We start from the raw sequence: 104,297 nt of genomic DNA, 5'->3' as shown, positions 1-104,297 counted from the left end.
GTTTTGAACGACTCGGACGAGATAATGATTCAGTGAGTCATTCATTTAGACACTTTCTTCGTTCTTGAATGAATCAGCTGTTTTGAACGAGTTGGTTTAATGATTCACTGACACAAAAAAATTGGCGCCACCTACTGGCCGTTTGAGTCACATGCCTAACACTTTCCTTTATAAGCATTGCTGGTCGCACATTGATTGAATTAGTTCCAATGTTAAAAAATGTTCTTTAGTAGTACTTCAGTAAACGTTGCTAAAAATGTTTAATCTTACCACAGTAAATATTATAGTATACTACAGTATTTGCTAAAACTTATCCAATTACTACAGTTAATACTACCAATATTGTAGTGTGCAGTATAATACAGTTCACTAAATACAACATGTTTCATTCAGATCTGTGTATTAAGGAATCTTTTTTGTAGATTTTAATTACGAACATGACACAGCATCGCAATACTACAGTACTTGGTATCATGATAGTTCATAAGGTATAGTATAGTATCGTAAGATATGTTTATGGTACCGTGACAACCCTATTTAACCCTATTCACTGCCCTCTGCCCAGTTAAACCCTGACACTTTTCAGTTTTATGATAATAATAATATTGCCCCTTCTACCAATTATGACCAAATCATTTATTTACACACATTTGATAGCCCCATTCATTTCAAGCCAATACGTTTATTACACAGTTGTTATACAATCATTATTTACCACCAGAAAACACGCATTATGTTCATATAAATAGATTAGTCTATGTGGAAATTGATATTTTCTTCACCGTTATTTCTAAGCCTTAACTGGCGCAAAATACAGTGTATCACAGACCACATCAGGCACATCTGTAGTACTGCATCTGCTTGTTTTACACTCATCGGCCACCAGATGGTATTGTGAGCAAATGAAGCCTCGAGAAATGAACACTTTTGTGAACCACTTGGCTAAAAAGCTTCAAAGCTTCTTGAGGCTTCATCTCGCCACCACTATTGAACACAAACAATCAACACTTAAATCAAGTCGAGGAACAAGTAAGGTCTGATGCAGAGGCGAGGCAACTCTCTGTGCCAGTGTTTCTGCCTCTTCTTTTAAAGCATAGTTGTGCCCTACTCAGCATGAGCATCAGGTGACAGCAATCTGGGCTGCAGGCAAGCAAAGAGAGAGAGAGAGACAAAAACACAACAAAAGCACATGGTAGCAAAAACAAACACGCCCCCACAGGGTTAAATGAACGTAGAACGTCTCTGGGAAGTAACACCAGTGTGTAATTTTATGGAAGATCTATTGACAGAAATGCAATATAATATACATAACTATGTTTTCAGAGGTGTATAAAGACCTTACATAAAGAAGCGTTATTTTTATTACCTTAGAATGAGCTATTTTTATCTGTATACGCCGCAGGTCCCCTTGCATTGAATTCACCATGTTGTATCTACGGTAGCCCTAAACGGACAAACTGCTCTACATAGCGCGTTTCGTAAATACATTATCTCCTTTGGAAAAGAAGCAAAAATGTGCTGACATGTTTGTCCTGAGTTGCCATAGTGCTTTGAAAGAGGGGGGGTGGAGTAAGCCGTTGGTTGCAATTCGCAATCTCACCACTAGATGCCGCTAAAACTCCACATTGCTCCTTTAAGGTCTTGTGCTAAAATTTACTTTTTAGCAAAACAGAACAAAAATACCCAAACTTAGTATTTTAATACAAACATACAGAAGAGGAAAAACATCTGTTTGAATAGTTAACTGCAAAATAATTATTTTTGGTCACACTAGGGCTTTAGAAGCACATTTTAACACGTAAAACGTGAAATTGTATGTACTTCTGTATGTGTGGAGGGAAAAAAACAACAACACAGAGGAAAAAACTAAAAATCTTACTTTAAAGACAGCAGTTATTCATAAAAACAAAATCAAGTTAAAAAAAGTAAAACAGTATTATCCACAACAACACTGACAATAATTTACCTCTCTTGTAAAGCAGTGAGTTTGATTGTGAGAAAAACAGCGTCGAAAGCAAAGCTAGGCCTCATCGGAATTCATGTGGTCAGTTTTTGCCATTTGCACATTATAACTGAGGTAAGACAAAAAAATGTAGATTAAACGCAAAACATGTATGTGGTCTGTAGTAGTCCAGTGGCTGATGATGGGCCGTGCGCTCAGCACAGCCTGAGAGTTCAGTGTTAGTAACTGCTGTTTCTATACAGAAACCAGGACGACATCAGGCGTCAGTGCATTGACTGAAATCTTCACAGTGTCCAGGTTTACCATACTCGACAAGACTTCGCCCCCCTGTTCATGTCTGAATTCTCAGGGCAGTCAAAAGCTTTACGGAACTCCTCGTAGTTGCTCATCGCCCCGACAACCCTTCACCATGGTAACAGGGGTAAAGTGAGTAACAGTGATGGATATAATGTAATTTAGATGTATGTGTATTACTGCATCGTACCTGTATTTAGGAGGACTGTGAACTCCACTCTGGACCTGATCTCGAGCTGCTTCTGGTCTGTAGGAATTGCAACGAACCTAGAATACAAAAAAAATAGAAATACACAAACAAATACATTTCAGTCCTTAATAGCCATGGACAGATTTCCAATTTGGCACTATAATCCAAAAAAATAACATTGAAATCTGATGAACATTCACATTTTTAGGTGTTGAGTACTAACATGAGCGTAACTGAGGAAAAAGAGCTGATTATTGGTCAGACCCAGTCCAGGCAGAAGAGGTTCTTCAACTCCCGATCTCTCTTTTTCAATCCATCTCCTGTATGCCTGTGGATACACGTTGACATGTACATACGTGAAGAAGAGACTGAAATATACGCACTGTATGTTCTAGAGGAGACAAGCTGAAGGTTAATATGATTCAGGTTACTTTAAATACATTAGTTTTACTGTAGATGCTTTAATACCCTAAACGATTCTCTTATCCCTCCGTTGTCAGCAATATTTTCTCCCAGAGTCCTCTTGCCCCTGACCTTGAGAGGGAATTGTGGGTAAGCGTTAGGTTGCCAACTCTGTCACATTATGATGATGCCTTAAAAGAGAAATGAAAGGCTGGTGCCTACTGTACATTTAGCCCCGCCTCCTCCCAGGTATAATTGTTGTATTGGTCAATCATGCATTGTGCCTTTTCAGTGAAGCGGGTAATTGATGTGTTGCTCCACCACTGGTCGAGGTTTCCGTCTTTGTCGTACTTCCTGCCTAGATAAACACACGGATGTCTATTAAGGACGGGTCATCGCCATAGCAAAATGTGTTTTGTGCTGCTGTTATAAATAAAATGACCTCACCATTGTTATCAAAACCGTGAGTCAATTCATGTCCAACAATAACACCAATTGCTCCGTAACTTAAGGATCTGTGAAACACAAAATAGTTTTATCTGATGCAGGGCTCTTTATAAAAAACAAAATATTAGGTTAACTTTAACTACATACTATATAACATGTAGTATAGTCATATTAATAGCAATATAGTTGTAAATAATAGTAGTAGTAATAAAGTAGTATAAGACTTTATACATCAATGATTATTTAAGGGCATTAATGTAAGCATCGTAAAATATTTTATTATATTAATTTGCCACTACATGTTCAATTATGCTTTTAGTAGATTTATTTTATGTATGTAAAAGTTAATTATTCATGTATTCGCTGGGATTCAAATCTATGACCTTGACTCTGCTATATGCAAACAGAACATACGGTACAATAAGTTGGCCTTAAATGGTACACTATATGTTATACTATATATATAAGATTGAAATTGCATGGTTTATGTCTCACCGAGGGTAGTCTAGTCCCCAGAAAAATGGCTTTTGAAGTTCCCCTGCAGGGAATCCTGGGTAGATGAGGACAAAAGTTAAATTACATGTTCCAATGTATCATAAGAATCAAATGTGTGAGTGTGTGTTTAATTTTTAGTTGGAAATATATGTATATATATAGATTATTCATATATACACCTTATATATTTACTAAATGTACTATATATACACTTATGTATACTTATAATGAAATACTAGATAACTCACGAATCTGGTTAGTAGAGGAGCTGTAAAATGCATTCACTGTGGTTGGGTTGGTAAACCACCTAAAAGAAACAAAACGAGACAGATTGTCTTGAAATTGGTTTCTCTCAATTGAACAGGATTTGCGTCTTTTTAACTTACTCTGTGCGTTGGACTGTTTTCCTCAACCAGCCGATGTCAGCCTGAGCTACAAACCTAAGTGTCTGCATGACATTCCCAAAGTAATCCTTCTCAATGAATGACAACTGTGCAAACATAAAAATACATGCCGTTTGCAATTTCCAGTTACAAATATAAACAAAAATAACTAGGAACATCATCAATATGCAAGCATACTCGTTTGATGTCCTCATTGATATAAGTGTCGTTCAGGATAAACTCTGGGTAGCCCACTTTGGCCAGGACTGCATGAGCCTAATATGAGAAAAGAACAGTGTTGCTTGAAAGAATAAGGTGAGAAACATATGATGTTGTTGTTATGTGTATTCACACATCTCACACACACACGCACGCACGCACGCACGCACGCACGCACGCACGCACGCACACACACACACACACACACCTTGTCTGTTGCTTTTGCCTTTGTTTCTGCATCCATCCAGTCATTCTCCTTTTCCAGCATGTTGATAAACGCCCACCGGATACCATCTATTAATTCCTCCATCTTCATGAAGTTTAACATACATTTGTTAATCACCTATTTAAATGTATTTTATCAATTGGTACATTGCAATAAAATGCATTTAGGGTTTTATACTGTCATTTGTTATTACTACCACTAGATGGAAACAAAATCCACCTAACGCTATGGGAACCAACAGGTCAATGAAAGAATGACTGAACCAAAACGACTGAAAACATAACACGAATAGACTTATAAACATATACAAATATGTAAATAACTTAACAAACAAACGTCGTACCATGTGTTTCTTATCCTCCTGAAAATGCTTATCGACAAAGATTCTACCGGTGGCGTATATGATCGTGTTTTCTACATAATTCACACACTTGTCCCAGCGTGGGATCAGAGAAGTGGTTCCTGTGGTCACCTGAGAATGGACATTCATATTTAACTCCACTGAGACAACAATAAATGGAATCGAAATGATTTTTATTCAAAGATCACACTAACCCGAGCGAAGTCCAGGTATCTGTAGAGGAAGCGTCGGCTAAGGGTGGTGACTCGGGAGAAAACTGATCTCCATATAACGTAATTGGCAACCGTCCTGGGGCGAGGATGAAAACGTGTAGGTAAGGTTGAAGCAGAAAGAAGGTACAACAGGTTTTTAACTGAATTCGAGTAAATTTGAGACTGTTATTAGCGGGTAATAGTTTACAAGGCACACACAAAAACCCAGACGCGCGCCCTGTTGATACTGTCCAGACGAACAGAGGCACAGCATCAGGTCTCTGATGGAGATTATAATAGGGTCTGGATGTCTGTTTTGAGCTGTTTGGATACCTGGTTTCGGTGGCGTTGATGAGTTTGAAGAGGTCTTTAAAGTACTGAGGGGAACGTACGATCACCTGCTCCGAAGAGGAGATTTTCAGGTCTGGATAAAGCTCAGGGTCAATCACTGCTCTGACAAAACCCAGCCAGTTAAACTGCAGAGAGAAGGTCAATGCAAAGCTTCAAGAGACATGAATTTAAGAACATAATGTGTGTCCAAACTACTGACCGACTAATAAAGTGTGAGTGTATACAGAACGAAAGACAATATATTTCCAAATGCATGATAGCATACTAACCTCCGGAATAGAGCGCTGCAGTTTAGACAAACTGTACCTGTTGTACATGCTCTCACTGGTGCGGTTTTCAAAGGGGATCAGTATCTACACACACAAGCGCACGCTCCATTGAAACATCAAGTACGCTAACAGGACTGTGTTTATCTTTCTGTGATTCGAAGGAATTCTGGCCCCAGTTTACCTGAGCAAGTTTCATCTCAAAGTCAAGCACCGATTTCATCTGAGCCTCTGCGGCCTGCTCACTGGCTCCCAACATGACCGAAACATCCACCATGAGCCTCAGAAGAGCTTCTCGATACTGAAAAGATACACAGAGAGAGATAGAGATAGAAGCTTCTGCAAGAGAGATGGATGGAATAGACGCGCCCTTGGACGGCTTTACCCTCCACATTGAGAGCTTGAGAACAGTCAGTTTGTGGAACGTCATTTTGAATTTATCACAGAGTTGCCATGATTGTGTTATAATGTACAAGTTAACAGATTACAGTACCATTTGGGCTTCTGTCGTGTTGGTGATGTAATCCTCTCTAGACGACAGTGCCAAGGATGCCTGATCCAGCTACAACAAAACAGAGACTGTTGAACATTTTCCAAAATAAATCTCAGAGAAACATACGTACGCCATATTGTGGCACATTGTGGCACATTGTCTTTGGCCACGCCAGTGCATGAAATGTAGCAGCATCTAGTGGTGAGGTTGCGAATTGCAACCAACGGCTCACTTCACCGCTCCGCCCTCCCTGTGTTGTCACATTTTCGCTTCTTTGCCGAAGGAGATAATGTATTTACGAAACACGCAGTTTGTCCGTTTAGGACTACTGTAGAAACAACATGGCCAATTTCATGTAAGGGGACCCGTGGTGTATGTAGATAGAAATAGCTCATTCTAAGGTTATAAAAACTAGGGATGCACCAATATGTAAATTTTGTCCGATAACGATAATTCTTGAACATTGGAAGCCGATAACCGATATATTGTCCGATATACAGTATCTAAATAATATAACGTTTTCTGAGGCTGAACATTATTTTTCGCCTAATTACACTATTTAAAGATCCTTGAACTTTTAAACTTTTCGGGATATAATGTTTATTTAATAAACAATATGTTCTTCCAGAGCAACCCAGAAAGGTATTCTCAATAGCCACAAGTCTAACAGGTCTCAAGACAGAAAGTATTCAGACAGCAGTCGGATTCAAACAATATGCTTTTGTTCCTATAATTTACACATTTACACATATCTACATAGTACATCAACAATGTTTTGCTAATAGCAGTAAGTGAATGATCATGACAAAGACAGTACTGTTCTGGATTTTAACTGTGAGCAGCGTGCAGCTGAAGTGGTTCAACCAGAGGAAATTATTCATAATTTATCGGCCTAAATTTTATTGCTGATATAGCCAATGATTTATCATGCATCTCTAATAAAAAAAGAACGCTTCAATATGTAAGGTCTTTACACCTCTAAAGGCATTAGTTATGTATGCCTATATTATATTGCATTTCTGTCAATAGATCCAGATCCTCAAAACAATTACACACAGCACCTTTAAACAGGAGTAATCTGGGGAAAGATTGCACAGTTCAGTTTTGGTGATGTCTAGGTCTCACCTTGATGATGTGCTGGATTGAGTTCTTGTCATCAGGAGAAACGAAGAGGCGTATGAGGACGGATTTGCTGTGTTGGCTGCGTATCTCAGTTAGTGTGTCCAGCAGATTAAACTGAGACTCCACCCACTGCGAGGAAGAGCCCAACGCACCTCCAAGAACCGGCCAACGGAATTCCTTCTGCTTTAGATTCTTCAGTAGAGGTTTCGCATCTTCAATCTCAAGCGCAGCTTTGAGATTTGAGAAAAAAATGATGGATTGGTAGACATGATGGTTTTGGTCAATTAAGACGGATAACACACCAGCGAGAGTAGGAACTTGCTCCTGTTTGCTCTTTTGAGTTCTTACTTTCATTCATGCAGGATGTGTAGAGGACCTTGGCCTTCTTCACCGCTTCAATGTCTTTATCTCCAATGGGTTCTTCCAACAATGCTATCGAACAAAGATGACAATTTTAATAACTTGATGGCAGTATTTTATTTTCAGTCAACGCACCTTTTAGCTTGAGGTCTACATTCTGTCTGAGCCAGGGGTAAATCCCATAGCTGGATGAATCTTCCGGAACAGGGTTTTCCCTCAGCCAGCCTCCGCATGCGTACTGGTAAAAGTCATTGCATGGTTCTACTGATTGGTCCATTTTATTAAGAATAGAGCCAGCTAGAGTGGACACACTAGCAAAATGAGTCACAATGTTATTGAAAAGTCAAACTCAATAACAGATTAAAGTGATAGTACACCCAAAAATGAAAACTCTGTCATTAACTCAGCCTCAACCTGCATGACTTTTTTCTTCCACAGAACACAAAAGAAGATATTCTGAAGAACGTTGGTAACTGAACAACGGCGGTACCCATTGACTTCTATTGTACGGACACAAAACCAATGCAATTCAATGGGGACCGCCATTGTTCGGTTATCAACATTCTTCAAAATATCTTCTTTTGTGTTCTGCAAAAGAAAGAAAGTCATACAAGTTTGAAATGACAAGAGGGTGAATAAATGATGACAGATTTACTACCACTTTAAATACTAAATAATAGAGAAAAAGATCATACTGTAGATAAACACAAAAATAGTTTGACTGGATTTTCTAAATGATAATGCCATTTTATGTTCACATGTGTAATTCAGAAATTTGAAATGTACCTGCTTCGATGCAATGTGGGGTAAGGCAGAATTCTTCATTGCTTGTTTTGTGTGACACTACAAGGGAAGAGAAAAATACACCTGTCATGCAGCCCTGAAGTGACCACCAGACATTTGCATTTAATCATTTAGCTGACGCTTTTATCCAAAGCCACTTACAGAGAGTTCAGGGAGCAATAGATACGTCATACACCAAAAACTGTGTAAGATCACACACAAGCCTTCAGCTCTCTATGGTCTGAATATCACTGAAAAAAGTGCATGCTCTATTACACACATTCCACGCTTTACAATAAGGTTGTATTTGTTAACATTAGTCAATTCATTAGTGAACGTGAACTATGAGCAATATAGTTTTTCAGCATGTATTAATCTTTATGTAAGTTAATGCCAACCCAGTTGTTCAGGCTGGTTTACTGTACATTAAGTAAGGGATAATGTACAGGCAGCCGGTTGTTATCGCAGAAATAAGAAATATCGCGCTTATTTCGCGATAACAGCTGGCCACTTGTACATTATCCCGCTTATTACACGGCTACTTGCCACATGAGAAAAAAACTGGACATGAAATGTGAATTTGAAATATTTTATTAGCTCATTTTTACCGAATGCAGACCTTCCGCGAGGAAAAGCCGTTTAGTTTCGGTTTTAAAGTAAGAAATGACGTTCAAACGTCACAAACAGGCAAATTGGTTTAATCATTTGTAAATATAATGTCATATATGCTATTAAAAGACATATTTATAATTCATTTTTGTGTAATATTAAACTGCCCCTCTCAAAATGATTTGCAGCATCCATCCGGGTTACAGGGTGTTATTAGTTTTGAGCGGTTGTTATTTGAAAATAACAACCCTTGGAATGTCGCGACTGGCCAATCAGAATCAAGCATTCAAATGAGCTGTGTAATAACTAATGTTAACAGTTACACCTTTTGATTTTAAAAGGTATTGATAAATGCTGAAGTTAACATTAACTAAGATTAACAAAGTATTGTTCAGTGCTAGTTCATGTTACTCAAATGCATTAACTAATTTGAACCAAAGTCAAGTACAACCTGATTGTAACCACATACAGTACCTACTAGAAAAAGTTGAGGAGCTACTTTTCTACTTTGTTTCATTTTTCCCTTTTTTCCCTAATTAGGCCAAATACTTTCCAATATGTCAGAAGTCAGTCCCCCAACACAAAACCGTTTCATTGTTGTGAAATCTGACAAGCATTGTTTTTAAAGGCCCGTGTTTATGGTTCAGTCCACAACTGGACAGCAGATGACCACAGCAGGATCCAGCACCCGGGCCGACCGCACAGAGCATCTATATCCACAGAACCAGCAGACACAGCTTCATATGAGTGTGTGTGACAGAAATATGCACACAATTGAGTATAATTACACTGCAGTCTCACCACTAATATGCAGGCAGCCCTCAGCGACTCACAACAATAAGACATCATTTACTCGCTGTCTCAAATGTACACCACCCAGGATACACTCCTAAGTCCCAAAATACATCCACATGGTTACCATCCACACATAAACCAGCAATGAACAGTCATGAACATTGAACATTCATTATTAGATCCAGTGCCTGATATTTGTATCGGTATTTCAGTACTGTAAATGTTTTTGAAGAAGTTCAAAGACAAGTTACAGTTCATTTGCCACATGTCATTCCGTGAGGCTACTTTAGAGCTTCAGAAGTTACATTGACTGCCTTTATAGCAGTACTAGTAGTCATTTCCTTTATTGAAAGAAAGCCAAAAAGGTTTGGAATGACATTATGGTTGAGTAAATGATAACAAAATTGGTTTTGGTTGTTTTTCCTTTGAACACACTCCAAACCAACACACAAATCCACAATCATAACCATCATGCCTCAAAACTTTAAAGGCACATATATGATCCCTACCCAGGGCTCCAACTTAGAGAGCAACTCTGTGCTAATTACAGCTTTGAAAGACACGCTGTGTGTGTGTAACAGTATACACTCCTAAAATAAGATCACACACAAACACACTTCATGTCTCTCTCTCTCTCTCTCTCTCTCTCAATTTAACAGTAACTGAGATAAATAAACTGTGTACTCACGTGTAATGACTGCTATAAGCAGTGCCAGACAAATGCACACACACACTGCCAGGGCGGCTTTCAGAAGAGCGTTGAGTCCCACGCCTGGTTTGGTTCCTACTCTCCCCAGCCTCTCCATTTCCATACTGTCACTAAGTTGAGCCCGTTCTCTCTTTCTGTGCCTCGCTCGACCCTCGAGCTCTCTCACCCCCGCTGTGAGTGCCCTGCAGCCCGCCTGAAGAAAAGTCCTGATCCCAGATCAGTGGCCTGTCGATGATCCCTGTGGATTGTTGAGGGACCCCGGGGAAGTGGAATCGCCTCACAGATCTCAGATCAGAGGGGGATGCACGGTATGAAGATTAACAACTCAGCGCAAGGCAAGTGGAACAAGAGTCATGCTCTACTTGTCAAGGAAGTCCCAGATGAAGAGGATGGGAGAGAGAATAGGAAAGGGAGGGAAGAGAGAGAGTGACAGAGAGATGCTGCACCATACTACCAGACCTAATTATACAGAATCCTGTAGGAAGGGTGGAAGTTTGTCTCTCGAGAAATAGTCTGCGTTTGTGCTCCAGGCAAGTATTTTCTAAGTTTCAGTACCTGCCCACAGCCCACTCTGGACTAAGTTTGAGATGATGAGTCTTCCCTACAGTTAAATATGGACACTTCCCTATATTTACTCCCTAAATATCAGTGCCGTGATGAAATAAAATGAGTAACATGCTGTACATGTGTGAATGTGAGAGGAACATTATCTACTTCACACACATGAATGTTCATGAGGTTTTATGTGCTTCCTGACTAATATATCTATATTTATTTAGTAAGTTAGTTGTTGGTGTCAGATGCTGTTTAAGTCAAAAACCTTAAAGGGACAGTTCACCCAAAAATACAAATTCGGTCATCATTTACTTGTGTTGTTTCAAATCTGTATACATTTCTTTGTTCTATTGAACAAGACAATGTTAAATAATGTAGGAAACCATATCTGGTGCACCACTGAGTACCATAATAGTTTCGTTTCCTAATGTGGAACTATTCAGTAACAAACATTCTTCCAAATATCTTCTTTTGTGTTCAGTGGAACAATAAAATGTATATAGGTTTGAATCAACTTGAGGCTGAGCAAATGATGGCGGAAGTTTCATTTTTTGTGAACTGTCCCTTTAATATGTATGTTAAGGGTTTACAGTTTCAGAAAACTTGCAGGGTTATGTCAAATGTATTTTTAAACTTATGTGGTGGGTTTTATTCTAACTTGGCAGACTTGCTCACTACGAATGATGTGTGGAAAATCTTCAAACTTGACACAAAAAAGTCTAATAGTTTAAGAAATGCATCACTATAGAATACAATCTTGAGTCAGAAATGTCAAGGTGTAGAAGATTCACAGTTTAGCAGTTGAAGTGAACACCAATCATAAAGTGTAAATAGGATAATCTGACCTTGTCATTTTGCTGGCGTGTTGCGTTTCGTGTCTGTGGTCACTGGGGGAATTCAGGATGTTTATAAGACGTTTGCCAAAGTGAACATTTAGCATGTTGAACTAAAGCCCAATCTTGCCAATTGAAAACATTAACATGTAAAAATAGACAGCAAATAATTCTTGCCTGGATACCAGAAAGAGAGAAAAATATTGGAATTATAGCGTCGACACATAACCAGTAGTTCCTCTGTAACAGTAATCCTATCGCCAAAAGGATGATTTAAACAACTTTATGACTCAAACCTTACACATATTGTATAAAAGACCCGTTACGCCCATACATCCCCCTTGCATTTCTGTAAGAATGATCGTCATTACAAACAACAGAATGGGTTGCAGCAATTGCCTTTAGCATACAACACATCGACCACTTTTTTTTAGTAATGAATTATGTAAACCATGACAACTCTCTTCACAAAAACTGGAAGACTACAACTAACTGTCGTGTCACTCCCATTAAAACATAATCAACATATAATCATAAAAAATCTCTGTTTGTGCCCTGCAGAGTGTGTCTGCTTATTTTAATCTTGAAAAAAGCGTTGTTCCCTTCTCATTTATGAACGTTTGTATGAAGTGTCCTCATAAGAGAGTTCAACACAAGCCTGTGCGTGTGGGGGGTTAAAGGGAAAAGGAAGACAAGTATTTCACCTCATTTTCCAGACAGACTTATAAACCGGTTTCATACAGACATTAATAAGTCCCTTGACAGAACTTGAAGAAAAGACTTCCTGAAAGCATCTAGTATCTCATCCTGACAGCTGATAACCCCCCATGTCAGGTTTTTTCTGGTACAATCTTTAGTTATGATAACAAGCCAAACTGTTTGAGTAATAACTATTGACCGGAATTCCTTCAGAGGGCTTTCCCATATCCTGTTTTCACCATTTGCTGAAATATTTCAATAGGTTTCAATGTTGACTCAATTCAAATGTAACATTGCAATTTGCGTAACATTTTTACAATAGAAATCATTCTAAAGCAGCTTCACAAGAAAAAAAATACCTCACCAAAAGTTATAGTTACACACAAAGCAATTGTGGTTTTAGAGGGGGCGAAGGCATCTTTTAACAGACATTTTCTGTGGGGAATTGCATCGTGTCTCATTATGCACAGGAGGCCGTGGTCAAGAAGACCAAGTACTGTACACAGAGAGGGCGGATCTCACGTTCTCAACATGGTATGGTTAGAGACGAAACCAGTATTTAAAGGTAAGGGAATGAATGCCACACATACATTAGTTGAAGCATAGGACGCAGAGATACAGAACATATGGAGATTGTAAAAAAAAAAGGAGTCAGCCAATGAGAGAAGAGAATGAGAGACACATCCCTGAGTTAAACATCATGCTGCGGGTGCACTGTTTACAGTACACAGAGAAACAGCCTGACAGTGTGTCATTACACTGAGATACACAGTCTGAGACACACACACACACACACACACACACACACGCACACACACGGTGGGTTTCAATGTTTTTGGGGGGACTTTCCATAGACATCATTTTTATGCTGTACTAATTATCCCCTCACCCTACCCCTAAACCTAACCCATAGACAAACCTTTCTGCATTTTTACACTTTTAAATAAACATTAATTCGTATTATAAATCACTGACAACAAAGGAATATACATCTATGCAAACAAAACACATGCCTTACCAACATTTAGCAGTCTTTAGCAGGGTGGGACATTTACCAGTGCTTTTTAATCTGTCATCTAACATTTGATATATTTCTTACTGTATTCTATTTCATTAACTAAATGTATGTATTTAACACAATTTGACATTTATACATTAGAAAAATACACCATCTTTTAAAGAAGTATTTACAATATACAATACAATATCAGTTATTGCAACAATATCACACTTTTTTGTGTGTGGGGGCTTATAGTATTATCAATTATAGTACTATGGTATTTTTGGTGGAAACTATGATTATACTATAGCTACATTTCTGTGAAAAACATCCAGTTATAAATACCAACACCAGCCTGTTTTATCAAGCAACATTAGTTTTACATGACGGTTCAAAACTGGTCATACCCACCAGAAAGTTGTGGTTTCCCATAAACAGCGTATGAAGTTAAGCCATAACCAATTCATCAGACCAACCCTTCCCTTAAGAGCATTACAGAAGAAAAACGCAGAAGTTCTTATAGTAGTAGCAGCTCTTTTCTCTACAAAGACAGAAAAACAACTGATTTGGCGTCATGACATTTTTGAGGCCTTAGCCAAGCACAAATCCAAAAACAAATAAACAGCAATCATGTGTCACAGGGACTTTTTGATTTTATAAAACTGTTGCCTAATAATGTTTAATTATCAGAATTTATTGGTAGTTCAACAGAACACGTTTCCTTCATTCTTAAAAAATTGAAAAGCTCTTTAAATCATACTGTTGATAGAAGACAAAAAATGATCAGTTCTTACAAAACACTCTTACAAAACTTAAACGCAAACTAAATGAGGTGCTACGGGCAAGAATGAACGCGCAGTAATTCCGGTTTCATTTTCCAGACACGGTTCTGGATGTATATTAAAACCAGTAATTAGTTCATCCCCCAATCTATGAACAGACACACATTTAAACAGTTTCAGGCGTTCTGTGTGATGTTCAGAGAGGAGGAGTCTGGTCTCCCCACCCACAACCACATCCGAGTGTAATTATCTTCCTTCTGAAATGGCACAGACATACAATCCTCTATTTTTACCGTTGGGGGGGGGGGGGGCACGTCCCAAACACGTCAACCCACCCTTTGTGGGAGGAAATGCCCCCCCAAATCAACACAATGAGAGACGATTAAAGTTCTGGGACATACACTGTAAAACAAGAAAGGTAACTTTTCCAATTTAGAAGCGGCACTCCGATAGAAATGCAATATAATATACATAGCTATGTCTTCAGATGTGTATAAAGGGCTTACACAATAAAGCGATATGTTTTTATTACCTTAGAATAAGCTATTTCTATCTACATACACCGCGGGTCCCCTTGCATGTAATTGCAACGTTGCCGGTGGACGCAAGCAGCCATTTATCTTGTTTTTGATCAATACATGTAAATACGGCACTGTTGTCTGTATCTCTTTAACCTCTGCTCTTGATGCTTCTTTAATTAATATTCACAAAATTCATATTCCAAACGTTTTTAAAATGATTTATTTTATCATTATTGAAAATAACCGGGATATGCGCCGACACTGCCAATATTAAATTATGTGTTCCGAGTCACACCATAAAAAAATGTGGAATGAAGCCACGCCCACGTTTGCCTGCACGTAAATAAGGCATTCCTGGTGGTATTTCTTTCAACTTAAAAGTATTACACTCAGCCTCTCTCAAAATGGCGACACAAAAATTATACAACCTATATAATGTTTATAATAATAACATTAAATGCAATTACTACAGATATGTAGCAGCAGGTGCTTGACATGACATCACTGCTGGTGGGAGGGGCCCCATCTCGTGCTTGGGGGGGGGGGGGGGGGGGCCTCGCGGATTTGCGGTACTCCACTGGTTCTATGTACAGTCTGTGTATCCAATGGATTCGTTTACAGATGTGATCTATTTTCATTGCAGATTTCACTTTTAGGCAATACCAGTTTTTATAAAGTTTTAAAATTTGTATTTGTTTTAATTTGTCTTTGATGTTTGTACTAAGCATAGCCGCTTTAATATCCATACTTCTATGCTGGGGTAAATAAAGTATTTTATATGGCTTTTATTTTGTATATCCGAAGGAAAGTTAACAAAGTATTCTGAGTATACAGAGACAACTAAGCTGTGGAAAAACTGAAGTTTAAAGTACATACTATGTGTCTTCATACAGAAATGCCTCTACTGTATGTTTTGATGGATGATGACACACGTCATTTGCCATTTTACATGTTAAACTAGACACTTTTAACACAACATGCTCAATGTGTGTGTATTTATGAGGCCACTACTGGTGCTGTCCTGAGGTCACAGTGTAAAGCTTCAAAACCTACTCTTTGTTTCTAGCCGAGCACTTTAGACCTAAGAACACATTGACAGCAGCACTCTCTGGCGCCCTCTCTTGGCTGGACGTGAAAAACTGGCAAGTGCTATTTTCACTAGTTGAGGTACACACCCAGTCCACTGCTCCATCAGTTCAAGTTCAACATTTCCTCCAAGCAGTCTGATTGGAGGAGTCAGCTGTCTGTTACCGTGCGGTGACCATCCACAGGCCCAGAGCCACGTTGGCTGCTAGAAGGGCACTGCCCCCCAGCATAAAAAAGAAGCCGATCAGCTCTCGGTTGTTCCTCTCTAGGATCACAGAGCTCAGTGTGGCATCTAGAAAAGCTGTTAGTATCCACTGGCCGTCCAGCGCAAAGCACGGAACAGCGTTTACTACTGCCAGAGCCCCAGATAGTGATACCAGATATCTGAATACACAAAAGGGTTAAGGATGAATGCATAAAACAACCCATCAGCCCACAAAAATAATGTCTAAAAACGGTTTAAAGAGCAACTACAGAGAGAAGCAAATAATTGTTTTGTGAAAAGGATACTTGCAGAAAGTCTCCAGCATGACAGGCAGGTCCGGATGGAGAAAACCCAAACGAGGAACAAAGTTGGTGAGACTGACTAAAAGCACAAAGAAAGTATTTCTTTAATATGCAGGCGACATTAGGCCACATTAAAAGCTGAAAGATTTTGCACACCAAAATTCCCTGGTCCAACTTATATCAGTCAAACGATAACCTTTAAACAAATACCCATCTGTCAGACCTGAGTACTGTAGGTGCGAAGGGTAGCCGACGAAAAGCATGTCAGTCTGCGGCGGATGCTTCACCCGGATCAGTCTGGTTTGGTTCTCCAGAGACGGGATTAAACACAAGCTGGGGATGAAGTCTGTCTGACAGTCTGTGTTGGTACGACATGTGCGACTCGCTTCGATGGTTTTTCTGACCGACAGGCAGGCGAACTTGCGTGAAAGCAGCGGGAGTTTAAAATGTCAAAAATGCCAAGATTTGGAAAAATAGTTTAAATAAGAAAGGGGAATTGTTCCCTCTTAACAAAACGACAAACAAAACTAACATGTCATTTGCAATCTCTCTTTTGTACCCATGTAGGACTAGCTTTTTTGCAATTTAACAAAGTGTAATTAGGAAAAGTCATGAAATATAAGAATAAAATAACGATGTATATGTGTTCCTCATATAGACCCCAAACAAGAGGCTTAAAACTGTAATTTATCTGATATAGTTTACTTGAACTGTATTTGTCATTGACAAACTGTTTGCTGACATTATGAGTTTAGGGCCAATATTAAAATGAGAGAAAAAATCTACTAATATCAGTTTACAGCATTACTATCCAGCTTTGCATGAACTCAAACAAAATCAAATCAACTGGGAATTTGAACCCAAAGTTTAAGCAAAAATTTACATAGTTCTTAGATGCAACTATCTTTCCAGAAGATGTTTGTATTTCATTACTAGAGTTCAGATGTGTGAAGCAGGTGTATCATGTGCATCCAATCTTACCATCTTGCTTTCCACATTATTACTGTAAGAGAAGCAGAGGTCCGACATGCTGTTGTTCCCACAGCACTCCATAGTGCCATCAAGTCTCTTGTAGGCTGTGTGGAAGAGTAAAATCAATATTAATAATAAAAAATGATTAAAAATAACATGCTGCACATCTTATACATCGTGCTCCAGGAAAACTGGAGTGTGATTGGTCACATTCATATAAACATTTCTGTAATTCTGCAATAATGTCCTGCTGATTATTATATCATCTCTTACATAAAATGAATCCAAACTAAATCTCTTCATTTGTGTAGGTCAGAGCTCAGTACCTCTCCCTGCCATCCAGCTCAGCTGAAGCTTGGCAGTGTGGACACAGTAACCCGTCTGAGGATTATGGGAGAGATGTTGAATACAGTTGTGCCAGTCCTGTACTCCTCTCACGGTACAGTCCTCCAACCGAGTAACCAGATCTCCCAAAAACAGCCCACGAGGTCCACTCGAGGGAGATCCCTGGAGACAAAAACATGATTTCAAACACAAAGCAGAGGGTCGGATCGTGAAACTGTAGTAAATGTGATCCTGTGGTACAGACTGAGGGTGTCCTGACCTCCATCACCTCAGTGACCAGTGCTCCTGCACCCGTATAGTAAAAGGGGAACATGAAGACAGGTAACAGGAAGAGGAAGCTGAGGGCCGCAACACATAGCATGAAGTTGTGCCACACACCTGTACAAAGATGCGTAAGGTGGAAATGTTATATATTTTGAGTGGTACTCACTTAAATTGAAGGGTTTAAATAGGCTTGTAATTTTACTCATTAAAATAGTTTAATCAACTGACTGACTTGTTTCTTTAAGATTACGTAGTTATGTAACAAAACAACTGGTTTCTCAATAAAGAGTGCTGCCACCTGGTGGAGGTGAATTGAAATGTTTTGAAACTTGTGCACAGCCTGCTTTGACATGGAAAACCTGTGTTTGAAAAGTCTCACCTGCACAGAATATTCTCAGCTGCTGGACTGGAGAGATGAGGTTCAGGTGGGTGGTAAAGAGATCCACAAATGCACCAGGGTAAACCACAAACATAAACATGCCGAACCCGTTCAACCTCACCTGTTCCCTGAGATGAAACCAGATAAACATTAACACTTTATGTAAAACTAAAACAAACATTTTTACGACAAAACACGCCACTTTTAGGTGTGACTAGCACTATCATAGCACAAACCTGAATATTCAGACTTACAGACAAACAAAGAATTTTACTAGTCAAATGGGGTGAGACTAGAGTTGGTGACAGAAGACCCCTTCCCAAAACTCAGACATGCTTTCTCTTACACAAACACATACGTGCATGCAAACTACAAAACAAAAGAATGTTTCCCACATACATTTTGCACCACAGTAGACTTTAATGTGAGAAATTACACCTGCATCTTTAAGATCATTATTTTACCTCAGTGCTGCCACCCCATGGCCAAACTCGTGTATGACTCCACTGATCAAAATAGCGATGAAGAAATATGCCAGCTGACTGACAGGCAGATTCACACCAGGCACCTGATGATAAAATAGAAATAAAATCAAACTAACTGCAGTAATCATTGGTCAAGGAAGCAAAATTAGGATATTTTACATCTTGTACTCACCACAACTTGCAAGACCTGCTCATGGGACCCCACTGGTGTATCTGCCATCATTTGACTCAGAGTCTGCAGCAAAGTTTTGCTCAGCAAGAACACAGACCCAAACATCGCCACAATCCCAAACACCATACCAGCACTGAACCTGAAACAGTATGTAAGCAACAAGTTATTTTTACACATCTTTTACACGTGATGCCTGTATATTTCTGGGTTCAACAGAAGGGTTTGTTTTGATGAACATGCCAGCCATTGTGGCATGTTCATGACAACCTATATTGCATAATAGATATGACAGAGAAACAAATGAGTAGAGCGACGTGTGTGGGGGGTTACGTCACGATAAACCGACGATAAATATCACGTGATTTATGCACAGCTTTTGAGTGAAATACGGGAAAATGCTGCTGCATCTGAAAGCCAGAGGGCGCTCTCGTGCGGAAACTACAAATACGCACTGCAGAAGAAGACCATAACACGTTCTAGAATCTAGGAAATGCCTATGGACATATTTTTAACACTGTTACTCAAGCCTCATCAGGTATTTTTATGATAATAAAGTATATTTATAATGATCATGTTTGACGGGTGTTGCTTTTTCAAATGCGCATTATAAGCGACTCAAACTCGCACTGCTTTTAGATCGAGCAGCATTTCCTACTGATCCCAGAGCCGTGCTTCACGGACAAGCTACGCATGAAAATATCGACACATTGCATATCGCAGCCAGCTCGACTACAATAGTATTTCGTGGTATCGCGATAAATTGTCGTGCAGCCCTCCGGATGCCCACTCATACTATATAGAACGTACTGTTTTGACGGTCGATAGGTAGGTACTTACTCAAATTCAGTACGTACTGTCACAGTATGCGATTTCGGACTCAGCCACGGTGTAAGAATATTGTAATGATTATTCGGATGTTAAGTGGTGACGTAAGAAATACCGTACCCGGGTTCAAGCATCTATTCATTTCAAGCGGGGCTACAGCTACAGCTGTTAATGACCACTGCTTACTCACATCGCATATTTAAGCAGAGCATTTATTAACTCACAGTATACACTACAGTCTCCTGGCTTACGGAATCTCCGACATCAATATTTGAATAAATGATTAAACATGAATCACTGACTGGCCATGTGGGATTTCGTTACGAAGATAAAGATTAGGATCGTGGTTTTACGATAGTTTTACAGCTCGCCATGAGTGTATATTAGCAATTTGGTTGTTTGCCTATAGCATCTTATTGAGCGTTTGGACCCGGAAACAGTAAATTACTTTCTTATATGGTGGTGCGTGACGTCAGAATAAACAAAAGAATAGCCTGAATCCTTCACTCCTCGCAGAAATGAAAGAAATATTATCAAAAGGGTTATAGTATGTCAGAACCTTGAAAATCATAATTAGCAATTCTGTTACTGAACATACAAGAATTAAAACTGATCTGAGAACAGAAGTGATAAACCCTCATACCAGATGTAGAGAAAGTGAGGGTTAAGATGAGCACATCTGGCAAACAGGCGGTTGAAGATGCTCGTGTGCCATTTGATGTGGAAGGGGGAGAGGGTGAATCCATTGGAGGACAACCACGATTCATAACGGTTCTTCAATGAACTGGACGACTGCAGGGAAAACAGTTCAAGATTATAATGGGGGCATCGATGAGGACAGGTAGTTGAGAACCAATAGAACACCATTAAATCCTACTGGAATAAGGCCCAAACACACTACATAAAGGAATATTGTAATGGCTTTAATGGTAAACAGCTGAGGGTTTATAAGGAAATTGTTCAGTATTTTTTTCTGCAGGGTTGTAAGGTTGTCACTAATAGAGTTATGTTTCGATAACAAATACTGTGAACATATTATTTTGGCATAACGTTTGTCTTTAGCTTAAACCACTTAATAACTACAACAATTCTACAGAAAAAAAAGACTAGCTATGGCACTCTATATAAACATTTTGTAAAAATAAGTTACCAGTGTAAATGAATATTGTAGTCATACAGTATGACTGTATACAACATTACACTGTACACCGAACAATCCAAGTAATGTGTCATGTATCTGTGCCACAGTAGTCCCGCCTGTAAACTAAAGCCATAACGGGATGTAACGTTAATGAAGTGACCCGCCTACCCGCAATACCGTGTCCGTCAGATAAACGGTACACCAGCCGCCCATCACACACACCACAACCGCTATGGGAATCATGGCACACCGGACTGCATGCGTGTCAACAGCGTCCGACTTCAGGGTCAATTAACAATAGAAAAATCCGATTGTCACGAGGCGACAACCACACTGCATACAAAACACAGCCGCTTCCGCGTATGCGTGCTCAGCAAGCGCGAGCGCAAGATTGTTAATCGATTGTATACTTGAGTCAGACCATATAGTTGCTCACAGAGCGATCGATCGAGCACCTCGTTATTGCGCAATGCAGCTTGTGATACGTCATTTGCATTCGGTGTCAGCATCGGGTCACTCGTTTCCTTGCACCTTGTGATAGCAAAAAAAGCTATAATGATTTCCATTACAAATGAACCATCAGCTGTTTACCATTGCAAGCCATTATGAAATGTCCTTTGTGCCTTATTTCAGTAAGATTAAAGTCACCGTGAAGTCAAACGGGAAATTCTATGTGTTTTACACAAAGTTGCAGTGATTATTATAAATGATTTAAATGAATTTCCACTTGTAATCTTTAATCAAAAACATTAAGCTCCTCTCCCCCTCTCGACAACAACTCTTCACCACATGATGTAAGCAACAAAAAAAGAGGTAGAACTATACTGACTGTCCAATGGCCAGGTATTTTTAGCCTTCGCCTAATGGCCTAAATTACAACAATCCAATCAAAAAGGGGAGGGCAAAATAAAGCCCCGCACTAGACTTTTTTCTAATTTCAGAAGCCGTTTCACTTGGATATACGTCACGACACGGAAAAGAAGTCAAGATGGGAAAAGAAGTCCCATCCACCAGATAACATCACCAACAGAACCAAACATATTATCAGGCCTACAGAGACCATTGGTTTCCATTAATTAATTCATTTTCCATTAGAACGCCTATGATGGTTTCAATTTTAAGTAGTGTGAATGCAGTTCTCAGTTGAGCAAACATGCCCTTCTTAGCAGTATTTGGCTTCTGCAAACTAAGTGGTTCTGGTACTCAAAAGACAGCAATCAACCACAAATATGCTCAGTGTGTGGATACACCATTGAAAGGTATACAGTGCTGCTGTGGAAAAAGTGTCATGGCTATAAATGTTAAGCACATAAGAGCAAATGATGGGTTCTGAACCGTGATAGTTGCAGCCCAATGCAATATATTTGTATTGTTTTAGCTTTGCTGTGACTTGTGTCACACTATAATGAGATATGCATATGTAATTGTTACACACATAAGGGATCATTTTGAAGAGAACCCAGATTTCTCCTTAGAAGTACAAAATATGCTATTGCTTGTGGAGATTCCAATAGTACAGTCTTCGGTTTAACACAAAAGTCAATAGACCATATGGTGATTGACAATTAGAGGAGGAAGTATGTAATGCCAGTTTGAGGGAGGAACATTCAGGTGAGTATTTGCATACTGTAGCTCTGCTGTTTGTAGAGGACACCGGCACCATCAGCTGTGAGCTCCAGTACAGCTACAACACTCAACAGTGACGGTACTGAGGAGTCACTAACATCCAGGTAAGGACAGATGTTTTTCTCCACCGCATGTTGTTATTCGATGTTTACCCCTGTTCGTGATTCATTTAGTAGAGAGGACTTTAGGATTAAAAACTTGGTTTTCTAGGAACTCTGAACAGGGATATTGAATGTGTAATGCATATGGTTGTGTCCATAATCGCTCTATTCATCCTTGGGGTTGAAGCTTTTACTTTTTCATCGACTTTTTGCAAGAGTTGGTATGATGATGAATCTACCAGGCCTCTTAATAAAACAGTTCACACCTAAATGAAGATTATTTCATCATTTACTCACCTGTCATTCCAAATATGTATGACTTTCTTCTGCCAGACTCAAAAGGAAATATTTTGAAGAATAGTAACAACCAAACAACATTGACCCCATTGTATGCACACAAAGCCACTGAGACATTTCTCAAAATATCTTCTTTTGTGCTCCACAGAAGAAAGAGTCAAATACAGGTTATGAACGACATGAATGTCAATAAATGATGACAGAAATGTTTATTTTGAAATGTACATTTAACTAGCTTTCCTAGCAGGCTCCTCTAGTCAACTACATACAGCATGAATGTGCTGAACCCCCAGCTACTGTAGACTAGCACCAAATTAGCACAAACTAGAATGAACCAGCTTGGACCGGGAAATTCATTTTTTAGCAAAGCTACCAAACAATCTTAAAGACCCTCTGTTTTAACTGACAACATGTACTGTTACTGTGGTTTGTTTATCCATGTCCAGTCGTCACACTCAAAATTAGCCCAGTTTAAAACTCCTCTAGATTGGTGGTGCTAATACCAATGGGAACAGGTCGTCATGTCAAACCGCGGGCCAATCAGAGGACTCCCTGGGCTCTGTATGCTGGAGCCTAAATTAGGTCATGATCTTAATAAGTATTGTCGCTCTGTAATTCTGACTGCGTGGAAGAGGACCTCAAAGAGAACATACAGGGGCTTTATACTGGCCATCATAGTAGAACAGAAAGCAGCGAGGGGGTGTGGACCTCACGCTGGCAGCTGAACAGGTAAGAACATGCTGAGGTCAGGGTACGTGGAGTACAGTATACTTCCATCTTTGTTGTTGCTGTAATTGAATAAGTGCTCAAGATGGTGTTGTTTGGGTAATGCTCTATTTTTTCCAACCTAAGGCATGTGGAGAACATTTTGATCTAGGTTATCGCTTTCTAAATATATGCACTAGTTAGCACACATTTTACATATGTGCATGCTGCTAAGGCGTTGAGAATTGCAGTTTTGAACTGATGCTGTGAAATGTCAGATTTCAGATCAGGTAATGCAACAACAAATGTATAGAATAATGCAGTGTAAGTTGCTTTGGATAAAAGCGTCTGCCAAATGCATAAATGTAAATGTAAAGCTTGTTTGTACATGTGTACCGTATGTTTCAAAAGCATCAGTGACAAACCGCACATTTTTGGAGGGCAAATACAGTGGTTCCAAAACAGGCCATTATTTTCATTTATTTCATTAGTTTTTCTATTCACATTTGTAAAATGTTATTGTAAGCATAATAGAGTGAAGTACAGTATATTTAATATAATATACGCAAACTAATCTAAATGTATAAACATTGCTACAGTAACATTTTTAAATCTCATAATTTAAATACAGTCTAAAAAACTGTACCCATGTACATGTATGCGGTCACACTTTTGTGCGTGGGGTTATGCATATGTTTTGGAAACGGCTATAGTGTGCATGGATCATATATACACACACGCATATGTACAAGGCCCTCAATGAATGGTCAGAGTAGACAGAAAGCAGGTCCCCTCTGTGTATCACACTACTATTTATAGTGTGAACAAATCCCAGATATGAAAGGAATCCTCTGCTCCTCCATAGCCTGGAGAGATTGAGAGGCGTTGAACCAGAACAGAACCACAAGATTGTCCAGAAGTCCAGAAAGAGAAAAACAGAACCAGAAGACGGAGAGAGAGAAAGATCGGCATTTATACTGTATCTTACTCTGGAAAACGACAACTTACCGTTACACCAGCAGGTATGGCACCTTTGAGAGCAGAGGGAGGATTTGTGTGTTCACGTGTGATGTGTGCATGTATTTATGACAATTAAAGGTCACAGTTCATATAAGAGAAGGGCTGTGTTTTCTTTAAGCAAAGCAAGATTAATAAAAAAAAATGAAAATCAGAACAGTTAAAACTTTGACCTTGATTAAAATCTGCTTTTCTAAATTCAGTTAGCGATGAATAAAAATATTTTTATAAATGAACATTAGTCTATATAGATAGTTATACTCGTGTATGACTGGACTTTGTTGTGGTGTTTCCAACTTTTTTCTTGTCAAAATTAATTTTTATATGCCACTTTAACATGCAGTGACAACTATAAGTAAGCCATAAGATGGTTTAATCAAAAGAGTAAAAACACTGTAGTTAACTGTACTTAAAAATACTATTGTGTTTTGTTCTAGCTAATTTATGCTAACATGTTGCTACTGTTTGCAAGTCATGTGCATGTTAACTTGCAATTTTGTGTAATTCATGTCGTAAAACAAAATGTGAGGTAACGTTATGTTAACCGCAGACCTGGTCATGAATCAAAAACTGCCATTTCAAAAACCCACTGTAAATTTCATAGGGAACCCATAGCGTAAAAAGGCTCATTCTCTTTTTAGGACGATAAACTGAACTGCTTGATTTCGTTGGACTTGGGTCTACACAATACACTATGTTACTACAAGGAAAGGTTATTTAGAACTAAACCTTAGGGCATGAATGTGTTTACATATGTAAATTATACTCTTGTTTTATTGCAGGAGCATCAGGCTATGTAATCATAAAACTATAAGGCAGAATCATTTGATGTTTTGCAAAATAACCAATGTTTATGGTCATCTCTATGTTTATTCCACAAATCTGTTTAAATAACCACTTGACACATGGCACGTTCATAGACCTCATGCGTCGCTGCGTCAAATACTGTACATTTCCGTGTGCTTTGAATAAAAGACGTGTGCGACAGCTAGAAAGATCTTGAATTTCCAAGGTTTCCAGTGATTGCGGGCAGGTGATGCAAATGGATTATGCTTGTGAAGGATTGTGGGAGATTTCTGAGGGATTAATAAATTTTATTGGATTTGTCTTGCTTTAAAGACTGGGTTATATTTGCATCTCAGCTTACCTAGACATTAGTCTTTGCATTAGACAGTTTGGTCGTGGTTTTAAGTTGATCATAATCAGGTTTATGATATCGACTATAATGCCGATTTGTACCCAAAGCATTGTGCATATGGTGGTTTTATTTTGGGGGTCAAGGGACTTTTAGAGGGGCAGTGGTTTAGAGTCGACCATGTGCAGAAAACAAGTGTCGGACAGCTGCCTCTGCTCTCTTTGAATGATAAATTTAGCACAGAGACGCCACACCACTTAATGCACCAACAATGTTTATGTGCAAACAATATCCCTGGTTATGGTTGCTAAGGTTCACTTCTAAACAAATTATAGGCATTAACCCCCCACAACCACCCAGTCACACATAAGAAAAGCTCTGCATACACTCTTAAATATAAAGATGATTAAAAATATATATTTGTTGGACCGTAAAGAACAAGAGTGTACAGCTGTGTTTATTAAAACACTAGATTATTTGATGTATTATTAAACAGACACACAAAATGAGAAAATTTCAAGAATCCTTCCCTCCTATTGTGAAGGTGAAACATTTTGATTTCCATGTTGGGTCTGTGTTGCCAAACATGCAAATGTCTTCTCTAATGTCTACCAAGTTCCACCTGTGCATCATTGTTAGAAAACAGTCCCCATTCATCAACATTAAAATTTACTGGGTTATGTGAAATGGGACTATGTCTTTTGCCCTCTAAAATGTTTCATGCATTTGGCTGTTACGGAATGACATTTACCCCTTTAAAATAATGTAAGAGAGACAAAGTCTTTTTGACCACATTGTTCATTCTGTCCTTATCAGTAGGACAATATAATATATTAGTCGCATCAAGTTTTTAGATAAACTACACAATATATAGACCACTTCGAAAGATGTAAACAATGCTGGTCCAGAAGAGCTTCCTGTTTCAGTGTTTAACACTGACGTTAACACAACATTTATAACCAAATCAAAATGTTAAACAAACATCTTTAAGATTTTATTATAAATGTGATAAAGATTAAACTGAAGAGCTCTCATTACTTCCTAGTCTCATTTCTTTGTATGTCTCAATGAGATTTAAGGGAAACATCAAAGTTGTTTTTTGAATTAAACATCATATAACTCCCTCAACTCTCATCTTGAGTTATAAGAGCTACAGTCAAATGTCTATCCAAAATTCCCTGTCAGTTTTTTAAACATTCCATTTCATGTTCCAGATACTACAATGTGTGTGTGTTATCCCAGCTGTGTCCTCTCCCTGTTAACATAAATGATTCAGGGGTAACAGCTACTACCTGCTTCTCACTGCAGGAGTCACTAAGCAACCGAAAGATTATCCACGGCCACCTGAGAGCCACAGGGGGCCTTTACTTTTCCCAGTCTCTGTTGTTCGGGCCTTTCGTAACATACATACACATATTCGTATTCACACAGGCTCACTGTATCCACCTGATCAATGCATTCAGTTTTTCCTTGTTTTTTCTACAGCAGGAACGTGGCATAACAGCACAGAATGTCTCAACAGCCATCGACCAACGTAAAAGCCCTTCAGGTGAGTACAATGCATGCATGCATATTTAGTTTAAAGAATAGCGTAGTGTGTCATATAAGTATGTGAAGCTTTTTGGAGCCGGTGTCGTGCATTTGCACTCATAAACACATTCAGGCACGTCAACATTAAATAATTTAATCTGAAAAGCCAGTTTTCTACATTAAACATTGAGCTATAACTGTAAAAACACATTTCAATGCATATGGCATTACAGTATTGTACATCTCACAACAAGGCATTGAGCAGTACATGAAATACACGATGCTATTGATGTATTTGTTACAAGCTTCCAGCTTAACTCTTTTCGGTAAGAAAACATTTCTTATCCAAACAGAAACATGTATATAAAAATAGACTTGTAGACTTTAGTACACTTTTTCAAAGTTTCTAACAAGCATTTCCTTTCTGTCAACCGTGTTATTCTATGTCTGGCTATGCGGAGAATTTACATCGACAGAAGAAAACAAGCATGGACAGACAGGTTTTCATAACGCTTCACCACAGTTCAGAAACATGGTGTAGAGAATAATTTACAAACACCGAACACATCAGCCAAAAATAGACACCTTTTATCGTTTCGTAAAAACTCTCAATGTATAGATCAATCAATAAAAGGCCCAAACTTACACGCGGGATGTGAGATGATCCATCAGAGCACAGAGAAAAGGAAGCATGCAGAGACTGGGGCACTTGGTCAATACTGTACATCCAGCAGCCTTTACAAACAGAAAAATGAATGGAGATGAATAATGGATGAATGGAGAAAAAGAATATTTTACGCAGGGGTTTTATGAACTAGCATGGCTCAAGTATTAAACCAAAAATGTGTTCTTCCTAACTAATAGTTAATTGTTCAACATAATCATTAATATATGATTTACTAATAAGAAAAATAGTATAGTGGGTAAACAAAAAAATTTGAGGCCTGAGCTTGTTTGCTTCGTACTGGGGGTCTTTTTCGGAAGGAGTGAATTTCTTGAAAAATCCTCTTATGTTGGATTATTATTATTATTTTATGTTTTAGAAGTTATAAAAAAGTGCCCTTGGATATGCAGCATCATTTTTCTCATGTATAATACAAAAAATAATTATGTTCTTTAGATATCAACTTTTGCACTTTTTTAAAGTTCTGTGCACAAAAGAGTCTGATGTTTAGCTTATATTTATACTTTGGGGACCCTTCTGAAGCGGCACTTAGAAAATGCAGAAAAAAGGTCACCAATCAAAAGCACTCAGAAGCGAATCAACAACATGCAGTTTTAAGCATGGTAACCAGTATAATGTAACCGACCTGACAAAGGATTTCCAAGTGCTTCTAGGTTTTTCTAAAATGCGCCTCTGCCTTTGAAAACCCTTTTTTTGTGATTCACTGTTTTGTCAAGAACATTCTGTGAAAATATAACTTGGATATCTGTAATACTGAGTAAGGCCATGTCGAAGATTGGAATCATAGTGAAATTAATAATTAAAATCAGATTTTAATGCTCATTATCTCATAATTAGATTGAGACTTTAGCCTGGATTTCACAGGCAGGGTCACAAAAATATGTTAATATTAATGTTTCAATTGGAGTGGGATTTTTGCACATTAACCTGCAGTCTCATTGAATTCTTCTCTAAAATATAAACCATTTTTGTGTTAACACAAGTTAAGTTATTTGGAGATCTGAAGTGACCATGAAGTGCAGTACATGCAAAACTGAGCAATCTTACAGATTTGAATCATACAAGGTTTGCTGAATAACAAAATTGTAAAAATGCTTTTCCTACTAAATTTGTGTTTGACCTTGTGTAGGCAAAACATGTGCATGGAACTTCAAGAAAAGATCTTTCTTTCATGTTTGGATGGTTAAAGACTCACTGAAGGGCCTTGAAATCTGCAGCTTTGTTCTATGCATTGACACAATTTCCTCTGAAACAGGAAGTTAGGGCGTGACATATTGAGTGGCTCCTGCTCTTTCAAAACAGCCAATAGCGGGGATGGACGCTGGATTCTAGAGCTTTTGATTGGTCAGAAATATTTGATGACAAGCTGAAGTGCAGAATGATGTGATAAATGAGCTTGGAAAAGGCGCTTTATAAATTAAACATATTGTTATTTATTATTATTATAAAAATCTTTGATCTGTTTTCCTGGAAGTGAGAGAATGTTTCGAATGAGTTTTGAATGCTTATGTGTTCTAAATGTGAATTTTGTATCACACTAGTTTAGAGATATCCATATGGCTGATATATTTATCCTAAAAGCCAAAAAACTTCAATTTTGATTTCAAGGGGACTTTAAGAGAAACTGAGCAAAAAGAGACACCTGGCGAGATCATTTCGCTTTTTGCTTCCTATATTGTAAACTTGTAAACACATTTACATTTTAACGCTTCCGTTTCATAACACACACGCCATGGAGATGTCATCTAACATAGATCTGGCTAAAACAGACAGGGCTTTTTGTTTCGGTCTCCGCAAACACAGAGGGATCACTTGTCGTCTCCCTGTTTATCTACATCGTCCGCAGCTCATTTCCATACAGGCACTTTGCTCTTTATGAAAGACAAGCAGGAAGACACGTCCAGCAGGTTTTGTGGAAAGGCTTGGTTTCTACAACTACACTCTGCCATTGCACAAGATCACACGAGCTAAACTTTGGTACTGTGGGGATGAGATAGGCATGGTTACAGGAGCTATTTGCAAATTGGTTGACTTCAGCTCACTTCTTCGTGAGGGTGTGATAACGGCGGCAGCGTCTCATTGGTGCATCTTCTTGTCTGTCTCAAAGGCTAACCTCAATATTCCAATGGGGGCTCTCCGTCCTGGGGCGGGACTTCCTGGGAAGAGGCGAGAAGAGTCAGTAGAAACAACAGAGGTTAGAGTCTGATGGAAGAATCGCAGACACAAATCTACATTTGCTAAAAATAAAGAAATAAGCCACACATATAGATGTCCAGGTCACATTTAATTTTCTCGAAACATTTTTCCTTCTTCCTCGCCATGATCTTCACCCAGCAGTATCTCTCACAATAACACCGATTATGGCTCATTTCATAGGCAACCCCAGTTTCTCCAGAGGAGAAAAAGCCCCTGCCTGGTGCTGTGAAACTACCGGGCCCCACCGTCAACCTCTCTGAGATCCAGAATGCAAGGAGTGAGCTCAAATGGGTCACTAAGGACTAAACTACACAACACAGGTAAATCTGACAGTCAAATATACACAAACACACTCATTGGTCAGTCAGCCATCACTGGTGACTGGTTTCAATCCTACGCACATGTGCACACCAGTAGGCAAGAATGTAAGACCACGCGATCTGATAAACACATCATTACTTCAATCATTCTAGAGAGGACCCCATGTTGTGTTCATAAACGACCACATGGCGTCAGTAGATGTAACCAGATAGCGTGCACGTGTGTGAGTGTGCATATGTCAGCCACGGAGCTGCTGTCTGGGAGTGTGAGGGGTATGTGGGTGAATCAGTTTCTATTAATACCGGTGGATCAGTGGGGCAGCGAAAGTCCGTCTGTTGCGTGCCATCCCAGCATGCCTCACCAGACTTACCTATTATAGAGCAAAACAAGCTCTGTGACCCATTCCATCCATCTGTAGAACACGTGCGGGCGTACCAACAAGAAGCAAATTACAGTGAGATCAGGCTGGTTCAGGCTTTAGGATGAAGTCAGTTTTCTGGGAATATTATGGATATTAAGACGTATATATTATATAAATACTAAAACTTATAAAGCATATTATAAATTCCATAAAACTTTGATACCTTGTGTGGTTTTTAAAAAGCAAACAATGTTAAAAATTTGTGACAGTACAAGCAAACTACCTTGACCGCAAACGTCGTGATCCGAACAGGTTTTTAAACACATGTTTTTTTCCACAGGTGTCTCCGCCCCCAATTCACTTGCAATCCAACGGGTACCTTCTCCATCCAATGATATTCAAGTATTTACCACTAACACCCTGAGCATCGATCACAATGTCATGACGGAATCGACGACAAGCCTTAATAATGATGACGATACCCAACACTGAGAGAGGGGGCGGATTCTTTTAAAGCAAAGACTGATGGAAAATGAGCCGTTATAAGATCAGAGATTGGTCCGTGTCAACTATAGGTCATCTCTGTTTAAATCTTTCTGTATGCTATTCTGTATTTTGTTTTTAAATGTTCTGTGTTTGGCATAGATTTGCTTTTAAAGTAAAGTTGTGTATTCTCATTCTATCATGTGTTGAATCATGTAATGCTTTTATCTTTCAAAATAACGCAGTTTGAAACTACGCAATTTACACATTTTATATATGCTTGACAATTCCAATGAAACAGCTAAACTCCTTCACAATAAAAAATAAAGTCATACAGGTTTGTAAAGATTTAAAGCCAAGTAAGTCCCCTATGGAATTCCTCGAATCTTGAATCTATCACACAAAAAACACATTTTCTTCTTAAACACGTTCTTTGTAGCTTTGTTTTCACTCCCTACACATCTTTCTTTATCTCTGGCGTTGTTCTCGTGTGTTGCAGTACATGAGTAGGCTGTTGCATAATAAAACATAATTTCGCATTCTCTCCAGGAGCAAGCCTGTAGGAGGATAAAGCCAGCACTTGTTATCCTTGAACAAATAGAACTGGATTTCAAATGCAGCACAGTCGGTTTGTTATGTATATAAACCAGCAGCAGTTTAACTGTGTAAAGCTCCTCTTTTCCTCCTCTGTGAACCAGATCATATGTGTCTGTACTGCATTGTGGTCCATTTTGAGTGAAAGTGTCCTTATTAAAAATCACATGTTCTTCCTTAGTCCAGTGTCAGAAATTTCCATCATTTCTTAATTTAGATGACTTTACTGTTATCGTACAATATAACAAATAGTAAAAAAAAGCTCATCATTTATCCCTTGAAGGTGTGTTATGACAGTACTGTTAGTGATGCTACAACAGCACATAAATCCAAGTTGAACCTGACGTTTCATACCACATAACTACAGATACAGAATGTAACTGGCAGACTTCTGTTTTACAACAAAAGAAGCAACTAGGTATGTTAATCATAGATAAAATATATATGAACAATGGACAATATTGACGAGTTCAGAAAGTTAAATTTATATAGTGACAGCTGTCACCAATCTATAATAAAAGACACTAAGACAATTGTGGAACAGGACCAGTCAATCCTGTGGTACTGGGACGGATTTTGTCAGGATTAAGCATCTGGCTGAAATGCTGGATCACAAGAGAGCAAGAGAGAGCAGCTGGCCAGCTAATCAACAAAGCCTTCAGAAATATCCCTTTACCCATAATGCAATGCAGAGAAAGCCTACAGTTATACAATTTATTTTTATTGTATTGTATATACAGTGTGTGTATTTGAATAAAAGGGTTTATCTTAACGAAAGCCTTATGCTTTCCAGATAAAATCAAAATTGTTCACCATGACTACCAAAGCCAACAAAAAGCCAACCAGAAGGAACTGACCCTGTTATATTTAGAACGCCACTCGGGTCTGACAGCATTCTGGATCCAGGGGTCAAAACAGGGACAACACAATACACACATTCACATACTGCGTGAGTACATAAATGATGAATCGCCAAACAAACTAATAAATACACATCATATGAAAATAGTTAAATACACAAATCATAGGGTATATTTAGACATTATAGTGGAGGGGAAAGGGTATGATCTTGCAAAACCTCTACAAGCATGCAAGGAAGTGGAGTCTGGTTTTGTTGATGATATATAAAAAGTGCAAGATAATTAGTGCTTCTAAATTAGAGAGCTTTAATGTGCATTAAGACGCATCTGCTAATGCAGGCTGAAATGAAAATATGCACATTGTACGTTGTATTCTCTAAAAGGTCAATGACATAGCAAGAACTTAATGTGTTGTAAAACGAGTGCAGCATTTGGAAGCATTAACAAGTCTACAAAATGGAAATAAATTCCTTGAGACACAAGTACCACACGAGGGTCCGTGGCCTCCTCCAAATTCATGCGATGGTACTAAGTGTTGGTGAATTTACAAGTGACTCCAGTTTCCAATTAGCTTGTAGATCTGTTGTATTGCAAATGTTGATGGTAAAGAAACCACTCGAACAGGATCAGGAGCGGCGGGTGCGAGAATGTAACCAGAAGCTCTATCATAATCACCCCTCGCTTCTATACTTAATACCCCCTCTCCAACCCAGCCTCAACTCTCTGCCAGCAGCTATTTAGGGTGGATGATGGTAGGATGTTCACGAGGTTGGGATGAGTGCTTTTTATGTGGATCATCTTTACACACAACACACACACAAATACAACTCTATCCAACATAAGCAAGTCTGGCATGACCCGTCTCTTCTTTTAGTCAAACTCGTACACATTTGTTGACTCAATCTACAGTTGTTATGTTCCTGTGGTTAAGCACTCAATCCTCTTGCATTTATGATTCTGATCGATCTTGAGTTTCCGTTACATTGGTTACTTTTGGTGGCGACAGTCAGAAATCTTGCTGACTAACATCTCTATTCATCAAGTGATAACTTCAGATCTGGTGGTCGTAATAAACTCCTGCCCTCTATGTTCTTTACTAAAGGTAAAGGGCAGCAAGCTTTTAGCGGGCAGGCTGTTTACTCCCCCTCAGCCCCAAAATGTTTGCCTGTCCTTTCCCCTCCCTTTGAGAGATCTGGTAGAACCACTCTGTGATAGGGATGTATCACAGAGTGGTATGTGGGCTGTCTACTGAGTGGTGGAGCAATGGTCGACCCTCCCCTTTGCACTTTACACATTAGATCTCTGCAAAAGCAATGGACCACATTCTAACAGATGGGGCTCACACACTTTTGACAACTCTTCAGGATCAAGAGGACCAAGCTCTTTCTTTATTGATCACCCTTTTTAGCAATGAATTACTTCCTGATGCTCAGCAACAGACACGGTGATGGTGTTCTATCTCGGTACCAAAGCTTGCGTACGGAAGGTCGGATGTGCGATGTGGTTTTGGAGGCGGAGGGTGTGGAGTTCCCTGCTCATCGTACGTTGCTAGCCTGTTCCAGCGATTACTTCTGGTCCTTGTTCCAAGACTACACTCTGGAATCTGGAGCCCACATTATCAGTCTGCCAGCCTTGTCTTCCGTGGGCCTGGAGCAGATACTTGACTTCATCTACACATCATGCATCTCACTGTCACCTTCCACTCTGGAGGTCACGCTGCAAGCTTCGACGTATCTGCAGGTCAACCATGCTATGGATCTTTGCACTGACTACATCTCGGAAAGCATCGCTCTTGACAACTGCTGCTTTTTTGCTAACATAGCAGCTCGCTATGGCCTTTGTTATGCATTTACTGCCAGCAACTCTTTTATTGCCTGTAACATGTGCAGAATACTTGCAGGTGGGCAAAACAAAGCTGAACTACTGGAGTTAAACCTTGAGTCTCTGCAAGATGTGCTTGCAGCTGAGGAGATGCCAGGAGTGAAGGAAATTGACCTTCTACAGTTGGCGCTGGACTGGCTGGAGTGGAACCCGCTTTCTGCCCTGCAAAGTAATGCACTGCTTAGTCGCATCCGATTTGCTTTGGTCCCACCTGCAGAGCTGTCTCAACTAAGTGCATTTAAAACTGCTCTACGCACTCCCTTCATTCACAGCCTAGTGCAGAAAGCACTTCACTACCACCGTCAAGGTCCTCTCCAACCTCTTCTTCAAAGTGTCCACACCAGCCTTAGAGTCCCAAACAGCAAAATCCTGCTGGTGGGTGGAGGGCCAGAAGCAGACAGACCCGAGAATCAGATCCTGACCTATGAACCACGCAGACGGAAGTTCTGCACCCTCTCTTTTACTCTGCCAAATAAGCTCCAACACCAAGGGGTATGCATGGTCGGGAACTTTCTGTTTGTGCTAGGTGGTGAGGTGGTGCAAGTGGATGAGGAAAATGAGAAGACTGCTGTGATGGCCGTCACTGACCAGATATGGCGCTTTGACCCACGGTTTGAGAAATGGGAGGAGATGGAACCGCTTTTACAGAAGAGGGCACAGTTTGCTTGTTGTGTGGTGGACGGTGTTATTTTTGCCATAGGTGGGCGAGGACAGAAGAGTGAGCCTGCTTTATCATCTGTGGAGAGATACAATATGAATGCAGGGTGTTGGCGAAGTGGAGTGTCCCTGCCGCATCAGGTCCACGGGCAAGCGTGTGCCACCATCGGAGCGGGAATCTACATCTCCGGAGGCATCCATGGCAACAGCCCAGACAGCAGTAAAGAGATGATGTTTCTGAATACCTTTGAGGGTGATGCCTGGCAAAGATGCGCAGAAATGTCCATTGCCAGATTTGGGCACCAAATGGCAACAGTAAGGGGGAAAATATACGCCTTTTTGGGAATGTATGAGCCATTCTGTGACATTGAACGCTACAATCCTAAGCAGGACCTGTGGACTCGTCTACAGCCCCTACTGAATGACCGCTTCTGCTACGGCTTGATAGCAACAGGGGGAAGACATGTGCTTATGTTTGGGGGAAGGAAATGGCAGGAAGGACAGGAGGTGTGCACCACAAACGTGCTGCAGTATGACACAGAATATGACGCTTGGAAGGAAGTGTGTAAACTACCAGGGCCCTTGTGTGGGACTCAGTGTGCCCTTATGGCCATTCAAGACCCTCCGGAGACCTAAAAGTCCCTCAAACAATCATTCCACATACACACAGATAAACAGAAGGCTGTCATTCCTTGCTGGACCAGAGTAAGTTGAAGGGCATGGGTTAACTTTGTATCAGAGCACTCTGAATTGTCAAGTGGCATGGACGACAATGGATGTTTATTTACCCAAATACAGAGGACTTTGGTGGGGTAAAAAGCCATTAAGTATTTAATAGCAAGTATTTAATAGCTCCTGAAAATGAGTCGCTATGAATAGGGTAAAGAAGCCATGACATTGACAGATGACTTGTCATAAAAAAACATTGGTCCTGATAAATGGCATCGATCTGGCACAAACACTGGAGCAAAGGACAGAGCTCAAGATTGAACTTTGTACATTTGCACTGCACTATGGTAAAAGAGAAAACAGAAGAAAAGACATTGGAACACATAAACGAATCGCCTGAAGCGCAGTTTGGACAAGTTTTGAATATTTGGCACCATGTGAAGATCAAAGGTGACAGTCAAAACGTCTTATGTCAGAAGGACAACAGCTGCCAAGAATGTTGTAGACAGACTGTGGATAGTAACTAAAAAGAAATGAAACGGAAGGAGGGTACACTCACAGACGCTTAGAGAAGCCAAATACTCAAGCCAAGGATACATGGGAGGTCAAAACACGCCGATATATGTATTAAAGGGATAGTGCACATAAATATAACAATTCTGTCACTATAAAAAAGATATGTAGTTGATTTTTGGTCTTCTGTGGAGCATAAAAGATGTTAATCAGAAGCTATTCCAAGCTATTATTTTTTTATACAATGAAAGTGGATGGGGACCAAGGGCTGTCAAGTTTTGAAACTAACAAAAAACAACGAAAGCATTTACATTTGATTTACCTTACAAATAATGAAAATGACATTTACTTTATCATCTCTTGCATCAAAAATCGACCATATTTAAGGTCATCTGAAGCGTCATGATAAATTTAGGAAAAGATGTAAGGAACAATTCAAATTTGACAACATTAATAACTTGCCTAAGAATCTTGTTTATCAGCCGTCTCCCCATTCAATTTCATTTTATAGCTGCTTGGAGATTTTGCAACACATAACACCTGTTGTGTTCCACTGAGGAAAGACGGTCATACAGGTTTGAAAAGAATATGAGGATAAGTAAATAATGAAAGAATTATTGTTATTTTTTGTCTGAACTATTCCTTTAAAGAACACTGAGTGTGTGTGGGATGCAGATGAGCCAATGGAGGGCATTCAATCAATTAGCTCAAAATCAGGCCCTGCATAGAGATGAGAAACAACATCTAGAGGTTTCTCCACATATAACAATGTAGAAAACAATATATCAGCAATATAGTTCAAGAGTAACATTAATTGTGCAAACAGCTGAGTAAATTAGATATGCAAGATGCTGGAAGTAACTTTTTCTGTGTTGAATTGTAAACAAGCAAAGTCCTTCAGTTTCTACAATAAATAACATGATCTAAATCTGTAAAATAGCAGCAAAGAAGGAAATGCATGAATAAAGATTGTGCAAAATATGTCTGAGCACGTAAGCCTTCTTTGAAAAGAACATTTGGACAAATTCTGCAATACAACACACACTGCAATACATAATTAAGTAAATAACGAGAAATAGGGCTGTGCGATTTGGGGAAAATATCTAATTGCGATATTTTTGACAGACATTGCGATTGCGATTTGATTTGCGATTTTAACTTTTCTAATTCAAGCTTCAATTCAATATTGTTGTGTGGAGCACAGTATGGGTATAGTTACCTTGAAAGAAAACAACAAAAATAAAAACATTTAATTGTTTCCATTAAAACCATTACAAAATTAATTTTTGTAGTGTGCTTTGGGCATTATTCAAATAGGGCTTACTGTTGTTCAATTGGTTCCCAACTTCCAGATTACATCACACCAATACAATCCAAATACCAGTGTACACTATTATAGTTTCCATTAAAACAAATACAACTCCCATTGTAACCCTTAAATCCATAACATTTTCTATTGTGTTAGTGAATTATTAAAATAGTTCATAGTTTACATAGGTTGATTTATTATTGTTTAAGTATGTGGGATTTTTTAAAACAAGTAAAAAATGTGCTGAATGTTTAATTTCATCCAAGTGAAATTAGCAAAACAGTTAGATAGAATTTACATTTGTTTGAAACGCGGAGCTAGGCGTGAGTTTACACAGGGTGCGCGCGTGCGTCAAGCCTCGTCCATATTGCCAGATGCCCGAGCCGGACTCAAGTACTATAAACGTCATTACTAGTATGGCGTTATTATAATGACAAATGTCGCGAGCGCATTATTACAAGGCGAGAGCGCATTCTTGTCATACGAGCGCGCGAATCTCTCCGCTCGCACGCCGATTTCCTTTGCTCGTGCACAAAACTGGACGCGCGCTTTCAACTATACGCTGCTCTCTTATGAATTTTCTCTCCTCTCGCTCAGTGAGCGTGTGCGCACTCAAAATGCGTGCCGTGCGTCCACGAATCCTTTGGTACTCTTGCTCTCGAGAGGTCCTCCTGTGTGTTCCAGGCATTATAGGCTGTCAAAAGTAGTCAACCAATCAGGGATAGGCTTCCACGTCGGGCCAATGAAAACGCGACCTCTTAACTACAGTAGGCCTAATTGTTAAAAATGCTTGATGAAAAGAGTTGTTTTTCGTGTTCTTTTCTACAAAAGTGTCATGTTAATGTGTAATTCTTGTAAAATAGTACATTGTAAATTGCTGAGTTTCATTCTTATAAAATCTTTTAATATATAAACCTTTTAATGAGTGGATTCTTGCGTGTGGGTAGGTGGGTGGATGGGGGGCACCATGAGGTCTTAATACGCCTCTGGATCCACCACGTTCTCAGGTAACAATTTTAATATATTTGATGCAACATTATTAATCAAATGTATATTATAAATGAACGGTAAGGGAGCGTTTGGTATATTGCATAGAAGTTCAGTTTTATGCCCTGAACTTCTGGAACACTGAATGCAGAACACTTACAGTGTCTGTCTGCAAACGCATTAAATGCATAACCAAATAGGTATAGAATATTATATGATATTTCCAAATGCTCCAGTGCTATTATTGTTTTGATATGTACCGTTACTTGTAGTAAATATTATTTTAGAATAAAGCTAACTTAAGACACCAATCTAAATTGTTCGGTAATCAATTTAGTACTATTTTGACAATACTATGTTTAGTGTAGGACATGCATGAGGACCACATGAACTTGAGGGTGTTGGCCTGTTTTGTCTGAATAACATGGTAGTTAAACTGATGTTTATATGTAGCCTACAAAGCATCCTAATGCCCCGTTCATTTCTAATACACATTTGACTAATAATGTTGCATCAAATATATTAATATTGTTACCTGAGAACGTGGTGGATCCATCTTGCTTCGTTGAAAACGTCGAGTCACTTTCAACCAATAAGATGCCATGTAAGAGGTCGCGTTTTCATTGGCCCGCCGTGGAAGCCTATCCCTGATTGGTTGACTACTTTTGACAGCCTATAATGCCTGGAACACACAGGAGGACCTCTCGAGAGCAAGAGTACCAAAGGATTCGTGGACGCACGGAACGCATTTTGAGTGCGCACACGCTCACTGAGCGAGAGGAGAGAAAATTCATAAGAGAGCAGCGTATAGTTGAAAGCGCGCGTCCAGTTTTGTGCACGAGCAAAGGAAATCGGCGTGCGAGCGGAGAGATTCGCGCGCTCGTATGACAAGAATGCGCTCTCGCCTTGTAATAATGCGCTCGTGACATTTGTCATTATAATAACGCCATACATTACGAAACAGGCTGTGTATGCGCGTCAAGTTTAAACGGCTCGTCCGCGAGACGCGCAACGCGGGGAAGAGTCGCGCGAGTATGACACAGGCTGTGTGTGCGGTCTTCTGAATTGGACGGTTCTTTAGTATTTATTTGCCTAATGATCGATCTGACTCTGCAGATGCCATAATAACACACACTGTCTCTCTCCTGCCTTCTGTATGTTTTTTTTTTTAATGACGGACGTTTATGCAGTTGGCTAGGGCAGTGCTGATTAGGCATAATGGAGGTGCGCTCACTCAGTTGGTTAGCAAGAATGCCACTCAAAGCGGGCTTGGAACAGACGCGTTTCCTATTTTTCACATCGCTTCCACATCGCAGCCTCTTGCGATTAGCAAATCGCAACGTCTCACATCGCGATTGCGATTCGATTTCGATTAATCGTTCAGCCCTAACGAGAAATTATAAAAAAAGGGCAGTGAACACAAGGGCAGAAAAGGCAAATGAGGACATTTGGGTACGGCTTGTTTGAGTAGAGCGATAGTTCACCCAAAAATGAAAATTTGCTTGACTCACCCTCAGCCTCTAAAAGATCTAACAAGATGAACAGATGCACTGTTGGTGACAAAAACACAAAATTAAAACCCAGAGGGAGAGTACATTAAAACAAAAGTTTTGGATTGTAAACCAAGTATTGTTCAGGTGGTTGGCCAACTGGGTCTTAAGCTTGACCAGTTGACAAGAGCCAAAACAAATAATGGACTGGGAGCAGACTGGGAGACATTTAGGGCCAGCAAACCAGCTTAGGTTGGTTTGAACCATATATTTCCAGGGTTGATAGAAAGACAGAGAAAGAGTAGAAGAAACCAATAGACAGGAAGGTGAAGAAACGAAATAAGAATGGACAGGTGAAAACACAACGTTTCATCTCCATCCTCCATTAATTATGTAAGATGGGTCCATTACCCTTGCTGAACCGCCTGGAAACTTGCAAGCTTAGAAAAAAAAGGAAACCGCTTTCTGGGAAATTGAAAGGAGGCTTGATTTTGAACCGGTTGTTGGAGAACGATTCCTATATATTGCCTGACAGGCAGCTCTTTACGAAAGGGCCAGAATTAAACTAGTTAGCATTAGTGGCTAACTCCAGATCGAAGTGACATAACAACACTATTATTGGGCCAAAAAGAATATGTCTTCATCGAACTCTATTTAAAATGCGATATTCTTTGAAAAATAGTGATCAGTCACATGACATTTTCGAGCTTAGGCCCATAAGAAGGGTGCCTTTTTCTGGGAAACGTCTTGCCCAGGATTTCAGCTGCATCCTCCGGAGGTTGCATTTGTCAACCATACATCATCAAGGTTGTCTCATTTCAGTTTTCAATTAAAAAAACATCAAATGAACATGTATGTGTCTTAAGACGTAATCTTTGTAGTTTACATCATACCTTGAAATGTAACGGTTGCTTTCCTGAAATAAAACCTGAAATTACAAACCTCGATAACGTATGTGATCTACAATTGCGACCTCCGGAGGATGCAGCTGAAGTCCTGGGAACGTGTCCGTGAAGGACGTGTCCCGGAAAAATGGCACGCATGGTCACCCTACCCCATTAGGCAAATCTAAATTGCATACTTCCAAAGCCAAAAAATGTATATTAAGATAAATAGGCACCTCTACTCCAGGACTTTTAAACATGACTGTCAATCCTACCCACATAAATGCTCTGTATTCTGTCAGGCAATGCTAAGGGCACCTCTCTCCAACGAGAGAATCGTTTACTGTAAGTGCAAGTATTCTGCACAGAAAAGCAATAAACAGTGATTTCAAGGTTACATCCATAAAAGTTTATTGACTTGATATAACCACATTGAAATCTAGAGAAAGCAATAACTCTGCTTAAATAACGTAATAAATAAAGTAAAGTTTACCAGGTTGTATGCTAAACACAACAAGCAGGAACTGCACTGCCCAAATGACATGCCCTATTCATAATAAAGACAGGCAGCAGCACAGATACAGATCAACTAGATTGTCTATGACAATTTTGTGTTAAAAATGGGTTACTAAAGAAAAGTAACATGATTCGCACTAAATTAGGAGGAATAACGTTGATATATTAGTAAAGTAAAATACTAATACACATCTGATCTATTACTGTAGCTGTATCCACTAGTTATCATTTACACTGTCTCTCTTCTGAAGGCTAATCGACACATTAGCAGTCAGTCAATCAAAATCAAGCAAATATTATCTTAGATTACATACAGAATAAAATGTGCTCTACAGTATGTCACTAGAGAGAGTCATACCTGAAATATCAATATACACTATAAAATACACACCTTATCATACAATAAACTCTCTTCTGAACATTGTGTTTTCTTAATCTCACATAACAAGTGTTGGTGTATTCCAAGAGGCTGAGAACTTGGTCTGCACAGCCTTTCTGACATTCGACATCTTCGAATTTGAAAACAAAACTAAAAACTTAAAGCAAAAATATGGCCGTTATATCTACAAGCCATGCAGCAAGAGAAGTGCTCTGCTACAGTTTAAAAAGACAGATGACCTCCAGAACACTACATTTAATATCAGGAGTTGAGTTGTTGCTTCAAACGTATGTTGGGGTGCGATCAGGGCATCAGCTTTGCTCGGCTGAGCCGTGCGTCGAGTCCCTGCGCTGTGATGTTTCTTGATGACCTCGGTTGTCATAAAAGCTCACTGTTATCTTGACACAGATGTCCCTAAAGCAGAACCGTTGAGCGACTGCATTGCAGCTCGCAGGCTGTGCAATACTGCAACATAATACTGTCCATTTCATTTTCCTAAAACTCTTGAAATTAGTCCACGATCCAATAAAAGAGTTGTCTCCGATTAAAGGTTTAAAATGCACAAAGAACAGCCACACGTGCGTGATTTGTCCAATGTCGTACCCACGGGGTGCAATCTTTTGCTAGGAGTACCACTTTGTTTGTTTTTTTAAAGAGACATATCATTTTACCCCAATATCAGGAAATGCGATAGAAAAACTTTCTCAGACTGCCTCAAGTTACATACTGTAATGCTGCTTCTGAATAATAATAATGCTTGTGCAATTTTCTCTTTAAAAGCCCACACACTTCACTGAATGCTTATCCGTTATCTACAGCATTTGCAGCATGTTGTCAATTACCACATTAGACTTGCTCCTAATTTTGTAATAACAAGAAAATATTGCATTTACACTAATGTACTTTAAATGTAAGTCTGAGGCAAGGCACTGCATTATTTAAAACCTTAAAATATACACGTTTCCAAAGTGATGTTAATACGAGACTAGAGTGATCAAATCGCTTACTAAATTTACGTTCAACTCCTGTCATGATTGCGTAAAGCTGGTAATTCCAGTAACTTTGTATGATTCACGCAAGAATACCAGAAAGGTGTTGTTTACAGAGAATTACTCATAACTCATAAACCGAATTTAATCCACCTATAGGAAAGTAGTCCCACAATTAAAAGAATGATTTAACATTGTAGTTTAAATAAATAACAGACGTTTTAGTACAGTTTAATTAATGTGAGCTTCAAAACTGCAATTCGTAATTTTTCCTCGCTATCGCCCCCTCTGTTTGAAACACAAGATTGCAGGTTACTTGTCCTTATATTTACTGTACGTGGGTTGAAGTGAAGTGATGTCAAACTGACATCTTAATCAACAGCTCAAATTATACATTATTATAACAATTTGAGGTCTTTTATTTTTTGTAAATTGAGAAATTTTACACATGGATTATTTATGTACTTTACTAATAATTGATTTTGGATTGTCGCTTTTACAAAAAAACATTTCTGCTTTTTAATGCTCTGTAAAGCCTACAGATTTTCAATGTAGTGAAATGTATTATTGTAAACAAAACCTTTCTAAAGGTAGAATACGAAATTATTTTCAGTGGTACCCAACAACATTTCACAGATGCGGTCTATAAAGCTGAATGTGTTTAAAGGAACATTGAGAAATTTTACACATGGATTATTTATGTACTTTACTAATAACTGATTTTGGATTGTCGCTTTTACAAAAAAAACATTTCTGCTTTTTAATGCTCTGTAAAGCCTACAGATTTTTAATGTAGTGAAATGTATTATTGTAAACAAAACCTTTCTAAAGGTAGAATACGAAATTATTTTCAGTGGTACCCAACAACATTCCACAGATGCTGTCTATAAAGCTGAATTTGTTTAAAGGAACATGCCTTTAAAAGCTTATTTCGAATTACATCCTGAAATTAAGTGCTTGGCGAAACACTCCGCAGGTTAGATGAGGTAAACACATTTGTTTCATGACCATGCACACACACAAACCTTCCACACAAATGAACAAGTGCTATAAGTCGGGGCCAGCCGATGTGTAACAGCAGTTCATAAATATATAGTAGTATAATACAGTAAAGTATATAGTACGCTCAAGAGGCAAATAAACATGGCACATGATGAGCGTATGTGTGTCTGCTATGATATTTGCTTTTTAAAGTCAGGAAAACAGAAAACCACTGGTACAGCTGCACAACAGAGCGAGAGTCAGTTTGTTTCAGAGTTCAAACGTTTCCTTTCGGTGTTTTGTCGACAGGTCCCATTTCTCAGCACAAGAGCTCAGTTTGCTGGTTCTACATTGGCGTCCCTGTCTAGAGGTTGGCCAGATTCTTGGTGTGACCGCATTTGCTGTTCAAGTCGTTGAGAGATCTGGTAACCATGGCAACCCCGTGCGCAGGAGTGGTGTACTCTGAAGCATGCGGAAAGTGATTCTGGCCTCTGAAAGTGTTTTGTCTGTACATCTATTTGTGCCTGTGTAAACAATGTTTTTCAAGTGTTGTAGAAGCATATGCGGTCGAGATGTGTACTTTCGAGCAAATGTGATTTGTGAATAAGTGTTTAAGTACCTTAATAAAAACCAGTGTGCTGTGGGGGAAGGACATTAGAAAGATTATGGACAAAATCCTAGTGTCCCAAAGTCATTACACTAGCAAACAGCTTCAAAGCTAAGAGACATGGACTGAACGCCACAAAACAATCTTTTCATATCAAATTAAATATAACGTCTACTTTTACTTACATTAAGTCTACAAACACTAATTCACACCCCACTTTTGCTCGAACATTCACCCTGACTAAGTACCATGGAAGCAAGATTGTGTTTCAATGTGAAAACTACTTCAAACAATGTGACGATATTGTGGAAAGTCATTGACAAGAACAAAGTCAAGTCCAGATATGCAAAGTGTGCATTTGTGTATGTCAAACGTGAGTCTCGATGTAAGAGTGTGTGTGTGAGAGGGAGGGCGTGCGGGGGGCGGGCTCAGGGGTGACGGCAGGGCTGGGCTCAGAGGCGGGGCTTGGCTGCCGGTCCCGCTGCGCCTCTCCTGAAAACAGCTCCATGTAAACTTTCTTCCATTCCTGGAACTCTGAGGACGTGAGCTTAGGATTGGCCAGCAGCTTGTCAATCATTGCTACCTCGCCCTCCCTGTCCTATGGAAGTGAAGAAAGAGAGCAATGGAGGGTGGGGATTACAGATACAGTCTCTTTCACACAGAGGTTAGGATGTCATAAGCACGCCACAGGCTGTTAGCTCAGACGTGAAGCGATGTAGACTCAACTAGATGAGTAGAGCGGCACACACACACACACACACACACACACACACACACACACACACACACAGCATGCTCAGATTTGACTGGAGTCCTCTGGCACTGCGGGCCTCATGCCCCCAATTAACCTTCATTCGAGTCTTGAGTAATAAAGGATGTTTACAATACCCACAATGCAACAGGAGTCTATGCCCCAACAGAACAAGCACAGAGTAGCAACATAGACCCAAGGTCACAGCACAGGCGCAGACCGACTGACTCAACCGACTGACCCGATGGCACCAGGCAGAGCCTAAACCAGACAAACCCAGACGAAAAAAGCAGGGTTCTCAGCAACAGAGCCAGGAAGTTTAGCCATACCCTCTGCCCACGCCAGGCAGAGAACTCCGTCTAACATGAATGGGATTCTGGGATAGCAGTGGGCTTGTAGACATGAAAAAGGTTTCGGTTTGCTTTTGCGTCACTACGTGTTTACGAAAACAAACAATTCTGCTTTCCTCAGAATCCCACAGACATCAGACAGATGGAGTGGGGGGTAGACAGACGAGACAAATGCGAGAAACAGGCACACACGGTGCAGTGGGACCCATGCGGCAGCAGAGGTCAGATACCTTTAGCGTGCTCTGCAGGATGCGCAGATGATGCAGTTTGTCATTTAGCTGCGGATCGTTGCAACGCCGGATGAAAAGGTGTTTGTACTCCAGACGGGTAGAAAGGCGATGCTCACCAATGGGAGACAGACTGGCACGCTCCAGTGCCCGATACAAATCGCCAAGCGAATCCACCTGCCCCTGGCTCTCCCGTTCCCCGCCTGTTGGGGTCGCCACAGAAAGCCAAAGTTAAAGAGGGATGGCTCCACAAACAGACCACATTATTGTGAGGGATTACACATACAAAACAAATGGCACTTTAAATGTTTCGGCCTGCCTAAGTGTGTTTCATGAGTCTGGCTTTGTAAAGGTCATTGAGAGAAGCGATGAGACCTGAATGAGAAGTGTCTTTTCTTAGCTTGACACAGATACATGTTTAATTAAGGCTCAGATCTATGTAAATATGAGAACGTTTTCTCTCCGTCTCAGTTTGTGAGTCATTGTCTAAAGCAACTGGAGCTTATATATTATTATATATTAATGATATACCCACACAAACACACATTAATTCACACTTGCATAAATACAGCTTATACGTCCCCCAAATATGAACATTCTGTCATTACTTAGTATGTTGTTCTTTAGTAAAATACAAAAACAAATTAGCTGATATTTCTAACGTGGAGGCTAGAACAACCATTTATTTGATTGTTGTGTGTATTTGGCCATTATTTGGGCCATGAGAGGGCAGCATTCCCACAAACGCTCCACAGCATCCGCTGCAGATACGTGTAGAGTGAACTGTATGTTGCATTTAAGGGAATGAAGTCTTCATAAATATTGAATAATGAGGTCAAAACAGATGCTAGATGGAAATCAGTTTAGTACAAAAAAGACATTAAATCATTATCCATGCAGACACTATCCATTTACGCACTAAGGGCTCCAAGGACAGACTGTCTGGAACAGGTGATTTATTATGCATATGTCTTTATATCATTTTTTTTGGGGGGGAGGGGGTGATTTGACACTTTTTCTTGATAGTGACATTCTGATAGGTGACAGGAAATTACAGGGAGAAAATGGGCTGGGGGAAATGAAACCAATCCAAATGCTACTGTGACAATAAGTTGCCTATAAGGGCCAGCATGCAACATGACTGAACTTAACCCGGAGCACCACCCGCGAAGCAATTTATTCTAAAACTTCTGTATTTCTAACTAGTACTGCTCTTTGCGTTATTGGTTTTTAAGTGTGGGTGTCTTATGCTTGGCAGGCTTATTCTTACATGCACTATGGCAAGCCGAATTAGCTTTTAATCATTCTCAGGATATGAATTTTTGATATCAACAATTCAATTTTTACTAGTAAAAATTATAATTCTTGATATCAAGAATAGAATTTCTACTAGTAACAATTGCTATTTTTGATATCAGTAATTACATTTTCACTAGTAAAAACCATAATTTTTTATATCAATAATTGTGTGGGTACTAGTGATAATGTCTATTCTTGATATCAACAATTGAATTACTACATGTTAAAATGCCAATTTCTGATATCAATAATTACATTTTCACTAGTGACAATGTTAATTCTTGATATCAATAATGTGATTGTTACTAGTAAGAAAGCCATTTTAGATGTCTTCAATTACTATCAGATTTATTGATATCTGAAATCTATTTCCTGATATCAGAAATACTAAATGCAACATGTTCAAATTAATTCACAGATATCAACAATGAGCATTTCAACTAGTGAAAACTGAATTCTTGAAATTAGGAATTTCCTTTTTTTCTAGTGACAAGTTAATTGTTGATATCAAAAATTATGGTTTTTACTAGTAAGAATTGCATTTCTGATATCTGAAATAAGATTTTTAACATGTAAGAAATGGATTATTGATATCTGAAATTGAATTCGAATGGCATTGAAAATGTAATTACTGATATCAAAAATAGCAACTGTTACTAGTAGAAATTCTATTCTTGAAATCAAGAATAATAATTTTTTCTAGTAAAAATTGAATTGTTGATGTCAAAAATTCATATCCTGAGAATGATTAAAAGCTAATTCGGCTTGCCATACATGCACAGTTTGAAATACATTAACAATAGGAAAAACTACCATGAAACTACCGGAGCAAATAACAAAAGCTTTCTGGACTTCTTTTTTAACTCTGTGTTAAATGGCATGGTCCTTTCTAGAATGCTCTTAAAGTGCAGCAAAACTTGGCTATTCAGTAACGGTCCTTTATCTACGGTTGCTGGGAAACATGCGATTGAAAGTCATGATCAATAGGCCGTGCCTTCTTTTCTCTTCAGTATGTGATACGGCTAGCATGTGGATGACTAACAGATGCCCCCAACTCCTCCAGAGAGAGATAGAGACCGAGCCATAAAGAAGACAAGGATCAGAGAGATACTCATTAAAAGCGACTGGGATTATATATAGAGCGCTCGGTCTGAGATGACGACAGGAAATAAAGGGGATTAGAAGAGCCCGACAGACGTAGGCAGTGGGAGAAGGGGCTGATGGAAAATGAGATGGGCAGATTGACAGCATGATAGTAGACAGGGGCAGCACAAGGGAGAATGTAGAGGTGTGATAAGGGGAGATGGTGGTGAGTCGTGAGGCGATAAACAGTGGGGCTGCGATGAACGGTAATATGATAAGGAGGCTGGTAAGCCGGCAGCAAATGGACGACTTCCTGTGGGGTTTGTGGAGAGAAGCGTGTCTAGATGGACACCGAGGTGAACAGCAAGTGTGACAGAATGAATAGCCTATTTAGATAAGTGACTGTACAGCGTTTACTGCTCATTCACTGGTAACTAGATATGAGTGGGAGTGAGTTACAGTGATTTTGCCATAGGGATGCGGTAAAGCACAAGGGGCGATCTTCCGGTCTCTCTCGTGAAACCAACACGGAAGTGATTAAAACTGCAATTCATCGACTGGCTGCTAGAGGTTGGCTCCAAAACAGAGCAGAATCTCATTGAGCCCCATGTTAAAATGGCCAACTTTACAGCACAAACAACATGTTTACAGCCTGGTACAAAAAAATATTTTGGTCTATATAAGTCATTTTACCCTTCATGACAACTGTGAGGAGGGTGATTTTTTTATAACTCACCTGTTTAACTTATATTAAGCCTTAAAATTCTGCAAAATAGTTGCGTGGCCACTTGAGTGACAAGGGGTTTCCTCCAACCACGTCCCGCCTCTTTGCCCATTTACGATTATCCGGGAGTGATGCGCGATGACGCCATGCCAAGATGGCGATGACCGGCTCCGCCTACTTTAGGCTTCATTTTTACTCTTCACAAACCTACGGGTGACGTCATGACGGACACTACGTCCATATTTTATACAGTCTACGGTAAAGCACCAACAGCAAGAATGCTTGTAACCAAACAGTTATTGGCCACCATTGACTACCACAATAGGAAGAATTACAATGGTCAAAAGTGCCCCAGAACTGTTTGCTTTCCTACATTCTTTAAAATGTCTTCTTTTGTGTTCAACAGAACAAAGAAATTCGTAAAGCAATTTTTACTACTATGGTAGTCAATGGTGGCCAAGAACTGTTCAGTTAGAAGCATTCTTCCAAATATCTTTCTCTGTGATCATCAAAGAAATGTATACAGATTTGGAACAACAGAATTTTCATTTTTGTGAGAACGGTTCCTTTAAAACCTTTAACAAGAAATGAATGCCGAGAAATTGGTTTATAAATAGGCACTGTCCTTGTAAATCAAAACCCAGGTAAAGTGGGTCAGGAGCTTGTGACAGAACCCGGCCAATGCTGCGCAGGTTTTGAGCATGCAGCTATTTCTGGAAAAAGATGCCTGTGTCCGCGTGCGTGCGTGTGTGTGTGTGTGTGCGTGTGCGTGTGTGTGTAAAAAAGACGAGTGGACAGCTCTCAGCAGGAAACCACACAGCACAGCTAAAAAAATACTGCAAGAGTCTCTTCTTTCTGCTTTCTGCTGCATGAACACACATTTAAACTATGAATAACATAACAAGGAAAAAGAAAACCATTCGGAGGCTAGGAAAACACAGGAAGTGTTTCTGCGGAGCTCAAATCCCCACACGCGTCTTTCTGTGAGGGCTTTGCTCTTAACAATGTAATATCGAGGCACTCGAAAAAATTCACACGGGCATTAAAATAACTCTGCTGTGTCTACGGTTTTATAATGAGGGATGTTATTAAAATCTAATGGAACGTGGTAGAGAGGTTTTAGTGGACTGATTCGAGACGATCTAGTCAAAAGAACCGATTATATTCCGGCCCTGCAGCACACATTGCAAAATAATAAACAAAGGTTAGACTCATAAACCTGGTCATATTTCATCGCTTGTTTGAAATTTCATCGTTTTGACATTATTGGAATTAGACCAACAGGAGCCCTATATGCTTATTTGACCAGCATAGTTTAGTAGATCTATAAAGCCTAGCACTGAAAACATATAATTGTTCGATATAATAGTCATATTTATTTCTGTTTAGAAATGTGCGTTGGACCCACCATTGTTGATGCAGTGACTACGGCTGAGCTCCCTGCGGTTGGGGTCCCGCTGGTCTGCTATGCTAGAGGATGGTGTTAGGAGGGCATGCAGACCACTATCTCGTGGCAGGGTGAAGCTGCGGGGCTTTCCGACCACGGCGGCAGGATCTCGGAGCCTTTCCCCCTCAACCATGGGGAAGGGGCCGTAATGTTCCTGCATCAGCGTGCGCTGGGCAGGCAGGGTGGACTGCCGACGATATTCCGGAGACAAACCTGCCCCTGGTTCACAGAAGACAGCGTCCTCCAGGGGTAGAGTCTGCAGGTAGTGGAGGCCGGAACTGGTCAAGGGGGTCTCGATCAGGTCCTGCCATGAACGGCGCTGGCTGGTGGACTTGCGAGCGGGAGAACCCCCTCCGCTGCTGCTGCCCCCTTGTGGTTCAGAGCGGTACTCCTCGTGCGAGGATCGAGACTGTGAGGTTTCTGTGGACGAAAGGCGACCGTGCTTCGGTTCCAGGTAGGGACTGGCACAGCTCATCTGGTTCTTGGTGAGAGAGAAACAAACACAGACAGCAAAGAAGTTGAACATTAGAATCTGTCTAAGCGTTTACACGATATCACAGATTAAAAACGTTTTTTTCTACATTTCACCTGTAGGCGAATGGCGAGACAAAAGTGTGCTAATGATCAGAGTGTAGATCGGGTCTCTGAATACCCTCTATACTAAGACAGGCGGATGAATAATGAGCAAGAGAGAGATCTGGTTTCTGCGAAAAGTGCCGAAAATAGAAAAATGGAGGGACGGGGACAGCGGAGTTGAGGGAAAACATGGAACTATGCGGGACAGTTAGCGTGAAACTGGGCTCTGAATATGGGCCACCTGCTGTTTCTGCTTTTACAGAACTGGCAATGTTTAAAAAGAACCGTTTTAACATCATATTGCATATTATAGTTTTACTGCAAGAAAGAAGGAGAGCGAGAAACCCAGAAAGATGGAGAGAGAGAGAACCTTCTTTCCTCCACCTTGTAATAGGTTTTCTCTTTGTAATCTTGTGGAAAAACAAGCAGACAACTCTGGAGGTCCTTACGGTCAACAATGCCAAAGCTCCCAATTCCCTTTTTTTCTGGAAACAATGTGTTTGTGTGTGCATGTGTGTAAGAGGGGAGACCGGTGGAAAACGGGGGAAAAAACGAAAAAGCGCTTAATTCTTATGTCTTTGTTTGCTCTTAAATAAAGGCTTCGCTGCTGTGTGTGGCCCTTGGCTGACCGACCACCAAACTACACACACTCTTACACACATTGAGGAACACAGACCTTCCAGATCCCACAGCTACATAAGAAAACGCTATTTTCATCCGCCAGGCTGGCAAATTACCCACAATCCAAGCCTGCTGTTTACATGTTCCTCACTATTCAACTTGTAAAGTCGAAATTTCCAACTTGTTATTGCAACTTGATAATCGAATTCTAGCTTGTAAGCTTGCGCAGAAATCTACAACTTCCTACAACATTAAAGAATATCTGTAAGGCATTTTCAAAGCATAAAGGCAGTACAACAATATTAAAATAATTGTATTATATTTCACATTTTTCACATTGTTCTAATCATCTCAAATCATGGCTGTTAAGTGATTAAAATTGTAATTTAATTGATTTAACTAATGATGAAATTAATCACATTTGAAGAGAAAACCCTTATGTGATCAATCCAAAGATATTTCAACAAAGATTTTGAATATTAAATATGGACAGAGTCAGAGAGATGAGGTGAAGGATTCAACCTCGCAGCATCTACACTCGACTCATTACAGAACGTCAAGCATTATGAAGTCGTGCTATTGTGTGGGATTACACAATCAGATGGAGCCGTGCATGTTCGTGTGTGCTGGAGTGGTAGTTCCTATGTTGACTCACTGAGGGTGGTCGTGGGTACGTGTCATAAGGGGGTGGCGGGCTGTCTTGCTTGGGCGTAGAGGGCGTTTCATTGTCTTCGTGTTCACTTTCACTCCAGTAGTCTGCTGAGAGAGAGAGAGAAACAAAAAAAGAGAGAACGGGAAAGTGAGGCATGCAGAGAGTCATTAGCTTGTTGTGAAACATTTCCGTAATGTAAACAATAATTTAATTAAAGCTTCAGAGATCATGTGCGGCACAAAGATACAGGTTTTCCCATGAGCACTTGCAATGAAATGGCTGGATCGTGGCCAAGAGGAACAAGGAGCACACGCTCTTGCGCACACACACTGCGAGTATTTCAAGAAACCATGTAACAATTAGTGAAAATTAGAGAAAAAGTTCAACTAAAGACCTGAAGCGCTTTGTAGTCACAAAGAACGTTGCACGATAAATGCACAAAAAAGTGACACATTTCAAATAATCACACACAACCCTGAATCAAACCGAGATGCTGGCCCAAACTTCAATGAATAACTTTCATCAATAATTAAAACACAACCAGGATCAAATCGCATGCTTCCAGGTCTCACCCGCCGCCTAGCCGCATGATGCCACTCTCTATTAGCACAGCTTTGGACTTGCCAGAGACAGCAAAGACCACTGAAGCTCCACATTAAGCCATTCCACAACATAAACACTGACGTCTACTACTTGTCGCTTGTTAAAAGCATTCAGCCATACGAGCCCGAACACGCGCAGGCAGTCAGTGTAAATAGAAGTGATCGAGGGGGTCCAGACAGTGAGAGATGAAGAGATTATCTAGCCGCGGTTGGGGAGCAGTATGTAAGCTTGCAGCTATCTCTGTCACACAATCTCTGTCCCCATCTCTCCCCTGGGCTCTTAATTTGTCTCTGTGGGTGTGTGAGCCGTAATGATGCTTGTCTATGAACTTCAGTGTTTGCTGATATTTGTGCGTTCTCATTCTTGTTTGTTTGTATAAGTTTAGAATCAGTACAGAGCGCCTGATGTTCTGGAAAGGTCATACAAATGAGGAAGAGGTGGAGTGGGAGGAAAGAGTTTGGAAAAAGGTGTTAAACATCCAAGATTTGCACCAATGAGAATTGTGAGCAAAAAACAGCTTGATCTTTTCACCTCCGAAGACCCGGAGAACAAGTCAATTCTCTTTGAAGCCCCTTCTGCGCTCATCTTCCATTCATGTGGACATCAAGGATATCTTAAAACTCCTCAACAAGAATTAGCAAAACAAGTTTGAGCCTGGCTCTCCTGTTTTTGCCAAGTGGTTGATGCCCTTAGGGCGACATCATGTTGACCCTGGGACAACATTTAAATCAACCAATCAGATTTCAGAAATAAGTTTACAGTTTATTTTAAATTTAATCTTCCAACCAGGATTAGGTGCTTCTAGACCGGTAGCTCTCAAACTTTTTCGTTGTAAGGCCCCCTTTGTGTTAAGTGCATCGCTTTGCGGCCCCCCGTATAAAGACGTATAATCTTAAACTTAGAATTTTTATTAAACCAAAAACATTCAGTTATACAATGCTGGAACCTCAATTCTTTTGGTTGGTGGTGTCATTTTTCTGATGTTTGATTGCATAAAATCTATGATAAATTTCAATTTTTCATAAAATGCCACAAAATCTGTGGCCCCCCTGGATCCATCTTGGGGCCCCCCAGGGGGCCACGGCCCCCAGTTTGAGAACCACTGTTCTAGACCATTGTTTTTCACTTATCATTTCCCTCTGATTTTAGGGGTAAGTTATGGTTAGGGTTGGGCTTTGGTGTGGGTTTAGGTTTTATTTATAAAAATGTTGTCCTTAGGTCAACAAAATATGTTGCCCTGAGGACATCAACCACTTGGCAAAATCAGGTCGAGCGTTTGAGCCTCTTTTAGAAACTCGGAAAAGACAAATCTCACTTAAAATCTCTAATATCTCAATTGTTTCCTCCTAAACAGCAATGAGATTAATAGATCAAATGTAGACTTTTGCTTTAAATCCTGAGAAATCTGACATCATGAGATCTCTGAACATTTGTTTCCAACTTGCACCACCCTTCTTACCTTGTTCCTGACGGATCCGCTCTCTCTCTGCATAGCCAGCGGCTGCCATGTTGAGTCGACTCAACCATCTGTTCATATCGTCCACGCCATCGGCGGCAAAGTAGAAGCTCTTGATTTTAGGATGGCATGCTTTAAATGCGCTAGGGAGGAAGCGCAGATACGGTAAGAATTCCTCACATGTCTTTCTGCACGCAAAGGCTTGCTGTACATCGAACCCATACACATTCAAGTGTTTATAAAGGCACTCACTACTTCTTGCGACATTCACTAGCTCTGTCCATTTTGAACTCCGGAAGGCTAACAAACCCTTCAGCCTTCGCGTCCTACAAGTGAGAGAGAAAATACGAGAACGTCAGAACGAGTTAGCGCACTCCAGACACTACTATAATGTAATTACGCCCTCATTAGGAGCTACACCCCCTTATTCCCTCCTTCCTCGTTCCCTTTCCCCATTTTCATTATTCTTTTCGGTATTAAATTGTAGTGGTGCCGCTAAAGCCCGTTGACAGGAGGTTCGCATAAATAAATGAAAAGCATAAATTGTTGCGGCTCTCTGTAAGCCTGCCCGTGTTTACAAAAGCCACACAGTAGATCATCAATTACGCTAGAGCTGGACTATGTTGCAGGAGTCTCAGTGGACCGAAACCGGGCCGAGAGGAACCCCTCCTCCTTCCAACGTACTCCCAGAACAGCAGCCGTTTCCAGCGCCCGAGTCGTGATAAAAAGAGAGGACACGGAGGGTAATTAATCAAAAGCGAGGGAGAGCAAGAGTGAACGGGAGCGGAGAAAAGGGGAGCGTTTGTTTGGCGAACTTCCTTATCTTCATTACAGCCAAGCTGTGTGTAGAAGACTGTTTTGTTGGGGTAGATGAGCATTAATCTTGTTCCACACAAGAGGGTAAAGCCTGCACCAATTAAAGTCTCATCCCTAGATCAATACGCTTTCTGCTGCGTTGGTGGATACGAGAAGCACCAGAGATAACTGTATCGGCCAAACACACTCACCTCCTCGTTCATGTACCAGTATAAGCAGGCGTCCTTCAAAACAAACCAGTACTTCTTCCATTTCTGCGAGAAGTAGCTCTTTGCATCCTTCTTTTTCCACAGCCAACCTTCACAGTCTCCACGACCCAGGTCTTTACAGGAGATCCGTCTCTTACTGATGGAAGACAGTTTACCCGCTGGATGCCAAAAAAAGAGGACATTATGTATTTATGAATGTTATTAGAATACTCTCTAGATTCCAAGTATTGAGTATAATGTGCCAAGTTGTTACATTGGTAGGTTGCTCGTCGAACATATTTTGCATCATGCATTTCCAATGTACATTGACAAACACACAGCATCTCAAAGTTTATTTATTTCAATGATTTCAAGGTATCTGATTGAACAGACACTGGACGCTTGACAATATTCAAAATGAATAAAGTTGAACACAGAACTATAATGAGTTATTATTTTCATATATTTTGGTAAAACAGGTCAATCTCAACCACCTTGTGACGCTTTCGGGAAATAACAGTACCATAATGTACAGTTATTTGGGATGGATATGCAATAACATTGTTAGGATTTTTAAAGGTCTACCCACTGTCAATGCAATGTATAAAGGGCACGGCACTGGCCAAAATGTGTCAGAAGGCATTATAAGCATGAATTTCTCTTGTTCCTGTTTTAAGTTCACTTAATATTGCAGGAGTTTGAGCTTAAATATCGTCGCTGTCTGACTTAATGCTCACATCCCCCAAAACACAGAATTTTATTTTTCAATATTTAAACACTATGCTGTGAAAGTTGGCAAGCTCTTTTCAAAACCTTTTATAGGTTAATTATTTTCAAATCCCACAGACAGGCATGAAGGGTGAAGTAAAGATTTCTTTAAAAAACAAAAATCATGAAAAATAGTGATACAAGGTTTCTGCCCGACAGCGATGGTGCCCGACGTAAGCAGTGAGCTTAAAAGTTCATATGCAGAAATAGATAACTCTGTTCTTAAACATTTTCAAAAATCATGTTTTTTTATTGTGCATTCCAAGTAATATCCATCAAAGTGCAGTTGGGTTGTTCTGATTAAGTAGTCACTCAAAAAATACAGCTAACTAACACAATAAACATAACATGATAAAAAGACATGATTCATGAAAGTGAATATCTGTTTTTGCAAATGAACTTTTTAGCAGTATAAAGACAATATTATAAAACATAAGACTAAGAAAGATAAGTGATCACCTTTACTCTTTTTCTTGGTCTTGGACAACAGAGAGGATCCCTGGAATGTCTATAAAGTAGAAGACACAAAACATCAGAATTCAAACTTTAGATGAATATCAAAGACACACTGAATAGCCCAATAAACATTAAAGTAACAATCACTGTGTGCGAGGCAATCTATGTTTTTTTGAGCCTTGCTCAAGGATATCCAGTGATAGTAAATGGTTCACATCTCACTCTTTGTGAGGATTAAACAAGCAACCTTTTGATTACCAGCCCTGATGCTCATCCACTACACCACCACCGTTCAACAGCCCCTGCACTCGTATCTGGCAAAGGCCACTGGTTTTCAGAGCCAAAAGTATGCCTTCAGTAATTACATACTTAAACTAACGCTTACTGACCGGCATCTATTTAACCAATTAAAGTAACCAACTTTTAAGCTAATAACCTGCTGTTAAGCAAGCCACAACACGTCGTGCCACGTCTGCCTTTAAATCAGAGTCAGTTTTGTACCTCTTGAGTAAACCCTGCAGAGGTTTGTGCAGTTACTGGTATGTTGATACAGTCTGAAATAAGTCTGGATGCCTGAACAAACTGAGGACCTCACCTCGGTTACAGACCCATAGACAACCATCAAGACAGAAGAACCAATGCCTTTTTCTATAGCTTTAAACAGATAGAGCAGGTCATAAATCCCAGAGAACACGCATGCTTATACAATGAAAACCTTGTTGGAAAAAGCAAACAGAAAAGGAAATGAGGGCAGAGCAAAAGATGTCATCGGTCAACACGTCCGAATCTCCCGAGAGGATTCGCATGAAGGAAATGTGTAAGCATAACAATCTCTGAGCATCAATCCATCACATGACAAATTAATATCAGAGGTGACATCCGCAGGAGCGAAGGAACACAAAACAGCCCGAGAGCAGGAAGCCAGGAAGGGACACAGTGAGCAAATAAATTAGCATCCTCCGTCTGTGTTTATTAAGCAGTATTTCCTGGATGAGCATGCCTAGACCGAGCACATATTTATGATCCGAGCCCTGTGGCAATTCTCTTCCGTGCAGAAACTTCCAGCAAGCTTGGGCATTAAATTAAAGGTAAACTTGTGTTCTCATGTATGCATTAGCAACAGTATCACTGCCATGACGGAAAAAGTCACCTAACACCACGCTAATTGATTTATTGACCTGAGCCTGAGGGTGCAAGCTACTCCACAACCCAAGAGGATGACTAACATTGATTAACGAAATATGTCCATAAAGATTCTCCGTAATTCAGTTTGCGGGCTGTTATTTATTTATTCAGGAGTGTCTGGGTGTAACATCTCCACTTGCTACTTGCTCAAGTGGCCTTATTGATTGTTTGGTAGAATGGAGCTTTCCCCAGCCTTTCACCTCATCACGCAGTGTCAATAAGACTTACTCCCAAAGCATTGTGGGAATCACCTCCCTCAGGGTGTGAATCACAGTTGCTGTTTAAATTGGAGTGAGCTGTTAAAAACACTTAAGACACATTGACACTTAGAAACTTCCCCAAGGGTTCCACACCTAGAAATAAATGAAACAACATGAACAGAATGACAAGATGTGCAGGTCAGACTGTTCTCGACCTTCATCTCTAGTAAACATTTCTCAGGGTGGGTTTATTTTTGATAGTCAATTTACTGTGAATGTAGGCGCAAGCCTTGACGTCCTGGATACCAAAGGCTACATCTCTACCATGCTATATACGAAAAAAGATACAGTTCATTTATAAGGGATACTTCACCCAAAAATGAAAATTCTGTCCAAAAATACAATGGTCGTCAAAAGCGCCCCAGAACTGTTTGCTGTCCTACATTCTTCAAAATGTGTTCTTTTGTGTTCAACAGAACAAAAAAAATGATCAAGTATTTTTCCTACTATGGTAGTCAACGGTGGCCAAGAACTGTTTGGTTACAAGCATTCTTCCAAATACCTTTCTCTGTGTTCATCAGAACAAAGAAATTGATACAGATTTGGAACAACTCGAAGGTGAGGAAATGATGACAGAATTTTCATTTTTGGGTGAAGTATCCCTTTAAAGGGGTCAAATGACACGGCTAAAATGAATATTATCGTTTGTTTTAGATTTAAGGTTAAAAAACGCTGTATTTTCAACTTACGTGCATGTTTGTATCTCCTCCAAAAAGCACGAGTAGACACCCCAGCATAAATTATACAAGACATCAACATGAGATGTGCATCAAGAGACTGAGACTAAAGATCTTCTAAAATTCAAAATTCATTTCTAAAGCATTATCCTGAGAGAGAGAATGTCTTTAAAAAAGACTTTGTGACCTAAGTAAATACAATAAATGCATGTGGCATGCATGGACATGGTTGTGCACTTCTATATTGTCTGCATCTAAAGTTTTCTCTGCACAGCGGCGTCTTGGTTAGCTTTACTAGAAAGACCCAAGAAATCTTGCAGTTGCAGATCAAAACAATTAAGCAACCTAGAACATACATCAGCATCCTGTGCGGCATCCAGCATCCAAAACATTTACATTCTTTAGCTTCTTGCAGAAGCTTTTATCTATTTCATCAGGACGTGTGTTGCTGGGAAACCAGACCCATCATTTTGCCATAATATTTGACCATCTGAGCTTCAGGAACACACGGTAACACATTTTTAGATGGTATTCTCCATCTTCTGAAATGTCTGCAGTATGCCTCTGCCGCACACGCTTTCTATTCCCCCTTTTCATCTCAAAACGGCAACGATGGGGTCTCGCTCAAGGTCAAAGTCATAAAAGAAGTGAATTGCTTCTCTCAACTCCTGTTTACAAGTCACGTGCCGTTGGGAGGAAACAGGCCGAGACTTGCCATCAGGCTACAATGCCACATGGCAACACAGGCACTCAGTTCACATGACATATGGTACAAACATCTTCTGCCGAGACATCGGCCGCATCAGCGAATGACATATGCCAGCATAAGTTCCTGCGATGGCCCATGCATTCATTATCCACGTGATCTAAACCATCATACGCTGCAAGTAGGAGCAACCTTTGACATTTTCAAATCTGCTCTTCAAAAGTGTGAGCTGATGTCAGGGTCTCAACTCATCTCCTGTCTTATCATTTATTACCTTTTTCTGTCTTATCTCATCTCATCTCAACTCCAAGCTTCTTATTTAGCACCTTTTTTCCCGTCTCGCCTTGTTTCCTAGATTTTCCTCAAATATTTCCAGTTTCATCTCATCAGATATCTTCTCATTTGCTATATTTTTCCATGTCTCAACTCATCTCCAATCTTCTCATTTGCTACCTTTTTTCTGTCTCTTCTCATCTCTGATGTTAAAATTTGCTACCTTTCTTTCCTATTCCATCTCGTCTCCTATCTTCTCATTTACTGACACAGTTTCTATCTTCTCATCTTCTTGTAATGTTGTTGTATTGTTTTGTTGTTGTTGTTGTTTTTTATCATCTCTTCTACACAGAGGACAAAAGTAAGAGTGCTGAGAAAAGCATTGTGGTTCTGGTTGTGGTCCAGTACCCCAGTGATAGAGAGTTCTCGAGTACACACCCCTCAACCCTTATCAGAGTCGTCATACAAACACAACACCCTGGTGAAGGTGTCTATAAACAGAAGCTGCATGTAAGATACACTGTAAAAATCACACTTACGCAAGACTCTCGCACCCCAGCTGGGAGCTGGGAGTTTTATTTCACACATCTATATAAGGATCTATATTTAGACCACAGTCTGGAAAGAAAACCTATCCAGAACAATCCCTTCTCGCCTGGTGGGTATACAGAGTTGAGCCATATATTCATGTACTAGTATGAAGACGGTACATGCAGCTGCATTAGTTTTATATGAAACTCAGACAATCATATCGCTACATGTTCCGTGACACCATCATCTGTCATCATCCATGCATACTGTGACACACCGCAACAACTATTACTTTTACACACACATATATTTTCAATATTTCGTGTTTGTGTGTAATTTAAAGGAGTAGTTCCATGGTCATTTTTATTCCTACTATGGAAAATCAATGGGTTTCTTTGATAAAACTCACACACACCAACTGAAGGCAGAGGACAAACATTCTCATCACTAGGGTTGTCAAAAAGTACCTGTACAAGGTACCAAGTTGATACAAAAAGTTACAATAATATCTTCACGGTAATTGGCAGGCAGCACCGAACACAGTACCACATAAATTTACTGATACGTAAGCAGCGATAACTTTGGCAAAACACAGGCTACTCACGTGGTAAAGAGATGTAGAGTCTGGGTTGGGCGTGTTCATAGATTCCTGACGAAGTACCTCCATCTGGAGGGTGGGAAGAAGAGCGTAATGGGTGGGGCTTCCACTCTTTTCGCTCTTTTTCTTGGTGCGTTTTCCCGTGTCCCTCTTCATGCTCCGTACTGCCAGATCGGCGGCCTTCTCTTCACCTACGTACCGCAACAGAGAGTTTTCTGAGGGAAGAAAGATTTAAAAAGATACTTAATACTGTACTATTCATTGTGATTCATTCAGCGGGGAGTCAAGTTGTCGCTAAGAAACGGCAATCCCTCTGATTTAAAATTGGGTTTATGACTGAAAATTGACTGTAAAGCAGGTAGTGGGACACTGGCCCTTAAAGCGCTCATTATTAACCGCAAGGTTACACCATTCATTAGACAAAAGATGTTTCTACAGTTTCACCATGGTAATCAGCCTTTAACTATACATGGCCTTTTACTTTCCCTCTCCTATCATAAAAACCACCAGCTAGGTCGAATAATTGCCATTAGTTGTGGCATTGGCAGGAAATCAAATTTATATTCATGCAGAGACATTTCTTTCCAAACGGTATTGAAATGGTTCCCCCCTGAGCAACTGTGGACTGTGTCAAATCACCCAACAACCTGGCATTAGTATTCCATCAATCAAGCCCTCCTGTAAAACCCAAAGCCTCAATTGGCCAATCACATCGATTCATCAATTCACAAAGAGGTCTATCATTAGCGCTATTTAAGCCTGTGCACTCTTCCCAAATCAGTCGAAACCAATCAAACTCTATAGGCTTATTCTTGCCTAATGGGCATAACGAGCCAATTGGTCACAGCCATATTAGCGAGCCAAATGAACAGGCTCCCAGCAGCCCTGGTTCCAGCTTGTCCTTTGATTTAGGAACCACCACAAGCATTGTCGGGTTTCCCTGCTCCCACGCCCAAGCCCACCGTTGCTCGGCAGCAGCCAATGAGACGTAAAACACTCAGGAGAGCTCCTGTCAGAGTCTCCATGGCAACAGCATTTCCAGAAGTTCCCTCTTTACCCCTTGGTTTCCCTCTCGGTGATGGAAAAGTTCAAGCGGTGAAAGGTTTCAATTTTATACGTCTCGCAAGACAGGTTGCAGCTTTTGGAGTCATAATAAATCATAATTTCATACATTTTTTCGGTTTTGAATTATAGAAATTGATTGAGCTGCTTCATAAAACTCGTTAAAATGGACAAGAAATAAATCGATGACCTGAAGTTCTGACAAATCCATCAATTACGAAGCTCCTTTACAGTTTCTTAAAGCCGTGAAAAACAAGCCTCAAACTCGTTTTTTGATTTCAAACCCTGCAATTCAGAAGATGCCTTTGGTGTAACAACTATTCTGACACCTAAAAAAACAACTAGACCGGGAACGACATATCACCCAAAGATCCATCTTTATTCTTCCTGACCCTCTTTCTAATATCTCACTTTCTCGATTTCATCACGCTCTTTTCTCAACATCCCTCCATCTCTGTTCTGGCAATCATCTGAGTGCTTTCTCATTCCCAGCCACCATCTGGCAAACCTACCCTTCTGCATTTTCTCCCCAAGCTTTGAAAAAAGGAATCGAGCGAATAAGAGAGCCATCAAGACGCTAATCTCTACACAATGCAGATAGACAGCGCTGCTATAGAGGATCGAGTAGCAGCCAGAACACACAGCCAGGTGATCCAAGAGCATCCACCCCCTCAATTTAACGCACACATATAAGCACACAAGTGGCACAAAGGAACGAGAAGAGAAAGGTTTGGGCAGAAGTGGGTCCTCTACTGAGTGACCAATGAAAGAAAACATACATTACTGTGGGAAAGCAGTAACACACAACAAAAGCGAGTAAATAAATACCGCTACTGCCCCACAACACTAATGATGTTGTGATGAGGAAGATTTTGACATGATAATAAAGACGTGATTATGACACGGCCTCATATGGACATCCTCAAACACTAACTCTAAAGGTAATAAAGGAGCTTTATTTCTATTAGATGTGTCTGTTGGTGGGTCCTAGACCAACTGAGAGGGTCTCTGTCCTGCTGCACGCTGGGTTTGTGTTAGTGCTCAGGGACTGCACTGTTATCCAGCGCATGCAGCGCAGATACAGGAAGTCATCAGCAATGCACAACACAGTCCAGAGCCACCGTGCAGCGAGGAGAATTGGATCCACGAAAGAGAGCTCATCTGAGTATTACTCCTGAATACGAGCCATGTGAATGTAATAACAAAGAGACAAAAAGACAGGAAATAATGGAAATCCAGACAGAATGGGACAACAACAGGAGACAGACCTATAGATGGAAAAAATCAATTCATTTTAAAGTGAAGATTAAAATTAGATACGGCTCAAATAACCCCATAAGTGTCTCTGATTTGTGATTGTTGCTAATGTGATTCATTAGCAAGCAAGAATAAAACTACTTCTACTGTATAATCTTTCTACCAAATGTAATAACTTTTTTATCTCTCAAACGGCTTTTCTGTTCTACTGATATAACCAAGATTGTGTGGGCAGGGGGAAATCATTTTAACTATCACTTTTCAATCAAATTACAGTTGTTATAAAAATTCCCATCCCACATTTTCTACAAAAGATTATTTTTCATAATACTTTTTCATGTTGTCTAAAAAGGTTCACCAAAAAACAGAATATTTTCCTAAAGAGCATTCTGACAATTCCATGCAAAGGTCAATCTTTCTTAAGTTATATGAATATTTGGTGCTTTTGATACCCGTGTGATGCCTTTCCTTAAGCTTTTAAAGCATTTTTGTATTTTTAAAGCATGATTTTCCGTAGTCAAGAATTGTAAGTGCAGCTTTCAGAATGGTCACATCCATAACGGTCTCATAAATGGGCATATGTAAATTAAAATATAACGCTCTTGTATGTTCTATGACGTCTACGAAGAGCCATCCCTTGTCATTTGTTGTTTATTATTGCTTCTAGCTTGTGCATTTTAATTCATACAAATCCTACAAACCGTGTCATTTTTTTTGTCGCATCCATAAAGAATGTATATTTCCCTCATTTTAAAAAGGAAACGTGTAAAGACTTTGGTAATTTTGAGATGAACTATTTCTTAAATACAAGAGGTACCAAAGTACCAAAGGGAAAAACTGTTAGGAAATACTAAAAAGAAATCGGAGATGCTGGTCATCCTTTTAGACAACTTGTTTATTCACATCTCCAACACGAGAAACTCCAACACAAACTCACCTCTCCGACCTTCTCTCTTCAGTCTAGCTGGGTCCTCATATTCGGGAACCCAGTTATACTCTACAGGCATAGAGATGGGCCTCAGTCGACCTGAAATACAAACATCGTCGTGTCACATCCTGTGTGTGCAGAGATGGAAGTAAAATGACAGTGTGCAAATTATTTTCCTGACAGAAAATACACACTGTGTGTTTGTGTAAGACAAAGTGTCACATTTAATGCGTCCTCTTATTTTCAGGGGAAGCGGTGGACATAGAGTGTGTCAGCAGTTCTGTGCCACTGCAGAATCCCATGCTGGCATTTACCGACTCTAGCTGAATTCTCTAGTTCTCAATATACAGTAATACTACACACACACACACACAAGCTGCATACAACAAAGTGAGCCCAACTCCCAAGAGTTTAATTACAGAAAATCTCAAACCAACTCCCCTACGCAGACAACTAGTTATAGATAGACTCTCTTTAGAAACCCTTCTCAAAAACACAGCCTCATAAATCTATGAAAGAAACAACGATACTTCATAGAACATATGCGGCAACTAGCTGCTAGTTCGACGAGTTTTAACCATCTTGGGTTTTAACCAGTTGATGAAATCAATCCAATAAAAGCAATCGCTCTTGAGGGTGAGTAAATAATAATCAAATTCTATTTTGGGGGGAACGATTCCTCTAGGTGAACATAGAGACAAGCACTATAAATGGGGTACTGGATGTTTTCTTACATAAATAACACTTTGTGCCGGTGGTGTTTCGAATTATTCAGGACTCTCTCTCTCTGGGTCAATACTCAATCCCTCAGGCAAATGCTGCAAAAGCCAGTTAAAAAAGAAATCATTTTATGGTCTGCAGAAAGGCACAAACCAAATTTCCAATGCTAAGCGAGAGAGAGAGTTGTGTTTGTAACTCTACTGTACTGTGGATAAGTGCTTCTTAACACCTGCTGAGATTAGCTCATGAACAATACTTTTTGTGCCCGAGAGTGTGTATATGTGTATTTGTGTACCGTAAGTGGGCGTGCTGTCTCGACGGGACGTTGTTGGTCTGTGGCTGGGGTCGTACTCGTAGCAGTAGAGAACGGCTTCCTCTTCCATGAGGGGAAATCTATGTCTGTATTCTTGATCCAGAAATGAATTTGGTGATTCTGACCCTTTTGCAACAGGCTGCCCGCCTTCACTGGAAAGACCACCACCTTTTTCATCTCTAAATGTTTAACACGTAATGCACAACATACAACATAGCATCTAAATCAGAGGGAGGCTGAGATAGTTTCTAGACCACTTTTTATGAAAAACTTTATTGAAATCATAATGTACAAAAAAACTTTAAAGTGGCAATCCGTTTTTTTGATTAGAAATGAACTAAAACCAATTGTTGAGAAAGTACATGAAAGAACGGCGTTTAAAACCGTGTCATTACCCTTGCTGGATTCACCACGGAAAGTTTGTAATAACGGTTTGTCATTTTCCTTGTCGGGTAGTGTTTCACAGGAAATCACTATTTGGTGTCTTTGGCGTCATTTCGTCACATTCGTGAACAGAATGAAGAGGATCCGGCTGCTAGCCCACGTGTGGATGCTGCGGGTGACTTTTTTGGGGGGAAACTTTTACTATTATTTATGGCGGCGTTTAGTTCTTTTACTTTTAAAGTAAAATAAGTACCAAGAAAGTACGAACTGATGAGAGTCTACAAAGAAAAAGGGAATGAAAACAAGAATTAATATTGGCAAGGCATTTCAAAGGTGGCGCGAACTATCTGAAAAGATTGAAAATGGATGCAGACATGGCTTTATTTCTTCTGAACAGAATAGATAACACAAAAGCCGTAGCGCACTTGTTGTTTTAATACAGACGGGTACAGTTTCATCGGTTGTTCTTTCTCTCTTTTTTATGTCCATTATAAATGTAACTTAAGCCCACACAGGATTACTATTATCTGGGGACCTCGTGTGATTTAGAAATGACCTCCCCACATCTGTATTTCATGTGACGCACTCGCACGGGAAGTGAAGCCTGTGATTTTACTCAAAAATGATAGCAAGTCTTTGCGTATAGTTTTTGTATAGTTGTATTGTGTACAATGATACATGCCCGTACCTGTCAGCATTTGAGACCCGCGATCGCGGATCTTCAGTTCGATTTGCGTAATGGGAGACTCCCGGCCAAAACGGCAGTGTTGGCATGTATGGATATGACCCAGCACCCGAAATAATATCAAAAAAATCAACACAGCCTCCATTTGCGCTATTTGGGTCTGTTTATGTTCTTATTTGTTTCGTGTTGTATCATCTGCTATGTTATCTGTTATGTTTACTATGCGCTACTGATGTACAGTGAAGATTCTCACCGGTGCACTGTCACAGGCCACACGTGGCATACGATTCAAAACATCAGACTCATCCGCGCAGTTGAGCAGTGCCGAATCACAACTCAAAGAAAATACCTCCACTTGCAGTAGCAATTACAAACTGAGATGGCGACAAAGAGGCCATTCTTACGGACTGCCACTTTAAAAATGTAAACGTGTACAATAAAAAAATCTGAACTGGGCATGCTTACCTGGGCATGTACGGCTCAGATGGAGGGGGCGGAATATACAGGTCTTGGAGGGCGGAGCTATCCCGCTTTGAGGGTGTGCTGATTGTGCTCGTGGGCGTGGCCGAGCTGCTGGTGGGACTCCTGGGAACAACTGGCTGCTGGGCAGACAGGATCATTTAATTAAAGATTAAAGTGTAAATCAACAACAAAGCTCAAAATATGTTTGAACACCTCTGAGCTCACAGCCAACTTTAATACAGAGCACTGTTTCCAGGACACGACCCAGACACTGATATCCGCAGACAGACAGAAGGGCAGAAATAGAGATGAATGGGTTGCTCAGCAGTGAGACGGTGCAGTCCCTCTGCAGTGCTGTCTGCAGTAAACAGTGAACTAGGATCTCTGGGTCAGGATGCCTTGACATAATGAGCGAGAGTCTATGGCAGTGGTTCTCAAACTGGGGGCCGTGGCCCCCTGGGAGGCCCCAAGATGGATCCAGGGGGGCCACAGATTTTGTGGCATTTTATGAAATATAGAAATTTATCATAGATTTTATGCAATCAAACATCAGAAAAATGACACCACCAACCAAAATAATTGAGGTTCCAGCATTGTATAACTGAATGTTTTTGGTTTAATTAAAATTCTAAGTTTAAGATTATACGTCTTTATGTGGGGGGCCACAAAGCGATGCACTTAACACAAAGGGGGCCTTACAACGAAAAAGTTTGAGAACCACTGCAACATATATAACATCTCTAGAGAGGGCGGAATGACTAGAGCCTGCTCAGATGTGATTACCGTCTCCAGAGAGATGAAAGGCTGAGAACAGTGGGTGTGACAAAGATTGCAGAGCTAGATGTATAGACATGACATGCACAAAGAGGCCAATGCAAATATTTAAAATGGTGGTGAAGCGGATTCCTCTTTTGGAGTCAATTTCTAGTCCTTGCACTGTCCCTTGAATCAACTGGAGTTGACTCTAAACATCAATTTCTGTTCTAATATCTTCTAATAACACGCATGAGCACAACACAAATTCTTGTCTCAACAATGAACGCCGCAGTCTTGAAACACGTTCTTTAAACGCTAGATTCCATTTTAACTCGACATGATGTCTCTAAGTGATGGTTCACCCAAAAATGAAAATTCTGTCATGATTTACTCACCCTGTATGACTGATAATCTGTATGACTTTCTTTCTTCTGCAGAACACAAAAGAAGATATTTTGAAGAATGTTGTTACTGTAACTGGCCCCCATTCACTTGCATTGGTTTTGTGTCCATACAATAGAAGTGAATGGGGGCCAGTGGTGTTCGGTTACCAACTTTCTTCAAAATACCTTCTTTTGTGTTCTGCAGAAAAAAGTCATAAAGGTTTGAAATGACAAATGAAGAGAGAATTTAAATTTTGGGGTAAACTATCACTTTAAGAACACAACACATGCAGCAAAGCAATCATAAATGCAATTTCCAAATACTTCTATTTCCATTTAATGACAGACAATGGTGTCGCATTTTCAAAATACTAGAGAAGACAGCGGCTAAGACAAACCAATACATTTGTTTAGGGAGTGGCAGGGGGAAACACTTAAAGTTTAAACTAGAGTCACAAGTCTAGAACCGAACTTGAATCCAGCACCAAAGCTGATTAAAGCTAATCATACACACAAATGCATTCACCTCCGCACACACTTTCTAGCGCTTTTACAGAAGTTTGCAGTTCGTGACGTAGTGCAAATGACTTGAAAAGCACCATAAAAGCCACAATAGCTTTAATAACTTCTATAACCAGCGTCTCTGTTTTTCAGAAAGAGATATCCAAGGCAGTCCATTCAAAGTCGGATATGAGTTAACTCAAACTATAAAAAAGTCAACATTTACGCTAGCTTTACAGTTTTTCCAAATGTGTCACATAAACCAAACTAAAAACAATGCAATGCAATGGTAGTAATTGCTCTGCGGGTATACAATTATGAGTAAGTCATTTATAATTTATGTTTGGAAAACAGGTCTTAACATGTAAGGTAGGTTTTAGTTTTTGTTAGTAATTGTTTACTAACTCATGTTTTGCTTTCGCAGAGAGAAGTCAGAAATCCTACTTTTTGAATTACTGGAAGATCACATTAGAGGTATAAGCAGGCAGGTGCATCATGGGTAGGCCAAATGGAGTTAAAATTGAAAGTTTTTGCCCTATCTGATATAAGGCCAGCGAGAGGCGGATGGGGGGTTATAGTAGTACAGCCCAAAACGATGAAAGATTTTGGGGACAGGTTGATTTGAATCCTACCTGCAGGGCCAGGGGCTTCCATCTCATGTTCTTTAGTAGGGCTGGGGCGGAGGTGAGAGTGCTCTGGGGACGCTTTTTCAGGGTCAATGTCACACCAGCAGGGTCCCCGCGCAGAGAGCTTACCAAGTTTTTCAACTGCCAGCCCACCTACAGCAACAAACATAAGGTCAAACATACACAGACTCGACAAAAACGCCACACAGAGACAAGCAACGAGTAAACAGATAAAATGTTCTCTATATTCACCGAATATAGACCGTATTCACCGATGGTGAACACAATATGACTCGCATTGTAACTTGTGCGATGTCACACAAACACAAGTACCGCCACATGCAGTATTTTCACTGTTAACTGCGTATAGTCAGTGGTCCCTAATGAGGGCTTATGTTTGCTAATCTTGCAATTTATTTCATGTTGAAGTCTACATTGGCATTTACCATTACCTGTAAATATCAATACTCAGTATATATGTGACATATAAATAACTTATACATTTTACCATCGCAATGCATAAATAATAAGTGCCAAGTGGGCACTAGAATCATAAAATCATTTTGACTATGTTGTTAAAAATTTTCTTCCGCACTGCGTTAATATTTAAATAGAAATTTTAAATAATGTGACATTACATACAAACTCGATTTCTTTAAAAGATGTTTACAACACAGAATATTTATGGAACTCAATTATTAAATACACTGTTGAATAAAGCAATAAGACATTAAAAGCTTTGCAGTTTACCAGAGTTAATATCACTCTTAGATGATGCAAAACCACTGAAACTATGATAAAATAAATGTACATTATAACAGACTAGAGTAGTTTACTGGAATTATAAACCCAGGGTAGTGTCTATGGTTAATATATTAATGCTCAATAAATAATTCATTTAAAAGCATATCGCAATAAACGATTATTCTACCAAACACTTTAGATTTTCAGTCAGCATGCAACCAAAGCTCTAGAAGTGCTTGAATGTCAGCTATAGGCACCATTTCTTTACCATCTACCATAGCTCAACTAATTTTGAATCCAGATTAATAAGTACCCTTCTGTATCTGTATCCAAGGCGAAGTTAAAGTGAGAGTTCACCCAAAAATGAAAATTCTGTCATCACCTACAGTACTTACCCTCTCGTCATTTCAAACCTGTATGACTTTATTTGTACTGTAGATATTTTGAAGAATGTTTGTAACCGAACAACGACAGTACCCATTGGTTTTGTGTTTGTACGATAGAAGTGAGTGGGCACCGCAGTTGTTCAGTTACCAACATTCTTCAAAATATCTTCTTTTGTGTTCTGCAAAAGAAAGAAAGCCATACAGGTTTGAAATGACTAGAGGGTGAGTAAATAATGGCAGAATTTTCATTTTTGGATGAACTATCCCTTTAAGTAATATACACTCTCACACACATACAAATAGATCCAAAACGTCACAAATATTTACCGACATGCAGCCATAATACAAGGCCACACATACACACAAATACATACACATTGAGACGGGCTGGGTCTGGATGTACAGGGCCCCTAAACTGAGGTACGGGGACTGATTAACTCTTGGGTTATTATGTATAGAGCAGCTCCCACAATGCACCATTCTTTAATGCCTGCTGAGGCTGTTCTTGAGCATGAACCAATCGTTGTTAAGACAACTGATTTTCTGTGAGATGTGTGCACAGTTTTCGCCACGAGCCAAATTTTAAACGCTTATCACACATTAGAGGCGCTTTTAACCAATTATAAAGGTGACAACAATCTAATTACTCAAGGATTAATGAGGCCTTAATGTTGTTGATCTTTCATCATGAAAACAGCATCCTTCACCACGGCAACTAAATGATGGAAGATGTGCGGGAAAAACTGATGAACTATTAAATTCTGGTATAGTTAGAGATAAGATATCGTAGTCGAAAGAGGCCATCTTAAATGATGACAAAATTGTATTTTCTTTTTTTTTCTGAACTGGCCCTTTAAATTGTGCCCTCAGTAGCCTTACATGTAATTATCGAGACAATGAAGAGGGAATATTTACCATTCTGCTTTAACAACTTCATAAACCATGCAAGAGTACTATTCACATATTCAAAGCATTATTCAGTACCTCATGCACATCAAACAAATTAAGACACCCTTCAAACAGAATTGATTTCATAAGCTAACTAGACACACTTATTCGCAGGAATAGCTCTTAATTAATTATTTGTAGGCAAACTCAAATAGGTACAGATGCAAAAGTACCTATTAACGCACTCCACTGCGCAAACAGGCAAAAATCACTTAAACACGCCATGGAATGACCATCTTTAAAAACACACTTCATTGCCTTTCATTTATAGCCTCTCATATTTTAAACAGCACATTCAGAAATGCTTTTTAAGTGTAACACACTCAATCAGCATTGAAAAGACTAAATTTAGTCAAATTGGAACATGTTTGCCCCAGTCCTAGAAATGTTAAAAATACGACGTTTTAAACCCTTATATGCTTTAACAAGGATCTTTAAAAGCCCTAGTCAGTGATGCACCAATCTCTCTTGGTCTTTTTCCTATTCAGATACCTAAAAGCTCCGAATTGGCCAATATGGAGTACTCATTCATTATTTTATGTAAAAACGAAATCGACCTCTAACTACATAATAATCCATTACAAAAAAGAGAAAAGTAAAAAAAACTTATAACAAAACAAAAGAGTTAAAGAAACATTAACAGTAACACTACTGAAAATACTTAATACTTGAAAATGACCTGGAATATCTTATGAACTACTTTACTGACACTTTGTTGATACTTTTATGGCGAGTTTAATCCTCTTCGGAGCTTGACAGTAACGTCCATGACTAATACAAAGTATCAAATTTGGATCCGTCACATCTGACCGATGCCCAATCCGATTATAAAGGTCATCATCTGTGCCGAAACCGATTCAGGTATTGCATCGGAGCATCCACCCTTGAATACAAATACACCTCAATTTTGGTCCCACAATTCCACGCACACCCACAGACAGAAAGAGGGCACCTGCCACCAAACGTCAAGTCAAACTTACACATGTGGGGAAAATAAATGGATGAATGGACGGATGGATACGAGTTGAGCAAAACGGACTGAGTGGCTGAGAGACTGACACTTACTACGGTCTGGTGGTTCACCTGGATGACCTCATCACCTGCATGGATCTTTTTACAGCGGTCGGCCGGAGACTAAGAAAGGAGAAGTCCGAGAGAGATGAAGAGAGGAAGAGAGAAACATGTGGGGAGAATGATAAGGGGAGAAAACTGCAGGACGAAACGATACTTATACCAGTCCTGTCTGTATGGTTTTCTATCTCTCCGATTTCAGTGCAAGCAATAAAAGTATACAATTGCTTACCCCCTCGGTGGTTCCTGTAATAACATGAAGTCCATCATACGTGGACTTGATGTACATTCCCTGTAAAAAAAAGACAAGAGCAACTTGAATTAAGCTTGATTATTTAGTTTATTGACTCTCTTGTTGTTTCAAACCTGTGTGAATATTTTTCTTATGTGGAACAAAAGTGGCATTCTTAAACATTGAATAATCTTGAGGCTAAGCTGGAAAACTGATGATAACTTAATATGTCAGTCACTAACATTCTGCTCTTCCCTAACATCTCCAATTGTTTTTCACTAGATAAGAAAAGTCACAGAGGTTTGAAACAACATGTTTGACCAATAATGATAATGATCATTATCAATGTTAAATGATATATTCCTTTAATAACCTCTTCCTTTTCTTCTACATCAAAACACAAATGAAAAACAAAACCACTTCTACTCATTCTTGTCTAGCCTTGTCTGCAGTTTTAATACGAGAGACGCTTCTAATAAGATTAACACATGCATTCATCCACACACAAACAAACACACACTCTTGTCAGGATGATGACACATGCTTTGGCAAACAATAAACACACTCACACATCATATCTTTACTATAATCCTTAAATCAGAGCAACAATTTTATCTGCTCTAAATCTAATCTCCATTTTAGCTGAATCGCATTCATGCCTAGCCAGAGGAGTTGAGAAACAAACTCAGCTTTCCATTCATCCACAGTAACATCTCTGGCACACATGTAAATATAGCTCAAACTACCAAGTCAACAGTACATTATGATTGTGTAATGAGCGTGAGATCTTACCAGACCCTCGGTAGGTTTAATGTTAGCCAGCTGAACCACCTCCAGATGCGCTGACTGTGAGACCAGCGGGTCTGATGAAAGTGAGATGATGTGATCACACACTCCAGATAAAGTCTTACACTGAGGAGAGATAGAGACAGAACATCACTCACATCTGTCATCTGTAGCTCGGTTAGGAAAGCACAGCTTGAGCAGTGCCAAGGTCATGGGATCGAATCCCGGGGAACACACATGCTGAATAAATGTAAGGTATCTTCGGATAGGAGCCTGAAAAGTGGATGAATGTCATTTTTATTATATTGAGCAATTGTTGCAACATACATTTATTAGATATAACTCTTGGATATAATATATTTAACCAGCCTGTGTTTAGCTTTTGTGGGTCACTGTTTAAATAAACAGTTATTTCAGGCCCTGCCATTGGTTATAGTGTAGCTTTAGTCTTACTACAACAAACCAAACACAGATTCTATAAACTTTTTGATTCTTCAACTTTCCTTCGACTGCAAACTTTCCTTGCAGGCAAGTAATTCCTATCAGCCTCTCAGTTCCTCTTCCTATGTTCAGCCTGCATCGTGTTCTTATCATTTCTCTTTCCATTTCACTCAAAATCCTGAAATTCTACTTGTTCTTTCAAACTCTCAGCGACTATATTGCTCTCACCACTTTTCTATATTCCCTTTATCTCTCTCTAAACACAATTTTCTTTTTTTCATAGGTAAACTGCAATCAATAAAAAAATGCTAGCACATTTGAAAGACGGTTTAAGTGAAATAAATAACAAAATAGACCACGTCAAGAAACTGGATACAGAAAGTGCCTATTTACTATACAGTATAAAATCCATTCATGCATCCATCTTCAAATTTAAAATAGGAGTTTAATTTTTAAAAGTTAAATTGAACGTTTTTTTACTTTAAGAGTGAAAAGTTGCACCCGGATTAACCTGCATTAAAATTCACGATATTCTTCTGTTGCATTTCAATTGGCTCGGCATTTATGTTTCATCGTTCTCCTGCTCTTTCATCTGATGTCATCGGAGTGTTTGTTTCTCCTCCTACAGTCAGTAGTCGAGGTGGGGTGGTGCAGGGGAATCAATCTGCTGCTGGCAGGAGCAATGTGAAGGTATTTATAGCTGTGGGACTCAGTGAGAATGACAGCTGTGCCCAGCCCAGCAGTCTGTGGCGACAACAGGACCTGCCACATACACACACACTGGTGTGTGATAGTGTGTGAGCTCGAGGAATCACACAGAGAGACTAGCTGCGGGTCTCTTGTGACTGTAAAGGGAACTTTACCTCAGGGCCTGAACTGTGCGATACATGTTCACTTATCGGTTAGGAGAGGATTTCACACTAAAATACTGACAGGAATCACTTCTTTTGAAAGTTTGCTTACAGCAAATAAACAGAAGTTGCCTGAGGTCCCTGCTCAGATCATTGAAACTTTATGTTAAGTTTAAAACAAATCTTTTAAACAATTTGGAAGAAATTTACTAAATCTGGAATTTGCAGGAAGTTTAGAACATTACAGTGTCACTGTAGCTCAACTTGAAAAGTATGAGATTTGATTCTTAGGAAATGCATTAATTGATTAATAAATGCATCCTCCAAATGCAAAAATGTAAGTAAAATGATGACGTAAACGTGTGTACAACCATCTTTTCACACCTCTGTAGTCATAAACCCGGTCAGGAGTTCAATTTGGTCTGCCACGCGTTGAGCCCCATTCAGACTGAGTGTGTGGATGAACTGCACAGAACAACCTCACGTCTTACAGGTAATGAGGGAGGAACATTACAGCACATTATTACTCCGACGTTGCAACGTAAATCAGAGTAGGAATGCTTACCACATGGAGGATCTTATTTTCAGTTTCATGGACCGTGCAGTCCTGCGAGAAAGAGAGAGAAAGATATTACTGTCGTTTTAAACAGTTTAGGCCCACACGCACTCTCTCGCACACACCGCACCGTTGAGAAAACATTTACCGTGCAAAGTATCTCTGCGGATGGGATCATTTTCTAAACAGCTGGGTCACACTCTCTCTCTCTTTCGCTCTCAGATGCTGATCTAATATGGGAAGGTTAAACAGAGGAGAGCCCCAGGCCTGACTTAACATTCAGGCTCTGATGGAGATATTTAAAGGATCTCCACAGGTCGCCTCTGGGGGCCAGAGCTCCTGTGAAAGTTCAAGGGGGAAATAGCAGAGTCGCGGTCTGTAAATGTGTTTGTGGAGGTGAATCTGTGGCCATGTACACCTTGAATGCATTACCTTTTTAAATTGTATAACAACGTATACAGTATGCCGTCTTCAATATGCATGACATATTACATAAAATCAACTAAACTCAAATCTGGCTAGCAGCCATGGAAACGCCCACTCTTACCTCCTGTCTCCATCCCTCCATTACTCAACAATGCCCTCTAACTGGACACGATTTTCTTTCTTTTTCGTGACTATTTTCCTCAGTTTCAAACGAGCATGAGCGTATTTTGTGCCACCATGATGTATTTTTATTTTAACCTTTAATTCCAAATCTGTCGCTAACTGCTGTAGCGATTGAAGCAGGCTCTCGCCCGCACCTCTTCCCCTTCATCACAATTCATCACATCACAATAACCTGCCGCTCCATCTGTGACTCTAACACACTGACAAAGACCTGTGAGCCATCGACTAAGAAATAGAGAGCAAAAGAGATGAGCGTTACTGGAAAATGAAACCGCATTGATACCCTCCTCTATCCATCCGAGCATCCCTGAGCATCTCTGCACCTATTCTCCGGAGCTGTCACTCAACCCATGGATCACCACACAGCATGCCAGTATGCGTACTTGGTGTATTTTTGCGTGACTGTGCATGTGTGATCAGGACTGGTGGCACAGATAAGACACATACTCCGCCACAGCATGGTGTTTAAAACTTGAAGAGAAACCGTGTTGGGAGAGCGAACGAAAAAGAGAGAGAGACCCCGCCACCCACATATATACATCAAGAGTAATTACAAATATCTCATACTGGGATGCAATGCAAATTCTCTCAGTATGCAAGACATTCATGCTGAAAATCTGGCTAAAACCACCAAGGGGCTTTGCTATGAAGCTAATTAGAAACAGGTTGTTTTAGGGGAGTCTTCATTTTTATTTTGAAGAGCATTTTATGGGCAAAAAATAAGACTAGTGCAAGATTATTTATCTTTTTATTATTCTTAGTCAGTATTTAATGTGTATATCTGCTACAACGGTACCATTATGGTCTCAAAGCCAACAGACATTGGTATTCTGGTCTACCAGTCACCATCAGGCAAAATTAAAATGCTTTTAGATGGATATCCTGCTCTGCTGATGGCCCAGAACTATTCAATACTACTGGCATGAAGTGAGACGGCGTTTATACTAGTGCATTTTCCTTTAAAAACGCATAACTCTTGCTACGATTACGCCTGGCGTTTACACTACTCCCGAGTTTTCGACCCACGAAAATTGAGACTTTTGGACACAGGCGTAGTTGCCCACATTCGCTTACTGATTGGGTCTTCTGTATCATTGCGTTTGCTTCCCTGATTCGTTAAGCCCCTCTCATATGAGCCATTACGCTACCTGAAGGCGACAATGACCGGCCTCGCAGCGACCCTGTAAACAACAGGCTTGTTTGACTTCAAGCTGTGCTGGAAACACAAAGAGCAGTTATATTTGCTTCGCTATTCTGTTGGCCTATCACCAAATGTTACAATGGTTTCTTCCATGTGTCATTGCATCACACTAAATCAGCATTCTATTAACAGAGGACTACTTTACCCATAATGCAGTGCATTGGCCTGATTCTTTACATTCATTGTGCATTTTCATTTTCATTGAGCTTTACACTCATCACCCACTTCATAACAAGAAAAATGGACGGGGAAAAAAAATCAAGTCATTTTCATCCATCCACGAGAATAAATGTCAGCACAAGTCCTTCACCACTGTTAAATCATTCAGCAAAAAGTCCTTTAAAATCAATCTCCAAGCTACAGTAAATTTCCTCTGAATGTACTTCCCCACAGCTAGACTAAAGCCATACTTTATTTCCAAATGAGGTATTTTCCAGCTGCATCAGACTTTCAAAAATCCAGTTTAGGTCACAGGGCCAGGATGATGTGTCCACACCTGCGATTCCAAAGCGGATGGTAATGTGTTTGATTTCTGTGTCATTACCTGCTGTACTATGGTAGTGAGTTCCAGGCACAGCTGGATCACGTTGTTCCGGGTCACAGAATAGTCCGTTACGGCAGCAAACGGTGACCTGCAAAAAAAGTAGCACCTGGAATTAACCGTTAGATCATTCTTACAACCAGACCCACAAGACAGACAATTTAAATGTGCGTGCATGTATATGTGCAGTGCTCAAATTTAGACTTTAGTTATCAGATTTTTTTCACTGTACAATGTCCAGCTATAATGTACCATGAGAGCTACAATACGATTCCAACTTTATCAATAAAATTACATAGAGTGCCAGTGTTGGGTAAGTTACTCTGAAAAAGTAATCAATTACTAGTTACTAATTACATACTCAATAGTGTAATTAGATTACTGTACAAATTACTCTCTCCAAAAAGTATTTAATTACTTATTACTCATTACTTTCTATGTCCTACATCAACCTTGGTTAGAATTGATTCAAGGATAGACATGAAACAGCTCTTTTAATTCATTCAAATAAATAATATAAAACTAGACAAAGTAGTATTATTAACAGACCAAAGTATTACAAATGTGAGAATTATACATTAAAGCATTAAGGATTTTAAAGTTAGACTGTTGTGATGTCAGTTCCACTATTGCACACACTATTACACAAAGTAGTTAGTTTAATTACATCAGAAGTAACTGTAATTAAATTACAGAAAAAAATAGAGTAATCCCTTACTTTACTTGTTCAATGGGAGAGTAATTAAATTACAGTAACTAATTACTTAGTAACTAGTTACACCCAACACTGTAGAGTGCCATTATAAGATTGCAATGTTGACAAAACCATTTCAAGGCACTCAGCTAGAGAAATACTTTGCTGAGCATATCTCAGAAAGTCAAATGTTTATGCTTACAAGGCATAAAAACACATGTACATTATGACAGGACAAGTGACAGTCCCTCAACTGGCCCCGGGTCATCGAGTCATATTGTTGAGCCTTTCGTGCGTGTCAAATTAACTCCCTGTATGTATGTGTGCTTGTAAACCACTCCAGTATGTATTTGGTTGGGTTGTAGAATATGTTATCCCTGTTGGCCGAGAATGTACTCTAGACCCAGTTTCTGTCTTCCTGTGACTGACGAAGTGAATGTGGGTCGTGTGTATTGAGGCTGTGTGCTATATATACGGGCTGTAGGAACATTGGTTCGTCGTTTCCATCACGTCTCTAAATATTTCTCCAAGACCGCTGGGAACACCAGCTGACGCACACCCTTTACAATTTAAGAAATTCTAACAAGCAATCAACACTGGGTTTAAAATCATTCATTCTGTTCATTCAAAGACCCCACAAGCACTCCATCCAAACAAGCATTCTGGAGTCTCTTCCCTAAACAGGATTTTGAATGCAGCTTTGACTGCATACATAAATCCCCTTCAGATTTTTCAACAGAAACAAACACATATCCTAAATGTCACCGGCTTCCTTCGACTCCCAAATATCACTTGGTAGATGAGTACGCTGGCAGCGTCTGACCCTGGTTCAAGGACACCTGTCAGCAAGCATAGACGGAGCAGACAGGGGCTTTACAAGAAGTGTTTGAACTAAACCTCAGGGCACAGTATAGGGACTAGGAAGGGATAGCAAAAAGAAAATTCAATTTCGACATTTTTAAAGAAAATGTGAGTGGTGCCTGTCTGTGCTCAACATAATGCTAGGTGGATATTGAGGATTAATAAAACTCATTTATTGAGCAAGTACAAAAAATCAGTGTGCAAAACTATCTCCTTACATTGCCCAGTTTTCAAGGGTAAGCTTTGTTTTATGATTTAAAAACGGAGCTGTCGGATTTCACAGGAAATGTAATTTTAATGTAATCTGACTTTAACACACGAAAAAATTAATCGCAAACCCATAAGTCACTTACACCTGGGGCCAGGCCCACATAGATAATAATGAATGATCGAGAATAAGGGAAAACCCAGTGCAATCCCAAAAGAAACCTGCAGAACCCTACCCTCAAATGATGATCACCAAAGTGGCAAGTGGCAGAGCAGATACATTGTCTGGATGGATTTCAACCAATAACACTTAAAGGACCGAGGCTCTCAAGTCAGTCATAATGTCTTTTGGCTTCAAATCCATTCACCTGGGTTTAAGCATCTTACTTTTTCCTCTCTCTCAGAGTTCCTTCTGTTCCTCTGCTACGTCTGCAGGGGAGACGACAGTTCTGCCGGGTACTGTTTTGGCAGGAACGAGAGGCTGGGGAGCATAATTAGGCCAGTATTAATGAACGAGGGGAACAAGGCACCTCCCCTTCTACTGGTGTCCTTCTTTCTGTTCTGTGTGTTCCTGAAAATCAAGACTGAAGTTGAAAACTCAACTAACCCAAAGACAGACCACATTCAACATCACTTTAGTCAGCAAGCCACGACCCTTTGGAAGAGCTGGTGTGGATTAACCCTCTCGGCTTGGGATGCAAATCCAGATTGGGCCACCACACACTGTTCTCAAGCCAGGTGGCTCAGCCGAGGCCCAAGTGTTAACCGCATTCGATTGTGGATGCGGACCTCTCCTGAGTCTCCTCTCAGGTCCAGGATTAAACAGTGGGCCGGCGGGAGCCTGGGCAATGCGATAGAGAGATGGCTTCTCTGTGGGGAGGACTGAGCAAAAATCAAACAGAATCTGATGGAAAGGGACCCACGGTGTGGTGATGTTCCAGTCCACAGCTTTAAGCTGGGCTCAGTCAGCAGTACCATCTTAAAGCAGCTGGGTGCCGAACGGATCGTTCAGCACAAACCACTCGCTTGATTTATGTTCATCTCATATTCAAAAAGTAGAAACTCCATAACACTAGACTCCATATCTAACATGCTGGGCACACATGCAGTATCTCAAAGAAGTGTGTACACCCCTCACATTTTTGTAAATATTTTATTATATCTTTTTATGTGATAACGACCCCAAAACAAGCTGAGGGTAAAGGTAATGGACTGGCCAGGCATGTCTCCAGACCTAAACCCAATTTAGCATCTGTGGGGCATCCTCAAACGGAAGGTGGATGAGCGCAAGGTCTCTAACATCCACCAGCTCCGTCATGTCGTCATGCAGGAGTGGAAGAGGACTCCAGTGGCAACCTGTGAAGCTCTGGTGAACTCCATGCCCAAGAGGGTTAAGGCACTGCTGGAAAATAATGGTGGCCACACAAAATAGTGACACTTTGGGCCCAATTTGGACACGTTCACTTAGGGGTGTACTCACTTTTGTTGCCAGCGGTTTAGACATTAATGGCTGTGTGTCGAGTTATTTTGAGGGGACAGCAAATTTACACTGTTATACAAGCTGTACACTCACTACTTTACATTGTAGCAAAGTTTCATTTCTTCAGTGTTGTCACATGAAAAGATATAATAAAATATTTACAAATATGTGAGGGGTGTACTCACTTCTATGAGATACTGTAAATGTGCGTTTTTTTATATCCTATGACAGATCTGAAATCAGAGGGAGACTGTGCAATATCATTTATGCCACACTATACAATAAACATCTTACCTTAAGACTAAGCCGGACAATCGTGTCATGTTCTGACATTCTCATTGACATGCAACACCACAAAAAATTGTACTACAAACCCAATAAAGCCATCATGCTAAGTTTGGCAATGTCCGCCAGCTAAAACATGAAACCCCCATCTGATTAGTCTGCAGTCAAAAGTGGCCCAAACATTTTGCTCAAACGTGACTCTATCACATGGAATCTGGTCTTTTTGATTTGGGCCATTTCTCTACCTGTATATGGTCCTACATCAGATACAGGTCTGATGTTTTTCATGCTGCTTTTACGTCTTTTTAGATCAACATGCATCACAATTCTGTGCTGGTGCGTAACAAGTAGATGTTCACACTTTTATGGAAAAAAACTGTTGAGTCACATATAAGCAAAATTTGGCCACTTTTACTGGCAGTGTGAATGTATCCTAAGTTTGAGAAGAAAAGAAGGTTTCAAACTTATGGAAACGTATGGTCCGTCTCTGAAACTTTGCTCATCAATACATCACGAAGAAATCACTATAAGATAATAATACAAAAAAACGTAAGATAGACAGAGAGGATAAAGAAATTAGTAAGAGAAAGAATCTGTATTACATAAGAGCTCTTCATTCATCCTCGTACCTGATTGCTAAGGGCTGGAACACAAATCAACATGATTGAATCTGAGCAGACAAAGGCCGGCCCTCATACACACTAGACAAGAGACCCTGAGCTATTCAATTCTGCATATACAGTACTGTGCATCCAGCAACATCCAGTTTCATTTTAATTTTGCATGCCACCATTTTTACTGGATGGATGACCATGAACAGCGTGATTTTTTCAACCACAAAATGTTTTATGGATCAACACACTTTGTTGCGACTGCAGTAATATTCATTTTACCAATCATAACCCTTTCTGTCAACATATGCATGACATCAGTGCAACAAACAAACATATCAAAAGCATTTTCAAAACAATATTTATCGATGTACAAATGAAACTCAAATCCCAACTCCAGTCATTTGACTAACAACAGAGAAGCAGCCAGTGAAAAACACTAAAGCACACAAGACCCATTCCTATTTAACCTTCACGATCACACCGTGAATCTTTATTTGATATCAAATATCATTTTGTCTAGTCTTTCTCAAAGGAGGATCTCTAAGGCACAAGGCATTGAATTTAGCCACAATGCAACAAGTGACGACAATAATAACAATAATTTCTGGATCAATTAAATAGTATCTGTGTGCAGATGTATATTATGATGTATTCATTTGTGTATTGATCTGGTGTGCATGCAACTCTTAGCAGGGCTAACCTATCCAGCCAGCCCAGGAGACTTTTAGCAGCCGCGATGAGATCCACCACGGAAGTGAGGAAATCGTTGGGCAGCTTGCGGGTGGTCCGGCCTTCGTAATGGCCGCTTCGTCTGCGGCCTGTGATGAAGTTCTGCAGGTTCTTGGCAGAGGCGTTGAGCTTGTGAGAGAGTGTTTTCAGGTTTTCTGTCTCAAGCCCATAGTTCTGTCAAATGAAAACCAAGAGAACGTGACGTTAAAACAGACAAACACTGACTGGCAAACAATTACAGGAATGACTCCAGCACAACATTGTTTCTTTTTCCTTTGTTCTGTAGTCTACATTTCTTTGTATTTCTCACTTTTTTGACTCGCGATTCTTTTCTCTCTTTTTCAATTTGACTCCTTCAGCAGACTTTATTGAAAAAACTGCACATTTTTAGTGCCATTGTGTTGTATGCCAGAAAAAAATGTTAAAAGTTAAAGCTACACAATGTATATAAAGTTATTTAAGACAAACTTTGAATGTTGGCTACGGTGCTAAAAATATTTTGATCAGTCTTGTTTTCCAGTTACAATTTCTAAATTCTTAAAACAAGACACATTTACATTTTGCTTTTCTTGTCTTTAAGCAGACGATATGTTTTTACAGGAAAATCAACATAAGACATATGTTCTCTCAAAACAATCTCTTAATATCTTGCAATTTCTTCATGCTCAAGTAAATGTCTCTTGTTTAAGGATGTGTAGATGCTTACAAAATGACAAATACTAATTAAGAAAATTATCTGATGTGCTGACAAAGCCTTTGCCTGAAAGAAAACAAAGTCTGAATGTTAATTAAGTCTTTGAAATGTTTTTCTTGGTATGTAGTTTATTGAATGGTTTTTCTTACATGAATGACTTGTCTTATACAAATTAAAACACTAACACCCTTATGTACATGTGTGTGTGTGTTAAAGAGGTCACTAAAGGTGGTGGGATTCCTTTTGCAGGGCAATAAATTATCCGATCTTTGCAAAAACGACTGATCAAATGTGACAATATGCAGATACTTTCAGGAACACAAAAGTGGACACAAATTTCTGAAGTGGTCCTCACTATATAAAATGCTCATATTCTGTGAGGGCAAGGTTTAGTAAACATAACTTTTTAACATTAACCGTTTTTTTCACAAATATAGTGAAACATCAAAATCTGCACAAAATAGCTCATAAATCATCCAAACCAGGTTGTACTTTAAATCAGGGGTTTTCCAACTTTACAATGCGAGGGACCCCCAAATATGAGAATTTTTTTGCGAAGACCCTCTTCCTAAAATACATATTCATCTCTGTCATGTTCACTACGGTCAAAAATGATTGACAATTAGCATAGAGTTTAGATTGGTGGTATGGTTCTGTTCTGGGCAAAACTCCCTGCCCATCCATGCAGCCAGCATGAACAAGAGCAGGGAGCGCAGCGATAACCCCCTTTAGGGTAAGCAGATGTCATTAGTTCTTAAAGACATTTAAATGTAACATAATTCAAATGTAGTTGAGACTTATGAAAAGGAATAACAGAAGTCGAGTCCCGTTTGTAAATGTGATGTGGACCTGGGGATGGAGGAGGGTAATTTGCTCCTGAGAAATGCGATAAACGAATTTTAAAACGGAAGCTGTGATTGTGTCATATTTCTATAGGTAGAGTAGGATCAGCTGATGCCAGCTTGACTCACGTGACCTGCCAGAACTAACGTTATACGCTTGATTTTTTTGTATAAAGAAACATGTAGGCTGTGTAAAATAAATAATAAGTGTGATATTATAAAGAGATCATAATAAATAATTGGCTAAAATAAGAGTAATGTTGGAGGTATGAATCTGAACAGAACTATTTTTAATTCAAATGTACTTGTACTGTTGCCATTTTCATTGCATATTTGAAAATACTACTTTACAAAGCCTGAGTGAAATAAAGGGAACTCTTGTGAGAAAAACTTACTAAAGATAAAAATAAACAATTCTGGAATGTATGCATGTAGTAACAAAGAAAAGACAAACACTTCTAAATAAAACAGTAATAATGTTCAGTGGACTATATTTAGCAAAGTTTTTGCTTTGTCTTATTTCTCTGAGATTTTCTGGGGACCCCAAGAATCTTCTGAAGAATTCTTGGGGTCCCTGAACCCCAGTTTGAAAACCCCTGCTTTAAATCTAATAATGCCAACAGGTCTGTGCGACGGTAACGTTATGGGTAGGAGGTTAGGGTAGAAAACATCATTAGCCAGGTATGAAATCAATGGAGGTCAATGAGATGTCCTCACTGATATTGTAAAACAAACCTCTGTGTCTGTGTGCGTGCATCAATTTCAGTATCTGTTCTCACATTAGCAGGATATCGATCAGAGTAATGTGTTCTTTCTGGTCTGAAAAACAAATCCCTCACATACTTTATCACACACACATATATCTTAACAAAAACAGGTACGCAAAACACCTGCAGCAGGCCTCACAAAAGACGCATTAATCGGATTGTGAGCAGAAGGAAACGGAGAGAGCAGACAATGTGGTAGGGGCGCTCCACCTCTTTTATCTTTTATGTTAATCTGTTTAAAAGCTCCCTGCACTACTGCAGTACTGCAGAAGCTAAGACAAACACAGCACAATAGGAGAAAGATAAAAGCACAGGGAATGGGAAATAAGAAAAACAAATTCTGTAAGTGTGTGAAACAGCAAGCAAGCCTCTGAAGAGGACTGTGGGGTCTGTGGGGTCAATACGCTCTCAAATTATGAACCCCTCTCGAAGCAAGCAACCTTCTTGCTGACATCTTTGTTCAAGGGATTTAAGTTCTGGGCACAAGGAGTTTGGAGTCAATCCTGTGAGCTGTACAAGCCTCTACTCTGGATCCGCAGGTACATGATGCTATGACAATGCTCATGGCACCCCAAGATGGCCCCATATTAGCAGGTGGCAGGTGCATAAGCCTTCTGAGAGCTACAGCATTTTTAGCAAAAAACATACCTCAAACAAAAATATCTTATGGCTTATAAAGGCTAAATATACTGTAGATAAAGATAGAGTTTCTCTTTTTTTAAAGGGATACTTCACCCAAAAATGAAAAATCTGTCATCATTTACTCACCTTCGAGTTGTTCCAAATCTGTATAAATGTCTTTGTTCTGATGAACACAGAGAAAGATATTTAAGCTTGTAAGCCCTTGTTCCCATTCACTTTCATTATGTCACCAAAATAGCATTCTGCAAAGTATCTTGGAAGTAAGAAATGGAAGAAAGAGATTTTAGTTTTACGGTGAACTATTCCTTTAAATTTTAGAGCAACTCTCAAATTGTACAGTTATATGAGGCAACACAGGTTAGAAAACCATCTTAACCAGATTTATACAGGTACTTAATGGTTAATTTCATTCACACATACGTAGGTTGACATTCTCACAAACGTTGTCAGGGATGTACGTTAACTTTTTTTGCACATAGCACCGGTGCTACAGAGTTTTAAAGTTTTGCAGCACAGGCCAAACAGTTGTAGCTCAAGTATATGTCTGTTATCATCTTTTAAAAAACACAAGTGCAGGTCATCACATAAATAGACAGGCAACTGAAAAAGTACATTAACGTTATACAAATGGATAAATTAGGGCCATTTAATTTTTAGTTTAAACAAATTAGTTTTGTATTTTCAATGCTCTAAATACATTTGTCCATAAAATACTGTATACTATAGTATTTAAAGGGGTCATATGACACGGCTAAAACGAATATTATAGTTTGTTTTAGATGTAATGCAATGTGTATAAACGATTTAAGGTTTAAAAATGCTGTATTTTCAACATAGCGTGCATGTTTGTATCTCCTCTTTGCCCCGCCTCTCTGAAATTCGCAGATTTTTTGTGCGAGGTGTGCTATGATTGGCCAGTTAACCAGTTCGTAGTGATTGGTCGAATACTGCAAGCTTGTGATGGAAATGTAACGCCTCTTACCATATTTGGAACATCAGGTTCCTCTTCAATTGTACTGACAGGTACGCCCACCTTACTTGCGTATACATTTGGGCGGTCTTAGTCAAATCAGCCATGAACTGACGTAGATTTGTGGGGGTGTGGTTACACGAGGCGTTTCACGCAGGTCTGGGTGAGCATTTGCTTTTAGATAGAATGCAACTTTTGTTCCGACACTTTAATTTTTGAAATTTTACGTGTCTAATACATGCACGGGCAACTTATAACATGCCAAAGACACAGAAAAACACGTATTCGCGCCATATGACCCCTTTAATACAGTAGACTGCAGTAAAATTCTTGTGTACTATAGTATATTTGAACATTACTATACTAAATATTGATGTATACTATAGTGTTTACTAAAGTTTATAAATTTACTACAAGTTAATTATTTTATCATCTGGTTCAAATTAAGTAGATTTATATTTTGGCGGGTGGTCGCAAAGACGCTTGAGCTTCAGCTTCAGCTTGTTTGACAGTGGCTTCACACAAACAGTGAAACGCTCGTAAAATAAACTTCACACAACAACTTCACACAAACGCACTTCACACAAACACGCTGCTCTGTCTAATGCACCTGTCAAACCGTATCGCACGCGTGCTACACTATTACATTTATTCGTAGCACAGACCGATTTTTCCGTAGCATCTGTATTCTGTACAGCCCTGGGCTGGGTTTCCCAAAACCTTCGTATCACTACGTCGTTCTTAAGATTATATCGCTACCGCTCTTAAGGTATAACTGACGTAGCGTTAAGAAGGTTTCGGGAAACCCAGCCCTGGTTGTTCTATTATGTGAATGTCAGCAGCAGCTCTGATCTGAGATCAGCGTTCAGAGCTCTGTCGTCTTTTTGTGATTATCGCTCTACTAAATGTCAGCCGCACAGGCCAGTGGTTCACATTCAATCTCACAAAGCACAAGCTCATTATAGTTCACTCTGTATTGGAAATCTCACAGCTCATACACTAAAACCCGCTAAAATCTAAACTCAGTAAAGGGCACCATAAACACACATACTAGAAAGAAAGGATTGAAAAAGAGCACAACAAAATGATTAAAGGACAAAGGGATATAGGTTAAGAAGAGACTCGGGACGGGGCGGCATGCGAGACAGCTCACACAGACGTGATAAACGCTCATCCTGTCGTCTGTTCGCTCATGTCATGTTTCTGACATTCTGAAAGCGTGGGCTGGTAAGTCATTGTTTTAATATCTCGGTTGAGAGAAACGATGGAGAGGAAGAAATAGAGGGAAAATTAGTTATTAAATGCTAGATAATGGAAAAGGCCTAAGCAGTGCACAGCAAATTTCAGTCTAAATCCTTTTTTATCTTTTATGTCAATGTCTATCCTATTGGATCTAATCTGACAGAGCAATAACAATGTGTAAAGACAAGTACATACATACATACACACAAACACTAAGACCACAAAGACTAAACTTGGTTACAGCCACATTTCAGCGTTAATTTTTAACACCATGTTCTTGTTATGTGACTTTAAAGGGAACTGAAACCTGCATTTACAACACAGTCCTTTTCTAATGTGACATTTCTGAGTCAAAAAACTTTAGTGGGTAGCATGTGCAGTGGGTATTTGATATAATCCATAGTGTGGAGTAAGCAATACTACACTATTGGTTGATTTTACTTCTCTCCACCCACACCTCTTTGTTACATCAGCAGAAAAGTAATTTCAGAGAAAACTGATGCATACTAATTAAATTTGACTAAAACAAATTCTTTTGATCTGTAAAATAATATGGAATAGAAATTCAAGCAAACAATGTTTATGGTCTTCTGAGAATATGATATTTATATCAAACTAACCTCTATTGCATCTTTGTCAACTGCGACAAGGTGTCAAACAGCAGATGTCAGATCAATTGCGTTAAGCAATGTGAAGACTCACCAGGGCGCACAGCAGGTCCACAGCCTCCAGGATCAGCTCCTGATGTCCTATACGTGACACTCCAAGATCCTCCAGCTCCTGATGGGTGATCCTAAGCAGCTGGTCACCTCCCACCTTCTCCCGTTCAAAGTTCTTGATATATTGCTGCAAGCAGTCATCCAGACCTTTCAGCAGACAAAAAGCAAATGAAGAAAGAAATGATGAGCAACTGGGCTAAACCTCAATACCTGTTCATCCAATATACAAGGCCAGAGCAGCATTAGCACATCATAGTATGATAAAAACAGTGTGTCAAGAGCCCATATGGTATACTAATTCTGCAGCATTTTCAAAGTCTGCCTTAGGCCAATACTTTTGGAGCTAATTTGCAACTGACAAGTCTGCAGATGTATAAACCGACAGTAGGCTACATAACTATACATAAGATATAAGTTGACATCTGTCAATGACAGTTGTAAAAAAATGATAAAAATATGTTTGAAGGCCTAGTTGTACAAACAAAACGCGTCATAGTATGTGGTGAGCATGTACTGTAATACTGTTAAATAAGTTGTAATGGCGCACAGTGAAGGTGGAAGGTGAGGTTGAGTGGGATTCACAGCGGTGCGTTCAAAGCGTTACAAGGTAGAGAGAGCGTCGAAAAAGTTCGAAAAAAAGTCACATGTAATGGAAACTGGTCTTGAATCGCTGTCAACTGAAGAAACGTTTGAGGCGTGTTTACCTGCGCTAACTTAACGTTACTTGTTCAGAACATCCTAAAGCAACAGAGCTCGAGCGTTTTACACACGCCAGAAAAGAGGAAACGCATTTTAATGCGCTTGAACATATGCGGTAATTTACCTTCGACTATATTCCTGTCTGTGAGTGTTATTAATCCAAAACGAAGTGAGTATTTGCAATTTGCAATCAATTTTGCTCATCAGCATACAAGTCAACGTGAAACTACCTCAGTAAGGCCCGATTCACATTTTGCGTCTAAAACCGCGCGGAAAACGCGAGCCGCGCCGATTTCTCTCTTTAAATGACCCGCGGTGGGCGCGCCTACAAAAATGCGTGTCGCCCCTGCGCGTCTACATTTAAAATAACGCATATGCGCGCGGAAAACGCGAGCCGCGCCTCTTTCTCCTTCAAATGACCCGCGGTGCGTGCGCGACACCAAAAAGTTTAACTATTTCCATCTCAATGCGGCGCCGTCACGTCTCGAAAAATGTGCGTCGCCCCCTATTTGCACGCGCCTGCCACGCGTCTACATAAAATAACGAATATGCGCGCGGAAAAGACGCGAAATGTGAATCGGGCCTAAAGAAGCTCGTACGCATGCGCATGAATCCGTCGAAGCGCACGAGACATTGATCTTCGTTCTTATTTTTAACAAGTATGTATGACTTTAAATGTAGGTGTTTTAATGTTTTTGATATTGTCACGATAGTAACAGGATGAGGATTAAGTTTTACACTTAAAGGAATAGGACATTACAATATGACGTGGTAACGTGTTTAATGCTGAAGTGTGCTTTCGTTCGTTTCCGTGTCAAATGTCTCTGTAGAACGAAGTTCTAAGAAAATCATTTCTGATAACATCTCACTGTGACGTATTGTACTTCAGCATCACTGCCTTCTATTTTGCCCAATATGCTGTGAGGTTGAACTTGAACATGGCGACTGACAACCTCCTTTGTCACGTCCTTCGACGCTACAGTGAATGACACCCAAGCCAAAGTGTCTTAGACTTTCTATGGTTGAGAGAGAGAGAGGTAAATTAGATTTTTCATTTGTGACTGCAGAGGAAAATGTTATTGCTCAGAGGTTGCTCTTTCACAACTCAGTATAGGCTCAGTTGTTTTAGCCTAAGAATCACCTTAAATGTTTTACCTACAGTAAATTCTTTAGCAGAAATAAACATGTAGCCTAAATTGTTGACCCACAGTAAACCCACTGAACTATAAAATATATGTGATATCTTAGATAATATGTTCTTGGAAGAATTTGATTAGGAATGTTTGAGCTAGTTTTGAGATTTTTAACTTGAATAGTGTCTCTATTTTGCCTTCTTTCTATTATTGCTCTCCATGATAAATATTGACATGTTCCTATAATCTGAGGTTTGAAATTTCGGCTCTACAGATTGAGGGTTCTGAGTACAAGTGGTCTTTTTCAGTGGCTCCCTACCTGCAAGCATCAAATTGTCCAAAAATGTGCACATAACATAATTTGTGATGAGCAGACGTGATATTTGTTCAAAGTGAAACTGTGAGCCAGCGATTATTAATGTGATCATGACTTCACTAAAGCACAGCCATTCTGAGATCTATATCATTCTGGCACACTCTGTGTCCAAAATCAAAACATCCTTAATCCAATAAGAAATGATTTCTGTGCTGTCTGCAGTTATAGCTCTGAAAGCCAATAGGATGCACAGATCAATCAAAATAATAAAGCTACTGTCAGGTGGTACAGAACAGATGCAGCTGTAGAATACAAATACAGAACAGGCAAATAAAAAGTGAGAGATTTTGATTTGGCTCAAAGCTTTGTAAACACCCACCACAACTGTGCATTTCAATAACAACAGGTGACAACACGCACCCTCTGGAGTGAAACGCACTTGTTGAACCGCATTTGTCACTCTTGGGCATTCTGTTGTCCAATAGCACATCTGATACAAGCCATTCTGTCTAAACAGCTGCATAACAGCAACTCCAGTATAACTCTAGGACTTGTACTGTACATACTTACACGGTGAATAATTGATGTTTCTTTGATTTTATTGTTGTCCAGCTGTGTATGTTATTGTAAACGTGCAAGGATTTCTTACAGATTTAAGGTGAAAAATAAAGCTGCTCTGTAATTATAATTAGCATAAAGTGGTATATATCCTTATTTAATGTGTTTGGGAGAAACAAAGCAAGAGATAATGGGGGTTGAGGAACACCTCTCTGTAATTCTAACAGCCCAGCATAACATTGATAGGAGGTGACGATATGAATAGCATCAGCACAACCATGAGCTTATCAACAGAATGGTCCAATTGACCAAGACAGCAAAAATAACAATAACTGTCATTACAAAATTATAATTAAAATTTCATGATAATTCACTCACCCACATGTCATACAAGCCATCCGTGTGTTTTTTTCTTCTGTCGAAAACAAATTGAAGCTTTTGAGGAACGCTTTCCAGGGATGCATGATAGATTATCGGCCAAATCTGTATCGGCCGATAAATGGTCATTTTTAATGTTATCGGTATCGGCGATAATAAAATGTAGGCTGATATATTATAGCCGATAAATCATAAATGATTTCCTCTGGTTAAACTTCTTCAGCTGCACGCTGCTCATAGTTAAAATACAGTACAGTACTGTCTTTCTGTCGTGATCATTCACTTACTGTTATTAGCAAAACATTGTTGATGTAGGTACATTATGTAGATACAGTATTTATGCATGTGTAAATTATAGGAACAAAAGCATATTGCTTGAATCAGACTGCTGTCTGAATGCTTTCTGTCTGGAGACCTGTTAGACATGTGGCTATAGAACATCTATAATTTGTTCATTAAATAAAATATATACCAGAAAAAGTTGAAGGTTAAAGAATCGTTAACTAGTGTAAAGTAGGCTTGGTACATGATTTTCAGGGGAAAAGAGAACTAATGGTGACTTTGTTTTCTGCAGTGAATGTTTTCAAATTAAAGCAGTTGTCCACGTTTTGCCTTTTGTTTCAGTCTTAGGGAATTTTATATTAATATTTAGACACTGTATATCGGCCAATATATCGGTTATCGGCTTCCAATGTTAAAGGATTACACTAGTTGTCGGCCAAAATTTACATATTGGTGCATCCCTACTTTCCAGGGTTCTTATCCATATAATGCATTTCAGTTTCATCACAGCTTCAAAAGGCTCTACACGACACCAGCCAATGAATAAGGGTGTTGTCTAGCGAAACAATTAGTCATTTTCCAAGAAAACTATAAAATTGTTAAACACACACAATGGACCTTTAAATATATGATATAAATCTGCACTACATATTTGACATTTCAATCTTTTCCATTTCAATACATTCAATATCACCAATGTGAGTATTAAAAAGACAGCTCAGTATCAGTCAGCTCAGTATCAGTCACAGCCCATAACACAACCGTTACACTATTATAGTGAAGAACCGAGAAAATAAACAGCGGAAAGACTTGAACAACCACACATGCTGATGAGAACACAGTGCCCCCTTCTTACACCCTGGCATCATAATTCATCATTTTGGTGAATTTCTTAATGAACCTGAGAGATTATTTACAAATGATACATTCTGTACCGAACTGACCACCCATCTCGCTCTCCTTCACCACACACACAGGGAATTAGCACATGCTCACTCTGTTATGGTGCATTATTTATTGCAAATGGCCTGTTCGTCTGACAGGTAGCAAAGCTATAAACACAAAGAGAGATAGAGAACATCCTGAAAAGATGGGTCAAAGATTTAAAGTCAAAAACTACAGTAAGCCACAGTACTTAAAATATGAGACACAATAAACACCCATTCTGCATCCTGTCATAGTACTGTATAATATACTAACTCATCTGCTATCTTAAGAGGAATGGATATTCCAGACGAAGTAATGTAATGTCATTTTCACACTCTTCTTTCTATATTCTTTCCGTCTTCATCCTTCACCTCATTTCTGGCAGCCAAGCAGTGCATTATGCAGACCTAGTGACCATTGAAAGGGTTGTCGTGACAACCGTTCAAGGGCACAAAGTGCTCAGGGGCTTCTGGGAAACTCATAGCATATTGCTGATCCAATTTAAAGGAATTGTTCACATCTAAAATAAAACAATTATATTATCGTTTTCTCACATATTCATGTACTGTAGTCCAAATCCATATTACTTTCTTCCATGAAACACAAAAAGTCTTTTTTTATGATAAAAGTATCATGAAACGGCATTAAACGTATAAGTCTTCGACAACTTGAGAAACATACTGTTCATTTATGACTTGGAACGAACAATTGCATGGATTCAAATGACTTTCAATAAAGACCTTAATGACACTTTCATTTTTTTAGGAGCTGCACAGCCCCAGTGCCCGGTCACCCGGAATAATGAAAATTTGAATTCGATGAAAGAAAGACAGTTTAAGCATAGCTACAAAAAAACACATGCATAGATCGCACAGGAAAGAGATTATAATATAAACGAGTCAGCTGTGAACTCCTACACATACTGTACAGGCCTTTACTGTTCTCATATGACACCATAACGTGTGTGTGTGCATGTTTGCGTGTCCATCACGCAGTCATCCTTCCTCTGCCACTGCTTAATCTCAAACCCATGGGGAACTTTTGTAAATGAGAAATTCATCAGCTAGATAAACCCTGTCTCAAAATTAGCCGCCCAGCTGTGCAGAACCAGACCTCCAAGCCTCTGCTGGAAGAGAAGAGCAGAACCAGCGCCGGTTTTGCTTTCTGAATTCAGAAGATAGATAATAGAGAGTAAGTAGACATTAGACAGATAAATATCCTGTTGTTAAGCCATATGTTCATGAAACATTCATCTTTTACCACAAAATAAACACATCGAGACTGCTTCTTCTTTGTGTATGTAAACACAATATAGATACAGTCTTGGAAAAGGTTCTTCGGTAGTTATTTGAGCACCAATAAATAATGTTGGAGTACCAGACTTTTCCCACCCTTTTATTACTGATTTCCAGTATCTCATTTGTAAACATGCACAAAATATGTCATTTACCAAGGCGTTTGGATTCGAACTGACACTAGACACCCTTATTTTAACATAGTAGGAGTAAAACATTTTTATACATATATCAGGGATAGTTTACCGAAAAAAAATATTTCATAATTTACTCGCCATCACGACCTCTTTTCTACTGCAGAACACAAAAGATATTTTAAAGAACACTGGCTACCAAACAACACTGGTCCACATTGACTTCCATTGTATAGACACAAATCCACTGAGACATTAAAAAAAATCGTGTTCCACAGAAGAGTCATATACATTACATACATATACATACATATTAAACATTAGGGTACATAAATGATGACAGTATCCTCAAGTTAAGTAGTAATTGACCAGGGTAGCCAAGGTCCTCTTTCCGGTAGGATCCGCCTAGAGCGCTTTTCAACAAAAACTTCAGTGTGCGGACTGTGCATTCGTAGGCAAGAGCACAATGTGTTTAGTCTCCTTCTGTGTCCGTACTGTACAGTACTGGTACCTTCCTGGAGTGTTTTTCTGAAAATGTCTCTCTACACTGCAGTTCTTCAGTTCTATAAAGTGATTCAGAGATGACTCACACCCTTTACACCCACTGACAGCACACAAACACACTTTTACACTTTTTCACAGGAGGGAAGAGTCGCCCCGAGCCAAGCCACACACCCACACGCCCGCCCCTCAAAGCTGCAGACCAGGACACCGCGCTCCAGCTCTACGTGCGTGTGCATTATTCAAAGGTCTTTCTCCTCTTTATTTGACTCTCTTTTCCATTTCTGTATTTCTGTCACACACACAGCAATTCCTCACCAGCCCTGCCACATGTCATGTGAAATACAATTTTCATGTGTTCCCTTAGGACACACCCCGCAGTCAGTTCTGGAATCTCCAAAATGCCGTGCTTGGATACAAGAGAGGCCTCATCTATGTGTGTGTGAGTATACTGTATGTTCATTTGAGCACCACAAACAAGTGCTTTACATTCTCCTCTTGAATAAACCATTTACTGTATAGTTCCATAATCACCAGAGAACCACTGGAGAAAGAAGCAATCCTAATCATTCTAAGCTGACAGGCAGCGTCTAATTTCAGGAAAAGGCCTCAAAAAGCAGCTAATGCACCTTCTTACATGACAATCAATTATGATGGTGCATGCGGAGAGAGAGCGGCGTAACACAGCCCTTTCATCTTTCTGACAAGATATTCAGCTGAAGCTGCTTTTGTCCCGCTGCTGGTTCGGTAAAGGAAGAGTTTAACTGGAAAATGCCGCGAAGGGAAATTAGTTCAGGTTTTTGTTCAAAAAGAATGGGTTGAAAGTTTTCACGCTTTTGAATTATGAATAACTTTTACTCAAAGAATAATCACAATGGACATCTCTTTAATATCTTAGTCGTTTTTCCTGAAACTGTCATGAGACGAAATAGAAAACAGATGGATACTTTTTGCATTCATCTCCAGTTGCACATGGGTTTCCCCAGAATAAATCTCAGCAACGTTACAAACTGACATTTAAGATGCCAATGTCTGCGTTTCTGCGTTCCAATTCATCGAATTCTTCTAACAAATATACCTTTTCTATCATAGACGGTTTCTGTGGCAACAACATATACCAATGTTATGTGGCCCAAACGTAACTTCCGGTTGACCTCCACAAAGAATAAATAACGGTTGGTTTTTATTTAATACAATTAATATACTATGAAATATTCATATAAATTAAATATAAAATAAATGGTTATATTATAACCAAACACAGACCGGAAGTTAACTTCGGGCCAGGCACGTGCATCCAATGAAACTGTCTATATATTAATATTATACTTAAATTGTGCAGATTGTTTTTGATGGATTATAAAGCGTCTGAAAAATCAAAAGCCTAATATTGCACAAGGGAAAGAATATCATAGAGACATAGTGGGGGCTCATTTGATGTGGCTCAGTAACCAACCACATAACCACCCAGAACACTTAAGCCATCACAAAGCAACAGCATCTTCACAAAATCTCATTTTAATCTAATTTATAAAATGGATGTTGAAAGAAACATTATACCGAAACATCAAACCCCAAAACATAGTCTCTCTATGTGACCTTTTTTAATAATGTCTCACTTAATCATCTTTAGCTGTTCAATGCAATACCTGTAATGATTTATTCTCAGCCCAATTGATTTTGAAACCCAAATATATCAGGGGGTTCTGTTGCCGAATTAGAACTGGTCAGTCAGCACATTTATAGACTTTGCTGCAGAGCCAGTCAATGACTGCATTGGGTTTACATTTACATGAATGCATTGGCAGACGTGTTTAGTCCAAACTTACAGTGCATTCAATTTAGATTTGATCATTTTGTGTTGCCTGGGATTCAAAGCTATGACCTTGGCATTGCTCTTGCCACGCATTACCAGTTGATCTAAAAGAACACGGGCTGGTTGTGTTGAGGCAATGTCGCCATATAAAACAGTTTTGCCTCTCAGTTAAACCGCAAGCCACAAAAGCTCAGCAAGACGAGTCTAACTGGGAACCACAGATTTCAGCCAAAGAGCTCCACCCTAATCTTTACAGAGATGGAGGCGTCCAATCAGATGTTTACTTCTGTGTTTTTGGAATGCGTGTTGGCCAGTGGTGCAGATGCACACTAGCAACCGGCAAGAAAGATTATACACAACAAATATGGGAAAAAGCAAGACACAAAAGTAAGAAATGGAAAGAAAGGCCAGGTGTTTTTTAAAAGAAGACCAAAATAGAAAGTTATGATTAAAGTGATAGTGCACCCAAAAATGACAATTCTGTCATCATTTCATCACCCTCTTGTCATTTTAAAACACAAAAGAAGATATTTTGACCGAACAGCACTGGCCCCCATTAACTTCTATTGTATGGACACAAAACACAAAAGTGAATGGGGGCCAGTTAACAACATTCTTCAAAATATCTTCTTTTGTGTTATGCGGAAGAAAGAAAGTCATGCGTGTTTGAAATGACAAGAGGTTGAGTATGATGACAGAATTTTTAATTTTGGGTGAACTATCACTTTAAGTCATGTAAAAACAAATACATCACTTTTCAAGTATACAGTCCATCAGCAGCACCAGGATGAAGTTTAAATTTAGATTTAGTTCTTCTCAGTTGATTGTGTTGTCACTGAGAGTGTAAGTTGGGTTAATGGAAGAAAAAAGGGGGAAATTATGCAATGCCGGGATAGGCACAATACCTTCGATAAATTAAAAAATCGTATTATGAGTGGTCCAAAAAATGACTTGGATGGGTCAGACTGTTGAAAATGAACAGACTAATTACAAACCCACTCAGAAATCGCCACTTTCGGTCCTGTCTGAATATAAATGAAGGTAAAATTACTTGAAATGCTCTGTGTGCAAGCCGGTTTTAGCAATCACTCAGCTAGTTGAAATAAAAGGTGCACCAGTGCCATGCAACCATCGACAGACTTGCTGTGTTTGCAGATTGTATTGTAAAAATTGTAGTCAAACAAAAGGTCATAGTAACAAACAAAAAAAACAGAATTACATTCAAAGCACTTAATTTATGCAGTACTACCTGGGAATAAAATCCCCAAATAGTGCTGCACAGAAATACTTGGATGCTACTTTGATTTGATCTGGACTCGGCCACCTCATCTCCGAAGTCCATCGCAGGCCACTGATACAGAGACGGAGAGAGCAGACTTGCCTATCAGGGTTGGCGAGGCTGCGGTGATATGACGGAGCTTGATTACATCTAAAGCCCTGCAGTCACAAAACTAATCAAGAGGAAGGAGCAGTCAGACACACACCCACACAAACCCTGCGGCCATGTTTCCAGCTGTTGCGTTCTGAATCTTATTTAATCAATGCACGTTGATCTTATTCATATAGCATCTTAAAACATGTTGTGAATGGTGTTGGTAAATAACAATGCACAGATATGTGCAGTATGTGTTGACAGTAGCTGTTGTTTCGAACAGAGGCGTCGAGGACATGCTATTCCAGAAAAGAGCAAATCGATGTGGTAAATCTTGTCTCTAGGGTACAGAATGATTGGCCACTAAATGTCTTGCTGTGTCTTTTCTAAACGCTGTATATTAAACGGCATTGCTTTGAGGGTCAATGACACATAGATATGGAAAGAACTGTATTAAACACTCTTTTGAACAATAAATAATCCGAGCAGGCTCACTTGGATGTTCATCTCTGTATTTTAAGTTTTTCAGCACATGATTTATCATATGCATATTAATTACAGTTATTTTCGATGATGAATCATTAACACAATATTATTCAAGTAAAAATGATGATAACATACACATTAAATAGATTTTAAATAAGCAATACACATTAAAATTAATACAATTTTAACACGTGGATCTGTGTTAGGACAAGACTCAATATTGTTCCAAATAGTAAAAACTTTAGTAAAAAAACACTTTTCCTTTCGCATTTCTACAATTTTAACATAAATATGCAACACATAGGTTCTAGTTGCACTGGGTTTGTGTTAGTACACCAAAACAATTCAGTCTGAATTGTCAAAAATGCTCATGTCCACATTTTGATCACTTCAAAGCATCCATGAGAAAAATCCTCCTCCGAACGCTTGGCTGATTTCAGAAGTAAATGTCTTTGTGCCACTCCAGGCAGTCTTTTGGAGCGCCAATATACCATTCCAGCATTAGCGAGACGTTAATAATGGCATTTAGAGAGGGCCATAGAGGGGGTGTGCTCAGTGTAATGTGTAGGCCCGGGGGCGTACGCAGCACGTACAGGCATCGATCAAAACACTCACTGAGTCAGAAACTGAAAAATAGATTTGCTATAAGTCACAGATGCAGCTTGACCCAAAGCTCAAGTAACCATGAACCCCTCCAACACATACTGTATACTCTACTCAAACCGGAGAAATTCAGATACATCCTGCCTCTCTTTAAGATGCGCTTTTAATTTAATCTGCTCTTCGCAAGCAGGTAAAATACCCCATGGCAGGTTATGTTCTTATGATTGTGGTAAATGGGCCGTTGTGAGGTTGGGTGGGGGTTTGGAGGAGTGGCATCAAGCCATTAACGGATCGTCTAGATACATTTTATGGCTTAAGGTAGGGTTGAACGGATGAAAGTTAATATAGAGAGCACAGCACATCAATAAATGTGATTACATCTGGTGTCACTGAGGGTAAATATGGCTTTTGCTTTGGACGTGCATAGCCTCTCTCACTGCTGTTTCTAAAGTGCATAAATGGTGCCAAAACTGTAACTTTTATCATTTACCCACAGATTGGGTAAGACTGTAGATAACAAATAAAAGAGGCAAACTGGAAATGATAATTTAAGAACTAATTATTGAATTAAATAAAGTAAACAGTTGGCAACTCAAGTGTGATGATGCGAACCAAGTCATTATCCATCAATTATACTGTACCTTATATATTTAAATTTCATATCATGGTGCTTTCATAATAACTTGCAAATGAGAACAAGCTGATGTCAAAGATTTTGTTCTCATAACCAGACTCATTTCCATAACTTCAGCATTCCATATTAGCTGCGAGCCTTGAAATAAAACAATTTTACATTTGATATCACAACCCTTATATCACAGATCTGTGAATCATTATCCCACCGGGACACGCTCGAATCCTGTGATACAACCTCGATAACTCACTGCTCGGTTTGTTATTGTGATGACGGATCTGGACACGCCGCCCACGCCCACGAGAGCAGGGAAGGTGCGTAATTGCCCCCTCTCTGCCTCCGCGCGAGGTGCATTATCATCAAAGATGCTCCCTCACTTTTTTTACTTATATATGAGCGTTTTTACATTAACGTTTACTTTAATATTCCTATTGTATGGTAAAGCGCATTTTAATTCGTGCCAGGTGGACATATTGGAACAGTTGATGCTTAATGCTCAGCGTGCCATTTTGATTCGGTCCAGATTCCTGTATTTTCTATGTAGGCTATCATCCAAAATATTTTTTTAATTATATTAAGGTTTAAGAAATCTGCTGTAGCCATTTCTTATTGTGGCCCGTTTTGCTACTGACATCACACACCTGTTCGCGCCGGCGGTTGGAACAGAAAAGCAATTAGAATATGCGACTTAAGATAAAGACATTGTTTCGTTGTAAAAGGCAGACAATTTAAATGTTGTCTGCTCTTGGCTGCCCTGTGCCATTAGATTAGTAAATTGCGGGTTTTGCGGTTTCGATGCAAAACCGCATCACGTACCTTTCATCCAGTCCACAACTTGACTGGGGCTCCATTTACTAACAGGTTCCATTACGAGAGCCATCGCGAAACTTTCCGTGGATCCCCCTTGAACGCGAGTACGAGAGGCAGAAGATTTGCTTTAGCGCAGCCCAGGGGAGTTCGGATCGGTGGTCTCACGTTAAGCGCCTATATTTGGCCCCCGGTCAGGATTTCATCTCGTCCAGCATCGCGCATCCGAAAGCGTCGCACCAAAGGAGATCCACCACATTCCCTAACACACACCAGGAATGTGCGTCCCTTCACTCCTGCAAACTCAACCGCTGACACCCATATCTCTGAGAGCCCAGACCTGGTACCCCTTTTAGTTCAGATCCTGGCATAATATGCCATGCTTGCGACACTTCCTTAACCGGGTCCCCAAAAGCCGCGTCTTCATGTCACGCGCCAACAGCAGTCTTTTCTCTTCTCTCTTTTCCCTGCCTTCTTCTGAAGTCTCTACCTTTCAGAGGTGGACTGTGGTGGGTATGTGAAGTAAGACAGAGAGAAATGTGCGCGGACTACGGTATGTGAACGTCGCTTTCCAAACGCTGCGGCGAGCGTTGATTCAATTGGGCGCGCGCTCCTCCTGTGGGTGGCGCGGTAAAGTGAATTTGACTCGGCGCTCTCTTTATTTCCCACGAGGATAAAAGGCTTTCGGCTGTATTCATTTTAATGAGGGCACGGGCACGTCGGTTCGCCCTGCTTTGAAACTGTGTTAAAGATGCGCGTTCATTCTTTCGGGGGTAATATTTGCATATTAGACGCTAATATTTTGGACTATAAGGTGACAAGTACAGAACAAAAACCATGTAGAGACGTCATGTAGGTCATTTGTATTCTAATCTGACAATGGTTGCAACACATAAGCTGTCCAAAAGGAACTTGCCATTGATGGCACAAAGTGCACAAGAGGCACTAAAAATTCAGTGTCGAAAATTTTAAAAACAAAATTAAAAAAGGGTTATTTATAGTGATGTCAAAGAAGTACCATTTTAGGTTCCCTAAGGAACCTTTTAGCCAAATGTTAATACAAATGTACAAGTATTAATATATATATAAGAATCAATAGAAACTACATACAATAAAGACAAAATAAAGTTAAAAATAAAATAATATAAATAAAAAGAAACTTTACAAAAGTAAAATATTTTGTCTACTACAAAGAACACTAGAAACTAGAAATGTTTAAGGTTCTTTATGGAATCCATACAGCTTGACAAAGAACCTTTTAGGAACCTTTATTTTTAAGAGTGTATGTCCAATTAAAAAAAGAATAAGAATACAAAAAAAAGAAAAGTGGAAAAATTATTTTATTATCTTATTATGTTAATACCACAGGTGACGTTTTGAGCCCATTGGCTCTTAATCAGACATTCATGAGTCTGACAATGAAACACTGGACTTAAAACATCACCTGTGGTGAGAAAGTTGGTTTTAAATACTAGCAATATGTACCGTAGAAAATAAATGCTTTCTTTGTCTCTGGAATTCTGCCTTAGACATCTGTGACTGGTTCACTGAAGTACACAGCCCCGGTTTCACAGACAAGGCTTAAGACTAATCCCAGACTAAAATGAATTTTGAGCAATCTTAACTGAAAATAACTTGCCCTGACATATCTTAAAATATTTGTTTTGTTTCAAGATGCACATCAATAATGTTTTTTTTTCTACGGCATTTAAATAAAAGTGACTTAAATAGCCTAAATTAACTAAGGCATAGTCCTGGTTTAGGTTAAGCCTTGTCTGTGAAACCTGGCCATAGTCTAATATAAATAATTAAGAACTTATAATCATAAACATCTCTTGCAAAAAAAATTCTAAAATAATCCAACATGTTTTGTGCACACACTATCCATGACAACAAATTTCCGTTTTAAGAGAAACTGTTTTCTATACAAATCGAAGTGATGTAGCCTACCCATACAAGCACAGTTTCACCAGTTCATCTCTGGCCTTCATCCTGGCTGCCTATTGATTCTGTTCCAACTCATCCTTACTTCAGAACCAGAGCAGATGGAGCCAGGACGCTGGAGCTGGGCCCAGATCAGGCCCCAGTATGTCAGCATGAATCATACAAGAACTTCACCACAGATTCACTGATCTGTGGGCTCTGCCCCACAAACATGCACCCTTAATCGCACAGGGAAATGAAAATCAGAGCAGGGAAACTGGATCTGTCAGATTTTCATGTTTTTTTGCACTGATTTCACATGTATACCCTATGTGTGTGTTTATATGAGAGCTGTGTGTTTCTATAACACATTTGAGGGAGTCTGCCCCCTGCTGGCCATCCAGAGAAATTATGATTAAAAGTTACATAGCGATTACGATTGTAAAATATAATTTATCCATATAAAAGTTATCGTGAATAAAGCACAGCTATTGACCAATCTGAATCAAGGACTGGAACGAACCGTTTTATTCAAGTAAAATTAGATCAAATTAGCACATTATTGATAATGATGAGTTTTAATGTCATGGTTATTGTCAGTAGCCTATACTCGTATATTGTCACACCCCTGTTTTGAATGTAAAAATTTAAACTTTTGTTTTGGTATGAGTGCTGTGAAAAATTGTGGAAAGCACTGGTTCTCATGAGGAGAGAGAATGAAAGACTTATGCTGTTTTTGCCATGCAAACAGGGTGATAAACAAACACCTCCAGAAGGAAGGGGTTCAGCTTTAGAGTGCAAGGCGGCTTTCAAGTTGGTGGAACTAACTAACTGGATTTTTATTGCCGGCCTAGATGTTGTGGAGACATTCAATTTATATTCCCACATCCATGCTGCTTCTACTCTTCTGAAAGGGAAAGCGTATGCTGTTTTGGAAAATGAAGAGCAAGGCTGTGACAGCTGTGACAGGGCTCCTTTATCCACAATAAACAGAAGTGTGCGGTATATGTTTGTGTGGCACCAAGATCCCTGTGTTTCCAGAAACTGTGTGTCTGCTCGGCTGGTTTAAGAGGGCTGGCACGATCCTTGGCGTCATCCTTGAGGAGTTTTCATAATTAAACTAAAAGAGATGTCATAAAGGAATACATTTTTTGCATTATTTACTCACCCTCATGTTGTTTGAAGCATGTAAGCCTGTAAATAGAAAAGTTTGAAAGTTCATTACACGGTTTTTGCTATCCAATGACTATCCAAAGGTGATCCTGAAAGGGCTTGGAATATAACACAAGTCTTTTTCGTGTGTTTGGAGAGATTCTACATTTGTTTGCACATAAAAACAGTATAGAAGTTTGGAACATAAAGAATTAAATAAATAACATTTTTTAATAAACATCTTTGGTGAGACAGAAACCGAAGTCTCCGGTGAGAATGGAATTGTAATGTTTTTAATATGGTTTAAAACATAAATCCGTCAGTCAACAAAACTGCGGAGTATTTTCTCCTTAAAACTGCAGTTTAAAGACCCAGTGAAATTAAAAATGACAATTCTTGATTTTTCATGAAATATTGCAGCGTTTGTAGTAAATAGCTTATCAATGTGGGTAATTTTCTTTTTAATATTGATGTACCCTCATAATCTTCAGTTACAANCAACCCTTATATCACAGATCTGTGAATCATTATCCCACCGGGACACGCTCGAATCCTGTGATACAACCTCGATAACTCACTGCTCGGTTTGTTATTGTGATGACGGATCTGGACACGCCGCCCACGCCCACGAGAGCAGGGAAGGTGCGTAATTGCCCCCTCTCTGCCTCCGCGCGAGGTGCATTATCATCAAAGATGCTCCCTCACTTTTTTAACTTATATATGAGCGTTTTTACATTAACGTTTACTTTAATATTCCTATTGTATGGTAAAGCGCATTTTAATTCGTGCCAGGTGGACATATTGGAACAGTTGATGCTTAATGCTCAGCGTGCCATTTTGATTCGGT

The 104,297-nt window shown here is 39.6% G+C and overlaps 4 protein-coding genes across 18 annotated transcripts; 2 read left to right on the top strand and 2 right to left on the bottom strand.

The window, feature by feature from the left end:
• Nucleotides 1-356: 356 nt before the first annotated feature.
• phex (phosphate regulating endopeptidase homolog, X-linked) lies at nucleotides 357-11,489 on the bottom strand. The gene is made up of 22 exons (XM_057322932.1): nucleotides 10,639-11,489; nucleotides 8,550-8,606; nucleotides 7,899-8,060; nucleotides 7,752-7,835; nucleotides 7,407-7,633; nucleotides 6,282-6,350; nucleotides 5,973-6,089; nucleotides 5,792-5,875; nucleotides 5,505-5,647; nucleotides 5,175-5,268; nucleotides 4,963-5,091; nucleotides 4,602-4,703; nucleotides 4,373-4,450; nucleotides 4,178-4,281; nucleotides 4,040-4,098; nucleotides 3,792-3,846; nucleotides 3,297-3,364; nucleotides 3,077-3,207; nucleotides 2,916-2,981; nucleotides 2,671-2,775; nucleotides 2,448-2,524; nucleotides 357-2,365 (listed from the first exon to the last, which is right to left on the bottom strand). Exons 1-22 carry the CDS (start codon nucleotides 10,760-10,762, stop codon nucleotides 2,263-2,265), a joined length of 2,238 nt encoding a protein of 745 aa, XP_057178915.1. The 5' UTR covers nucleotides 10,763-11,489; the 3' UTR covers nucleotides 357-2,262.
• A 4,144-nt stretch (nucleotides 11,490-15,633) lies between these two features.
• On the bottom strand, nucleotides 15,634-100,975 carry cnksr2a (connector enhancer of kinase suppressor of Ras 2a). Of its 15 annotated transcripts, none has more exons than XM_057322914.1 (30): nucleotides 100,385-100,975; nucleotides 88,418-88,581; nucleotides 82,530-82,732; nucleotides 77,692-77,797; nucleotides 75,347-75,388; nucleotides 73,496-73,615; nucleotides 72,704-72,763; nucleotides 72,466-72,534; nucleotides 69,329-69,475; nucleotides 67,060-67,196; nucleotides 65,508-65,704; nucleotides 64,502-64,591; nucleotides 61,252-61,460; nucleotides 57,019-57,067; nucleotides 55,795-55,970; nucleotides 55,040-55,113; nucleotides 54,791-54,930; nucleotides 52,732-52,835; nucleotides 50,841-51,360; nucleotides 46,330-46,529; nucleotides 20,728-20,876; nucleotides 19,260-19,398; nucleotides 19,067-19,170; nucleotides 18,603-18,730; nucleotides 18,219-18,337; nucleotides 17,941-18,121; nucleotides 17,624-17,718; nucleotides 16,866-17,061; nucleotides 16,646-16,721; nucleotides 15,634-16,519 (listed from the first exon to the last, which is right to left on the bottom strand). In XM_057322914.1, exons 1-30 carry the CDS (start codon nucleotides 100,446-100,448, stop codon nucleotides 16,297-16,299), a joined length of 4,281 nt encoding a protein of 1,426 aa, XP_057178897.1. In that variant the 5' UTR covers nucleotides 100,449-100,975; the 3' UTR covers nucleotides 15,634-16,296. The 15 variants fall into 15 exon arrangements, with proteins under 15 accessions (XP_057178897.1, XP_057178901.1, XP_057178900.1 ...); XM_057322918.1 differs by having other exon boundaries at nucleotides 50,841-51,354; XM_057322917.1 differs by having other exon boundaries at nucleotides 52,732-52,832.
• smpx (small muscle protein X-linked) lies at nucleotides 23,882-32,437 on the top strand. Its single transcript, XM_057322934.1, has 6 exons — nucleotides 23,882-23,978; nucleotides 24,820-24,976; nucleotides 27,592-27,655; nucleotides 30,429-30,515; nucleotides 30,698-30,837; nucleotides 31,540-32,437. Exons 3-5 carry the CDS (start codon nucleotides 27,617-27,619, stop codon nucleotides 30,821-30,823), a joined length of 252 nt encoding a protein of 83 aa, XP_057178917.1. The 5' UTR covers nucleotides 23,882-23,978; nucleotides 24,820-24,976; nucleotides 27,592-27,616; the 3' UTR covers nucleotides 30,824-30,837; nucleotides 31,540-32,437.
• Nucleotides 32,615-40,087, top strand: LOC130547181 (kelch-like protein 34). The gene is made up of 2 exons (XM_057322933.1): nucleotides 32,615-38,604; nucleotides 39,764-40,087. Exon 1 carries the CDS (start codon nucleotides 34,547-34,549, stop codon nucleotides 36,308-36,310), a length of 1,764 nt encoding a protein of 587 aa, XP_057178916.1. The 5' UTR covers nucleotides 32,615-34,546; the 3' UTR covers nucleotides 36,311-38,604; nucleotides 39,764-40,087.
• Nucleotides 100,976-104,297: the final 3,322 nt, after the last annotated feature.

This window comes from Triplophysa rosa, linkage group LG23, assembly GCF_024868665.1.
Source record: "Triplophysa rosa linkage group LG23, Trosa_1v2, whole genome shotgun sequence".
Lineage (NCBI taxonomy): Eukaryota > Metazoa > Chordata > Actinopteri > Cypriniformes > Nemacheilidae > Triplophysa > Triplophysa rosa.
This window is presented reverse-complemented; position numbering and strand designations above follow the sequence as displayed.

Excerpts from the sequence above, each read along its gene's own strand:
- cnksr2a (XM_057322914.1), bottom strand. The coding sequence starts at position 100,448 with ATGGCTCTCGTAATGGAACCTGTTAGTAAATGGAGCCCCAGTCAAGTT. Across the intron at positions 46,530-50,840 it reads TAGTCACTGCATCAACAATG|GCGGGGAACGGGAGAGCCAG; the intron begins GTGGGTCCAACG and ends CGACCCCAACAG. Across the intron at positions 16,520-16,645 it reads ATGCTGGAGACTTTCTGCAA|ATATCTGGTATCACTATCTG; the intron begins GTATCCTTTTCA and ends TTGTGTATTCAG.
- phex (XM_057322932.1), bottom strand. The coding sequence starts at position 10,762 with ATGGAAATGGAGAGGCTGGGGAGAGTAGGAACCAAACCAGGCGTGGGA. Across the intron at positions 5,269-5,504 it reads ATCAACGCCACCGAAACCAG|GACGGTTGCCAATTACGTTA; the intron begins GTATCCAAACAG and ends TCCTCGCCCCAG. Across the intron at positions 3,365-3,791 it reads TGGGGACTAGACTACCCTCG|ATCCTTAAGTTACGGAGCAA; the intron begins GTGAGACATAAA and ends TGTGTTTCACAG.
- smpx (XM_057322934.1), top strand. The coding sequence starts at position 27,617 with ATGTCTCAACAGCCATCGACCAACGTAAAAGCCCTTCAG. Across the intron at positions 27,656-30,428 it reads CCAACGTAAAAGCCCTTCAG|GCTAACCTCAATATTCCAAT; the intron begins GTGAGTACAATG and ends TCTGTCTCAAAG. Across the intron at positions 30,516-30,697 it reads AGTCAGTAGAAACAACAGAG|GCAACCCCAGTTTCTCCAGA; the intron begins GTTAGAGTCTGA and ends CTCATTTCATAG.
- LOC130547181 (XM_057322933.1), top strand. The coding sequence starts at position 34,547 with ATGAATTACTTCCTGATGCTCAGCAACAGACACGGTGATGGTGTTCTA.